The 140,851-nt window shown below is 40.6% G+C and overlaps 16 protein-coding genes across 20 annotated transcripts; 1 reads left to right on the top strand and 15 right to left on the bottom strand.

The window, feature by feature from the left end:
- Window positions 1-1,553: 1,553 nt before the first annotated feature.
- On the bottom strand, window positions 1,554-5,099 carry LOC107304554 (cysteine-rich receptor-like protein kinase 10). The gene is made up of 8 exons (XM_040525990.1): window positions 4,663-5,099; window positions 4,141-4,574; window positions 3,911-4,036; window positions 3,507-3,628; window positions 3,201-3,411; window positions 2,439-2,676; window positions 2,216-2,363; window positions 1,554-2,116 (listed from the first exon to the last, which is right to left on the bottom strand). Exons 1-8 carry the CDS (start codon window positions 5,097-5,099, stop codon window positions 1,775-1,777), a joined length of 2,058 nt encoding a protein of 685 aa, XP_040381924.1. The 3' UTR covers window positions 1,554-1,774.
- Window positions 5,100-10,025: 4,926 nt separating this feature from the next.
- LOC102714025 (cysteine-rich receptor-like protein kinase 6) lies at window positions 10,026-14,585 on the bottom strand. The gene is made up of 7 exons (XM_006657733.3): window positions 13,688-14,585; window positions 12,322-12,456; window positions 11,774-11,907; window positions 11,274-11,484; window positions 10,820-11,057; window positions 10,590-10,740; window positions 10,026-10,501 (listed from the first exon to the last, which is right to left on the bottom strand). The coding sequence occupies exons 1-7, from the start codon at window positions 14,535-14,537 to the stop codon at window positions 10,163-10,165; spliced, it is 2,058 nt and encodes a 685-aa protein (XP_006657796.2). The 5' UTR covers window positions 14,538-14,585; the 3' UTR covers window positions 10,026-10,162.
- A 6,970-nt stretch (window positions 14,586-21,555) lies between these two features.
- Window positions 21,556-31,708, bottom strand: LOC102702118. Its single transcript, XM_006658583.3, has 14 exons — window positions 30,877-31,708; window positions 29,923-30,045; window positions 29,689-29,825; window positions 29,396-29,612; window positions 28,753-28,990; window positions 28,512-28,662; window positions 28,056-28,394; window positions 25,250-26,096; window positions 23,822-23,953; window positions 23,224-23,357; window positions 22,925-23,135; window positions 22,471-22,708; window positions 22,242-22,392; window positions 21,556-22,155 (listed from the first exon to the last, which is right to left on the bottom strand). Exons 1-14 carry the CDS (start codon window positions 31,706-31,708, stop codon window positions 21,817-21,819), a joined length of 4,089 nt encoding a protein of 1,362 aa, XP_006658646.2. The 3' UTR covers window positions 21,556-21,816.
- Window positions 31,709-34,736: 3,028 nt separating this feature from the next.
- LOC102713378 (cysteine-rich receptor-like protein kinase 6) lies at window positions 34,737-39,450 on the bottom strand. The gene is made up of 7 exons (XM_006657730.2): window positions 38,586-39,450; window positions 36,592-36,717; window positions 36,307-36,437; window positions 36,017-36,227; window positions 35,692-35,929; window positions 35,460-35,610; window positions 34,737-35,362 (listed from the first exon to the last, which is right to left on the bottom strand). The coding sequence occupies exons 1-7, from the start codon at window positions 39,448-39,450 to the stop codon at window positions 35,027-35,029; spliced, it is 2,058 nt and encodes a 685-aa protein (XP_006657793.1). The 3' UTR covers window positions 34,737-35,026.
- A 3,332-nt stretch (window positions 39,451-42,782) lies between these two features.
- LOC107304553 (cysteine-rich receptor-like protein kinase 10) lies at window positions 42,783-44,237 on the bottom strand. Of its 3 annotated transcripts, none has more exons than XM_040526208.1 (3): window positions 43,754-44,237; window positions 43,135-43,313; window positions 42,783-43,033 (listed from the first exon to the last, which is right to left on the bottom strand). In XM_040526208.1, the coding sequence occupies exons 1-2, from the start codon at window positions 44,208-44,210 to the stop codon at window positions 43,162-43,164; spliced, it is 609 nt and encodes a 202-aa protein (XP_040382142.1). In that variant the 5' UTR covers window positions 44,211-44,237; the 3' UTR covers window positions 42,783-43,033; window positions 43,135-43,161. The 3 variants fall into 3 exon arrangements, with proteins under 3 accessions (XP_040382142.1, XP_040382141.1, XP_015694663.2); XM_040526207.1 differs by having other exon boundaries at window positions 42,783-42,962; XM_015839177.2 differs by having other exon boundaries at window positions 42,783-43,313.
- Window positions 44,238-48,312: 4,075 nt separating this feature from the next.
- LOC102701564 (cysteine-rich receptor-like protein kinase 10) lies at window positions 48,313-53,935 on the bottom strand (the record flags this gene model as incomplete). The annotated part of the gene is made up of 7 exons (XM_015839176.2): window positions 48,313-49,054; window positions 49,501-49,651; window positions 50,747-50,984; window positions 51,590-51,800; window positions 51,933-52,123; window positions 52,238-52,348; window positions 53,149-53,935. Coding segments are annotated over 7 exons (2,061 nt in total), but the record flags the coding sequence as incomplete, so codon positions are not given.
- A 6,825-nt stretch (window positions 53,936-60,760) lies between these two features.
- LOC102701010 (protein FAR1-RELATED SEQUENCE 5-like) lies at window positions 60,761-62,234 on the bottom strand. Its single transcript, XM_015839175.2, has 3 exons — window positions 61,791-62,234; window positions 61,403-61,543; window positions 60,761-61,318 (listed from the first exon to the last, which is right to left on the bottom strand). The coding sequence occupies exons 1-3, from the start codon at window positions 62,232-62,234 to the stop codon at window positions 60,761-60,763; spliced, it is 1,143 nt and encodes a 380-aa protein (XP_015694661.2).
- Window positions 62,235-66,479: 4,245 nt separating this feature from the next.
- Window positions 66,480-68,295, bottom strand: LOC102700727 (F-box protein At5g07610-like). Its single transcript, XM_015839522.1, has 3 exons — window positions 68,050-68,295; window positions 67,375-67,850; window positions 66,480-67,315 (listed from the first exon to the last, which is right to left on the bottom strand). Exons 2-3 carry the CDS (start codon window positions 67,825-67,827, stop codon window positions 66,833-66,835), a joined length of 936 nt encoding a protein of 311 aa, XP_015695008.1. The 5' UTR covers window positions 67,828-67,850; window positions 68,050-68,295; the 3' UTR covers window positions 66,480-66,832.
- A 9,524-nt stretch (window positions 68,296-77,819) lies between these two features.
- Window positions 77,820-81,218, bottom strand: LOC102700448 (putative F-box protein At3g23950). Its single transcript, XM_015839174.1, is given in 4 exon segments — window positions 77,820-79,205; window positions 79,208-79,336; window positions 79,527-79,626; window positions 81,111-81,218. Coding segments are annotated over 4 exon segments (1,311 nt in total). The 3' UTR covers window positions 77,820-78,231.
- A 2,917-nt stretch (window positions 81,219-84,135) lies between these two features.
- LOC102700164 (F-box protein At5g49610-like) lies at window positions 84,136-86,300 on the bottom strand. The gene is given in 3 exon segments (XM_015839503.2): window positions 84,136-84,734; window positions 84,737-85,276; window positions 85,817-86,300. Coding segments are annotated over 3 exon segments (1,119 nt in total). The 3' UTR covers window positions 84,136-84,639.
- Window positions 86,301-87,703: 1,403 nt separating this feature from the next.
- Window positions 87,704-88,740, top strand: LOC102699883. Its single transcript, XM_015839172.1, is given in 7 exon segments — window positions 87,704-87,833; window positions 87,905-88,013; window positions 88,113-88,151; window positions 88,217-88,397; window positions 88,399-88,518; window positions 88,520-88,589; window positions 88,592-88,740. Coding segments are annotated over 7 exon segments (798 nt in total).
- A 533-nt stretch (window positions 88,741-89,273) lies between these two features.
- LOC102699608 (F-box protein At5g49610-like) lies at window positions 89,274-91,095 on the bottom strand. Of its 2 annotated transcripts, none has more exons than XR_005812237.1 (2): window positions 90,969-91,095; window positions 89,274-89,616 (listed from the first exon to the last, which is right to left on the bottom strand). XR_005812237.1 is itself a non-coding variant. In XM_006658578.2 (2 exons), exon 2 carries the CDS (start codon window positions 90,735-90,737, stop codon window positions 89,631-89,633), a length of 1,107 nt encoding a protein of 368 aa, XP_006658641.1. In that variant the 5' UTR covers window positions 90,738-90,764; window positions 90,969-91,095; the 3' UTR covers window positions 89,274-89,630. The 2 variants fall into 2 exon arrangements, 1 of the variants encoding a protein (XP_006658641.1); XM_006658578.2 differs by having other exon boundaries at window positions 89,274-90,764.
- A 4,319-nt stretch (window positions 91,096-95,414) lies between these two features.
- LOC102699327 (cysteine-rich receptor-like protein kinase 6) lies at window positions 95,415-104,477 on the bottom strand. 2 transcript variants are annotated; one of them, XM_040526206.1, is made up of 7 exons: window positions 103,561-104,477; window positions 97,414-97,533; window positions 97,126-97,301; window positions 96,710-96,920; window positions 96,386-96,623; window positions 96,079-96,229; window positions 95,415-95,965 (listed from the first exon to the last, which is right to left on the bottom strand). In XM_040526206.1, the coding sequence occupies exons 1-7, from the start codon at window positions 104,429-104,431 to the stop codon at window positions 95,657-95,659; spliced, it is 2,076 nt and encodes a 691-aa protein (XP_040382140.1). In that variant the 5' UTR covers window positions 104,432-104,477; the 3' UTR covers window positions 95,415-95,656. The 2 variants fall into 2 exon arrangements, with proteins under 2 accessions (XP_040382140.1, XP_040382139.1); XM_040526205.1 differs by having other exon boundaries at window positions 95,416-95,965; window positions 97,126-97,316.
- Window positions 104,478-115,532: 11,055 nt separating this feature from the next.
- Window positions 115,533-120,890, bottom strand: LOC102722880 (cysteine-rich receptor-like protein kinase 19). Its single transcript, XM_015839492.2, has 7 exons — window positions 120,076-120,890; window positions 117,968-118,069; window positions 117,659-117,840; window positions 116,987-117,200; window positions 116,643-116,880; window positions 116,246-116,399; window positions 115,533-116,103 (listed from the first exon to the last, which is right to left on the bottom strand). The coding sequence occupies exons 1-7, from the start codon at window positions 120,869-120,871 to the stop codon at window positions 115,828-115,830; spliced, it is 1,962 nt and encodes a 653-aa protein (XP_015694978.2). The 5' UTR covers window positions 120,872-120,890; the 3' UTR covers window positions 115,533-115,827.
- Window positions 120,891-129,888: 8,998 nt separating this feature from the next.
- LOC102713099 (cysteine-rich receptor-like protein kinase 19) lies at window positions 129,889-133,462 on the bottom strand. The gene is made up of 7 exons (XM_006657729.3): window positions 132,521-133,462; window positions 131,907-132,038; window positions 131,615-131,796; window positions 131,134-131,347; window positions 130,812-131,049; window positions 130,484-130,637; window positions 129,889-130,396 (listed from the first exon to the last, which is right to left on the bottom strand). Exons 1-7 carry the CDS (start codon window positions 133,302-133,304, stop codon window positions 130,121-130,123), a joined length of 1,980 nt encoding a protein of 659 aa, XP_006657792.1. The 5' UTR covers window positions 133,305-133,462; the 3' UTR covers window positions 129,889-130,120.
- A 1,451-nt stretch (window positions 133,463-134,913) lies between these two features.
- On the bottom strand, window positions 134,914-138,025 carry LOC102712827 (cysteine-rich receptor-like protein kinase 15). Its single transcript, XM_015839698.2, has 7 exons — window positions 137,257-138,025; window positions 136,592-136,702; window positions 136,321-136,496; window positions 136,035-136,245; window positions 135,716-135,953; window positions 135,475-135,625; window positions 134,914-135,239 (listed from the first exon to the last, which is right to left on the bottom strand). The coding sequence occupies exons 1-7, from the start codon at window positions 138,011-138,013 to the stop codon at window positions 134,943-134,945; spliced, it is 1,941 nt and encodes a 646-aa protein (XP_015695184.1). The 5' UTR covers window positions 138,014-138,025; the 3' UTR covers window positions 134,914-134,942.
- Window positions 138,026-140,851: the final 2,826 nt, after the last annotated feature.

The raw sequence follows: 140,851 nt of genomic DNA, 5'->3' as shown, positions 1-140,851 counted from the left end.
AGTTTTTGCTAGGAGTGCTTTCTATGCACTTTGTAGCGTCGATCTAACCAGTGGCATAAACGCAGTGCGACCGGAGGCTTCGATAAGGCTTTTGTGAATGTAATCTTTTATTTTCGCGAAAAGATTTGGGTTTTTGTTATACCTACCATTCACCCCTCTCTGGTAGGTGTTTTACTCTGTTGCGATCCCACGTATTGAAGGATGTAAATGCCCTCAAAGTAGATATACATACAGGATTAAGCTCACCATTATTGAGCACTTACATTACCAAGGAGATTCATGGGATCATGATCATCAGCATTGATCCCTCTGCTTAGAGCAAGTATAATAGCAGGCTATAAGCTAACTAAATGCTTATGTGGAGGAGAGAGGGGATGAGAGAGAGTGTAAACAGTCTGTAAGCTTGTAGCCAGCTCAGGCACAAGAACCAAGAAACTCTGTGAGAGTGACATGTAGGTCATGCATTAATGATAAAGAGCTAACTAGTATATGGGTGGGCTAAGAGCTGGCTATAAGAAGTGTTATAGTCAGCTTGTTGGCTATATTATTAGCCTTGCTCTTAACTCATTCACAATCACACGCCATTATAGTCTCCATTGTACATATTGTACATAGTATGTTTTGTCTCGAAAACGCCATTTTACAATGCATTGGAAACCTCCTACTGCAAATAACGTACATTTCCCTAAAAATGTTATATTCTTTTTGCGCACTAGTGATGACTCAAGTAGTTATATGGTGATCTTAGGTGTTTGTTGAATTATTTCCAGAGATTGGAAACTACGTCCTTCCACCAATGATAGAATTGGACAAATAGTACTGAAGTTCGAGAGATCTTACCTTCCATCATTTCAGCAGTGTGGGGGTTGATTGATGAATAAGTCCTTACTATTTGGCAAAAACTGATATATTTGTACTAGTTTTTCCAGTGGTTTTTCTAAGTAAATATATCGCTAATTCCTCCGGTATGAAATTCAATTACATATCCAGAGGACAGTGCTATGTACGTACATCAGACCAATAACGGCCTGATTGGAAGACCGGTCTTCGGTCCCAAACCAGTGTAAAATACCGGCTGAAAAAAGTTTATACTTGAGATTCTTTGATGGGCTATAATCTATTAATTTAGAGCAATTTTACAGCTGAGTAGGTACTGAGAGGTACCAAAATTTTAGTATAATTTGATACCTCTTGGTATCTTAGGTACTAGAAGGTACTAAATTTTACATTAAAATTTTGATATCTCCTAGCACTTTTTAAGAACCGTAAGATTGCTCTTCCATAATGGAATTATGCTCTGGCACCTCCGGTCAGTGTGACGCTGCCAGAGACCACGTCTGGGCGAAGTAAGAGAAAGCGTATACTCTCTCAAGTTGATTAATTCATATCGTTTTAGGCAACGACATGGTCTTCTAAATCTATGTTGAACAATAATTTTCTATATATAATATTATTTTTGGAATTGCCACTATGAATCTAGAACTCCACCTAGAGCAGACTGCAAACAGGGTGTTCGATGATATGCCACGGTTAGGAAGATCACTAATATCTCAGAGTGTGCAAAGAACATGAGATAACTGACCATATAAGATTGAAATATGGCAACGAAAACATCCAGAGTATTTCAATCTGCCTTCTAAGGTGCAGATCAAACCACACTGCAGATGGTCCAATGAAGTTGACAAACAATAAAACAATTAATGGTGACAGTGCGAACTAAAAATCATTTTGTGTGTGCGTGCGTACGGATGTTGTTGTTGGGGGCTGGGGAAGGTTATCTGGGGTACATGTCAGTAAGCGTGATCCCATTTACAGACATATCCTCTGCATAGATCACGTTAGATCGATCATACACAGATTGCTCAGAGACAGAGTGTTGAGAAGCTGAGTTTGTGTCTCTATCACAGAAGAATGCAGGCGGCGCCGGTGGCTGAAGATTCATGTTTTCCCTGTTCAACATGAAAATGACAGATGACATGTGAGGCCTGTCATCAGGATCTGACTGGACACACAACAGCCCGATATGGATGCATCGCAGTGCTTGACTTCGAAACTGCCCTTGAAGCGATTGGTCAATCAATTGTGTGATCGTCCCTTTTGTCCAGCAGTTCCAGACCTGTTAGATGGCATGACATTTGTTGTTATCCGAAAATCCATATAGAGTACTGTCAGGTATGATATCATGTATATTGAAGTATGAATATTTAGCACTTACATCACCAAGGAGATTCATGGGATCATGATCATCAGAATTGAAGTTCCTTCTCCTCGTTACAATTTCAAGGACCAACACACCAAAGCTAAAAACGTCGATTTTGGTTGACACATTTCCATGTATTGCATACTCGGGTGCCATATAACCGCTGTAGAGTATAAAGCATTAGGCTCGCACATTTAATACCTCTATGAACGAAGGTTTATTATGCACAAGAGCTTACAAAGTTCCAACAATTCTAGTTGTCCTAGTATGGGAATGACCTTCTCCTAGCAGCCTTGCCAGCCCAAAGTCTGCAATTTTTGGTTTCATGTCCTCGTCAAGTAGAATGTTGTTTGATTTCAGGTCCCGGTGAATGATCCTCAAGGTTGAGTCCTCGTGAAGATACAATATTCCCTTGGCAATGCCAAGAATAATGTTGTACAGTTGCTCCCAGTTCAGTGCATTTCCCCTACTGGCATCTATTTGGATGAAAATTTCAACTTAATCATAATCACTCACCTATAACAGAATTCAGAAAGTACAAATTCTATTCTTAAACAGGTAACTTGTTTACCAGAAGTACAAATACGCCTGTCCATAAAGAAGGATATTGTCATGGACCTTCTACTGGTAAGGGTATCTTACTATATATTCTAATAAGTATATTAAATATTTTATTTAAAACTTCGGTAAGATATATTTACCGATTCATCTATTTTAATATGATATATTACACATAAGTTTATTTCAATGTTATATGTTTTAGTTTTAATTTTATTTCTACTACACATACTACCAGCATAATATAAGAAAATAAGATCCGTTGGATCCAAATTAAAGGACGGCTCATAATTATTAAAGGGTATCTTAAAAAAATCTTATAAATGGGGGGAGTTTTCTGATTTATACAACTTAGTTCAGCAGTGCAATCTTATTTTACATGGACAAATGAGGATAGAGCTCTAAGTACGTTTCTGAAGATTTGGATTGGGAAGAAAATTACCGAATAGGAAGTTGTCCAGGCTTCTGTTCTTGACATATTCATAAACAAGTAGTGTCTCCCCCTGATGCAAGCAAAACCCTTGTAACTTAACAAGGTTCTTGTGCTGCAGTTCTGCCAATAACTGGATCTCATTTTGTAGTTGATCCAATCCATGTCCAGTTGTTCCTAAAAGTTTTTTTACTGCTACTTCTTGTCCATCTGAGAGTACTCCCTGAACAGATTGTCTCAAGTAATTTAGTCCTCTTTTAAAGGCTAATGCACAACACATTTCAAACTTTTCTCTTGCCTTTTTGTCTGCTAATATACCTTATATACAGTACCGAAACCACCTTCGCCGAGCTTATTTTTCTCTGAAAAGTTTTCGGTAGCCTCTTGAAGTGCAGGCAGATCAAAAACAAAGCATTGTGCTCTTCTTATCTTCCTTAACGCTGTTGCCATACGACGAGAATTATGTCGGGAACAATAAATGTCAGCTACTGAACAGAGAAGTTGGTCATCTTTTCACTTTTTTATGGAAAAATCCGAAGGTATATTTGTAAACGAAAAATAATTTGTAATAAAATTTTTATATACGTGATTACGACAATCAAAAAGCCAATGCTAAAAAATAAGCCACGATGAAAAAACTCAAAATAAACTTCAAATTTAAAATTGAGAATTTAAATTTTAGCTTATAAACAAAACCAAAAAACCAAAAGATGGCTACTTACGGTGGTCAGTCTCTGCAGCTTTGGTCCTTCTCCTGAAGCGAGCAACTGCAAAAAATGAAAGGATCAACGATACCAGAACCGAAGAGACGACGCCGGCAGCGATCCCGGTTGCACCTTTTCTCTTTCCTGCACACACACCACGCATGAAATTCGATTAGGAAAATCTTGATTTCACGGCAAATTCTCTGATCTTTTCTTCAGGAGAGAAATAAGAACAGTGCATGGCGTACCTGCTCCAGGATCTGGAGTAACAACCGGGGTCTCGTCTGCTCGTGGCGGCGGCGCCGAGAGCTGCAGCATCGCCGCCTGTCCTCCGTAGAACAGCGGCTGCACGCCGTACATCACTCTGCACCACACCGAATCGACGCCGACCCACCGAGGGCTCTTGCCCCGGTACGATGCATTTGCATGAGAAACGAGGCTGCCAAGGCAGTCGTTGCACTGCGCCGGCGTCAGGTCCGGCACGCACTGCGCGAGACCGTAGATCTTCGGGTCGAAGTCCTCCTCGCCCGTGGCGAAATACTTCTTGGCGTTGGTAGTCGTGTTGCCCGTCGCGGCGACGGCGTGGTCGACCAGCGCGGCGAGGATCTTGGCGACGGCGTCGTCGAACCAGCCTGCGACCGCCGGCAGCTGGACGCTCTCCGAGGCTTGGTCGGGAGCCCAACTGTTTGTGACGAGGTGATTGGTTTATCTGATTCGAATTCGAGCATTACTAGAAGGAAAGAATGGAGGGATGGATTGTCCGTACGTACAGCATCTCCGTGACCTGCCACTGGTCCGGCCTGAGGAAATCCATGAACCTCTGGCCGGAGAAGCGAACCACGCAGGCGTCCTCGTACATGGTGACGCCGTTGATGCCTGGGCAGCCTTGCCTCCCGTCGACGAACGCTGCCGCGACGCACGCGCGGCAAGCGGAGGCGTTCGCGTCGCCGCGGCAGAGCGCCAGCGCGTAGACGCGGTCGGGCTCCGCGCCGACGGCGGCGACGGCGTAGCCGGCAGGCGCCGCGGAGACGGTGGCGGGGAGCGCCGCGGCGAGGCGGTCCAGGTTCGCCTCGAAGGTGCCGTTGGCCACGTACGTGTTGCCGACGCCGGGGTCGCACTCCACTATCCCAGCCGGCGCGGCCGACGGCAGCACGATCACGACGGCGGCAACAACGGCGACGAGGGAGTAGACGCTGGCGACGAGCATCGCTGCAGCAGAGGTGGAGACAGATTTTTTTCTTGACGTAACTTGGAACATCAAAGATGGACGTGCCGTGCGCCGGGCGGCGGCAACCACTCGCCTACTCGGCTGCGTTCCAGCTTGGAACGCGTAAGTGGAGTGGAGCTCACCATTCTTTTCCTCGCCGAGATCGGCGAAACTTTTATTCAGAGAAAGGCAAGTCGAATGCTTCGGTCAAAACCGAAGACCAGACACCGGTGTCACAATAGAGGTGGAACTTCGATCGGCTTTCATGAGCCAGCCAAAGACACGGTGCGCTGGTACGGCAGAAAGCACGGCCGGCCTAAGACACGGTGCCCTGTATAGCAGAAAGCACTGCACGACTATGGGCTTGGCTTGAGACTAAAACACAAGTACGCTAGACGGCATGGCACGGCACGGCACGGCACGATTATTGAACTATGCTTGGGCCGGTATGGCCCAAACGAGGCACGGAACATTCAAGCTGAGCAAATTTTCTTTCTAGACCATTGGTCATGTAACCATGAGTCTATTAGTCATTGTGTCATGTTAACGTCATATTCATGTGCCACATGACATGTCTGTCGTCAGCAGCAGCAGGAGGTTGTTAATTAAATGAACTTAGGGAGTGTTTGTTTCTAGGGACTAAAGTTTAGGCATAGTCACATCGGATGTTTGAACCCTTATTATAAATAGTAAACGTAGACTATTAATTAAACCCATCCACAATCTTGGACTAATTCGCGAGACGAATCTAATGAGGCTAATTAATCCATAATTAGCCTATGTGATGCTACAGTAAACAACTGCTAATTATGGATTAATTAGGCTTAAAAAATTTGTCTCGCTGATTATCTCTCATTTATGATATTAGTTTTTTTAATAGTCTATGTTTAATACTTTAAATTAGTGTCAAACATCCGATATGATATGAGGCTAAAAAATTTAGCTCCATATAAACAGACCTTAGTTATGGTGCTATTTCGAGCGCTGGAGTACATACGGCCTGAGAAGTAGGGTGTCAGTCGATCGGTTCACGACCAAACTTTGCCACGCGTTTTAAAACTATCTTAGCCTACCGTTTGGCTCGTTAACATAACTTTGATGTGTCACTGACTCACTGTTTCTGATCTCACATATCCTATACGCGTGTTTTACAACTCTTTTCTATGACCTGGCCGATAAAATTTTGACGATAAAATAAAAAATGTGGCCCTATCAAATCAAACGCTTCCCATCCGACGTGGAAGATGTATGTGGACTTTTTACGGGGGTTGTCACCCACGCTAGTACTTGTGGCCAATCCCATCATCGGGGGTAGAGCTGGAACGATTGTCACTCACTTATTTTTAGTGTTTTGAAACTGATTTAGGTTACTACATGTGTGTGAAAATATATAAATTTTAGTTATAAAATTTTCTGAACCGAGTACATGGGAACCCTTGCAGGCTCCATATAGCTCTGCCCTGCCCGTCGTGACAATGGCCACGTTGTCCAAAGGGTGTGAATCTATTTAGCAAATATTTGTGCGGATGATCTCCTCATGAACACATTATTTAACAAACATGTATAAAATTTAAACATATAAATTTTACACGTATAAATTTTAATTATATAAATTTTACATGCACAAACTTTAAGTATATAAACTTTACACGTATATTTTTTATATATAGATATATAAGCATGTGAATTTAAAATTGAAAATCAAATACTAGTTTGCCCTAAAGAGGCCTAGCTTGTGTAGTGTCCTTGTAGCTCTGGTTTGAACGGCGGTAGGACGGAGTTTTCGACAGATGCAGAGAGGCAGGGAGGAAGATGAGGATGACAAGGATTGGATCTGAGGGTGAACCGATAGTACAGTGCTATTGGCTTTGATATGGTGCACCGGGCTAGTGTGGGCGGGTTTAATGGGTGCACCCAGGTATCGGCGTGAATATATATAATTTTTTTATATTGTATGAAGTTTTATTGGTTTAGATATTAAAAAATTTATGTAGAAATAAATTTAACATAGTAAAGCGTCGGGACACCAGTCGGACCGTCCCGTGACGTCGTCTGGTGGTGATGATGCTCCGCAACGACACGGTCTCGCTCCGGGACCGGGAGCCGTCCAGGCCAGCATTGTGTGCCAGGAAAGGCGGCGGCAGCGGCGCCATCTCGGGATTGGGGGGCACGTCGCACGGCAACTCGACGACGGCATCAGTGGAGGGTTAGTACTAAGGGTGCAAGGGTGCAAGTGGACCGACCCGCCGATCCACTTATAGGTCAATTAAGAAGTGGGTTGGCGGGCCGGCCCACTTACATCTTTAACTAGTACTCACAACTCACGAGTGTGGAACAGCGAAACATTAGGTCAGGCTTTCGTATAAGAGCAATTCTATTGAGAAGGTATCACTGTTTTCTATGTAAATTTTGGTATCTCTTGATATCTAAGAGCATTCTCAACAGCTCATCTAAATTTGGTCATCTATATCTTTATTTGGATGATCATCTAAACTAGTTTCATCCTTCATATCTCTTTATGCTCCACTAGATCATTTATATATGACATCCTCTATATCTCTTTAGAGGATGGAGAGAGATCATCCAAACCAAATATGAAAGTTCTCTCTCTAATATAGAGGACATCTAAAAATAGATGATAGGATAGCCGCTCTATTGGAGCTCAATTTGTAGTCAGCATCCTCTATTTTCAAGATAAAGGATGGGATAGATGAGCTATTGGGAATGCTCTAAGGTATTTTAGATACTAGAAGATATCAAATTTTACATAGAAAAAGTGATACCTTATGGTACCTCCTTACGGATGAGGAAAATGCTCTAGGAAAAATGTTCTAAATATATAATGCAGAGCTCCTTTAACATCATTGGAAAATACCTTTACATAAAATTTCGGTAACTCACGATAATTTTTAATAATAGTAAAAAAATCCTATAACGAAATGTAACAGATCGGTTACCAAAAGATCAGATTACAGTGAAAACTTGTGTTTATTGGATCAAAACGGTGGTTCAGTGGTTCAGTTGATCTGAGTTCCTGCGCTAAAACCCACTGATTTGAAATTGAATGATGTTTAACATTTGTAAACTTTTGTAAAGGCCAAGTTTTTGTTGACAAGGTCTTGCTAGTTTTTAGGTGCTTGCTTATCTTTAGTCATCATAATTTGAAGACTAAGGGTCTCTTTAGCACATTTCCACTCTAACGTTTTTAACGCTGCTCTAACTTTTTCCTGTCAAACATATCCAACTTCAAAAACTCCAAATCTGAAAAAATCTTAGAGTTGGAGGCCAACTTCATGTTTTTCGTGGAGCTCCTCAATGGTTGCTCCAAAAACCAATCTTATCAATCTAAACATGGAGTTGAGGGGTAATTACCCACCAATGTCACACATTATACACGTACCCCTTTGCTAAAAAACCCCCGACCCCTTCTCCGCTGTTACTGTTCACGGGTATTGTTCATCATGAACAGTAACACAGTCGCCCCTCCCTAAGTGCCAAACCCTAGGGCGCCACTGCCCCATCCGTTGCCAGCGGCCCTCCATGGATGGCAGAGTGGATCTCCCTAATCTTCGTGATCCCTCCAATATAAGTACTCGCTACATTAAAAGGGCAAAAAAGTCATATCTCACCAAGCTCTCCTTTTTCTAGAGCTGGATATACGAATTTGTCAAATGTGTACTCATGATTCTTTGTTTACTAATCCTGGAGTTACGAATCCTGGATTTGCTAATCCTGGAGTTGATTTTCTAGAGTTGGAGTGCTCCCAAACATGTCCTAAGAGCATCCCCAACAGCTCATCTAAATTTGGTCATCTATATCTTTATTTCGATAATCATCTAAACTAGTTTCATCCTTCATATCTCTTTGTGCTCTACTAGATCATCTATATATGACATCGCCTATATCTCTTTAGAGAATGGAGAGAGATTATCTAAATATGAAGGTTCTCCCTCCTAATATGGAGGATATGTAAAAATAGATGATAGGATGACCGTTCTGTTGGAGCTCAATTTGTAGTCTTCATCCTCTATTTTCAGGATAGAGAATGAGATAGATAAGCTGTTGGGAATGCTCTAAGGCTCCCATCGTTTCGCTTTTTACAAGAAAAAGCGAAAAAAAATTTTGCAAACAAAAATAATTTATAGATAAAACTTTTATATACATGTCCATAGCGACTCAAAAACAAAAGTCGTAAAACAAACCACAGTGGAAAAAACCACAAAATCAAGTTCAAAATTAAGTTTGAAAATTTAAATTTTGGTTTAAGCGATTGTAACTGTGAAACGATGGGAGCCGAACATTAGTGAGACGTTACTGCAATTTTGTTTATGTATTTGGGCTTATGTTTCACCAGTATCTCTGTATTTACACTTCTGTAAAAGTTCATCAACTTAAATTTTATTTTGTGGTCAGAATAATTTGTTCAGCCTGTATAAAAAATGAGAGAAATGATGGGAGCGCTGAGAATAGTTAGATCTCATCCAAAGGACAAGAAAAGAGGTAGGAATTCAAATTTGCCACTTGATGAACACTGAACAGACAGTCCTTTCCCAAATCATGACTTGTACTAACAAATAAGAGTTTTTTTTACCGTACTTAAAAAAATATTAAAAAAGTATCTCGAGGTATCATACTTTTCAATGTAAAAGTTATGAGATTTGGTTCAGTCCAACAAAAAAGTACCTCGAGATACCGGTACCTCGCGGTACTAAATTATTTCTGATCGTTGGATCTAACCGTGCACATCATACCCAACTTGATCCAATAATAGGAAACGATTTGGTGCCTCGAGGTACCGGTACTTCAAGATACTTTTTGTTGAACCGGAACAAATCTCAAAAGTTCAGTACCATGAGGTATCAAAATTTTGCAATAAAATTTTTAGTAATTAGAGATACTTCTCAAGAATGATAAAAAGCCCAACAAATAAACCAAACATAATTTATTGACTGAACCAATGGAAAAATGCATTCAGAATTCAGTAATACAAATTTCATAAGGCCTTCTCCCTGAAGTTCGTTTCTGACAGATAGCAATGCGATTGTTCTTGCGATTAGATTTCTTCATCTTGGTTCTAGCTCTGTAACTGACACATCATTAACTGATATCACTCCCGACCTGTGGGTCGACTGGGAAGTTAGTGGGTATGATTCAGAGTATATGTTTGAGTCTGTGCCACTCCTGGGAATGAAAAATGATGGCTTGGAAGGAGATTGGAAAGACACTGTGTTGCTGCCAAGCATGACATTAACCGTTGACATCATAGGTCTCTCTGCTGGGTTATCTTGAACACACAGTAGCCCGATGTGGATGCACTTCAGCATCTGGTCTCGAGGGGCATGGCTTGTAAGAGATGGATCCATCATCTCCAGAATCGTTCCCATTGTCCAGTGCTCCCATACCTGCATCATATTGGCAAACATGATTCAGAAATTTTGCACCAAACTAGCTACTTAACTTTGCAGAAGAGTACAGGAAAAAGGGGCTTACAAGACTTAAAAGATCATTTGATTGATCAAAGCAATATGAGCCACCGCTTCTTCTTCCTGTCACAATTTCTATCATCAAAATGCCAAAGCTAAAGACGTCTGACTTTACAGAATAGTGCCCACGCATGACATATTCTGGTGCCATATATCCACTGCAGTAAAAGAAATAAAGTTACTTATGGCGACATACTATTTTTATCTGATTGGGTTGATTTGGAGAATACTACTTACTATGTTCCAACAACACGACTTGTGATCTCCCTTGTTTGCTCACCCCCAAACAGTCTGGCCATGCCGAAGTCTGAAATCTTAGGAGTATAATTAGAGTCTAATAGAACATTGCTTGCTTTGAGGTCCCGGTGAATTATTCTCAGTTGAGAATCTTCATGAAGATATTGTAATCCTCTGGCAATTTCATTTATTATCCCTATTCTTTTTCCCCAGTCTAACTCCTTACGTTTGTCAAGATCTGCCAGTTGAATATGAAATTTCAAATTAGTAAAACAAAGTTTTACCACTACAATATGTTCATGGTGGTAGGGCATGTGAATACCAAGTGTTGGCTGGGTTGAAGATATGATTCAAGAGGGGGTGAAGAAACACAATTCGGAGGGGAAGCATACAGTTTAGCTCTAGCAGTACACTATACTTATGAAATTTTTGAATTAGGAGTAGAAAATTGTACCAAATAGAATGGTGTCGATACTTCTATTGGGCATGTATTCATACACGAGCAATTTCTCGTGTTGTTGCAAGCAAACACCAATAAGCCTAACAAGATTCTTGTGCTGAAGTTTGGCGACCAAAACAAGCTCATTCTTTAGTTCTTCTATTCCTTGTCCTGAACCCATAGAGAGCCTCTTTACAGCTATCTCTTCACCACTAGGAAGGAAGCCCTGCATAAGTGTAAGCACTCAATTGTTGAAGCACAACGCCATACATAGTTGAGATTTGCTCCGGTCCAACAAAAAGTACTTCAAGGTACCGGTACCTCAAGGTACCAAATTATTTTCCACCATTGAATTTAGCTAAGTAGGATGTGAACTGTTAGATACAATGATCAGAAACGATTTGTTACCGCGAGGCACTGGTACCTCGAGATACTTTTTATTGGACTGAAGTAAATCTCTACATAATTACTACATCGTACTCCTATATAAAGTGAACGATATATATGATTGGCACCTTATAAACTGAACCAAATCCACCTTCACCAAGCCTATTGCTCTCCGAAAAGTTACCCGTTGCAGCATGTAGTGCTGATAGATCAAAAAAAAGTGAATCTGCGGTTTCAATGTCGTCCGCCATCGGAATCGAATCTATCAAAAGAGGACAACAATATTATGATGCGATGTATATCTGAAATACAATCTCATTTCCATCTATAAAAGTCTCCTTTTGTACAGAAGAGTAAAATTCAAATGATCAAAGGGAGTCACTATTTCGCTCTAACTATAATCAAAGAAAATTCCTATGGTAAAATTTTACACTAAAAACCTTGGAGGAATCAATTTTTACATTGAAAATACAGTACCTCCGGATACCTTTATAAAGGATGATGAAATTACCCATCAAAAGAGCAATGCTACATAAAAACTTTTACAAACAAAGCTCTCAATCCGTCAACCGTTTGATTTAACTAAATACTAGTACGTAGTAGTAGTTACGAGAAGTCTATATTTACTCACAGCAAACCACGTCACTGTTTGTAAGAGTTTGGTTAGTGAACTTACATGACCGTTGCCGTTTTGGCCTTGATCTTCTTCTCCACAATTGAAAATACAGACAGATGGCAACCGTACCCAGAAATAGAACAACCAGGGGCAGTGCGATTGCAAGGGCTATGCCACTTTTATTTTTCTTTCTTCCTGAAAGCAAGTGATTCAAGATCAATATGATGACACATTTCCACTATAATTAAGTTTCTGTTTAAAAAGGTGCATATTACAAAGTCATCACACAAATATATTTAGAGCAATTTTACGGTCCAACAAAAAATATCTCGAGGTATCGGTACCTCGCGGTATCAAATCATTTCTGATCGTTGGATCTAACAGCACATCCTAATCAACTAGATCCAATGGTGAGAAATGATTTGATACCTCGAGGTACTTTTTTTTGGACCGGAGTAAATCTCATATATTTAATTCAATTTCACACTTTGACCTATAGAACACACTGTAAAGCTGGTCCAGTTGGTTTCCACCTAAGATTATTGTAATCTAGATTATTATGAAATTATTATAATCTAGAGCACAAATTATTATAATTTGATAAGCTTCTCCCAAGGTGTTTTTTAGATTATTAGGTGGTTAAAGACTCACTGTCCTTGGATACATTGAAATAATTACCCACCTTGCTTTCCATTAATTACTTATTTTAGTTTGCAATAATCCAACTTATACTACTCTAGTTCAATAATCTAGATCAAAGTAATCCTAAAGGGAAACAAACATGGTCAAGTCAGTCATTTTTCAATATATTACATTGGATTACCTTTTCACTGTTAAAAAAAGAGAGGAAAGTTTAGGGTATGGTCAACTGTCATGTCTTTTCCTAATTAAACAGTAAAACATGGGGGAAACCACAATTGTTGTTCAACTTTACAGGTAAGGTGCATATATATTGAATAATGAATACACAGTTAATTACTAATACTACATGGAATAAATGTGTGAATTGAACAAATGACCATGCTGAATTGGAAAGAGTGGTCACCTAGCTATCGGTTGATCAGATCTACGATTCATTTTATTACTGGTGGTATCCATAAATCTCAGGAAAGTACACAACCAGAATAAATTGAATTCAAATGAACTTTTGTGGAAATATATGAAAAAAAATGGTGGGGAAATCTATGAAAAGTGGCAGAGAAGTAATCAAATGACAAGGAAATGTTTAGTGAGGACGCGTTTTTCATCGTTTCTGGTCGACTCAAGAATCCGATAGAAAATAGGCTAAAGAAGAGCATTTTTCCTATCCTTTAACAAATATCACTGTTCTGTACGTAAAATTTAGTATCTTACCTCGTGGTACCTTCTCGGAATGATAAAATTGCTAGCTAAAGAAAGAGGATCTGCAGGTCTGCAACTCACTCACCTCCTGTGGCTGTGGACGCCGGTGGCGTCATGTTTGCTGGTGTTGGTGCCGGGGGCGATGCCGTCGCCGGCGCTGGAAGCCGCAGCATCGAGCCTCCGGAAAAGAAAGTATACACCTCGTACCTGTAGTTGCAGCGCAGCCCAATGACCCTCGCGCCCTGCCTCCGGCTGAAGTACTGAGGTATGAACGCGATTATGCCTCCGAGGCAACTCCGGCAGTCGGTCAGCGACATGTCCGGCGTGCACTGGCACAGCCCGTAGATGGTGGGGTTCGTTCGATCGAAGGCCTCCTCCCCCGTGGCGAACAGCCTGGACGAATTCGCCACCGCGTAGTCGGCCGTCGCGTTGAGGAGCACGGCGGCGGCGGCGTCGAACACCTCCGCCGGCGCGCTCGCGTTCGTCGGGCTCATGAGCATCACGGGGCTCCCGTTGTCCGCGGAGGCGAGGAAGTTGAGGTTGGAGAAGCGGAGGTAGCAGAGGTCGTAGGCGATGAACACCTCCTTGTTGTAGGGGCACAGCTGCTGCGCGTCCTGGAAGCCGTTGGGGACGCAGGACCTGCAGTCGGAGGCGTTGGCGACGTCGCCGCGGCAGAGCGCGAGCGCGTAGACGATGTCCGGGACGGCGCCGAGGCTGTCCTTAGCGAAGAGGGTCCGGGCGGCGGAGGCGTTCCTGGGGAGGGTGGCGGAGAGCTGGGCGAGGTTGGATTGGTAGGTGCTGTTGGCGGAGAAGTTGCCGCTCTGCCCGCAGAACCGCCACTGGGCTGCCGCCAGCGGCGGGCGGAGGAGAGCGAGGAGCATCGCCGCGGCGAGGCCGAAGCAGACGCGGTGGCGCCGGCGCACCAAGGTGGCCATCGGATGCGGTGGCTGCGGAGGAGACCCGTCAGCCCGCCACCATTTGCCTTTGTGGCGTTTCTCCGGCGACCAAAGTAATGTCGCTTCGTTTGACCAAGCGAGAGGGACTCTCTCTGGCTGAGAGTGCGCCACCCACTCTAGTGAAAGTTGAAAAGACAAACGTGGAAATTGAAGACGTGACTTGTCTAAGAGCAACTTCAATATTATAATCATCTACTGGCTCTTATGTATAGTTAATTCATACGATAGTTGTCTATAAAACATTAATACATGGTTCTATAGGTCATATACACATGACGTCTTGCATCCCATGCTGTAGCTAGCTACAAATTAGTAGTTCATTCTCTTCTCTCTTCTTATCTCTTTAAAATATGTTTACAGCTGACTTATAGCATATTATTGTAATTGCTCTAAGGCAGCGTTCACGAGTGACGCTGCCCATTAGTCAAATCAAAGCACGTAAAACGAGAAAAACTATTAGTATATGATTAATTGAGTATTAACTTTTGTAAACTTGAAAAACGGATTAATTTGATTTTTGAAACAACTTTTATATATATTTTTTGAAAATAATATCCCATATAGCAGTTCGAAAAGCGTGCGCACGAAAAACGATGGAAAAGTTTTAGTGAATTATCACTTGCGAACGTAGCCTAACGCCTCAAAAATTTTTGGCAAAAGGGTTACGTCGAACGTTTGACCGGATGTCGGAAGAGGTTTCGGACACGAATTAAAAAACAAATTTTAGATTTCGCCTAGAAACCGCAAGACAAATCTTTTGAGTCTAATTAATCCATCATTAGCACATATTGGTTACTGTAGCATTTATAGCTAATCATGTCCTAATTATATTTAAAAGATTCGTCTCATGATTTTCCCCATAACTGTGTAATTAGTTTTAATGTTCATGTATATTTAATGCTTTATTTAAGTGTCCAAAGATTTGATGTTATATTTTTTGGAAAAATTTTTGGGAACTAGACCGGGCCTGACTTTATCTTATCAGCTCAAGACCTGCGAAAATTCGACCTCACACTTTCATCTAATGTGAATTTCATACTAGTGCAAGTGAAAGTTCATGACTTATACAAGCCAAGCAGTGAACACTGAAACCTAATCGATACCCAAAACATCATCGATAGCTAAACATGAAAATACATAATAAAAAGATTGAGTTTAAATATCGACACATTATTTGTCAACAAAGTTTAACCAAAGCCTACATTCCAAAAAGGTTGTGAGCACTCCTCCTAGATCCCACATAGGGATGGCAACGGGTCAGATTTGGTGCGGATAGAGCAATTACCCGCCCGCCAACTTAAAGGCTATGGGTAGAATTCTCTACCCGTACCCGTACCTGCGGGTAAAATTTGATACCCGGATCCGTACCCATCGGGTATCGGGTACCCGTCGGGTCTACCATTTCACACGTCAAAAGCACATCAAAATAACCATTTCAATATATACAACAAACTAAATATACTATTTATAATATAATATTGCATCACACATGAAAAGCTGAACAAATACAACATATTGCTCATAATATATAGGTCATATCAAAGTTTTTAGCTAAAAGAGAGTACATCACAAATATAATTACATGAATGACATAATAAGTTTTTAGACAAAATTTTATATGTGGGCTATGTTCGGATACCCGACGGGTTACCCGCAGATGAGAAAAATATCCGTACTCATACCCGCGTCGATTCGAGTCGGGTACAGGTACCACCCATGAGTAAAAAAATGTACCCGTACCCGTCCCCGTCGGGTCGGGTACCCGGTACCCGTACCTAAATTGCCATCCCTAATCCCACATAATTTTACTATTTTAGCATATTAGGATATCAACAACACTCGGATCGACAACGCAACCGATAGATCGTTCTCTTGCATATGCTAAGTTAATAGACAGTTACAACAAGTCTATATATATTTAAGAGACCCTAGGATAGAGTTTAAATTTACTACTATTTTGGTAACTATTACAACTTCAAATTCTAAATTGTAATCGACTTTATGCATATTTAATACCAAACTCCAACAAACTACTCCTTGGTGAATATGACACACCAACCTGAATGTGCGTCTCTTTGAGTATCTGCATTTGAGTTGTTTCATTCGCTGCTCAGACCGATCGACCTGATAAGCCTATGGCAGGCTTGCAGACTTCAGGAAGGTGCACCATAGGTCTGTAGCACCAATATACCAACCTCCTATGCCTCCACATGCAACGGTACTCACTTATGACTTATACAAACATTAGTCGGTCCTCTCAACTGCCATAAGAATCTTCATATCCTTCATCCTGGTACATGCCTTACATCCCAAGTAGCATATCATTGCTATCACACATCTTAAACTTAACATCACCTACTCGAACAATATGGTAACTCATGTCATCGCTCAAGTGAACAACATCAAGCATAGAAAAGAGAAATTTTACAAATACTCAATCTTACGTCTCTAGTTGGTAAGATTGCCATAAAAGATATTGGTTGTTGATTATTGACATTATATTTTTTATAGAAAGATTTATTTGCCCTTTCTATTGATAGAGTGGAATACTAATTAATGATTAATTCATGTAATTACTGTAAGATCATATGCATGATTAGTATTTTCTGATAAATAATTGGCTTGCAAATCGATTTATAATAGAATTTGGTTTGGAATATTTAAGGCGTTGGTGTGTGATTAATGTGGGTCAGGTTGCAATATCTGTGCTCGAAAACAATTGGTTTGTTTGTATGTGTGCAAGTGACTTGAGGTCAATCTTGGTCAATGGCGAGGACTGGGACTAGGTTAAGGGAGAAACCGAGGTCTAGGTGGTCGGGATGTCATGTGACATGATTGGACTAAAGTTGCTTTGAAGGTCAACATCGGTCAACGGTAAGATCGTGACTAGGCATAGGGAGGAGCTGAGGTATGAACGATCAAGGATACTAGGTCACGATGTTGAATACGAGGTAACATACAGTGGAGAAACACTAGCTGAGATGTAATGGTAATGGACTTTGCAAGTTGTATGTATAAGTGCCAAAAAATAGCAAAGTAAAATGGATGAAAATTGTACGGGAAAAATAAAAAAGGAATATGCAGTGCTACATAGACGTGGCACTGTAGCATGCATGCGTGTCAGCCTGTCAGATGGCAGCACATGTTATTGTTCAGGCCATTCACAGTGGAGGCACAACCCCTCAATTGTCACGTAGACGGAACCCCTCCAAAAGACACATAAGGCTATTTAAAGTGCGGCCTATGATATTTTTTATTCAGAGCTCTCTTTCCACCTTTCCCCTTCCCTCGGTCTCTCACCTCTCCTCATTCTCAGCGAGCGGGAGCCGGCGGGACTTGGCCGCCGTGGCTCGGCGACCGCGGGCGTCGGTGGGCTGAGGAGGCGACCAGACTCGGGGCGGCGGAGGCGGCTAGCGCGGAGCGGCCGAGGCGGATAGAGCTTGGTGTTAGATAATTCAATTCAATCATAAATAATAGATTACGAATTTAAACCCTAATCAATACATGATCACTGATTAATTCAAATGCGGCAAACTAAATAAACCTGTAGATGAAGCCATTTGATTCTCTTCTTTTCTTTTCTTCACTTCTGTCTTCTTTCCTTCGTCTTCGGCGAGATTAGATCGCCGGTGATCTGTTTTGAATCTCCGACCTTCGGGTCTCCAATGACACTGTCCTAGAATCGCTGCACGAAACCCTTCCAGCGCGTCTCTGATCGGGAGAGCTTGATTTTGAATTTCTGGTTGAGAGAATAAGCGACACGAGCGTCCCCGTGGGCTCCTCTTCTTTTATATAGCACTGGTGGGCCTCGGGGGCTTTTCCTAATCCGATTCTGACCCGTAACCACCGATCGCAGTTACGGCCCATGAGGGTTACGAATTTTAGAGTTAGAGATAGATTACGGATAAGATTACGGTGGTTATATCCTTTCCTAAATATGGGCTAACCGATAAATCAACCAACACTTGGGTCGGAGACCGTGGGCGACGACAACGGCGCCAGCGTTGGGTGGAGCAGATCCGACTGCGGGCGAAGGCGGCTGGCGCGGAGCGGCTAGGGCGGATGGAGCTCGGGTCAGAGGCCGCGGGTGACGACAACAGCGCCGGCGTTGGGCGGTACGTGTAGATCCGGCGGTGGGCGGCGTGGAGCGGCCGAGGCAGACGGAGCTTGGGTCGGAGGCCGCAGGCGACAACAACAGATCTAGCATTGGGCGTTACAGATCTGGCAGTCACGGCGCAGATCCAGCGGTCGGGCGGCTACGAAGCTCGAGCCGGTGCGGATCGACGTCGTGCTCTTCCTCCTCCGCCGGCGCGGATCGGCAGGGCTCGACCGGTCGTCACGCCTCCCTCCACCGGCGATGCCGTCCGCTTCCTCCTTCGCCGGCGACGCGCTTCCGTCTGCCGGCGACCCCCCTCTCTCGGAAGCTGACGCCGTAGCCACTTTCTTCACAGTGTGTTGCCAGCTCGTGCCTTCACCGAACCCGAGGTGGAGAGCCGCGCGTCTTCGCCAAGATCCAGTCCTTTGCGAGGTGATGAAAATGTGGACCCATATACACTGTAGCTAACGTGGCGGGCTGAGGCTCCTCGCCAATGGTTGATCGTACGTGGTCAGGCAACCGGTTGCGGCAAGGTTTCACGCATGGACTTGTGAGTCCTGCATGCGTACGTACGGGGCAAGGGAAGCATACGCATGGACTCGCACGAATGCATCTGTTCGAACGTACGGTGCAGCAACGATTAAGGCAGTGGTGCATCAGTTTTTTATTGGGATAAAACCAGATTTCTGGTTTAGATTTTTTTTGCTATAAATACATACCGAGGGTATGTCCCGGTTTTCTGTGAGATTTTGAATTAAAAAGTTAGAAGTTTAGAATAGTTTTTAATTCTAATCCATTCATACCCGGTTTTCTATGAGATTTTGAATTAAAAAATTAGAAGTTTAGAATAGTTTTTAATTCTAATCCATAATTTTGACAGAAGTGTTTTTGTGCACTTTGCAAATACTATTTGATGCAATAAAGTCGAGATCGTTCGATCTTCGTCTTCTGCTTTTACCTACTGGTGTTTCTCTGTGTTCCAAAGATCTAATCAGTGACACATAAGCGGTATAGCTTTCGTCAAGTTCATCGATAGAGATAATATTTTATTCCGCTAAGGATTTTTGAGTTTTTGGTTTTCCCTACTATTCACCTCTCTCTGGTAGTTTTGTTTGGTTTTGTTCAATCCTACAATTACCCTTCCTTATATGACTTAGCCGTGTTGTATGCCAACAAAGGAATAAAAGTCCATCCAAATATGCACCAAGCCAAGTCAAAGTTTAGCAAATTTGGTGAAACTTTGGGGAATTCAATATAGATTCAATAAAATGATTGTCGAGCGTGAAAAAAGGTTGTATTTTCATGTTTAAAAGATTCCACTAAAAATAAAAATGAAAAACACTTCGAATTTTATTGTAGTAATTTTCATTTGAATTTTGAACTTTATTAGAAAATGTTGATTATATTATATTATTTTTATATCACCATAAGGAAAACTAACCCTTTCGTATTCTAATATAATGATTAGTACTAATAGACCTTAAATGATAATAAATGACATCTTAGAGTATCTACGATAATAAATGACATCTTAGAGTATCTACAAGATCATGCTATTACATCCGTTTCATAACATAACATGTTTGACTTTCTTGGTTGCAACGTTTGACAATTCGTCTTATTCAAAATTTTAGTACAAATATAAAAAATGGCAAATCATGCTTAAAGTTCTTTTGATAATAAAAAAGTAAGTCACAAGCAAAATAAATGATATTTCCATAATTTTTTAAATAAGATAAATGGTCAAACATTATAGGCAAAGAAGTCAAACATCTTACATTATAAAACGGAGGGAGTAATATTTTGTTATCCAAAAACTTGTATTGAATTCATCTAAAAGAGCATAAAAATTACATACTCCTCCAACAAAAATCTAAAAAAAATAACTTGTATTAGGAAACCATATTTTTGTCCCAAATTTAGAATACAATTGAGGTAATTTTAGGCATAAGTAAATATTAGAAATGTATTTGGTATCCTGTTGGAGATATATTTTCTAAGCTAATTTCCAAAATTCGGTTTTATAGATTAATTTTAGACATCTCTTGAAGATGCTCTTGCCTCCCCCATATGTAAGAGGAATATTATTTCTTAGATCAACCTTTGGTGGACGGTTGAAGACAGTTTTGGTGTGCCATAGAAAGTCCCATAGAAAAAGGGAAATTTAAAACCATGTCATTATAATTTTTTTTAAAGATAAGTACTACCTCCGTTTCATAATATAAGATGCTTGACTTTTACTTGCAACATTTGACCATTCGTCTTATTTACAAATTTAGTACAAGTCGTGATTAAAGTTCTTTTGATAATTAAGTAAGTCACAGGAAAAATAAATAATATTTTCATAATTTTTTGAATAAGACAAATGATCAAACATTGCAAAAAAAAATCAAACATTTACATTTTGAAACGGAGGAAGTATTTGTCATTGGTATCTCATTGACATATGGAATCTATATGAGTCAATGATATGCATGTCGATGATATGTGGATAAGAATGACATATCTTTAATTTAGCAAAATTATAATGACATTCTTATCATTTTTCCTTGAAAAAACTACTCCTGTTTGATGTCATGCGATATCAACTACCCGAGTCTAAGATCTGCGCATCCCCAAACTTCTTATTAGACACACCTCTATCGCACCTATATCCATGGATCATCTCCAAAATTGCAGTAAGGTCTTGCTAGTTTTTAGTTGCTTGTTTATCTTTAGTCACCATAAATTGAAGACTGACATTACTGAGACGTTACTGCAATTTTGTTTATGTATTTGGGTTTATGTTTCACCAGTATCTCTGTATTTACACTTCTGTAAAGGTTCGTCAATTTAAATTTTATTTTAAGGTCAGAATAATTTGTTCAACCTGTATAAAAAACAACGAGAGAAGTGATGGGAATGCTGAGAATAGTTAGATCTCATCGAAAGGACAAGAAAAGTGGTAGGCATTCAAATTTGCCACTTGATGAACACTGAACAGGCAGCCGGCAGCCCTTTCACAAATAATGACTTGTACTAACAAATAAACCAAAACATAATATAATGACTGAATCAATGGAGAAATGCATTCAGAACTCAGTAATACATATTTCTCATAGGGCCTTCTCCCTGAAGTTTGCTTCTGACAGATAGCAATCCGACTATCCTTGCAATTTGATTTCATCTTGGTTCAAGCTCTGTAACTGACACATCATTAACTGACATCACTCCCGATCTGTGGGTCGACTGGGAAGTTAGTGGGTATGATTCAGAGTATATATTTGAGTTTGTACCACTCTTGGGAACGACAAATGATGGCTTGGAAGGAGATTGGAGAGACACTGTGTTGCTGCTAAGCATGACATTCACCGTTGACATCATAGGTCTATCTGCTGGCTTATCTTGAACACACAGTAGCCCGATGTGAATGCACTTCAGCATCTGGTCTCGAGGGGCATGGCTTGTAAGAGATGGATCCATCATCTCCAGAATTGTTCCCATTGTCCAGTGCTCCCATACCTGCATCATATTGGCAAAGATGATTCAGAATTTTTGCAACAAGTTAGCTACTTGGCTTTGTAGAAGAGTCCATGAAAATGGCTCACAAGACTTAGGAGATCGTTTGATTGATCAAAGGTGTATGAACCACTGCTTCTTCTTCCTGTGACAATTTCTATCATCAACATGCCAAAGCTAAAGACGTCCGACTTTACAGAATAGTGCCCTCGCATCGCATATTCTGGGGACATATATCCACTGCAGTAAGAGAATAAATTAGTTACTCATGCCAGCATACTATTTGTATCTGATTGGGTTAATTTGGACAATACTTACTATGTTCCGACAATACGGCTCGTAATCTCCCTTGTTTGATCACTCCCAAATAACCTTGCCATGCCAAAGTCTGAAATCTTAGGAGTATAATCAGAGTCTAATAGAACATTGCTTGCTTTGAGGTCGCGGTGAATTATTTTCAGTTGAGAATCTTCATGAAGATACTGTAATCCTCTAGCAATTCCATTTATTATCCTTAATCTTTTTTCCCAGTCTAACTCCTCACGTTTGTCAATATCTGCCAGTTGAACAAGAAATTTCATATTAGTATAGCAAAGTTTTGCCATTAAGGTATGTTCATAGTGGTAGGGGCATGTGAATTCCATGTGTTTGGCTAGGTTGAAGACCTGATTCAACAGGGGATGAAGAAACAATTTTTTGTGGGGAAATACAGTTTACCTTTAGTGTTACACTAGTACATATGCAATAGTTGAGTTAGGGTAGAAAGTAGTACCAAATAGAATGGTGTCGATACTTCTATTGGGCATGTATTCATAAACAAGCAACTTCTCATGTTCTTGCAAGCAAACACCAACAAGCCTAACAAGATTCTTGTGCTGAAGCTTGGCAACCAAAACAAGCTCATTCTTTAGCTCTTCTATTCCTTGTCCTGAACCCATAGAGAGCCTCTTTACAGCTATCTCTTCACCACTAGGAAGGAAACCCTGCTTATAAGCACTCACTCGTTGAAGCAGAACACCTTACATAGTTACATACACTATATATAAAGTGAATGATATATGTGATTGGTACCTTATAAACTGCTCCAAATCCTCCTTCACCAAGCTTATTGCTCTCAGAAAAGTTTGCTGTTGCAGCACGCAGTGTTGACAGATTGATAAAAAGTGAATCTGAGCATTCAATATCCTCCTCCATTTGAATTGAATCTATCAGGGCAACAACATTACGATACAATGTATATCAGAAATATTAGCTTTTTCCTAAAAAACAATTTTACCACCATTGAGAAAGTATATCTAGGTACTGAAATTTAAACTTAAAATTTTGGTACCCCAAGGTACCAAAGTTAACACTAGAAAATGTGATACCTCTTGGTTTCTTTTTAAGGATGGTAAAATTGCTCTTTCTGAATTATGACCTCATTACCAGCTATAAAAACCTCCTTTTGTTGGGAAGAATAAAATTAAAATGGTAAAAGAGAGTCACTATGTCCCTCTAACTATAATCAAATAAGCACTTTACACATACTAAAAACTTCTTACAAAACTTTTACAAACAAAGCTCTCAATCATTTTAATTAACTAAATAACTAAATGGTAGTTATAGGAAGTCTAGATTTATTCACAGCAAGCCAGGTTAGTGTTTGTAAGAGTTTTGTTAGTGAACTTACAAGAAGGTTGATGTTTTGACCTTGATCTTCTTCTCTGCAACTGAAAACACAGACAAATAGCAACTGTACCCAGTAATACAACAACCAGGGGCAGTGCAATGGCTAGAACTATGCCACTTTTATTCTTTCTTCCTGCAAGCAATTGATTCCAGTTTAACAGGGCTAATTCATGACCTCAATATGATGACGCACTTCCACTACAATTAAGTTTATGTTTAAAAAGGTTCGTACTACAAAGTCTCACACAAATAAAAGCAGTTGTACCATACAAGAAAGTATTAGGAGATATCATATTTTCTAGTGTAAAATTAGGTACCTCTAGATAATTTGGCACCTCAAGGTACCTAGAGGTATTTTTTCAAGGATAGTAAAATTGACTAACATATTTTAGTTCAGTTTGACTATTTGACTTATACCTACACGCAAACCTAGTGAAGTCAAGGACTTTTCGATATATTAGTATATAAATAACACATGATTATCTTTCACTGTTAAAGAAGGGCATTTTAGGATATGGTCTATAGCCATGTCTTTTCTTAATTAAACAGCAAAACATGGAGGACACCACAATTGTTGTAGAACTTTACATGTAAGGTGTACATATGTTCCATAATGCATATGCAGTTAATTACTAATACTACATGGAATAAATATGTGAATTAACCAAATGACCATGCTGAATTGGAAAACATGGAGCCACGGTCAGATCTATCGTTCTTTATATTACTGGTGGTATCCACAAATCTCAGGCAAGTACATGATTGGAACAATTTCGATTGAAACGAACTTTTACGAAAGAATATAAAAAATGGTAGTGGAAGGTGGTGGAATTTATGAAAAGTGGGCAGAAAGATGATCAAGTGACAAAGAAAACTACTTCCAATAGTATTCCTGAAGACATCACATTATTTCTGCCTAAGTGCGTTGCAGTTGGAAACGTTTCAGTACGGACGTGCTTTTGAACGTTTATGGTCAAGAATGTGATAGAAACAGTACTATAGAGATGTCAAGATCAACCGAATGTTATAATAATGATGAAAGCTATGGATTGCTTTGACCACTAATCCCCATGAAATCAATCTCCCTCGTTGAGTTATTTTGTATTTCCCTCGAAATTCTGCAATTCAGCAGTACTAAGAAGCATTTAAATTTCTTATCGCGGTACAAGTTAAACTAAACAGCATGAACAATTTAACGACATACCAATTTGCTTAGGGGTTATTTCTTCTTATTATTTTTTTTCCTGAACTGTAAAGGTTCTTAATTTCTTCCAATTCAATAGTCAAAATTTTATCGATGCCTATAAGTTTAGTATCTTCATTTTTGTCAAAATAGATGGAAAACTAATTATGAGTGGATGTTATCTTGCCAAAATACTAAACAAGATAAATTACTGCAAAAGAAGTGATTCTTCGTCTGCAAACTCACCTCCGGCTGTCGCCAGCGGCGTCGTGTTTGTCGGCGCGGTCGGAGCCGCGGTGCCCGGCGCCGGAAGGCGGAGCATCGAGCCACCGGAAAAGAAAGGACCCGTCTCGTACCTAAAATTGCAGCGCAACCCAATAACCCTTCCGCCCCTCTTCCGGCTGAGGTACTGCGGCATCATCGCGGTTATGCCTCGGAGGCAGCTCCGGCAGTCGTCCGGCGTCATGTCCGGCGCGCACTGGGACAGCGCGTAGATGGTGGGGTCGCTGCTATCGAAGGCCTCCTCCCCCGTGGCGAACAGCCTGGACGAGTTCCCCACGGCGTAGTCGGCGGTGGCGTTGAGGAGTACGCCGACGGCGGCGTCGAACACCTCCGCCGCCGCGCTCACGTTCTGCGTGTTCATCAGGATCTTGGGTTCCCCGTTGTCGGGGGCGGAGAGGATGTTCTTGTTGGAGAAGCCGATGTAGCAGGAGTCGTAGACGATGAACACCTCCTTGTCGTAGGCGCACAGCTGCTGCGCCTCCTGGAAGGCGTTGCCGACGCAGGACTCGCAGGCGGAGCCGTTGGCGGTGTCGCCGCGGCAGAGCGCGAGCGCGTAGACGATGTCCGGGACGGCGCCGAGGCTGTCCTTAGCGAAGAGGGTCCGGGCGGCGGAGGCGTTCTTGGGGAGGGTGGCGGAGAGCTGGGCGAGGTTGGACTGGTAGGTGCTGTTCGCCGAGTAGTTGCCGCTCTGCCCGCAGAAGGGATACTGGGCGGACGCCAGCAGCGGCGCGAGGAGGAGCGCGGCGGCGAGGCGGAACCAAACGCGGTGGCGCCGCCCCAAGGTGGCCATGACTGCGGCTGCGGAGACCCGTCACCTTTGTCGGTTGGAGAGGTTCTCCGGCGAGCTAAGTAATGCCGCTTGGTTTGACCGAGTGAGGAGCAGTCTCTCTGACTGACGTGCGGGACCCACCGCGATGAAGTTGTAAAGACAAACACGCAAATTAAGTCCTCGTTTAGTTTCTCAAAATGTTTTTCAAAAACATCCCATCAAATTTTTTGGACACCTAAATAAAACATTAAATATAGATGAACCAAAAAACTAATTCCACAATTATGGAAAAAATCTTGAGACGAATCTTTTGAGCCTAATTAGTCCATGATTAGCCGTAAGTGCTACAGTAACCAACACATGCTAATGATGGATTAATTAGGCTCAAAAGATTCGTCTCGCGGTTGCTAGGCTAGCCATGAAATTCGTTTTTTCATTCGTGTCCAAAACCCCCTTCTGACATCCGGTCAAACGTTCGATGTAATGCTTCTGCCAAAAAATTTTGGCAACTAAACACCACCTAAAGTCATGCGAGTTATCAAACACGAGACTTTTTTTTCATCAGCTCAAAACCTGAGAAAATTAGATCCGACACTTTGCTCAACTACAATGAACTTCGTAGTAAAGTAAAAGTTTTTGACGAATTCGTATGGGTTCAATTTCGTCGTGCAAAAGAAAGTACTAGAAGCTTCTTGTTGTTATAAAACCAATACCCAAAACATCCTCGCTAGCTAAACATGAAGCACTGAATATGGAACATTCAATTTTAATAATGACATCAAGACACCATAATTGATGTCTACCATTCATATGTTTTCGCTTATTATTATTCTTATAAGACAAAATTTAAATAAGCTTTTGCTAGATCTCCCCGACAAGGTCTTTCTTTATTTTTTTAAGTATGAAGGGATACCACGGTGTCGTGGAGAGAGTATGGTTACAAGAGCATACTTGGTAATGTGTCTTGTGTTACTATTAGGCTTGCAGATCTTATCCTTGTTGATGAGATCTATAATGTGATTGGCGGCGGCGGAGGCCGGTGACAAATGTACGCGGACTACTGGTCCTTGCGGGCGAAGCCCTATAAGATATAGACGGGGTTTGTAGCCTACTGCATGCGTGCTATCAAATGTTCAGCTTTAGACCCTCTCCTATTAACGAGGACAAGTGGTCGTTAGGCCTGACGACGCCATCTGCCGATCGATTGGGACACGGATGATGATGACAAGATTAAGGGGACCTACTGTAATTAGGATCATCCTATTCTCCACGCCTACCAATGACAGGCACCTTCCTATCACATTCAATACCATAGCATGGGGCAGAGGATGTTAGAGTTTAAGAGCGTCAGTCACTATACGCACCCGGCATTAAAAGCGGTAGTGAAAAGTCTTTTCACTTCAAAGTATTCTCATGGTAGGACCCCTCCTCTAGACCTGTCTGGTGTGCTGCGCTAGTAGGTGTCAGTCATCGGGCTACCCCCGTTGCCTTCTAACGACTGAAGCGGGAGGGGCCTGAGGTAGTCCAACCTTTTCTAGTAGGGTCATGGATAAGTTCTACGCTGCGAACTGGTTAGTATGGGAACCCTGGTCTCATATCATTTGCACACATGATACAAGATTCAATCTTGATGACGACACACGGACACTATATTTGTTAACAAGGTTCAGCCAAATCATATGTCCCTAAGGCATTGATTACTGTTGCTCTTGCTCGATCTAGCATAGTTATAGGGTATTAACGATCCTTAATCGGCAACACCACCGGCCAGTCGTTTCCATGTGTATGCTAAATTATCATGAGATTATAACAGGTCTATCTAGGTCTATCTCTTTATCTAGGAGTATATGATAGAGTGTGATTATCCTTCTATCCTAATATCCTAATACACATTACAACTAAAAATCTTAAACTGTAACCAACTTTTTACAGATATTCGACGCGAACTCAAACCTTTCTTGTCATGCTCACACCCACAATCCAATTCCGAGTTTCAAATCATCTAGGACAGGGATCAGTATTGGTGACATCATTTACAGAAAATCTATCCTCAACAATCACACTGCTCTTGTCATACATGTAGTTTCGATGTCTGTATTGTTGGGAAACTGAACTGAAGTCCCCTCCGAAGAAGAATGCCGGTTCTCGGGGTTCCTGGAGTTCTATTCTACGTCTGGTTAACATGAGGATCACTGAAGATATGCTTGGCCTGTCAACTGGGATCTCTTGCACACAAAGAAGACCAATGTGGATGCATCGTAGTACTCTGCTGGTAGAATATCCATCAAGTGATTGATCAGCCAGCTGCAGTGCTGTCCCCTTTGTCCAGCAATTCCATACCTGTTATATCAATTTAGTCAATCCTTTTAGCCCAATGTGTCTTCAGATTATTATCAATTAAGCAGTAGAGACCACCGTAAAAATTGCAAATCCAAGCAAGCATGAAACGTGGCTTACTTCGGTTAGGAGATTCACCGCACTGTATGTGTTGTCGGAACTGCTATTCCTTCTCCCTGTTACAATTTCAAGAACCAGAACACCAAAGCTGAAAATATCGATTTTGGGGGACACCTTCCCAGATAAAGCATACTCCGGTGCCATATACCCACTGTAGAAGATCAGCAATAAGTTATGCAGTTTTAAACCTATAGATCTTACATTTATATCATTCAAGTTTCAATTATGCTTCTGAACTTACTACGTTCCGACAACCCTGGCCGTCTTGGTCTGAGTATGACCTCCTCCTAGTAACCTTGCCAATCCAAAGTCTGCAATTTTTGGGTTCATCTTTTCATCCAGCAAGATATTGTTTGCTTTCAGATCCCGGTGAATGATCCTTATGCTCGAATCTTCATGAAGATACAATATTCCCTTGGCAATTCCAAGAATGATGTTGTACCGTTGCTCCCAGTTAAGTGTCTTCTCCCTACTAGTATCTGTTTCAGCAAAATTACTGAATTAGAGAGGTTGCTCATATATAAATATGGTAAGATCATAGTACAATCATATGAAATTTGTTAAATTGCACTTTCTAGTATTAAACATTAACTGCTGGCTGAGGCAACTGGTCTGCCGAAAATGCTACAGTGCTGATTATCCATGATACACCATCACTACTTGCAATACTCATTTGATTCTTGTCGATTTCTTGGCATAGTTGGTTTAGAACAGACTTTTAGCAGGAAAAAGTACTAAAAAATTAGTCACCATAACCAAGTACTCAAATGGAAAATTAGCACATTGTGCTCAAGTCTAAGAATAAGTTTCAGAAGAGATTGGTTTGCAGTGAGTCAGTGGCCAGAAACAAAAAACACTGGATCAGCAGCCATAGTGGAAAGTACCAAAAAGAAACTTGTCAAGGCTCCCGCTCTTAATGTGCTCGTAAACAAGCATAATCTCATCCTGATGCGAGCAAAATCCCAGTAATCTGACAAAATTCTTGTGCTGGAGCTCAGCCAACAATTGCACTTCATTGTGCAGCTGGCTCAGTCCCTCTCTGGTGTACTGTGCTTGTGATAACTTCTTCACTGCTATTTCTTGCCCATCAGAAAGCTTTCCCTGCAGAACAACCCATTATTGAGAAGAAGAGAAAATTCAGATCTACTGTTTTCTCTTACAAACTGTGGCTGTTTACCTTGTACACAGTACCAAAACCGCCCTCCCCAAGCTTATTACTGTTGGAGAAGTTATCTGTTGCATTCTTCAGTGTCGGCAAATCAAAGACCGCACATTTTCCTCTTTGAATTCTGTTTGGTGCTCCGATGATCGGCGCTGGTGTTGTTGTTGTTGTTATGCATAAATGGCGTCAAGAAAATGAAATTCATGTTGATTCTGAGCAAAACATGAATCCTGAGTTGCAGCCACTCACTGTTCTGTTCTCTGGAAGACTTCCTTCTCTTCAGGCAAATGAAAACAGAACCTGAAATAATCAGCATAAAGACGATGGAACACGCAAGAGATGCTGATATTCTCACGGCTGTCCTCTTCCTTCCTGCATGAATCATTTATAAAAAATGAAGATGGGATTAAGAAGTCGCTGAAACTGTTAAGCAAGGACCGCGTCGCATTTCGCTGTCACTGGTCAATTACGCAACTGATAATGACTGGACTGATAAATTTAAGAGGGTAGTGGATTCGGTTTTTTTGCAGGCGATTTGTACTTTTGGTCGGTCGTGCCTACGTACCAAACTTTTGTTGACAATGGTAAAACGAGTTGGAATAGGATAATCTTAATCAGAGGCAAATTAAACCATGGAAAACGATGTAACTAAAATGTAATACATTGATCTTGACTGACAACCATATGATGTGTATGTGTCTGTGTGTCAACGCATGCAGCGATGATCATTTTTTTCTACTAACGCGCTATCAAATATTTATTTTTCTTCTGTTTGAAGCTTCTGACATTTGTAATTAGTTGGACTTGGACCTTGTAATATGCGCTATCACATAATTCGATAGCGTCTACATATCGTTTTCTATATAAATATTTTGCAAAAGAAAAAACCGTTTAACGGTTTACACAGAGTGCGCATAAAAATAAGAAAATTTGATTTAGTTAACCAGGCTAAAGAATGCGGCCTACGGTAATTTTATTAGCTTGTCCGTATTGTTCCACCACTCAATACAACCTCACACTCCGACATATTCAAAGTTCTGAAAGGGTAATAAAAAAAGAGCAATTTTATTGTCTTTGTCTTTAAAAAGATACAAAAGATATCATTTTTTTCTATGTAAATTAGGTATCGGAAAATACCAAAATTTATTTAGTAACTCTCTATATCTACATAAGACTAAAGAATTGCTAAAAAAAAAGACTCACCTCGTCTCGTCGCCGGTGGTGTCATGTCCGCTGACGGCGCTGTGTCGAACGCCGGCGCGTCAAGGTGCAATGATGGGTTTCCCGGGAAGAACTGATACATGTCGTACCAGTAGTTGCACCGCACCCCGAGAATCCTCCCGGTGGGGCTCCCGCTGAAGTAGTCGGGATCGTTCACCCACGAAATGATGCCGGCTAGGCAGCTCCGGCAGCCGGCCGGCGACATGTCCGGCGTGCACTGCACCAGCGCGTAGATGGCGGGGATGCCCCAGCCGCCACCAAACGCCTCGACGCCCGTGGCGAACCTCCTGGGCGAGTTCGCCGCCGCCGCGTAGTCAGCGGAGGCGTTGAGGAGCGCGACCACGGCGGCGTCGAACACCACGGCCGGCGCGCTCACGTTCCGCTCCTTACGGAAGTAGGCCAAGAAGTTCTCGTCGGTGGCGAGGAAGTTCCGGTTGGAGAAGCGGATGTAGCAGAGGTCGTAGTAGACGGTCGCCTCCTTGTCGTAGGCGCACAGCTGCCGCCCGTCGTGGAACGCGACGGCGACGCACGCGGCGCAGGCGGAGGAGTTCGAGTCGCCGCGGCAGAGCGCGAGGCCGTACACCATGTCCGGCGGGGCGCCGACCCTGCCGGCGGCGAAGAGGGCCGGGGAGGAGGAGGCGTTCCTGGGGAGGTCCTCGGACAGGAGCGCGAGGTTGGACTGGTACGTGCTGTTGGGCGAGAAGTCGCCGGTGCTCCCGCAGAACTGCCATGCCTTGGCGCCGGCGGTGGCCAGTGGCGCGACGGCGAGCAAGACGAGGAGGAGCCGAGCGGTGTAGGTGGTGCGCGGGTGCATGACCGTGAGAGTTGTTAGTGATCGATTGCCTCCGCTTTTTTTTTTCTGATAAATATTGGTTTATGTCCGTCTAAGACGCCAAATAATATGAACTGTGCAAGTTCACAGTGCCTTTGATGAAATGAAAGAAAGGATAAGATTTAAGGGGGTATGTGTACATATTTGAAAGTTTTTTGGATTAAAAACTTTCAAATATAATTATAGCTAGTATAGTTTTTTTTTTTACAAAACACTTCTATCAACGCATAAATGCACATCCTATCCTCTATTCTTGTAAACAACTTTGAAGATTAGGTTGATCGGATGAGATCCTCTGCAGTAGTAACGTGCTACTGCAGAGAGCTACAATGACGTGAATTTGGTATATCCCATGACCGTTGGATCAAAATGGATCGATAAGATTCAATGATACAATATTTTGCTACAGTAATAAACAGTGTTTACGGTATCGCTGCTACAGCGTTTTTGGTACGGTTCATGGTATTAGATCACTATTGCACTCACATGAACAGTGTCCCTCTATAGTAATGCAGAGGAACCGGACCCTAGGTTGATCGTATCTTGAGCTGGTTCCACAACAATAAACCTAACTGATTCGGGCTAAGCCCACTTTACATATTCATAGTATAGTATTTTCAATCTAACGCACTCAATTGCTACGATCTTTTGTAAATTAGCTTCTAGTATTTTTCTGATATTCTATATTTAGTTTAAACTAGCGATATTAACATAGTTGATAAAAAAATCTTTTAGCATTTTGTAATATGTTTTCTTATCAAAGCACGAGTATTTTGCTAGTACGTGTATATATATGCTTTTCGATCCTATCATCGCTGTTCGTGGGTTAGACTTTGCCCCACCCGCCGTGGCTCGTGCCTACTAAAAATTTCCAGTCTCCAAATGAATCTCGAGGCAAACCAACGTTTTTCACAAATTTGAAAGTTTTAGGACAAAAAAAGCTATCGAACATTGTTTTTAGCAATTCTAAGATTTAATGTATTGTGCCAGTGTGAACAGGAAGACTTGCAATATATCCAATTATTCGTTACACTACTTGCACAACTAAATTACAGGAGGCACAATATATATATAGATATATATATACACACACACTGCAAATCTAAAATACATAAATATAGGCAAAAGTGTCTATTCATGAAAACACAGCAGGCAAAAACTAATCATCCTGTAGTTAATTTTCTTTTTGTTCCATCAAGCAATATTCTATCTATAAAATGTGTTGAATGGCCAAGTAGATGAATGACTTGTGATAGTTATTGGATGGTATAAATGAATAATCTAACTGACAAGTTGAAAATGGATTTGATATTATAAGAGATTTGTGTATAGAAAAGTTTTGCAAAAAACTACATCATTTAAGAGCTTCAGAATAAAATATTCTACAAAATCATATAAGAACTACACCAATAATTAAAGTGGAATGAGAAAATTCCCCGATTACCGATTGTAAAGATGGACATGAATGTTTACGGTTGATAAGTTAGTGGAAATATAATTTATAGGTAAATCTTTTATATCTTAACTTAGTGATAATTATTGGAGAGTATAAATGAATAATCTAACTATCAAGTTGAAAATGGATTTAATATAGTATAATAAGAGATTTGTATATAGAAAAGTTTTGCAAAAACTACTTCATTTAAGAGCTTCAGAATAAATATTCTACAAAATCATGTAAGAAATAAACCATTATTTAAAGTGGAATAAGAAATTTTTCTGATTACCGATTCTAATGATGGACATGAATGTTTACGTTTGATAAGTTAGTAGAAACATAATTTATAGGTAAATTTTTTGAATCTTACTTATTGTCGGTTTAACCACCAATGCTACAAAACATATTATAATAACAAAACCTGAAATTAACTTTAAATTTTTAAAATTTGGCTATGACCGGTAAGCTGATGGTGAGATTTTAAGAGTATAACAAGAAGGGATAAGCTTAAGATGTTAATCCTAGGAGGCATTTCAGGCTAAGGGGATATTTGGTTTTGTAGAGCGGACGAGGGAGCAAGCTGACGACGAGCGCAATGGGAAATATCAAATATGGTGGGAAAGTAGCAGGCGAGTGTTCAGACATCGGGAGTTAAATGTACAGAAGCTCACATGCAAAATTGAAGATGAAATCAGTCTTTGGAGCATGTGTGGTGCTAAGGATATAGCAAGATTATACCCTTAGGCCACGTTCGTTTGGTGTGAGATAAGTTAACTTAATCTATCATGAAAAACATAGTAAAAAATTAATACATGATTAATTAATTATTAATTATTAAAAAAATAAAATAGATTAATATGATTTTTTAAAATAATTTTTCTATAAAAAATTTTATAAAAAATACACCGTTTAGTAGTTTGGGAAGCGTGCGCGTGGAAAACAAGAAGATAAGTTATCTTATAAGGCTTGAACGAACACGGCCTAAGGCAACCACTCTGTATTCTTTTGTTTTTTGTCTTCTCCTTTTCTCTGTTTTTTTCCGTTTGGTTATTCTTTATTTTGGGTAATTGTTTGGTTTTTTATGAAATATTTAAATAGCATATTTGAAAAAAAATTATGAATAAAACTTTTATATACATATTCTTAGCGATTTAATAGCCTGAAAAATAAACAACAGTAAAAAAACCTAAATCAACTACAAATATAAGGTTGGAAATTTAAATTTTGATAAATAGAAACGAAAAGATATAAACATTTGGTTTTTTTGACTCTTGCAGTCCATATGACCGCGTGCTAAATTTTGGTCATGAATTCTCGACCCGAACCTTAGCGACATATATTGAATTAAAGAGGCAATTAAAAGTTTGGTAACAAAGATAAACAACCCTTCAAAAATGAGCATGTGTAGTAACATATGGAGGGTTACAGACTTACAGGTATCTACTAAAATAATCAAATATTCCTTATGTCAAGGCCACAAACATTGCCATGGCTAGGACACACATTGCCAGGGACTCAGGGTGGGTCACAACTCACAAGTATTTCTTCCAACAACAGTTCATATAAGGGAGACATTCTTAAGCCAATAAAATTGCTCAATAAAATATAGTAATGTTTTTCAGCAGCCTAATACAACATCCAATAGGTATTCAATATTGTGAAAGATTTCAATCAACCATACCAAAATAGGTGAAACCCACTTTATGACCTTGCGTCATATTCATTGCTGATGCCCTTATTGTGTGTTGGATCATTGCTAATAGCCTAATACATAGTATGATGTAGGCCTTTCCCTACACTAGATCTTTCGCCAAAAACAAAAACAAAAATGGGTACAATATGAATTCAACATCACATTGGGTTTATCTTGGCTCAAGTTCAGTGATCGAAACCTCGTTTGGTGACATGGGCAACCGGTCTGTGCACTGGCTACCTCCACGGTACGGTTCCGAGTACGTATCTGAGCTGACACTGCTCTTTTGGACGCAAAATGCCGGCCTCGATGGTGCCTGGACAGAGACAGTGCTGCTGCCAAGCATGACATTCACCACTGACATCATTGGTCTATCTATGGGGTCTTCCTGAACACACAGGAGCCCAATGTTAACGCACTTCAAGATCTGGTCTCTGGGACAACGCCCAGCCAAGGATGAATCCGCAAGCTCTGCAACTGTTCCTGCCGTCCAGTGCTCCCACACCTGCATTTGATAGTAGGTAAAATTATGTGATGATATCAATACAAGCTTTTGTTTGGGTGTACAGTTTGCAAAATAGCTGAACTGCCGAGGCACTCACCAAACTCAAGAGATCAACCGATTGGTCGGAGTCGTAGGAGACATTGTTCTTCCTTCCCGTGACGATCTCTAAAATCAGAACACCGAAGCTGAAAACATCTGATTTGATGGAGTAATGCCCGCGCATGGCATACTCGGGGGCCATGTATCCACTGCAGCGAGAAATTCTCTGATGTCATGGACTAATGTACAACTAAATATGTTATTTAGCCAATGATATCACTAGAACTTACTATGTTCCAACGACACGATTTGTGACATCCTGTGATTGGTCATTTCCAAATAGCCTCGCTAGGCCAAAATCTGAAATCTTGGGATTAAACTCGGAATCTAACAGAACATTGCTCGCTTTGAGGTCCCGGTGAATTATCTTCAGCTGAGAATCTTCATGGAGATATTGTAAGCCTCGAGCGATCCCATTGATTATCTTTGATCTTTTCCACCAATCTAGCACACTGCTTCTGTCAGGATCTGTCACATAGAAGAAGAAGCTTCAAAATTGTACAGAAACAATTTCAGTTGTTGATTCAGTTTCGCAAAATGGCAAAGAGTTGTTACCAAACAAAATTGTGTCGAGGCTTTTGTTAGGCATGTATTCATACACAAGTAATTTTTCGTGTTCTTCCAAGCAAACACCGACAAGTCTCACCAAATTCTTGTGTTGAAGCTTAGCAACCAAAACAAGCTCATTTTTTAACTCCTTTATCCCTTGTCGAGAACTCTGAGATAGCCTTTTCACTGCTATTTCTCGATCACCAGGGAGGAGTCCCTGTATAGATAGATAATTTACAGGTTCAAATTGTAAAACATTGAATAAAAACACTACAATGAAATGGTAAAGTTAGGACCTTATAAACTGCACCGAACCCTCCTTCACCAAGCTTATTGCTCTCGTCAAAGTCATTTGTTGCCTCTTGTAAAGTTGATAGACTAAGAATGAGCGAATCAATATCTTCTATGTCCTCCGGATCTGTTTGATCTATTGTAAGAGAAAAAAGTTCTGTAATGGTGTAATGCATTAATGGGATTCTTTGTATGAGAAATGTCACTGCTTATATATGAACTTAAGTGTCTTTCTAGTGTATTGGGAACACTGAAAAACAATGGGATACGAATGAATTACAGTGACTTACATGGTATTGATGGCTTTCTTGCTCGTTCCCTCTTTCTCTTCCTTAGATAAAAGCATATTACTACAGCAGCCAGTATTGCAGCGACTATAGGCAATGCAATGGCTAAAACCCTACCAGTTCTGTTCCCTGTTCATCCCATAAATGGAATGCATCAGCATCAACTTTTAAGGAAAAAAACATGGAAAAGTGTAATAAAATTCTGGACAAAATGATTCCTCCACCATGTTATAGCATATATTTAATTAACTCTTCTTTAGACAAATCCACAAATATAACAAAAGTCCTTTTTACTATTCTTAAGATGGTACCTCAATTTACCACATATCTAGTGTAAAAAATTGGTACCTCCATATACTTTTTTCAAGAACCACAAAATCTCTCTCACAAATATAAACAATTTTAACATCTTCAATGTGTATAATCAATAGTTCTACAAGCTTTAGGCACTATTTGTTTCAATAGTTCTACAAGCTTTAGGCACTATTTGTTTCAACAGTTCTACAAGCTTTAGGCCCTATTTATTTTAGCTAGGGATTATTGTGATATGAATTATTGAGTCGGATTACTGTAAGCTAGATTATTATAAGCTAAAGTAGAAAGAGATGATAGAGATAGGTAATTATTTTAAAGTATCTCAGGGTAATGGGTCTAAAGCCACCCATTATTCTAAAAAAAAAACATCTTTGGATGAGCTTATCATATTATAGTAATCCGAACTCTAGGTTATAATAATCTGTTGCAATAATCCATTTGTTTGTTTCAAATTACTCCTATAAGCCAGATTATAATAATCCTACGCTGAATCAAATAGAACCTTAATATGAGTGGTAGAGGTTGATGCATAAAAACCGAGCTCGAACACCTCTGAGTCTGAGTATGCTATTTGCGCTTCAATTCCAGGAATTAAATAACCATGATATTTTTGAGTATTGAGTTAAGTTCTTTATCAAGTGCACAATCAAGAAAGCATGTTGTATATGACCAATTAATCTAAAGGGAAGACGGATGCATTCATGCAGTTAGGCTGTGAACATCAGACCAGAACACAAGATTTGAAAGAACATTCTTTCATCCAAACCATTTCATACTAAAAAAAAATAATCATGGAAGACTAATACAATATATCTTTTCGTTTCTACTTATGCTATAAATCAAAATTTGAATTTTCAACCTTAAATTTGGAGTTGATTTTGTGGTTTTTTATCGTAGTTTATTTTTCACCCTTTATTTTTAGATTGCTAAGAGCTATGATATAAAAGTTCTTTTCATAAATTATTTTTCATTTACAAATATGTTTTTTTCTCTCTCTGTAAAAAATCAACGGATGACCACCTTCTAACTTCCAACAGGAAGATGTGTTCCGGGGTGACCTCTGCAGGAACTTCTATGGATAGGATTCAGTCATGGATACACAACTGATCAGAACTCAGGGACTTCGATTTTTCTTCTCTCAAATCAATATAAAGGACACGTACCCAAGCAGCTGATAGCTACCGGACTACAAGGCAAGACCAAATACAAGAAAGAGTAGAAAATCACCAGACATATTTGGAAGTTTTTCGTCCCAGAATCATATATTTTGTGTACTTCCGTGCAGAACAATTACTACGAAAAGGAACTTTTTGTTTTTCTGTCAGAAAATGTACAGTGAAGGACCGGAGTGCTGTGGAATTGTCAATAAATCGACAGTTCTTTACTATAGTTTGCTGACCGCTTATGTACCAAATCAAACACCATTTCAAATTCCTACAGTAAAATCAAGCAGTATTTATATTGTAAACCATCAAATTACATGATTGTTAAAATTGCTGGATGCATCTGTGGATTGATACCCTGTCCTGGCCAACTCAAGTTCAGGCCATTTCAGAGAGCAGAGTACTGTTTTTCCACTTCGAAATTCTATCTTAGAACAGCAACGTCGTACAGGGGAAAAAAAAAGGTGCAAGTAAATTGCAAACAATATATGAGATTTGTAGCAATTTCACCCGACTCACCTCCTTCGGTGGTGACTGTTGGCGTCACGTTCACTGGCGCTGGAGATGGCGCCGGCGGCGGTCCTAGCGATGCCGCCGGGAGCTGCAGCAGGGAGACGCCGTTGAAGAAAGAGTATGTCTCGTACCTGTAGTTGCACCGGAGTCCGAGAATCCGGCCGCCTTGCTTCCCGCTGAAATACTTCGGCATCATCGCAATGATGCTACCGAGGCAGTTCCGGCAGTCGGCCGTCGCCATGTCCGGCGTGCACTGCGCAAGCCCGTAAATCTTGATGCCGCCGAACACCTCCTCCCCCGTGCCGAACCGCTTGGACGAGTTGGCCGCCGCGTAGTCGGCGGTGGCGTTGATGAGGACGCCCACGGCGCTGTCGAACACCTTGGCCGGCGCGGACACGTTCTGCGTGTTCATGAGGATGAGGAACGCGCCACCGCCGCCGGTGGGGGAGGCGACGAAGTTCTGGTTGGAGAAGCGGAGGACGCAGTGGTCGTAGAAGACGGTAGCGTCCTTGTTGAAGGGGCAGAGCTGCTGCGCGTCCTGGAAGGCGGTGGCGACGCAGTCGGCGCAGGCGGAGGCGTTGGCGACGTCGCCGCGGCAGAGCGCGAGCGCGTAGACGACGTCCGGGACGGCGCCGAGGCTCTCCTTGGCGAAGAGTGTCCGGGACGATGAGGCGTTCTTGGGCAGGGTGGCGGAGAGGCGCCGCAGGTTGGCGTGGTACGTGTCGTTCCGGGTGTAGTTGCCGCTGCTGCCGCAGAAGTTGCCGAGTGGCTGGCCGGCGACGAGCCGCGGCGGTAGGAGGAAGGACAGGAGCGTCGCCGCGACGGCGGCGGCGAGGCGGGTGGGGAGGAGGTGGCCACGGCACGTGGCCATGGTGTTCGATGAGGAGGGTCGTGGGCGAAGCCGCGAAAGAGCGATAAATGAAGAAGAGAAGAAGAAGAGATGGGAGTGGGTGGGCCCCACGCTGACTGGGGTGGGGCTCAGTTTGACTCGGCTAGAGCTACTGTTGACGATCCTGACACAGCGGGACCCGATATAATGATGTTGGGCCCACGTCAAGCTAACGTGATGACCAATTGACCATGGCATGACCGGGGTAGCTGGTGCTGGGTCGAACACATCACTCTCTCAGGGTCCGTTTAGTCCTAAATTTTTTTCCTAAAAACAACGTGTGTAATGTTTCGATTTCTAGATACAGTGAAGAATAAAAACATAGACGAAAATAAAAACTAATGGTATAGTAAGAGAAAAAAATCGTGTGACGAATTTTTTTGAGCCTAATTAGTTTATGATTAGTTAAAAGTCCTATAGTAACCCACATATACTAATGATAAATTAATTATACTCAAAAGATATAAAAATCTCACAGTTTCTAAGCCAGCTAAAAAATTTGTTTTTCTCGTTCGAATAAAAAAACTTCTTCAAATATTCGATAAAATGTCTGAGAAGTAACGCCCCGTCGGAACAAAACGAGCCCTCAGTCTCAAACGCTCTCAGACAAGAGAGCCCCACGCGTAACGCACCGTTTCTCCACGCTACGCTAGCAGCCAGTAATAACCAGGTGACACGACAGGTTCGCGTGGAACCTCAGGCGTATCGAGGAATGTGAGCTTAGATTTTTATTAATCCGTACATTGCAATGGGTTTAAACAGAACATGAAAAATTAAAAAAATACTCACTTGACCCATACTTGTTTTAATATTATAGCTAGCCACAAGGTCACTTTGTGATCTTGTATTCAAGCTTGAATTTTTTTCAACAAATAAAAGGGACACTTCCAATTCCAAAAGAGAAAATTACGATTCCAATTCCAACGAACGGTGTATTCGACGCGGAATTCGACACGGAAGTGTTACCGACGTTTGAAAGTATGTGCTTCTGGTCGAGAGTGGAACATTTTTGTGATTGATACCGTCTATTTTCATGCTATAGATCGAATTTCCTCATTCCAAATATATAGATGAAAATAAAATAAAACAATAATATTAAATATATGTCTAGATTTATTAATACTCATATCAATATAACAAAGGCTAAGGTGATGTTTGGATGCAACTAAAACTTTTTAATCCTATCACATCGGATGTCTGGAAACTTATTATAAATATTAAACGTAGACTATTAATAAAAATCATCCATAATCTTAACCAAAATTCGTGAGACGAATCTATTGAGCCTAATTAATCCGTGATTAGCCTATGTGATGCTACAGTAAACATACACTAATTATGGATTAATTAGGCTTAAAAAATTTGTCACACGAATTAGCTCTATTTAGGTAATTAGTTTATAAGTAGTCTACGTTTAATATTTATAGTAAGTGTCAAATATCCGATGTGATATGGACTAAAAAGTTTTAGTCATATCTAAACACCTCCTAAAAAATCTTACACGGTCAAATAGAGATAATATAAGCTAAACAGAGACATGTACCGCGTGTGCACAATTATCAATCCGCATGGCCCAACATTACATCAGGACCGGCCTTTCCATTTGATTAATCGGAAGAACAAGAAAAACAGAAAAAATCCATATTTTTTTTCTGTTAGTTATACACGAGAGGAAATAAATTGAGGAAATCCGCGGAACGGGGACACGGTACTGAGGCGTTGAGCGGTAACACCGTGGATCTACGCCACCGGGGCGGTGCTGCCGGGACATTTAATTTTTTTTTCTAATCTTACGAATATTCATAACAGATTTATCACCGAACCCACGTGTCGTAGACTCATGAGAGCCTACCTATTATAGAAAGTGGAAAATCTATTTTAACCACTCATAAAAGTGCCGAAAAGTTAAATCACCCGGTGCTGCCTGGTGGTTTCTGTGGCACTGGCATAGTGCATGTTTATAGGTCTGCGTCCCAGGCGTGTATTATGTGTATGGTAAGGGCATGCACAGTGCGCCGAGGTAGCGAGGAGACATAGTCCACCACGTCGGCGCACTCTTGACAGATGGCAATGGACCACCATGTCCTAGCAGAGAGCCGTGCGTCTTGTAGAGGCAACGTATGGCTTCATTAGAGTGTCAAAGAAACGTCCTGATCTGTGTTGACAAAGTAGGAGGGAGGAGACAGGCGTCTGAGATGGAGTGGGTCAGCATACGAGATGTTGGTCACCGTCGGCCCACCACCACTCGACCTTGATCCGCCGCCGCCGAGCTCGCTTCGTCGCTGATCCCCCGTCGCTAGGGTCGCTCCGTCGCCGTCTCCTAGATCTTTCGCCACCGGGCTCGCTCCGCCACCGCCCGAGCTCGATCTGTCATCGCCAGGCTTGCTCCGTCGCCGCCGAGGTCACGCCGCCGTCGCCAGTCAGCTCGCTTCGACGTCGCGCGCTTCGCTGCAGCGGAACCTCGATCTGCCGACGCCTGGCTAGATCCGCCGGCCCCGGCATCGCTCCGTCAATGTTGGGGTCGCTCCACAACCGTCTGCCAGATCTATCGCCGCCGGGCTCGCTCCACCATCCCCGATCTCGATCCGCCGCCGTCGGGGTCGCACTGTCGTCGCCAGTCAACTCACTTCGCCATTGTGCGCTCCGCTAGGGTAGAACCTCGATCTGCCAACGCCGGGCTAGATCCGCCGGCGCCGACATTGCTATGTCCATGCCGGGGTCGCTCCGCCGCTGGTGTCGGGCTCGATTTGCCCGGTAGAGAGCAGATGAGGAGAGGCGTCAGGAGAGGGGGGGAAAGAGGAGAGGCGTCGGAGAGAGTGGATTGGAGTGTGCACGTGATTCTCTCCGTAAAAGAAAAGGATAAGGGCTGAAATGCAAAAGAATATATACGTGGCTTGCATTAAGAGCTAGTACCCTTTTTCCCATGTGACATGCTAGAACTACTCTGCAAGCCCTAACTAGCATTGTTAGCCGTCGCTGCAGCACTATTGTGGCACTGTGGAGCCATGGCACGTATATTTCCATAATTCTTCTTATGTGTGCAGCTGCGTGTGCATTCATGTAAAATTTACAGAAGATAAATATATATATTACTTTCTGAGAAATATCCGTATTATGAGGTGATTGTCTAGTACTTTTAAGAAACAAAAATTAAACGGCATATTTATAAACGAAAATAATTTGGGAGTAAAACTTTTATATACGTATTCTTAGCTATATAAAAACTCAAGCTAGAAAATAAAAGTTTAGTGAAAAATCTTAAAATTGACTCTAAATTTATGGTCAAAAATTTAAATTTTGATTTATAAGCATGAGTAAAAGCAGACTGAGTGGGAGTGTTAATTTCCGGCTCTAGTGCTCCACAGTCTTGGAAAGAAAAACTGCGTGTACATCTTGTGTGGAAATGTGACGTTTTCTTATGCAGCAAACTGGATTTGCTTGTTCAGTGCTGAGCGATCTATAGGCTTACAATCAGAAGTTGAGTAGTTGACACCCTGCATCAAATGCAGTATGGATATCAGTTTAGAGTCTGACTGATCAAGATCTCCAAGAACTCTGCAGTTGCCTACATCACATTTATATTTAACCAAGTTGAAATATTCGTGCTGTTTGTAATAAAACTGTTCGCATTTCTGTTGTGAAGAAACGAAACCAGATGAAACAGACCTGAACTGAACGAACAGATACAGCATCCTAAGGCAGCAGGTTGGCACTGGCAGCGCCTTTTCTGCTAGCTCTCCACTCCTGAAGGAACATGAACAGCACACAGGCGATCCCCATTACTTGCAACAGCAGCATCATAGGAAAATCGTCGACCAAAATTTCCAACCACCGAGACGACATACCTGAGAATTAAGTGGATGTTAATGGGGGCGAATAATGATTGGCACGGTGAGTAATGTATGATCAGATATATGTAGGATCATAAAGGCCTTTCGCATTCTAAAAGCTAGCCAATGAGATGAAGGGCTCTCCCATTTATATCTTAGGTCATTTGTCTCTCCACAACCAATATGAGACTATTCAACAATCTTTCCCTTCATTAGTGTCTCTGGACCCTTCACTGTCCCTTCACCTTATAGTTAAATAAAAGAGAAATAAGTTTACTCTAAAACAAAATTTAGTTTATTTAATCGAACTAGAGCTAACTCTGAAGCTATTAACAAAGTAACCTCTAAGTTATCTGCGGATTAACCCATGCCCTTCTATAGGAATGAAACAGAGTACCTAGAAACCGCATCGATCATGTAAATTTGTTGCACAAAATCAGATCAGCATCACTCACGATCGCCGAAGATGGCCACGGCTGGTACGACGCGCACGACTTGCTCCCTGCGGTGGACGTTGTGGTAGCTGACACGGCACGCGCGGAGGTCGGCCATGGCGCGCCTGCTGTACGGGCACACCAGCTGCGCGTGCCGGAAGGCCGTGGCGAGGCAGGCGGCGCAGCCCGACGACGAGTTGCAGAAGCCGTACGCGGAGATCTCGTCGGGTCGCTCGCCGGCGAGGACGCTGGCGAAGGAGGAGGAGGACCCGTTCACCTTGGCCGGGAGCGTGCCGGCGAGATACCGCAGGTTGGCCTCGTAGGAGCTGTTGGGAGCGTACTGGCCCTGGTTCCCGCACGCGTGGAACGCCGAGCGGTGGTCGTCGTCGTCGTCGAGGGCGTCGGTGGCCGCGGCGGACAGCGGCGGCGCGACGAGGGCGAGCACGGTGAGGAGGAGGGCCGCGGCGGCGCGAGGCATCGCCGCTGTAAGAGATGATTCAGCCACTGCGCGATTGCTCGAATGCTCCGGTCAGTCCGCCAGGGGCATTTTCTATCGATGGTGGATTAATTGAGCTTTGTTGACTTTGACTGTTGACTACTGCCTTTGTCCGATAATATACGAAATTCTGACTACTCACTTATAATTTTTAATCATTCGTCTTATTTAAAAATTTAATGTATTTATAAAAATTTATAAGTAATATTTAAACTATTTTTAATAATAAAGAATATATAAATAAAATAAATAATACTTTTAATTTTTTTAATAAGACGAGTGGTCAAACATCGTAAATAGAAAGTCAAAATCCCTTATAATCTAATCTAGCACGGAGGGAGAAACAAACAACCATTTAGTAGTCAACAGCTGCCAACGGCGGAAAAATTAAGAACTCAATTACTATATATTGGTTCTTCTTATTTTCGACGATCTTTTTGTCGGCCACGTTCCCGTCCAGCCAAACGGTGGGATTAATTAGTCTTTAATATCACCGTGAGCATGCTTCGCAAATTGTTACATAGGACGACGACTAGAGGATGAGGTTCCGTTCAGACGACGGGATGGTTAACAAATCCACGACACTAGTCATGATAGTGGCAGGGGTGAAGCCCGTAATAACAGCAAAAGTTGGAGCCAAAAGAGAAGGAAAATGAAGAAGAGGAGATCTGATGGCAAACAACTTGTCAGCAAGCCAAAAGATGCGGGCAGTGCCTGTGCTCATCCCGTATGTACTAGGTTTGATACTTGCAAGTCAACTCTATATCAAGATAACAACATAGGTATCAAATATGAGCTGCGTTCGTTTAACCCCGTAGGCTGAACTAATCATCGTTTTCCATTAGCATGTTTTCAGACTACTAAATGATGTATTTCGTGCAATAATTTTCTATATAGAAATTGTTTTAAAAGATCAAATAACTCTATTTTTAAATTTTTAATAAATAATACTTAATTAATCATGTGCTAATTATGTTTATCATTTTCCATACGGCTAATAGCCATGGTACGTATGGACCTATGGTGGTAACAAGGTTAATATCTATAGACATCAGTGACGTGATACCATATGTATCAAACTTGGTATCTGTGGTATCGGCTGGTATCTTTGGCATCAGTCATGATACCATGTGTATCAAACCGGGTACCAATGAGTATCGACCAGTACCTCATACCCCAAGTATGATACTTGTGGTATAAATCGAGAATGCATACCTACACACAATATTGTGCGAGTAGCACAGCAGGCTAGCGAGTAGCATGACGGTTGTGCCACCATGTTGGTCTAGATATAGTAGTTTACTTCCATCTTCCCCTCCGCTACCTTTGACGGTTGTCTAGGAAGAGGAGTCCGCGCCGGTTCATGTCCACCCCGATAGCCTTCGTTTGTTTGAGCTAGATCTAGTGGAGCCACCATGCCATGAGCATGACATGGTTTGACCACCCTTATCACTAACATACGCTCAAGCCGGACCAACGTTGGATAGGAGCACACATCCAAATCCAGTGCTAGTGGCCTAGTCCTCAACTTGCCGACAAATGGAAAAGAGGGGGTGAAGGAGAAGAGAGAGGACACAAGGAGGAGTGGTGGCCTTGAGAGTTGAGACTCAGGAAGACAAAGAAATAAAAGTTGATGGGCCATATACATAGAGGATCTTGACGAACAGATTATTAAAGTATCCCGTTGGATGAAACTTCATACAAGTAGTCTTTCTGATGGTTAGATGATGAGCACGCCTTTCGAATTGTTGAACGACTTTTTTTAAAAAAATCTTGCTATATGTAAATGTCCTTAAAAGATCAATAAATTCATTATTTTAATTATCGTGAATGAGTTATGGTGTTCTCGGTGCTGCCAATTAGCTTATCCAAATAGCTATACGAAAAACGTAAAAGAAAACAAAAGAAAACGTAAACAAATTCATTTTATTAGTCGTTAATTGGATCTTCATTTGATCTTTACGATGATGAGAAATGCATTCTAACAGAAGATACAAGCCGTTCATCACTTCATCTTTTGGACGACACGTCGACATCCAGTCATTGCGCGCATGTGCCCATGCTAACTTTTTTTTAAGTTAGGGAAGCCTACGAATAAAAACGGTACGGAAATACCCGTTTTGAAAATAATAATATAAAAATGATATCTTATCGACCATTACTCTTTTAAAATTTAATATTTTTAGTTTTAATTTAAACTTTATTGAATTTCATACTAAGCAATGCAATTCATAAACATGAAAATTTTCCGACGCACCGATACCGTTTTCAAAAATATTATCAAAATATGATACCGTTTCCGAGTGCTTCCAACAGTTTTGATCCCTAGGGAAGTGCACTCGTTAACGGATTGGTTGGGCCGGGTAGGCACCAAGTGAGAAGTCCACAAGACGGATGGTACATATACCATGTTGGGCCTTACGGAGGAGGGCCCGACGAGACCTGAAGAAGAGGCCTATCTCACCAGGCCATACCAAAATGATGGTCCATGTGAGTAAGCAGTGATCGACCACCAAGCATTGTAGAGGGAACGATTCGTTTTTTCTTTCCCGTAACCCATGAAACGATTACAACAACGTGTATTTCAAATAAAAAACTTTCTAGATAAATATGCAACACCGCTCCATTCTAGTAGAATGATTGGTTGTGTAATACTCTTTAGATCTTGACTTAATAGGGTTTGTGTTTTGTCTCGTGATTTCCTTCCCCTATCCTCCTAGGAGGCCAGTGTATTTATACTGATAAATATGTCCCCTCCATGACAGTTACCTTAGAATAAACAAGAAAAAAAAACCTTTGGCTAAGAAAAAGGACATGTTGCTCATTCTGCACTCTCCATCCAGTTGTATGATCCGTGTGATCTATCCTCGGTGGTAAAAGCCTGTATTTTTTTGATTTGGCCCTTTTATTTTTTAGATTTAAAAACTAAGCAACATCACATTTTGTTCTCATATATTAATTTTTGGGTACACCAGTAATAATGATGTGGCCAAATAATGTTACCATGTCAATGGCCAACATAAACATTATTTGGTCACACTACCCACTAGCGTGACAAAAGAACGTTGTTATGCCAACTAAGCCTGATGGAAGCGTTATTTGCCCCTTGAGTGGTTCGAAGGTTAAAAGGGCATGAGAGTTTAGTTTTAAAATAAAAAAATAAATGGTCAAATAATTAAAAAATCATGATATGTTTAATGTATAATCATCCATCTTTCAGTGTATATGTCTATCTTATATGACTAGGCCCTTTTATTTTTTAAAAAAATTTAAAACTAAACGCTCTCAATAATTTAAGTTTGGTCTAAATCTTTCACCACGATAGTGGTATTGGTATTGCAGAAGAACAATGCATGCTTAGTGTCTGATGTGGCATCATTTTTCAGCACACCACTAGCGTGGTCGAAATGTTCTGATCTACAAAATAAAATGCGGGGGTTGAAATTTCAAAATTAATAAATAAAAAGATACAAATAATGACACATTTCCCCATATATATATATATATATGTTGCAGTACTAATGAAAGAAACACCAATTCTTACTAGGAGAAATCCGGGGTTTCAATCAACCAGTGCATTATTTTTTGCTAACGACAACTACCGGACGCACACGTGCTACCCCCCGAACAAATCGTCAACAATCAAGTTCGCATTAAGACGGTTTGAATAGTCGGCGCCATGCCACACACCTAACATGGCACCTGTTCGTGCCAAAAGCCAACCCAGCGACTTAAAAGTATCTTGATGTTATTACCCCCACAAATCTATGCGACTGACCTGTCGCAATCATTTACACCCATCGTATTACTTCTGTTTCTATTTATAAGATAAAATTTAAATTTTTATATTAATTTAGAGTTGGTTTTTGATGTTTTATCGAAGTTTATTTTTCAACATTAAATTTTAGATAACTAAGAATATATATATATACATACATAAATTTTATTCATAAATTATTTTTTGTTTATAAATAAGATTATTTATGATCCTTAAAAGTATCTTGATGTATTAAAAATTTTAGTACAAAATTATATCTCAAGATACTGAATTTTTACACTGAAAAATATAGTACATTGCGTAAATATGTTCATAAAAAAACCAACAATCACTCCTCCTTTTTAGATGACGCTTTTTTCGTTCATCAATAACACTGTACTCTCCCTTGCATGATAGTACAGCAACAAGCTCTTTGGCTCCAGTGGTACCCATTACTGCGTTTCTCTGTACGAACAACAACGTAGCATCCATACCGTACATACAGTGATGCAACCATGCAACGAACTGTAGATCGATGTGTATGCCCCGTGTCCATGTGGAGGGCAGAAATCCGTGTGCACATTCACACACGGAATAGTGTTTGTGTTTGTGTGTGATCGGTCACGAAAAGGACGGCCCAATGTGAAGGGAGGGGGGAGAGAACGTGTAATGGTCGACGGATGTGTGTTATGTCTCGCTATCTGCCTTCCTCGATGGTGGTGATGGTGACGTCGTTGTTGGTGCTGCACGAGTCGGTGAACCGCCACCGCGACCGCCGGTCGCCGTCGCCGGCGACGTCGTCGGCGCCGTAGTCGCTGGAGACCCTCAGCTGGTAGTGCGGCGGCGGCAGCGGGTCCGGCAGCGGGACGCCGTCGCTGCCCAGCATCGCCGCCACGTCCGTCATCGCCGGCCGGTCCGTGGCGTTGTCCTGCACGCACAGCAGCGCCACCTTCACGCACCGCGCGATCGCCGCCGTCGCCGCCGCCGCACCCGCCGCCGCACCGTTGCTTTCGCCCAGCGTCGGGTCGATCAGCTCGCACTCTCTCCCTTCTCTCCACAGCTGCCACGCCTGCAAATTAAGAGGGTGATTATTTCAATTTTTTTAAATAAAATGATATATTTGTTGACGAAAATAGCTTATAAACTACTATGAAAACTCTAAAATTAATTATAAATTTAAGTTTGAAAATTTAATTTTTGACTTATAGAAAAAGTGAAAAGATAGAGAAGTAAAGGAACACAAAAAAAATACATCAAATCGATTGACCATTTTATCTGTCCTTGTTAGTGATGTAAAATCATCTTGCTGATGCAGGTCAAGCTAGATGTGAAACCGTTGACATAATTGATAAACCGTAACGGATAAGCCGCATGCTCCGTATTTAAATTCCACGAACGCGACAAGTACGGTTTCGATTAAGAAAACACAAAAAAAAAAATTGGTCGTAGGATGGTACAGTAATAATGTCGTTATTTTCAGCGAGGAGATAACCAAAAGAAGGCGAGGCAACGTACGAATCCGAGGAGGTTGACGAATTCGCCGTAGTGCTGGTGGCCGCTGTTCCTCTTGCCGCTGACGATCTCGAGCAGCAGCACGCCGAAGCTGAACACGTCGGACTTGACCGAGAAGATGCCCTCCGACGCGTACTCTGGAGCCATGTATCCACTGCGTACGTAAACCACCGGAACAATTAATACCCATCTGTTAAGTACAAAATACACTCGACCTTTATCTTGTAAAAGACAGTACAAAACACCTGAAGAGAGCATCACCATAGCTTAATTAATTTTGCCCCGCTGGCCCGTTGACATGCTAATAATCAATACGAGTATACAAGTACTGCTATATACAAGTACCGGTATATCCGTTCCATAATAAATATATCTCTATGAGATTTGCTCCGGTCCAACAAAAGTATCTCGAGGTACCGATAACTCGAGGTACCAAATCATTTCTTAACATTGGATCTAGCTGAGTAGGATATGTATTATTAGATCCAACGATTATAAATGACTTGGTACCACGAGGTACCGGTACCTTGAGATACTTTTTGTTAGTTTTTATTGGAGAAGTAAATCTCTATCTCTATAGTTCGCTTGCTATTATAGTACCTTGAAATGTACATTGAGATACCAAAAAATTTAGTGTAAAGAGATTTACTCCGGTCTAAAAAAAAGTATTTCGAGATACCGGTACCTGGAGGTACCAAATCATTTTCCACCATTGGATGTAGTTGAGTAGGATATGCAATGTTAGATCCAACGATCAGAAATGATTTGGTATCACGAGATACTTGGACTGAAACAAATCTCTCTTAAAAATGGTCTATTACCAAACATATATAATACTACGCTATATATCATCTTCATTATCTATAAATTTTTTAGTTTTGTATGGTACTAGGAGTTTGCATATTTGCTAGTGCAAAATTTGACAAAACTATTAAATTATTTACTGTAAAATCTAGTACGTATCAATATTTTTCTAAAAGTACTTAAACAAAAATATACTCTCTCTTTCCTTAAATGTTTGACACCGTTAACTTTTTTTTATATATGTTTGACTATTTGTCTTATTCAAAAAATTTACATAATTATTAATTATTTTTATATCATTTTATTTATTGTTAAATATACTTTTATGCATATAAGTAGCTTTATATATTGATAAAAAATTTAAAGAAGACGAATAGTCAAATGTTCATAAAAAAATCAACGGGGTCAAATATTTAGGGACGGGGTTGTATTATGTTATTCTTACTAGGTGCCGACGACTCTGTTGGTGTTGGCCTCGGTCATGTTGGAGACGAAGATCCTGGCCATGCCGAAGTCGGAGATCTTGGGGTTGAGGTCCCTGTCCAGCAGTATGTTGCTGGCCTTGAGGTCGCGGTGGATGATGCGCACGCGGGAGTGCTTGTGCAGGTAGAGCAGCCCCTGCGCCACGCCCTCGATGATGTGCAGCCGCTTCTTCCAGTCCAGCCGCGGCCCTTGCTCCTGGTCTACGCATGCATTTTGTTATGCATACGAAAACGACGGAGTAAAAATAGATTAGTAGATAGATTGAGGGATCAGTAAAACGTTTGACGGTAACACGTTCTTTTGACACGTTTGCTCCGATGAGTTAAGTGGTCTACAATTTCGCCTTTTCTCTTTTTTTTTTTTACTTGACGTCGATAGACTCTGCATTTTCATTTGTTTTTTTTCCTAATACTCCCTCTATTTCATAATTCCCTCTATTTCATAATACAAGATGTTTAACTTTTATGCATGCAATGTTTAATTATTTGTCTTATTTAAAAAATTATAAAAATATTATTTATTTTGCTTGCGACTTACTTTATTATGAAAAAAACTTTAAGCACGACTTGTCATTTTTCTGTATCGATACTGTGGAGTAAATTTTTAAATAAAACGAATGATCAAACGTTATAACCAAAAAAATTTAAACTTCTTACATTACATTATAAAACAAAGGTAGTATCATATTCATGAAACATCTTTTGAAACATAACTACGTGTAGGTGTACAAGTACAACTTTGATGTTGTAACTGTTTGTGTTTATATAACAATGCTTTATGCAAGAATAGAGAGAATATATCGTACCGAAAATGAAGAAGTCGAGGCTTCTGTTGGGCATGTACTCGTAGACCAGCATCTTCTCCTCCTCCTGGACGCAGCATCCCACGAGCCTCACGAGGTTGGTGTGCTGCAGCTTCGCGATGAGCTGGATCTCGTTCTTGAACTCCTTCAGGCCCTGCCCCGACTGCGCCGCCAGCCTCTTCACGGCTATCTCAGACCCATCAGACAACTCACCCTGAAGAAAAGATGGCACGCAAAAATAAAATCACGCAGGTTAGCATCAACCACTCGCATTTTCGTCAAGATTGGATGCAAATGTCAAAATTGGAGGCAAAATATCGGTATCCAAATCCATGATCCGGCTTGCCTTGTAGACAGGTCCAAATCCACCCCTGCCGAGCCTGTGATCTTCAGAGAAGTTGTCAGTGGCAGCGGCCAGGTCGTAGAAGGCGTAGAGCGTGAAATCGGTGCTGCTCTCCTCGATCCTCCAGAGCTTCAGTGCCTCCTCTGTCTTGGAGCTGTTCCTGGAATGTGCTTCCAGCTGCCGGTTCGTCTTCCCTGTGATGAAGAAATTCGGGCATTGCTGTGGTTAATTGAGCACTTGTGATGCTGGAATGGAGGGAGAAAATGATGTTTGATTTTTTGGGGGGAGGATTAGCGCCATGGTGTTACCATCTCCTTTTCTCAGTCTTTTCGTCAGTATAAAGCAGCCGGCCAGCATAAGACAGAACACCGTGATTGACACGCACAGAACGATAATTAAGGTCTTCCTATGGTTGGTTCCTGCATAACAATGAAGAAAATTAGTAGTGATAATGCAGTGATTGTTGTAGAAAAAAAATTAGTGGGCTGAGAGCGCACACCACCGTCTTATGAGCTCACAAACAAAATGACATTAATAATAATAATATGATTAGTCTTCCAGCTCAAACAAAAATGACATCAATAATAATAATAATATGATTAGTCTTCCAGCTCAAACAAAAATGACATCAATAATAATAATAATATGATTAGTCTTCCAGGTCAAATAAATTTATGTAGTAAATCTATATATCTATAACTTAATACTCCACTAGTTATGTACTCCGGAAAATCTAACTATTGAATACTTATATTATATTTATTACAACTGTAGATTTTTGTTAAATACTAATCCCTCCTTCCACAGTATAACACTTTTTAGTCCTATGGATATCAATAAAATTATACATGTATACAAACTGTATGCATTGATTAATGGATAAATCTGACAGCTGTAAAATCTTACAATATGGAAACTAGAGGACTAGTTAAATGAAATATGACATCATGCAGTACTCTTCAGTTTTAGTTTTTGTAAGATCTAATATTTTCAAATTTTAAAATTATTAAATAAGGGTTACTTCCATATTATATAAATGTAATTAATAATTGTCAACACATAATTGATATGGATTGTTAATTTAATCTAAGGTGCAATAATTTGGAAAACAGCAAATGTATTTAAAGGCTTAATATTTATAACAACAACAATGATAACCAATGTACTATTTTTATTTTGAATAATTTGTTCGTAGAAGAAATGGTCGTGGATGCCTTACCATTGCTTCCGGTTGGTGAGGGTGCGGCGTCTTGCAGCCCAATCCTGACGTCCGGCGTGCCGGCGTAGAACTGGTAGCTCTCGTACCGGAAGTTGCACCGGACGCCGAGGATGCGGCCGCCCTGCCGGCCGTCATACCACTGCCGGTTCTGCTCCTGGAGGCCCTGGAAGCAGTGCCAGCACTGCGCCGGCGAGAGGTCCGGCGTGCACTGCGCCAGGCCGTACACCGTCGGCAGCTGCGGGTTGACGAACATGACGGCGCTGGCGTAGCGGCGCACGGAGGAGTTGTAGGAGCCGTACATGGCCATCTCGCCGAAGAGGGTGCCCACCAGCGAGAGGAAGAAGCTCCGCGTCGTCGCGTTCCGGCCGTCCCACCCGAAGTAGGTCGACGCGTTCACGTCCAGGGCGTTGATCACCGGCGAGTTGTCGTCGGGGCGCGACAGGAAGTCGTCGCCGGAGTAGCGGAGGACGCAGAGGTCGTGGTAGTAGGTCGCGTCCCTGTCCCAGCCGCAGAGCGCGCGCAGCCGCTGGAACGCGCCGGAGACGCAGGCAGAGCACGCGCCGGCGTCCCTCATGTCGCCGCGGCAGAGCGCCAGCCCGAACACCCTGTCCGGCGTGGCGCCGACGGCCGCCGACGCGAACAGCGACCGGGACGACGACGCGCTGGCGGGGAGCTCCACGGCAAGAACCTCCAGGTTGCGCCCGAAGCCGCTGCCCGCCGTGTAGTTGCCGAAGGTGCCATTGCACGAGTACTCCGTGTAGGCGCCGGTGACGGCGACGGCGAGCGGCGAGCACAAGAAGAGGAAGAGGAGGAAACGTGCAGCCCACAACATGGCGGCGGTTCTCTCTGATTGCTTACGAATGGAAGAAGAGAAGATTACTGCTTCTTTCTCGGCTTCTCCATAGTTTTATGGCTCTTAAGTCAAAGGGCTTGAAGATGGTGGTTGGCTGGCAAGATGGAATTTCGCCCCTGATTATTATTTTTGTTGGATTAGTCAAATCATCAGGCTGCTGCTTTGTTGCTGAATATATTTGCTTTTACCTTCTTCTGAAACCGAATTGTTGTGCTGAAAATTGACTCGTAGATTGGCCTCAACTGAAGATTCGATGTTGCTGCAGAACCTGGTAGATGATAATATGAAATAAACATCTGTACCGCGTGGTCTGCACTGCATATTTTTTCTATGATCAACTCGTCGAATGTTGGCGGACGCAATTAAATTTCTGTTGTTCTTAGCCTGACGTACATACGTCCTGGTTATCTGTAAACAGTTACAGGCTCGCGTCAGCAATCATCAAGGGCTCAATGGTGCCAATGCCCTTACACGAGACTTATCTGTGATGAGTGCTGCAGATAAGCATCAGTACGTGCATCACGGTGCAATGAACTGCAGCTGCATTTTTGGAAGTTAAAACGGTAGAAAATTGGAAGAAAGGGAAACAATCTGAAGAACCCCTGTAGCCTGTAGGGGTGTGAACGCCGGCGAGCACTGCAAACTGGAACGATGCAGATGATGATGATGATGGTTAATCTAATGGTCGCATTTAGGTTATTGTCCGATGACGCGTTTGATTGCGCTCGCCACACTAGCCGTTCTTTGACCTTACCATGACATTACACAGTATACTACTTGTTGAATGATTTCAACAGAGGACATCACCGTCTGGCCCAGTGCAACTGTTTTCAACAGAGGACATCACCGTCTGGCCCAGTGCAAAGGAACGGAGGCATAATCGCTTGGAAAGAGTTTTTTTTTACCGTTTTTGAAAAAGTACATCTATATATCATATTTTTCAGCATAAAAATTTAATGCATTGAGATACAATTTACCTCAAGATGTTAGAATGTTTCAAAAACAAAACCTTTCAAAAAGAATGTTTTACTATTTTTTTTACCTCAGGTACTTTTTGAAAATGGTAAAAAAAAACTCTTTGGAAAATGGACAGTAGATGGGGAATATTTTGCTAAATTAGCCTACATAATGCAATTATAGGGCACACGGCAAATTTGCCTGGCTTTCCATGGTCAAATTAGAGAAAATTGCGCAAAGTGGTTACATGAGAGAAGAGATAAATCGTCAAGCCTATTATTTTCCAGAGCTCTTTCTTAAATCAAGTATGCAATAAAGGGGAGAATTGGATGTAACAACCAGGTCTAATGTCAATGGCTTCTCAACATAAATGATTTTAAGAAGGCTTAGCCACTTGATAAGTATTTAGAACGGAGATGATTGAAAAGCAGTACATCTTTTTATTTCAATCTGATTTATACATGCTGGAACTTACAGAAGGATCAAAATAGTTGCAGGTTTGGTAATTATTATCATGGTTTACAGCAGGCAATTAGGAAATTCAAGATGGGTGCCCATCAGAGCAAGCCAGCGTTGAATAGTTGTAACATTTTTTGGCTACCAATCTCTGTTATCTTTGGGGCAATCTTTTGGCTTTTTCAATGGCATATTTGTAAACCAAAAATAATTTATTTTATATATATATATATGTATGTATGTATGTATAGAGGTGTTTCTGCACCTTAGACGTAAAGCGAGTAGCTACATCTGGTAGTAGGATAGAGACTTCCTATATATATATATATATATATATATATATATATATATATATATATATATATAGCTACACCTGGTAGTAGGATAGAGGCTTCCTCTATATATATATATATATATATATATATATATATATATATATATATATATAGCTACACCTGGTAGTAGGATAGAGGCTTCCTCTATATATATATATATATATATAGGAATATTAGATACTACTAATGGGTAGTTACTCTCACCATTATTGGGTTTGATTATTGGGTTTGGATCCAATATCATGTGTTTGCTCCGGATGGAAATCAGAAAATATCAAAATACAAAAGATCGTTGCTGCTCCGTTTTATTCGCTTGTTGCTGTTCCTCTTTTTTCTCCAGATTGTTCTCTTTGTTCGCTCCCTTTTTTTTTTGCAGGAACAGAACGTCGCTGCTAATCTTTCTCCGCCGCTGCCATCACGATCCCTTCCCCTCTCCCTGCTCCGCCACTGTCAGTACGAACCCGCGGTCGACGCTCCCGCATGGGCTTCTCGCAGGCGAACCTGCTCCGCTGGAACGACTGCTTCGACATGGAAGCCCCCACCTCTTCTTTGTTTGGCATTTTTTTTTGTAGAAAAGATCGTCGCTGCTCATCTTGCTCCGCCGCTGCCATCACGATCCCTTCGCATCCCCCTGCTCCGCCGCTGTCAGTACGAACCCACGGTGGACGCTCCCGCATGGGCTTCTTGCCGGCGACCTGCTCCGCCCAAACGGCTGCTTTGCCACGAAAGCCCCACCCCCATGCCGGTTGGGATTTTGTTTGTCTTCTCTTATACATCTTTATTTTATTTTCTTGTGTTCTTGCACAGTTTTAGCTACAAAAAGTTTGTCTTGTCGCAAATTTTTAAGTTTTCTATTGTTGTGTTTGCAGCTCTTTTGTAGTCCAGGAGGACATGGAAATGTGTCAGACGCCGGCGTCGGCCATGGCGGCAAAGATGCAAGGGGTGGTGGTTCTAGTTCTGTTTTCACTAGAGCCCTCCATGCTGCTAGAGCCAAGAAGATGTATCAGAGCAAGCCTCATGTTACTAGATATTCAAACACCAAAAGAAAAACCAGCAGAATCAAGGGGAAAAAATCAGACCAAGAAAAAATTTACACCAGATGTTCTCCTGCCAATACTTTTGATTTGTTTCTGGAGCTTGGAGAACAGCAAAAGGAACTTGTGATGGAGATGTGTTTTGATGGTTTGTTGAGCATGAGGCTGACTAAACTGAACAAGCAATTTGGGGCATGGTTTCTATCGAAGCTTGACCCAACAAGGTGCACTCTGTTTGCTAGAACAAGGCATGAACTGCATATGACGTGTGAGGATGTCAGCCTAGTGTTGGGAATCCCATGTGGACGAAAGCAGATTTGGCCTGCAATAAAAAATCAGGTTACTGATGTGAAGGAGTATATTAGCCATATTTTTCAGAAGGATTCTTTTGATGGTTTAACCATTCTAGATGTTGAGAAGGTTTTGTCAAAAAGTTTTAATAGGAAGATGACTGTGCACGAACAGATTGTATTCAAGACAGCATTTGTAATCTTTGTTGTCACAAAATTCTTGGCTCCCCGTTCTGCAAACAATCACATCTCAATAAGGTAGATGAAGCCTTTGCTTGATGTAGACAACATTCATGAATACAACTGGGCGAGCTTTGTATTGGATGAGATTAAAGATGCAGCGGCAACATTGCAACACAAGATTCATCTACATCAACGGTTGCATTATCCTGCCTCAGGTTTGTTTACAATAATAGACACAACACCATTCTCCATCCGTAGATAGGATTGATGTATTATTTTCGTGCTTTTATACTTTGTTTTAGTTTCTATATTAATTATCCATGTTCTCATTGTATTATTTTTTTACTACTCAGTTATTTTACCTAGACAATCTGGATTTCGGGAAGGACACTCCCATGAATGGTAGTTTCCCCGGATTGCTTCTTACAGTGATTCCATGGTAGTATAGTTCATTGAAAAGGATGTAGTTCTCAAGAACCGAAAACCTTTACCTATATATGGGAAGACAAAGGTAAAATGTAGTAGAATATAAGAATTGTCTTTATTTTGATATTTCTGATTTGCTGACAGTTCAACCCATTGTATTTATTTTGTTGTTAGTTGCGTAACCATCGTGAGGTAAACCAAAGCCATGCATGGCTCATGGATGCAACAGAGGTGCAATTGAATCTATATAATTTAAGAATTTGAGTTGTTTTTAGTATGATTTTGAATTGTCGCAATTTCTTTTAGGTACCTAAGGCGAGTCGAAGCTACAACCCTGGGATGGACTTCGAACCCCCGAGCTTTGATCTAGGCTTGTCTCAAGACATCAATGAAGCAGAAGTGGTAGAATGTACCCCAGGGCACGAAACCTCCAACTTTGGGGGTGTCTGTGAGAAAGCAGAAATTGATGAAATGCAGAGAGTAAAATCCATCGAGGAAAACAAGATAGATCAATCAACCGCCAAGATTGGACAAGACCTTGAAAAATTAGGAGACCAGTTTGTTTTGCATGTTACTCCGATTTCACAAAAAGGAGGTACGAATACAAGAAATATAGTTTAGTTTTTAATCTTTCACATTTCAAATCTTCTCGCTACAATCCTTCTGTCTCACATTAGGGCATCATGCATCAAAACACATCAGTTGCTCACCACACTCTATGTTAAAAGAGATCAGTGGGGCAAGGATTTTCATGCGTGAGGAGTATGCATGTACAAAATTACCACCTAAATCCAAGAGGAGAATTATCGGTGGTCCTTCCGATATCTTATTAGATCGACCAAGGAGGCTGGTCAAACCAAGTCAGAAAGTGAAATCCCCATTTATGTGCAAGCAACATACATTTGTCAAGCACGACCTGAAAGCAATTGATGATTTGTTCAAATACGCAACCTCGATATCGGAAGCAGAATCACTTAAGTAACTTTAGTTATGCTTACTGTCACCATTTTTCCTCTTTCATCACCTTGATTACTAAAGTTGTCGCATATAACAGGAAAATCTGGGTGCACATCTCTCAGCCTGTGCCAATGTCTCTAAGCGTACATGATATCCAGCAAGAAGTAAGGCTAGATTTGCAAATGGAAGATGAAACATTCAATATTGCTGTTCAAGTTTTAGCTGCTGATGAGGTACATAGATTTGGATGGACAGATTTTGTCGGTTGGAGGCATTTTGTAAACCAGGATTTTGCAATAAGTTGCTGCTGTCGCTCTCACCTTATTTAGCTATCCACGTTTTCTAATATACAACCCTGAACCCTTGAACGTAGATGTATGCAACTGCCGGTGATGACCTATGGAACACAGAGGATCATATCCCATATTTCAAAGATGACTCTTTGATACCATACGATGTGCCTAATTGTAAATTTGTATGTCTTACATCTGTAGCTCAAAACATCTAGAATTCCAGTTATAAATATGTATACTAACAAACTAGCTCTTCTATCGGTAATTTTCAGATTTTCATCCCTCTTCTGCAACCTATGCACTATTCTCTCTATGCTTTTGATTTGGAAAACCGGAAGCTATGCATTCTCGATCCATTGAGAGATGAAAATAAAAAAAACCCATGATACAGCAGAAAGACACTCTAAAACAAAATTTCACATTGCAAAGGCTCTGAAGGATTGTATGAGGCTTGCATTTCCTGATTGGGATGAAGACATTCCAAGTTGGGATACAGAGTGTCCTTCCACCATCCCAGCCATACAAAACAGGTTGTCATGCAGAATCCTTATTTTAATAAGAGCATATGCATTTATATTTTTAAATGGACACTAACATGACAAAGTATAAGGCTGGATTGCGCTTTTCATGTGCTCAACTACATGAGAAATTGGGATGGATCACGCCTTGTCAATCCCCCCTTATCTGTGAGTGTTTTTTTAATCATTTGTAATCTTCTAATTCTCGGTTTAATCCTTTTTTCCTAACACAAAATTCTTTTGGGTAATATCAGGATCCAACTAAGCTTCGAAAGGATTTTCTAATCAACTTGTTGTCGTTCAAGAATAACGAGGCCATCCTGCCAGACTTCGTCATTCAATGCCTAAAATTATCTAAGAGGATTTAATCAAATAATGCTAGCAAACTACAATAAAGAAGCCTAATGGTCTCAATCTTTGTTTGTTTTAAAATTTTAAATTTATTGTAGAATATAAGTAAGTCAAGCAATAACTTACCATCGGTGTTTACTGCTTTTATATACAGACTCTGGTATTGTAATCACGCATATGTTCTTCTGCACAAACAGAACAATCTAAATAAATATTTCTACTCCATGCAATTAGCAAAAACAAGCATTTTCTGCCCATAATCATTTCTGCTCCATGTACAGCAATAAGCAAAGGGACTAGTGGTGATTTAGTTGGAATGGTGGTGGCCTAGTATGTTGCATTTCATTTCTTTCCTTCTCTGACATCTATTTTCATATTACTGATGGGTTAGTTAGGATGAATTCGAACTGCCCAAAATCTTAATTAGCTGGAGCTATGCGATGCTACCAAAACGAGGAAAATAAGCAGAAACATCTACACAGTTATTTCTGCTCCAACAAATAGCAGATCTGAACTTAAGTAATGACAGATAATGCTCGCACAGGTTTCCTTCTTTTTAATTGATAGACCACTTGACAGTACCTAGTTAGTACAAACAAGTATTGCATCCGTGAACATTGTTGTACATGTTGTTTCATGTGGAGATTAAAGCTCATATAACTACAGAACTGATTCTTAGTTTGCCAGGATAGCAAATACCAGACGTGTCTCAACATTTCATCAATTTCAGCACAGAGACATAAACATCCTAATAGGTTTTTCTGCTCTAACAATTAGCAGAGACAACTCCATTCTATGTACAACAGATAATTTCTTTGTTCTAGAGTTAATTCATCATATTTCCTACATCCTCTTGTACGTAGACTCACGACCACATGTAGTTCTATTGTGCCCATTTTGACCACAAAGCTTGCAGTACCTTTTTTGCTTTGTTTCCTCAACTGACCTGTTGTCAATTACTATCTTTCTCTTCTTCTTTGCCTTGCTAACAGTTTCCCCCATTGACTTGAGTCTGGTACTCTTCGGTCGACCTCAACCTCTTCTATTTTTAGTGGGAGTATGTCGTTTTCATTAGCTTTAGTCATGCCTTGTTCTTCGAATTTATCATCTCCAGACTCTTCCTCTTCGGTGTGGTTAGATGTTCCATTCTCTGCTTCGAAGCTGTCATCACTCGAAGACATGTCAATAATTGGTTTCTTTCCTACCCTTCTCCCACAACAACCACCGTCAGACTTATTTTCAGCTTGTGAAGTAGACATCACCTTTAATTCACCAAGTAGCTTACTCAAAACTTCTACCGTCTTCTCATAAGTTTCTGCACTAGCACCACCAAACCTTAACACATCAAGTGCAGATTTGTGAAGGACAGTGCTCCTATATGTTCTTGATGTTGCTGCCTCCTTATCCTCCAGGTAGTACTCTTCCAAATGCTTTGGAATTATGTTTCTAGCATCCTTTGTCCACCTCTTCATAATGTATCTATGAGGAATTTCTGTGAAGCCATACTGCACCATAACCTGCAAAAATCAAAAAGTATTGAGGCAGTACATCTTACATGTATTATATTTATATATTTTTTTGTTTAAATGGTTCAAACTTACTCTAATAATATGGGAGCAAAGGATTCCCAAGTGCTCGAAAATTTTGCAACCACATAACATTTCCTGTGTAGCCATGTCAACCTGAACTTCAAACATTTTACCACCCCAACTTTCCAAGGCTTCATCACCAATATGTATTAGCTGCAGAACACGATCATCGGTAGTTTGGTTCACCATATATGAAAAACTTTTCTTGAATTGTTCCTTGAACCTAGAAAACGCTCCCCTGGTGTACACCGTAGATGCATGCTTCTCAAAGGGAGAGGTAGTTAACGTTGATACCTTCTCCTAAACATTCATCAATTAAGTTTGCTTATTAGAATAGAAGTATGAGGCAATACAATTTCACTGGTTTAACTTACAACAAGTTTGTGAAAAAAAAACTTACATTGAAGGTGTCATGCTCCTCGGCATCTTCCTCTTGAATCCTATCATTGAAGAAATTCTCATACCTTCTAGAAAAACCATTGAGTGAAGACGAAGGTTTGATGTACTTCTTCAGAACATGATTCATGCTCTCACTTCTTTGCGTAGTTGACATTCTAGCAAAAAAATGTCCCCTGAAATAAGCAGGAGCCCAACGTTCTTTCATGTCCCACATTCGACGCAGGTAAACACTGGACTCTAGGTTATACTTCTGCACTAAATCTGACCAAGCCCTCAAAAACTCTTCTATTGATTGGGGTTCATTCAAAACCTTAAGAAACTCCTCTTTGAACTTGTTTCTCTTACTGTAAATGTTCCCTAGGTTCTCTTTTGCATTCTTCAGTACATGCCACTTGCAAACTCTATCGATCGATTTTGGCCACACTTCTCTGATTGCTACCTCCATTTGATGGCAATTATCTAAAAGTACAATTATAGATTATTGCTTATTAGAAAATGCAGAAACATTGATGAAACTTTACATTGAAACTTACAGAAGAATACAAACATATATTGCACCTATTAGAATCGCTGATGGTGTATTCCCATGCATTGCCTCTGTAAAAGTTTGGAAAAGCCATTTGAACGCTTCAACTGTTTCTTCCCTCAACAGAGCACATCCAAAAATTGATGTCTGGAAATGGTTATTCACTCCAACAAATATTCCAAATGGCATGTTGTACCTATTAGTCCGGTATCAAAAGTGATAGCATCATCAAAATGCTCAAAATTTATCCTAGACAGGGAATGACACCAAAAAATGTTTTTGATCCTTGAAGCCCCATCTACCTGAATGTTGTAAAAGAAATTCTTGCTACGGCATTGCATTTCTCTGAAATGATTTAGTGTCTTCTGCACGTCCTTGCTACTCTCATCTCTTCAGATGGCATAGGCCATTCTTGTCATTGATCTCTTTGTGAAGGGTGTTAACGATGGACCTCCGTGCATTGCAGAAACCAAGCCATACATAGCTGTAGGTGCCATCCCTGAATCTACCATCTCTTCTATGCTCCTCTTTGTACCTTCAGCAATGAAATTATGAAATCTGAATTGTTAGGTATGCCTCAAGTCCCGTTTCATCACATGGTTATGCTCACTAGTGAATGCAGAAACCCTCCAATTTTGATTTTCAGAGGATCGATTAATCCTAAGCATAGGCCTACAACCAATCCTAGTTGGGTTCCCAATGACAGACTTGTCTCTCCCCTACATACATGTCAACTATAATTCCTTAATGAATCTAACTATAATAAGAAAACCATGAAAAATGCTACACTGTATAATCAAATGATTTCCCCTAAATTTTCTGCACTTAATTTTAAAGATGATATGGAACTGACGAAGGTAACTACGAAAATTACCTGACGGATGCAGCAAAACTCCTGCATTGACTTCATTCCTCCCTCCTTATACCTGCACTTAGATCTCCTGATACCAAAACCATAGAATCTAGCATACAAATTGTAGAATGCATATCCGTCAGATTCATCTTCAAAGGTTTGACCAACCGTTGGCACCAAAATTGCATGATCTCGATATGAAATTGGAATCTGATCATTCTCTTTCTCCCTGTCGAATACAACCCTTCGAAAAATTAAAACCACAACATATATAGTTCTTTCAGAGCAAATATTACCATATATTATTAACTACAAGAAGGTGAAAGTATTTAATTACATTTCTACGGGTTCGGCGACTGCATCCTCCAGACTCTGGCAGCTTTGATGATTCATGTTCTCATTTCTACAGAAAAGACAGTTATGTTAGGGACATCGACACCGTATTGCATTAATTAAGAGAAAGTGGGTGTATCTAATTACCTATCCAGCGGAATAATTGACATGGGTTCACCTTTCTCCCATGGCTCGCCTCCTCGCACTGCTGGTCTCTGCTACATCATTCTCCACTTCCGCCCACCGAATGTTTCTGCTTGACCACACCGTCGACAAATGATTTGTTGCTGTCGAAATCGACTTCTGCCGCCATTGCGAAATAACTTCCTAGCTAGTCTCACGGGCTTGCATGCATGCAGAGCGAGTTGATCGGTCTGTTTTTTTTTCTGCAACATTCGGTGGATTCTTTTTTTTCTTCTATGATTGCACTAAAACCCAATACCCGTTATACGGTAAACTCTAGCTGATAGGTGTCACATGCTTAGTGTAGGAGTAGTTACTCCTGGTAGTAGGATAGTATATATATATATATATATATATATATATATATATATATATATATATATATATATATATATATATATATATATATATATATATATATATATATATATATATATATATATAAGCCTCTATCCTACTAACAGGTGTAGCTACTCTCTTCACGTCTAAGGTACAGAAACACCTCCATACATATTTCTGCTCTCTTCGAACAGAAAGTATAAACTGTATACATATAATTGTATCATTCATATGAGATTTAACATTGTCTATACTTTCTGTTGGGTGAGAGCAGAAACATCTATGAAAGTATTTTTCATCATGAACGTAAAGGGAGTAGCTACACCTGGTAGTAGGATCTAATTTTCATATATATATATATATATATATATTTATTGATCTAAAAGTTAAGGCTGAAAAATAAACTACAATAAAAAAGCTACAAAACCAACTACAAAATTCAAAATTGGCCAATAAACATAAGCAGAAGCGAACAGACGACGACGGTGTTTGATTGTTAGAATTATATATTGTGCAATCTCTTGCTGGTGCATCTTTGCATACGTTCTTTGTTTGAATTCTCTAAATAGTAAGGATCATGGAAGCAATATTCAAGTCAATCACCAAACAAAAACAAGTCAAAATGATCAAAGAGACGGTAAGCTCCAAGGTTGCAACATAGACGGGTATTACAGAAAAGAAATGGAAAAAAAAAAGGAAATCATGACAGTACATATGTTCCAACTTCCAAAACATTAGTTATCTGTATATACGAATTACGTGTAAATTCTCGGACAAACAAGCATGCCACGTGGCACGGTAAAAATCAAGCTTTCGCTTCTAGCCTGTGAGCCTGTCGGATTTGCTTGCTGCTGCTGCTACCACCACCGCTTCTTCTTTCTTATTTCCGGTGCTTTCATGTTCTTTCTAGAGACTGCAGTGCACTGCTACCAGTAATACACTGAGCTGCAGTGTGTAGGTGAAAGTGAATTAATAAATTTTGAGGGACAGATGGCCCACAAGACCTGTTGAAACATCACTTAAATATATTATATAGAATATATATAGCAAACTTATGCACCTATAAATAAAGGCTAAAACACTAATATATTCATTGTTTAATCAAATTCAACACAATTATCTTACTATAATTACTTTTTCTGATATACTTATTTCTTACTTTTATAAAATTAAATGTAATTATTATTTAGAAATGAACTTATTTAGGACAAGCTAAATTGGATGAAAATGATTGGAACATCACTAATTTATTTGGAACTTGACACAAATATTAATAAAGTAGGTGCCTTAACACATATTAAGAAAGCAATTGAGAATGATTAAATAGAGATTGTGATTGATTGAGAAGAGAATACATATTAAAAAGGTTAATGACGAATCACTATCACCCTTACAGTATCGTTTGGGTTTATGCTTATAAGTCAAATTTAAAGTTATAATCTTAATTTTAAAGTTGATTTTAGGGTATTTTTCATCATATTTTATTTTTCAGTCACTTTTCAATCCCTATAAACACATATTGTTTGAATGTTATAGGCGAGTTTTAGACCCCTGTAGAGATCATAGAAATCAGATAAGCTTTTATTTGATATTTTAGAACTCCATTTACAGTGAACAACTTGAAAAAAATATATAATAGACTCAATAAATCTAACCCATTTGCACGCGGCAAAGCCGCGCTTGCTTTCCAGTTCAGCTCATACAGTCAAAAGACCTCTCAGTGTTAACACATGACATGAAGCTTAACTAGCATAGTGTAAACACCAGTGGAATAAAACAAGGCATAACCTTCAGAACTACAGGACATACCTTCCAAAAGGCCAGCTCACCTACCATCTACTCTGTAATTTGACAGTAGTCTTCAAAACAACACAAAGAAAGAGGCATCAGCCAAGTAAAATAAAAGAGAACTACATAATTCATATTAGAGAATGGCTGATCTACTCGATGCCTGATTCTCCTTAGGGCAATAATATGTTTTTGCAGTAACAAAAGTGGAGCCTGACCTATGCATTTGGGACATTAGCCCCAACAGCTAAAGACTCGGAGAACAGTGGAACATATGGTAGAAATGGCAGGCAGGACTCATGTCCGAGACCGAGAGTCCGTATAACACGCACTTCCTTGCGATCCATCTCATATGCCATCAACTTGCTAGGCACGGCCCGAACCATTGTGCTTCGTGCCAAAATCAATCGTGCCGGTCCGGTCCGATTTGCTCACCGTGCCGGCACGCGAGGGTGATGCCACGGCTCAAGCCCAGCCCAAAAGCATATCGTGACTGTTTGCGCCGTGCCGGCCCAAGTACGGCCCAGTACAGGTTATCTAGTCTATTGTCGTATTGTCATATCATATTACGGTGATCCATTCATCAAAGGCATTAAGCCACCAATATCGTATCGTGTCGAAGCACCGAATTAGAGGAATCGTAATATCGACAAAGTGATTGCGTCTGTATAAGTACGTGGCATTGTCCGTGAAACAGACATGTCGAGTAAAACATGAATATAGCATTAACATAACCAATGTCCTAGAAATAAAATCGACCTATTGTGAAAGCATGGTCCACAAAGAAAATTAGCCTGACGTGAATGTTTCGTGCCTCTTTTAGATCGTGTCGGCCCAAGCCTGGCCTAATGACCGTATCGTGTCGTGCTGCCCAACGTGTTTGTGTTCCAGGCCCAAGCTCGACCCGTGGTCATGCCGTGCCTTGCCCGACCCAATTCGTGTTGGACCGTGCCGTGCTTTCTGTCGTGCCAAACCATCGTGCTTTGGGCCGGCCCAGGAAAGCATGGCCCAATTCCTAGCTCTAGTCATAGCCTAATTGATATTCCTCAATTCCAAATAAGTCCAATGACCTAACGGTACGTTTTAAGATCCAATTATCTGTATCATAGTCTTCAAGAATCCAAACTGACAGTTTGGAGCCATCAGCTAGATCAACAAAAGCACATAGGTGACCCTGAGCTTGATGAATTACGAAAACATCACCATCACGATCCGGTAAAGGAATTGTCCGCCATTTCTTGCCCTCCATGTCAACCACCGCAATATCAAAAGGTGTGACAGAATGCAGAAAACCATTAAGGAAAACGCTTCTCCCATTGACTGAATTACGAATAACAGTGTCATCAGGCCATCCACTTTCAAGGAGGCTCCACAATCCAGTTTCCGACGAATAGATCTCCACCCCTACGACGGATTCATTTTCATCTTCGACATACTCAAGCACATGGAAATGCGACGAGATGGCTGGATCAAAACATAAGCAGGCAACATGACCCATTCCTTGGTCGCAGGATTGCCTGGTTCAGCACACTCGGGACCTGCCAACTTGGTATTCAGCAACATTGCCTGGTTCTCATCGTGGTTGGCATCTGGCAACATGACCCATTCCTTGGTCGCAGGATTGCACACGGCATAGTGGAACGGCCTGGCCCCATCAGACTGGGAGCAGCGGCAGAGCAAGAGGCCATTGCAGCAGTCCAAGACGATGACGTCGTCGCACCTGGGCAGGAAGGAGAAGGACGGGTAGATGAGAGGAACCCCTTTCCCGGTGACGTTGGTGAAGTGGTGCGCCGATTCAGGACAGCGCTCGACGTTGACGCTTCTGTAGAAGAAGCCGGATAGCGTCTGCGGCAGCTTCTTGCGGTGCTCGTGGTCGGCGATGAGTCTGCGCCAGGACCGGCAGACGCACTTGAATTGGCACACCGAGCGGATGGGGAGGCGGCGGACGATCTCGACGACGAGCTCGTAGGTGAGGCTGGCCGCCGGGTTCCGCCGCCTGCCGTAGAGATTCTCCATCGGCCCGCGCGGAGATCGTCAGCCTGCAATCCGTAAAGGGGGGATTCGCCGGCAAGAGCAGATCGATCAGGTGAACAGTGAGCAGATGGGGATTACTCCAACAAAACTTCAAAAATGGCAGAGAAACAAAATGCAGGCAACAAATCAGCGTAATGGGTTCGTCAATCCAGCGGCCAAACGAACTAATCGGAGAACTAGATAAGCGATCGATTGGGAACCTACAGATCAAGGCAGGCAGCTTAGCTGGGACTGGGAGGCAGCACGAAGCAGATTAGCTCAGCGTCGGCAGCCCCCGTGAGGTGCCGTGGAGCTCGTCGCACTGGCCGGCAACCTTAGCGCCCTCGCCGGTAGAGTGCATCCATTGCGCAGGCCACCGTGCGGCCGCCGGTCACAGGGGAGGAGCTAGAAGCGGCGGCGACGCAACCCTAGATGCCCCCCATGCTTTCGAGAAATTTAACAAAATGCCACTTCAATAGGAGTGGCTTTAACAAAATGCCACCCTCTACTGAGTTCTTATAAAAATGCCATCCATTTCTTAACAAAATGCCACTCTCGAGTATTTGAAGGGAGTTTAACTATTTGAATGACATCTCTTTAAATACCATCTTTAAAATTATCCTTACACAGTTGCCATCGGAGGGAGAAACATTCTTAACTATTTGCCATTTTCTGCCTCCGTGGCATGCCACCGTGGTACTACGGGAGGAGGAGCTCGGCAAGGTCGGCAGCGGATCCGACGGTGTGGGCGGAGGGTGTCACCGGCGCTTCGCCGGCGAAGGGCGGCGGATCGAGCGGCGTGGGGGAGGGCCATCGTTGGCACGAGGCGCTTATCCGGCGGCGTGGGCGGTGGATCCAGCGGCGTGGGGGAGGGGCGTCGCCGGCGCGAGGCGGTGGATCCGGCGGCATGGTCGGAGAGGCCTCGCCGGCGCCGGGCAGTGGATCCAGCGGCATGGTCGGAGAGGCCTCGCCGGCGCCGGGCGGTGGATCCAGCAGCGTGGGCGGAGGGTGTCGTCAACGCTTCGTCGGCGCTGGGCGGCGGATCCAGCGACGTGGGGGAGGGGCGTCGCGGGCGCGAGGTGGGCGGAGGGTCCTCGCCGGCACCAGGCGGCGGGCGACGTGCGCGGCGGGGCGTCGTCGGCACTTCGCTAGAGCTGGGCGGCGGATCCGACGACGTGGGGGGAGGGGCGTCGCGGGCGCGAGGCGATGGATGGGCGTCGCGGGCGCGAGGCGATGGATCCGGCGGCGTGGGCAGAGGGGCCTCGCCGGCGGCGGGCGACGTGCACGGAGGGACGTCGCCGGCGCCGAACGGCGGGCGACATGCGCGGAGGGGCATCGTCGACGCTTCCCTAGAGCTGGGCGGCGGATCCGACGGCATGGAGGGAGGGGCGTCACCGATGCTAGGCCTCACCGGCGTCCACGACGACGTCAACGAGAAGAGTTCGTCGGCAATGGAGGAAAAATAATGGAGAGATGAGGTAAGTCCGTAACTTGCGAGACCCATAAGGGTAAAATAGATATTGCATGCGCTCGTCCATGTGGCAGAAATGGCAAATAGTTAAGAACGTTTCTCATCGGATCCAATGGCAATTGTGTAATGACAGTTGTAAAGATGGTATTCGAAGAGATGTCATTTCTTATAGTGGCAAATAGTTAAATTCTTCGTATTTAAAGGGTATTTTGTTTTTTTCATCCAAAATAATTTGTGAAAGTACAAAAATACCTTGCTCTATTTAAAACCATGCAACCCCTTTTTCTGGTCTATCCGGTCTGTCCAGGACAGCAACAGAGAGCAAAAAATTAATTCTCAAGCAGCAGCATGCATTGAACTGATTTGCAAACACAAAAAAACAGCCATTGAACTGAATTGCAAACACAAAAAAATCCCAGGCATTCATCATCATCATGTAATAACAAATACATCGCATAGTATATCTCCCAACAACAATAATCATCAAAAATCAAAATCAACCATCTCATTCATCATCACATGATATCTCCCAACACTAATAATCAACAAAAATCAATCTCAACCATGCGTGGCGGCGGCTGCAGGGGGGACGGGGCGGCGGCTGCAGGGGACCCGGCGACTGAGGGGGGCCGGCGCAACGCCGGACGAGGAGGTGGCGTCTGGAGGGGGCACGACGATGTACTGGTGGAGTCGCCGGGGCGCGGAGGTCGGCCGCCGAGGCCGAGTGGGCGCGGAGGCCGGGGGAAGCGGCGTCCCCGGCGGGAGAAGACGGCGGTGGCGGTGGCAGATCGGCGGCGCTGGCTCGGCGTCGGCCTCGAGTCGGTGTGTCTCGGTGTGGTGTGGGGAGGAGTTCGATCTACTCCAGAGAGAAGCCACGATCTATTCAGAACAGAAGAGGGGTAATTTATACTTTTCGGGTATTTTTTATGCTAAAAAAATCAGAATACTCTTCAAATACCTGAGAGTGGCATTTTGTTAAGAGTCAGAGAAGGAGGGTGGTATTTTTATAAGAGCTCAGTAGAGGGTGTCATTTTGTTAAAGCCACTCCATAGGAGTGGTATTTTGTTAAATTTCTCCAATGCTTTCTGGGTTACCGCTCCTTCCCGTTTCATGATTCTTCTCGTGTAAGATACTCCCTCCATTCCATAATATAAGCCATAACCACCATTAACCTAAAAACCAACAAAGAGTTCTACCTTGCATGTATGCATGCATGTAATCTGATTGAATGTTTTAATGATAAAAAATGTGCTAGTTAATACATATTCACATGCACGCCTTATATTATGGGATAAAGTAAAAAGTGGTTATGTCTTATATTATGAAATGGAGAGAGTAATTGTTACTACTACATTTCATAAGGCAAGATGTATGATTTTTTTAACGTTTGACTATTCGTCTTATTCAAAAATTTTATATAAATATAAATATGATAAGTTATTCTTAAAGTTCTTTCGATAATAAAGTAAGTCACAAGCAAAATAAATGATATTTCCATAATTTTTTTGAATAAGACAAATGATTAGACATTGCAACCAAAAAAATCAAATATCTTACATGATGAAACAGAGTGAGTAATAACTTCTAAAATAGGGGCTTTTAACTTTTTTTTTCACTCTTACGGATTCTCATAACTGATTTGCCACTGGATCCACCTGTCGTAGCGTTATGAGGGCCCACATATCATAGACTATGGTGGCAAATCTGTTTTGGCCACTCGTAAGAGTGGCAAAAAGTTAAATTTCTCTCTAAAATATATAGTTTGGAATTACTAAGACATATATAACTTAGTCATAATGTATATTTTAATAAAAATAAATATTTATTTGTAGTATATATTTAATTAAAAATCACGATCAAATATAAATTTAGAAGATTGTATCGTTGTCCTAAAATAATAAGAATTATCAAACTGGATGGAGTAATTTTCTAACAAGGGTAACAATAGTAAGATTGTACTCCTATTTGGTTTGTCACCCTACCGAAAATTTACGGGTGTCTAGATGGTGCTAAAATTTTTTAGTACATGTCACGTCGGATGTTTAGACACTAATTTAAAGTATTAAACATAGACTAATAAAAAACCAATTTCATAAAATGAGAGCTAATCCGTGAGACAAATTTTTAAGCCTAATTAATCCATAATTAGTAAATATTTACTGTAGCATCACATAGACTAATTATGGATTAATTAGGCTCAATACATACGTCTCGCGAATTAGTCTAAATTATGAAATGAGTTTTGTAATTAGTTTATGTTTAATACTCTAAATTAATGTCCAAACATCCGATGTGACAGGGACTAAAAATAAGTCCATCTTTCCCAAACCACCATAGTAGTATCAAAAGTTCTCTCTTCAAAAACTACCAAATTAGCCTCTAAGGTAGACAGCCCACTACTAAATTTTGTGTAACATTGATATATCAAATCTTGGTAAAGTTAATTTAGTAACAAAGCAAAAGCAAAAGCAAAAGCAAAAGAATCCTTTTGTTCACAAATCACAAGGATTGTCAGGCCTTGGGTTAATAGGTTCAATCCCAGTCGAAGGCTATGAACACTAGGCTTAAATCGAAGGGTTAATTTGATTCTGCCATTGTAACTATACTTATTCAGAGAAATGCCATTACAATTCATCGTCTGTATATAGATATGATATTTAAATTTTATAAAATTAAAATCATGTCATCGTCGTCACGTTTTTCATCTCTTTCCTTATCAACATGTGAGGCCCAGCTGTCATATTCATCTTCTTCTCTCCCATCTTTACATTCCCCCTCTTTCCACCGGCAAACTCACATGGGCAGGCGGCACAATCGAACGGGCCTTGAGACATGAAGCTTCCCTTCCCCTGAATGTGCAACTGCTACTGCTCTTTTCTTTTCTTCCGTCGCCACCATCTCAGCTCTTGTCGTTTGTCCTTCTGCAGACGAATCTACAGCGGCTCGTTGGCAGGGGCTGCCATGCCAAGATCCTTCTCCTGCCCCTAGCTCATCACAGCAAGATTATATCGTGTCTTTAGAAAAATTCGAGCTTTAGATCGTAGAGTGTATAATGGCAGTCTTTTTTTGGTTTGGATATGTTCTTGTTTGATTCTTAATTTGCGCCGGGACGTGAAAAATGAGCAACTTGATGTGCCAGCCGCCGCTCGAGCAGCAAGGACTCGCTCGACTGCGTGGGTGGCAGCGGCGGCGTGGATGGCAAGGACTCCTTCGACTGTGCTATCTGCCTGTGCAAGTCCACCGGTGGAGAGAGAGAGAGGGGTGGGAAAAGTGAAGAGGGGAAGAAGATGAATTCGATGGATGGATCCCACTTGTAAATGAGAAAAAAAATAAAAAACATGATGACAATAGCATGGTTTTAATTTTATAAAATTTGAGTGACATGGTTACGAATAGACAAATTATAATAACATTTATCTAAATATGTATAATTGCAATGGCACAGATCAAGTTAACTCTAGGCATTATATCGGCTATAATTAGTGCCTTTTCAAGTTGGTAGGCCAATATTCTATAATCCCAAAGATAAAAGTATATAATACCACCCTCATCATGCACACTAATTTTCTCACTTCTGTTTCTGTTATAAGCCAAAATTTAAAATTTTCACTTTAAATTTAGAGTTGATTTTAGAGTTTTTTCATCTAAGTTTATTTTTCAGCCTTAGCTTTTAAATCACTAAAAATACGTATGTCGATGATCTGGGTTAGCAATAAACTATAGGATGGCTAAAAGACGGTGTAGTCGATGGTTAGGATAAAGGCAGAGGTTACTCATGTTCATGCTCTCAGCTAATGAGATAATAACTACTCCTGCTAAGGTTGTATTTGGTTATGTATGATCGCGTGTCCTCTGTCTTCTCTTAGGAGTGCCACGTACCCCGTTATATAGCGGGGAATAGACTTAGAGGTCTATTCTAGGATACGGTCTAACCCGATACTTTTACGGTATGTAATCCATCAGTTACCGAACTCCCAGTCGATCCAGTACATATTTCTATTCGGTATCCCTATGACCGTATGTATACATGTAGTCTACAGATACCCCTAATATAGATATCTCACAACGTAAATAAAATTTTTATTCATAAATTATTTTTTACTTCCAAATATGTCGTTTGACTTTTTTATAAATAAAGCCAAACAATTACCCCTTACCCAATAGTGTCTTAATGTAATAATAATGAAATTGATGGTAACATATTGCACTCTTACATCTTCTACAAGAAGATTTTAATCTGTTAACCTTATGTTTATGCTTGAAAGCTAAAATTTAAATTTTTAATCTTAAATTTAGAGTAGATTTTAGATGTTTTTTCCATCGTACTTTGGTTTCCAGCCTTGACTTTTAAACCACTAATAATATGTATATATAAGTATTTTACATGGATTATTTTTTTCTAAAAAAAAATCACCCCTTTATAACGGGTTTCACGTAATTATGTGTGCAAGTGCAGCAAAAGTCGTGCAGAAAATTGAAGAACGGATCGAGAAACATTGGAGCGCATATATGGTGCTACAGTGTGCTATGTTCTAGTACTGTTGACCGGAGTCAACATGCAACACATGTACGTGTGGACTCAAGGCCGAAGGCTATCCGTGTACGTACGGTGGCCGGTCGTTAGGGTATAATCAGGAGTTGGACATTCGTATGTATGTACACAGGACCGTATCAGCGACACACTACAGGAGGCACTCGCAGGAAATCGAGCAGGATTCAGCCTGAACGTGGACGCGTACGCGTTGGTACGTGCAAAGGAGTCCACAGTACAGCTGATGTACCGATGGTTATCTGTACGTTTTGCTATTATAATTAAAACTCTCTCTATGTTTTTTATAAGATATATTGACTTTTATATTTACGTTTCACCATTTATCTTATTTCAAAAAATTATATAATTATTAATTATTTTATTATAATTTGATTTATTATTATGAGAATTTTAAGTATGATATATAATTTTGTATATTTGGATAAATTTTTTAAATAAGATGAATGATCACATATAAATATAAAAATTAACGGTATCATAAAAAAAATATGGAGGAAGTAATTGGTTTGGAATACATGGCATTGAGTTCTAGTGGGACAATATAAGTATAAATTTAAGATAGGTTGATACTTGAGTCCATAAAAATAGAACTTTTGTAAGGTAGAAACGCTAGCCATGTAGGGCTTACTTTTGAGAGGGAGCAGAGTGTTTTGTATACACTTTATAGACACGTCTTAATATATTATCAAAGTTAATCTATATTTAACAGTTTTGTCAAAGTTGCATTCTTTCTTGTGGGTGGTTTTCGGCAGCAAGGCAACATATAGACTGACAACAAACTTTATCTATATTAGAGGTATATTTTATTTCCGCTAACAGGTTTTGTTGTTCGGTTACTGTTACTCTTCAACCCCTGTGCATGTGCAGATAGGATTGGTCTCGTGTTATATATATATATATATATATATATATATATATATATATATATATATATATATATATATATATATATATATATATATATATATATATATATATATATATATATATATATATATTGTTTAGCACGAATTTTTTGAATTTTAAAAAACCACAAAACTAACCTCCTGCCGCCCTCCAGGAGGACGGAAGGTGACGTGGCAAACGGCCGCTCGGCCGTGAGGGACGGCCGGCAACAGTGACATGGTGAACGTTTCATTTAGGTCCTTTCCGCAAGGGGCAAACTACAAAAGTGTAGCACACGTTTGGAATTTTTCAAATGAATTGGGAATTCTTGAATTGAACCGCAGTTTGATATATATGTATAACGTATGTAATTAATTAGTCACAAATGCTTTGGTGGCTAAGTGTTTGCTATCCTCCTTTTCTACCTAGGAGACTAGAGGTCGAACAGGGTTTACGTTACCACGGTTAACCGCGTCCTCCGCGGAGGCACGGCTTCAGTAAGCCGCTGTAACCGAGTTTAAATTTTAGGAGAATTTAAAAAATTTGAGAAAATTTAATGAAAAAAATATATGTTGTATATGTTGATATATAGTGTAGTTTTGTCAAAGAAAATGAAAAAATATATTCCCGACGTAACTAAAAATCATAAACGAGTATTTCGGGAAACAAAAATTAAAAAATAGCCTATTGCAAGTAATATTTCATAGGAAGATGGTCAACAATATTTTGTGTTGGGTCATTATTACTTACACTAGACACTAGGGTACATAATGTTGAAATATAAATATATAACGATGGATATATGGAAAATATGTATAGAGAAAAATTATACATGCATCTTAGTACACATAATAGTTTTATAAGTAATAATGGATAGTAGGTATAGTTGTGACGCATCAATCAAAATGAAGTTATTGGTATGAATTATTTGATGAAAGGTGATATGACAGTGTATGTTTGTATGCTGCAATATTAAGAATTTAGAAAATATCATGTAAAACTTTTCTTGTTTTCCCTATAACATGTCCTATTTTTCCTATGTTATAAATATAGTCACAAAATATTTTTCTATTTTTCATGTATTTTTTTAGATTTTTTAAAGTTTTTTTTGCATTTGACATCACACCCGTGGTCTCCTCGCGGTAACCACGTTTCGGCTAAAAAACCACGCGGGAAGCCACGGTAACCGCCGTTCTCATGTGTTGTTCCAGCAAGTAGTTACCGTGGTTACCACGGCAAACCACGTGGTAAGCCGTGAAAACCGCGCGAGTTTAAATTCAATTTTTTTGGATTTAAATTCATCACGGTTTTTGTAGTTGCCGTGCGGTATCCGCAGTTTTGGTGGGTTGCGGGGTAAGGGGAACCCTGAGGTCGAATCCCCGTCAGAGCAAATTTTTTCTTGGGTTAACAAAAATAGAAGAAAATATGCTCTTATAGGATTCGCGACCTCTAGTCTTCTTGAAGGAAGAGGGGAACACTAACCACTATGCTAAGATAGTAGTTGTGATTAGATAAGTACATACATTATACATATATTATCAAACCGCGATTCAATCGAAAAGAAAAATTCCCGGACACACGCAACATTTTTGTAGTTTTCCCATTTCCATCCTCTGTAAGGGTGGAAAGGACCAAAATGAAAAATTTTCCGTGCCACCGTTGCCGGCCGTTTGCACGTCACCTTTCCGTCCTCCTAAAGAGCGGTAGGAGGTTAGTTTTATGATTTTTTGAAATCCAAAATTAAATTTGTAAATTATTTAATAAATAAACTTCAAAAAATTAGTGTTAGCACTTTCTTCCTTCGGGCCCAGCCGCCCAGGCCCGGACAGTGACCCATACATTAAGGGCCAGGGCCAGGAGTGCCATCTAACATGCAAGGAATCCACGAGGCCCAAAGGAGAAGGAATGAGCACATACTTAGTCTAATAGGCCAATTAGCACATTAATTGAGCGAATATTTACTACTCCATTCGTTTCATAACATAAGATGTTTGAATTTTTTGGTTAAAAATATCATTTATTTTGCTTGTGACTTACTTTATTATCAAAAGAACTTTAAGCACAACTTATTATTTTTTATATTTATACTAAATTTTTAAATAAGATGAATAGTCAAATATTACCGAAAAAAAATCAAAAATCTTATGAAAACGGAGGTAGCAGTAGCTAAAACCCAAATTTCTCAAATCTACCCACTCCTTACCTCAACTGCCTTCGCCTTCGCCCCACCCTCTAGTGGCAGTTGTTGGCTTAGCCCAGGAATCAAACTACCGGGGAGCGACTTACGATCTCCGGCAAAGACTCACGCGAGTGTACACACACACGAGCAGCAAACAAGAGAAAATATACACTGAAAATACACACTCTGGCGACGAACACCACTTTGTTCTTTTTTCACTGTATTGCTTCTGCCACTTACAAACTGATGAATACACGGCTTTTATAGCCTCGCACACAGGCAAACGACTAACAGCCCGGCCACATCGTAAGCACGATCATGAGCCACTAACTCATGCACGATCTGCGCGCCTCACGCGCAAGCATCGCTCCTCCAAGCTGACCACAACACGTACGTGCTCCACTAACCTGCATGTAGCTAACTAATTTGCCGTTACTCCTTTTTTTCTCTAGACTGACTTAGCTGCTAGTCATGCATGCAACACATGCATGCACTAATCACTAGCAATGGCTAACTCTACATGCAACCTGAACTAATCACAGCCTACATGACACACATGCATGCATTTACTTCTAGGATCCACGTGAACAGATCACGTGCCTATCTACCATCAACTAGTGCAAATATTTAAAACATGTACAAGTCAGGATTAGTGCTAATAGCAGTCGCACCTCCCCACCACGCCGCAGGCGCCGTTAGGCCACCCCCACCTCTGGCCGCCGTGCCAGGCCTCCACGTCTCCACCCGCGAGGCCCTAGTCGGGGTCGGCGGCACACTGGGTCGAGGTCATTCTTCCCCAATCCGGCCCTAACCCACCCCGTTGCCAACTATACTAACTAGAGAGGGTCAGGGAAGCAGCTTTCCAATTAATCACCATACAGAAACAAAGAAGAAATGGTATAGGAGACAGTAAGCTGCAAGGGTGCAACATACAAAAATTCTTCAGAAAATGGTAAAAGAGTGAGGAAGACAGTACATAGAGCATGGTTCTCCAAACTGTTACACATGACATCAAGCTTACTAGCATATAGCGAACACAAGTACAATAAAACAAGACATAAGCTTCAGAACATCATAACATACCCTCCGAAAGGCCCATGCATTCTAAGAAGGTAACTCATGTACCATCTAAGATTTAACAACATTCTTGAGAACAACACAAAGAAAGAGGCTTCATCCGACTACAATAAAACAGAGCATAATTCTTACTAGAGATCAGATTGGCTGCCCCACTGCAAACATGGTTCTCCTTAATTAGGGCGAAAAGACAATTTTGCAATAGAAGAAGTGGAGCTGCATGCACCCTCTTCATGTTAGCCATTAGCGCCCATTAGTTAACAGCTCAGAGAATAATGGAACATATGGCAGATATGGCAAGTACAAATCATGTCCGAGTATGCCTATAGCACGCACTTTCTTGAGATCCATTTGATATGCCATCAAAACATTGCTCGATCCATAAACAAGGAAGATCAAATTGCATTCCGGATGAGCAGCAATGACATGATAGTCTACATCTATTCGATAATTCTTTCCTCCAAACAGGCTCGATGTGCTAATGATATGCTTTAAGATCCAATTATTTGTACCGTACTCCTCAAGAACCCAAACTGACAGCTTGGTCTCAGGTAGGTCAATAAAAGCACATAGGCGACCTTGACTTTGATGAATTACGGCAGTTTCACCATCAACATCCGGCAAAGGAATTATTCTCCATTTCTTCGCCTCCATGTCGACCGCCACAATCTCAACGTACGTGACAGAGTGCAGAAAACCATTAAGGAAAACACTCCTCCGCTCGATTGAAGGAACAAAATAAACCTCATCGTCCCATCCAATTTGATGGAGACTCCATGATCCAGCTTTCGACGAATAGATCCCCACCTGCGTGACGTAGTCATCGTCCTCGTCCAGGACCACGTACCCGACCACATGGAAATGCGAGGAGATGGCTGGATCGAAACACACGCTGGCGATGCGGATCTCACCGATACTGTAGCTGGAGTCCGGCAGCATCACCCATTCCTCGGTCGCGGGGTTGCACACGGCATAATGGAACGGCCCAGCGCCACCAGACTGGGAGCAGCGGCAGAGGAGGAGACCATTGCAGCAGTCCAGGACGGTGAGACCGGCGAACGGCGGCAGGAAGGAGAAGGACGGGTAGATGAGAGGAGCGCCTCTCCCGGTGACGTTGGTGAAGTGGTGCGCCGAGTGAGGGAAGCGGTCGAGGCTGTAGCTTCTGTAGAAGAAGCCGGATAGCGTCTGCGGCAGCTTCTTGCCGTGCCCGTGGTCGGGATGAATCGGCGCCAGGACCGGCAGACGCACTTGCATCGGCACAGGGAGCGGATGGGGAGGCGGCGGAGGATCTCGAAGGTGAGCTCGTCGACGAGGCTGTCCGCCGGGTTCCATTCTCCATCAGGTGAAGCTACGGAGCAGGATTCGCCGGCAAGAACAGATCGAGCATGTGAACAGTGATCAGATGGGGATTACTCAAACAAAGCATCAAAATGACAAAATGGCAGAGAAACCAAATTGTCCAACAAATCAACATCGTGGATTTGTCAATCCATCGACTAAACGAACAAATCTGGGACGCAGATAAGTAGATCGGGAACCTGCAGATGAATGCAGCTTGCTGGGAGACACGAAGCAAATGCAGCTTGGCCTCGGCAGCCCGGCACGCTCGCCGTGGAGACCGTCGTACTGGCCGGCAACCTGGCTCTCACCTTAGCCCTTCCATTGCGGTGGCTGCGAGCTTCCTTTACTTTGCTGCCCGTTGCCCGCCGTTCACCGTTTCACCGAGAAGAGGCCAGAGGAAGTAGAGGCGGGGCGGGGACGTACAGTGTCGCACTGTCGCTGGCATATATATACGCGGGCCTTTGCTTCGTGGTTGAGAATCTTCGAAAGAAGTGTTTCATCGGAGGTCGAAAAGAGTTTTTAGACACGAATAAAAAACGAATTTCACGGCTAGCCTGGATACCGCGAGACGAATCTTTTGAGTCTAATTAATCCGTCATTAGCACATATTGGTTACTGTAGCACTTATGACTAACTATAGACTAATTAGGCTCAAAATATTCGTCTCAAAATTTCTTCCATAACTGTGTAATTAGTTTTTTGGTTCATCTATGTTTAATGCTTTATTTAGGTTTCCAAAATTTCGATGTAATGTTTTTGAAGAAAAATTTTGGAAACTAAACAAGGCCTAACTTTATGGCGCGGTACAAGTGAAGTCCATAAATTTAGAAAATGCACGTTTAGATCCATGAACTCATTTTAATGTCTAAAATAGATTTGGATTGTATATTAAAACAAGTTAATGGACCTGGATGGTTCATCAAAATAAGTTTGTGCACGTGGATGGTACAATAAAATAAGTTCATGTATCTAAACGTGCGTTTTCTAAGTTTACGAATCTAAGTGGCATCACGCCAAAAATATAAGTACCGGCCATATACTTTATCATATTTTTTTATTGAAAATGCTACGGGAACCGTCAAAGTCACCAACGACGGCATACAACTACTAGGCCGCTTTCGGCAGACCCTCCAAGATAACTTATCCTCTTTATTTTTTGCGCACGAAGCGCGTTTCCCAAACTGTTAAACGGTATATTTTTTACTAAAATTTTCTATAAAAAAGTTGTTTTAAAAATCGTATTAATCTTTTATTTTTTGCAGTGGACACAACTCTCACCTACACGTGCAATCACAAAAAAGAAGACCAACCCAACACAGAGTATTTTGCGGCACCCGCAAACACAGTATTTTAGGCCTAGTTTAGTTTCCAAAATTTTTTTAAAAAACATCACATCGAATTTTTGAAAACCTAAATAAAGCATTAAACATAGATGAATCAAAAAACTAATTGCACAGTTATGGAAGAAACGACAAATCTTTTGAGCCTAATTAGTCCATGATTACCCATAAGTGCTACAGTAACCAACATGTGCTAATGATGGATTAATTAGACTCAAAAGATTCGTCTCGCGATTTCTAGGCTAGCCATGAAATTCATTTTTTCATTCGTGTCCGAAAAACCGTTCTGATATCCGGTCAAACATTTAATATGACACTTCTCCCAAAATTTTTCTCAATCTAAACACCACCTTAGTGCCCTTTTCTCTTGCTTTTCTCCTGGTTATCCAACTGATTACAATATGCACATATTTATAATACAAACTAATGACTCATGCACACAGGCAGCTTCCACTTCGTAAGCACACAACGTCCCACGTTCAGATTTCTTGGCCGCAGCTCCACAAGGTTCTGGAGGCGCGCTTGCTTGCGCCTCACGAGCAGGAGCATCGTTGCTGCTGCATGCAACTCCACACGCTAGAATCCAAAGCAAGCTAACTTTGCATGCATGCACAGCCTATACCCCTTCTTACTCTAAACGTGCACGCGATCAAGGCTTGGCTAATCATCAGGCATGGCCGCTGATGACCCACATGCATGGCTGAACTCAACTTCTAGCCACTCATCTGCCCACTTTGCACGCATAAGCATAAGACTAAATTCCAACGTGCATGCATGATTTACTTGGCTGCCAATCTACTACAAGCACTCTCTGTCACTTTGTGCTTCTCGGGAGATTAGCTCGCTGCGCCACAACTAACTAATGCATGCAGCTGACAACTTAGTTGTTGTTTTGGATCAGAGACTTTTTTACAGTACCTTATTATATCGGATGTTTGGTTAATTTGGAGTATTAAATATAAACCGATAACAAAACTAATTGCATAAATAAATGCTATTTCATTAGACAAATTTTTTTAAGTCTAATAGCCACGATTAGCAAATGTTTACTATAGCATCACATTAATTAGGCTCAATATATTTGTCTCGTGAAATAGTCCAGAGTATGAGGTGGGTTTTATTAATAGTCTATATTTAATAATGCTAATAGTGTCCAAACATTTGATGTGGTAAGAAGGGAAACCTGAACTTTTGCATTGTACAACAAGTGCACTTCATCTGCTTGGGTTTTAGGTTTACATGCATGATCTCTACAATCAAACTCCTGTACTATATGGTGGTATTTTATGAGGTAACATTTTGAATCAATTACTAATGCATATATCTAATGAGCAAAAGTGAAATTCTGATTTGGAGTAAAAAAAGCAAGAAGTATCTACATCAAGCTATTTTCTTACCGACGGCAATAGGTGTTGCTTTTTACAATGATGGTTTCTATAGAGAAAAAATGACTTCCAAGTTTCTAATTGTTCCATTCACTATAAATTGGTATGGTTCTATATTGATGATTATACTTTTGTAATTATATCAACTCAAATCCTATAAAATTAACACAAGCTGATCTTGTCGAGTTCAGACTGAGTTTGAAGCTTCTTGATCTGCACGAGCTTGAATTCAACTATTGAGGGTCCATGCAAAAAGAGGAAGAAGTTAGTAATGGAGAGTTTAATTTATTATGAATACTTAATAAAGCACCCTTTGAAAACTAATCCTTGTTTTCTTCTTGCAATTGTTAGACTTGAGTTTTACTCTCATTCTTCCTCTTGTACCTCGAGGTACCAATATCTCGCGGGTACCAAATCGTTTCTAATCATTAGATCCAACAGTACACATCCTACTTAGCTAGATCTAATGGTGAAAAACGATTTGGTGCCTCGAGATACCGGTACCTCGAGATAAAAAAGAAGGATAAGAGTAAAACTCGGTAGACTTAGAGGTGGTTAAATAGTAGTTCAAGGTAATCCATTTATTAGAGATAAGTAATTTGTTCTTTTCAATGTTCCCATAGAAATGCTTCATATGGTTTCTGTCCATTGGGGATTATATGGAAATGAAATTGCTCACCTACCATCATAGGGAGCAATTTATTGGTCATGTATAGTTTGATGCATATTTTATTGGAGATGGGTTTATAGGTATACTTTGATGATGTACTGATCATACATGCTGAGATAAATATTAGTACTATTTAGAAATGATGCAAAATCATAATCATGCGGCTTAAGTATGTATATTGTTTGACTAGGTTTATGATATTCAAGGACTAAGGCATTGCAACCATTTGATACTTTCTTTGCAATATGGCAATATGGAAGAAAGTATTATCGAATATATTATAGCAGTAACGTTAGTATGGAATTAGCTCATCTTTAAGTAAGCTATGTTTTTGACAGTAGATAGATATCAGTCAATGATCAAGATAGATGGCCAACTTATATAATTAAAAATAAATTCCACTATTTTGTTCTTGTTTGTGTAGGTAATTCTGGCACACTCCCTACATACAACCCCGCGTCAAACGTGGAAACTTCATCGCCAAGGAGAGAGATCTGCATGTGTACGAATAGTACGGATCAGCAAATTCATGTCAGGTCAACACATCAAAAGATAATTAAGAGAGTTGTCAGGTAAAATACAATCGAAGAGGGTATTTGACTGATTATAATCCTTCCAACATTTTGCTTCATACTGCATGTGTAGTTTTCTCCCAAACTTATATGCTTCCTCAACACTTCAAAGATTAGAATCACAAGCTTTTGTAACATCGCCTTCTAATTTCAGTTCCAAGCCAAGGGGAAAAAGCAAGCAGGGTGCATATTCTCACACACTATTAGGACTGCTTCAAAGATCTCGGTTAACAATGTTTAATTCATATCATGCAAATTTGAAAATGCCTTGAAAGTGCAAGCTCATTATGATCTTGTTCAATTGGACATTTTGATTTTGAAGTAGTTTGAGTTCATCTGACCCCATGGACTATCCCTTTACATTCTGCTGTAGTCATCTCAGTTACAGTAATAGTTCTTGAATAAACTTTACATTCTGTTGTAGTCAATCTATATGAGGTCGTTGTTTATCCACTGTGCAACGCTTTGGTGCATATTATTTGTAGTATAATACTGTCACTAGAACTAATCTCGTCCATTGATTTAAAAGGGTATTTTCGTACTTTGATTAATATTTGATTTGTATTTATTATTTTTTATCATATTATGCATGGATAAAAAAAAGCCCAGCAAGGCCCACTTACTATCACCGTAAAAAAGACGATATTGCCCTCTCAGAATTCTAGTTGGTAGTATAATTTAATCACAACCGTCCAACAAAATTAGATCAGCGATCTGAATTAAATTATACTACAAGTAATATACACCGGAGTCGGCCACTTATCCACTGCGCCCATCATTCTAAGCCCTGATTGAGATAAATTACTGAATGGATTATTGCTGTGAATTATTGATTTGATTATAGGGATAAATTAAATAATTTGATAAATAACCTTAACTTTAGGCTGGCACTTTGTTTGTTCGGACCGGGGCTAGGCCCCGACAGGTACAGGGAAGCAGCTTTCCAATTAATCACCACACAGAAACAAAGTAGTACATATGTTCCAACTTGCAAAATAGTAGTCATGGTTCTCCGAACTGTTACACATGACATCAAGCTTAACTAACATAGTGTGAACACCACTACACACCAGTACAATAAAACAAGACATAAGCTTCAGAAAAACATAACATACCTTCAAAAAGGCCCGTTCTAAGAAGGTAACTCACGTACCAACTATGATTTAACAACATTCTTGAGAACAACACAAAGAAAGAGGCTTCGTCCGACTACAATAAAACAGAACTTCATAATTCTTATTAGAGATCAGATTCACTGCTCCATTCCAAACCTGGTTCTCCTTAGGGGCGAACAGATGGTTTTGCAATAACAGAAGTGGAGCTGCACCTCTTCATGTTAGCCATTAGCGCCGATTAGTTAACAGCCCAGAGAATAATGGAACATATGGCAGATATGGGCAGTACAAATCATGTCCGAGCATTCGTATAACACGCACTTTTTGAGATCCATTTGGTATGACATCAAGATATTGCTCGATCCATAAACAAAGAAGATCAAATTGCATTCTGGATGAGCAGCAATGACTTGATAGTCTACATCTAATCGATAATTCTTTCCTCCAAACAGGCTCAATGAGCTAATGGTATGCTTTAAAATCCAATTATCTGTATTGTAGTCCTCAAGAACCCAAACTGACAGTTTAAAGGTCTCCAGTAGATCGATAAAAGCAAACAGGCGACCTTGACTTTGATGAATTACGGCCGTATCACCATCAACATCCGGCAAAGGAATTCTCCTCCATTTCTTAGCGTCCATGTCAACCGCTGCAATATAAGCCGGCGTGACAGAGTGCAGAAAACCATTAAGGAAAACACTCCTCCGATCGACTGAAGTTACAAAATAAACCTCATCATCCCATCCACTTTCATGGAGACTCCATGATCCAGTTTTGGATGAATAGATCCCCACCTGTCTGACGTATTCATCTTCATCCTCCTCCACGTACCCGACCACATGGAAATGCGAGGAGATGGTGATAGCTTTGCCAAGGAGTCACTCCCTCACCACACACGCGAGGAAGAAGAACAATAGCGACAAACACAGGCTTTGCAACGATGAACGCCCTGTATGTTGGCTTTATTTCACTGAAGATGGACTTGACTCTAGCTACTTACACCAGAAGAGCACGGGGCTTCTTATAGGCCAGGGACAACACCAGGAGCTAGCCTCCATGCCGGCCATCGCGCCACGATTCCGCAGGACCCGCTCGACGTCGCCGTGAGCCGCACGCTCGCCTGGACGACGCGGCTTCCTCCCGAGATCACGCGCCCACACACACCACACCAGTACACCACTCCTCGTAAGACCAGCAAACTAACTAAACTAACGTGCACATGCATGTAGCCATGCATGCAGCCAGCAAACCAACTAACTAATGCTAATGCATGCATCCACCTAGCTCTCAGCGCAGCGCCCATGCATGCAACAAGTAAACAAGCATGCAGCAAGCAACCTAGCATGCGACACACACCCTGACTCTACCACGCCAGGTACACATCCATGGCGTGTTTATTTCCAACAGATGGCTGGATCGAAACACACGCTGGCAGTGCCGATCTCACCAACACTGCCGCTGGAGTCCGGCAACATCACCCATTCCTTGGTCGCAGGATTGCACACGGCATAGTTAAACCTCATAGGCTTAAGAGACACGTAGCAGCGGCAGAGGAGGAGACCATTGCAGCAGTCCAGGACGGTGAGACCGGCGAACGGCGGCAGGAAGGAGAAGGACGGGTAGATGAGAGGAGCGCCTCTCCCGGCGACGTTGGTGAAGTGGTACGCCCAGTAAGGGAAGCGGTCGAGGCTGTAGCTTCTGTAGAAGAAGCCGGATAGCGTCTGCGGCAGCTTCTTCCGGTGCCCGTGGTCGGCGATGAGTCGGCGCCAGGACCGGCAGACGCACTTGCATCGGCACAGGGAGCGGATGGGGAGGCGGCGGAGGATCTCGAAGATGAGCTCGTCGACGAGGCCGTCCGCCGGGTTCCGCTCCACGGGGAGATTCTCCATCGGGTGAAGCTACGGAGAGGGCCAGCCCTTCAACTGCAATCCGTTGAGCGGGATTCGCCGGCAACGGAAAGAAAGAACAGATCGAGCAGGTGAACAGTGATCAGATGGGGAATACTCAAACGAAGCATCGAAATGGCAGTCAAACAAAAAATCTCCAAACAAATCAACATCGTGGATTCGCCAACGGTCAATCCATCGACTAAATGAACTAATCTTGCACCTAAATAAGTAGATCGGGAACCTGCAGATGAATGGAGCTTGCTGGGAGTGGGACGCACCAAGCAAATGCAGCTTCGCCTCGGAAGCCCGGCGCGCCGTCGTAGTGGCCGGCAACCTATCACCCTAGCCCGTCCATTGCGCCGGCTGCGAGCTTCCTTTGCTGTGCTGCCGCCGCCCGCCGGTCACTGAGAAGGCCAGAGGAGGTAGAAGCGGTGACGTACAGTGTCGCACTGAAGCTGGAATATATATGTATATATATATATACGCGTGCCTTTCATCGCTTAGGAGTGTATTTTTTATTGGACGTCGTTCATTTCTAAATAATCATTGGTTTTATTTAAAATTTATATAATTATTAGTTATTTTCTTATGATTTATTTTATTACTATAGAAACTATATGTATGACTTATAATTTTGTATATTTAAATAAAAATTTGAAATAAAATGAACAGTCAATTCAAGTTAACGTTATTAAATAAGAAAACAAATGGAGGGAATATTTGTCAACTTGTGCATGGGAAGGCTTTTGGAAAGAAAAGGTGGATCACCTTATTATCCATCAAAAAATGATGAATAAATCACATTTTTGGCCACCTTATAATGTAAATTTTACTTTAGATTACTCTTAAACCTACCTTTCATTTCAGACGGCGTAATTTTGTTATTGGATTACCTTCAACTATTTTTCTCACTATGTTTAACATCCCTTCCGTCAAATATATGGGTGGCACGTATATGTAAATTCACCAGTACCAAAGTCAATGTGTTTGAGGATATAGATGTGTACATGCAAAAATCATTCGGGTGATCTAAACTCCCAAAAGATAAATTTACTCGATCGAAAGTGAAATAATAGGTTAAGGGTAGTCCAAAATAAAACTTCAGGAATGAATTTGAAGATCAGGTGGGCTTGGTAAATGAAAGGTGCAACCCTAGAATTGGGAAGTCAGATGGACTTAGTCCAGTTTATGGGTTTCAGCCCATAGGTCAGGATGGCTGTGTATAGACTTTTAGGGATAAGTCCACGATATGTCTCTTAACATGATGTCGAGTCTATATTATATTCCTCGAGTCAAATATCAGAAATCTATACATTTATGTTATGAAAAACCGTCAGGTATAAGTATGAACCTAATTTAACCTCTGTTTTACTTAAGTAGTGCATGGTGGGACCCACTCTCCTATGTCTCCTTCTTTGCTTCTCTCCCAGGCGTGCGCGGCGGTCGGCGGGCTGGAGAGTGGGCGGCTAGGGCGCGGCCGGCGGCCGGCGGCGTTCGACGGGCTTCGCTGCTGCCTCGATGATGATCCTGGAGGCATGGTAGGCCTTACGTTACTACTGGCGTGGGGGGAAATCTGTGATTTTTGTGTGCTCCATGTCTGACAGGCTTCGCTGCTGCCTCCCGGATCTCATACCCCGAGCTCCATGTCCAAGCTCCATGTGCTGAAATTTTTGTGTGCTCCGTGTCCAAGCTTGCATGGGTGTGTGGAGTCTGGTGTTTGTCGCGCGTGCGGATCCGAGTGAGTTTACTTTGATCTCTGTGCTGCTTGCTGAAACATACCTGTAGTGCGGGATTTTTTTTGTTCTGTTGCAGGAGAAATGGGTTCATGTTCACGGAGCTGTTCAGCCGGCTGTTCATGAAGGAGATGAGGATTCTCATGGTCAGGCTCGATGCAGCAGGTAAGACCACCTTGTTAGGGTGTCGTTGGGGACCTCTACGCTTCGATTTGGATCGTCGTCGCTGAACGTGGTGGCGTTGTTCACGCGGGTCTACCTCTGCTCACCGATCTCCTACAACGAGCAGTCGCTGTACTTCCAGGCGGGCGACGTGGTGCCGTGGCGGAGCTACAGCTACCTGGGCGCATCCTCGGTGTCGGTAGTCGGCGTCCGGGTGCAGGGGCAGCGGCAGCAGTAACCCGCTGGTGGCGCCGCCGCCCGCGGCCGAGCAGAGGGCGCTGATGAGGGGGGCATCGGGAACTGGAAGGGAGAGCGCGAGGCGACCCAATTTTCCACGGCAAGTCGCTGACGGACGACATCCTCATGCGGCGGTTCGTCGACGACGATGAGGCCACGTGCAGCGCAACGAGATGGAGATGATCCGGCGCCGCCACGCGACCGCTGCCAAGTGCCGGCGCCTTAAGCCCAACCCTCTCTGCTAGATGGCCCTGGCGGAATCAGAGTCGGAAGAAGACGACGACGAGAGAGATGACGACGGAAGCTGAGTCGAAGCCGACGTCACGCACCCACCGACACCCTGACAAGTGGGTCCCACCATGCGCCACATAAGCAAAATAGGGGTTAAATTGGGTCCATACAGCCTTAGGACTTATATCGGACAGTTTTCATAACATAAGGGTTAATTTCTGATATTCGACTTGAGGGATATAATGCATGGTATTTGAGGGATATAATGCAGACTCGGCATTATTTTGAGGGATGTAAGATAGATTTATTCTAGTGAAACGATGGGTTTGAAGCTCTCTGAAGTTTGGCCCAAGGTAGACGGAGAGATCTCATATAAACTTTAGGGGAAGGGTGGTGGCTTCGTGGGCTTTGGCCCAAAGGGAAGATAGAGGAGGAATGATGGTCTTTAGGCGGCGGCCAGGGGCTGGTGCGCGAGGGATAGGGAAGCAGCTTTCCAGCTATTAATAACATCAATATACAGAAACATGTAGAATTATAGAAATGATAGAGACCGTAAGAAATGATAGAAAAGTACTTCAGAAAATTGTAAAAGATTGAGGAAGACGGTACATATGTTCCAACTTCCAGAATAGTAGTCATGGTTCTCCAAACTGATTCTACTGGACTGGTACACATGACATCAAGCTTAACTAGCACAGTACAATAAAACAAGACATTAAGCTTCAGAACAACAGAAAATACATTCTAAAAGGCCCACTCTAAGATGGTAATTCACGTACCATCTATGATTAATAACATTCTTGAGAACAACACAAAGAAAGAGGCTTCATCCGACTACAATAAAACAGAACTTCATAATTCTTGTTAGAGATCAGATTGCCTGCCCCACTGCAAACCTGGTTCTCCTTAGGGCGAGAAGACAATTTTGCAATAACAGAAGTGGAGCTGCACCTCTGCATGTTAGCCATTAGTGCCCATTAGTTAACAGCTCAGAGAATAATGGAACATACGGCAGATATGGCCAGTACAAATCATGCCCGAGCATGCGTATAACACGCAGTTTCTTGCTATCCATTTGATATGACATCAAAATATTGTTCGATCCATAAACGAAGAAGATCAAATTGCAGTCTGGATGAGCAGCAACGACATGATATTTTACATCTAGCCTATAATTCATTCCTCCAAAGAGGCTCAATGGACTAATGGTATGCCTGAAGATCCAATTATCTGTACCATAGTCCTCAAGAACCCAAACTGACAGTTTGAAGGTCTCAAGTAGGTGAATAAAAGCACATAGGCGACCTTGACTTTTATGAATTACGCCAGTGTCACCACCAACATCCGGCAAAGGAATTCTCCTCCATTTCTTAGCCTCCATGTCAACCGCCACAATATCAGCAGACGTGACAGAGTGCAGAAAACCATTAAGGAAAACACTCCTCCGATCGATTGAAGGATCCAAATAAACCAAATCATCCCATCCACTTTCATGGAGACTCCATGATCCAGCTTTGGATGAATAGATCTCCAGCCGTCTGACGTATTCATCTTCATCCTCCACGTACCCGACCACATGGAAATGCGAGGAGATGGCTGGATCGAAACACACGCTGGCTATGCGGGTCTCAAAAACATCGCAGCTGGACTCCGGCAGCATCACCCATTCCTTGGTCGCAGGATTGCACACGGCATAGTTGAACCGCATAGTCTCAAGAGACACGTCGCAGCGGCAGAGGAAGAGGCCATTGCAGCAGTCCAAGACGGTGAGACCGGCGCACGGCGGCAGGAAGGAGAAGGACGGGTAGATGAGAGGAGCGCCTCTCCCGGTGACGTTGGTGAAGTGGTACGCGGATACAGGGCAGCGCTCGCGGTTCATGCTTCTGTAGAAGAAGCCGGATAGCGTCTGCGGCAGCCTCTTGCGGTGCTCGTGCTCGGCGATGAGTCCGCGCCAGGACCGGCAGACGCACTTGCATCGGCACAGGGAGCGGATGGGGAGGCGGCGGAGGATCTCGAAGATGAGCTCGTCGAAGAGGCCGTCCGCCGGGTTCCGCTCCATGGGGAGATTCTCCATCGGGTGAAGCTACGGAGAGGGTCAGCCCTGGTTGCAGCAATCCGTTGAGCGGGATACGCCGGCAAGAACAGATCGTCCAGCAGGTGAACAGTGATCAGATGGGGCATACTCGAACAAAGCATCAAAATGGCAAAGAAACAAAAATCTCCAAACAAATCAACATCGTGGATTCATCAATCCATGGACTAAACGAACTAATCTGGGAACTAAATTAGTAGATCGGGAACCTACAGATGATTGCAGCTTGCTGGGAGACACCAAGCAAATGCAGCTTCGCCTCGGCAGCCCGGCGCAGCTTGGCCGGCAACCTACCACCCTAGCCTCCCATTGCGACGGCTGCGAGCTTCCTTTGCTTTGATCCCCGCCGGTCACTGAGAAGGCGAGAGGAGGTAGAGGCGGCGACGTACAGTGTTGGTAGCGCACACGCGTGGCTTTGCGTCTCTCAGAGCGTGCTCGGGACAAAGGGGCTAAAGTTCGGTTATTATAAATAGTAAATATAGACTATTAATAAAATTTACTTATAATGTTGGACTAATTCACGAGACAAATTTATTGAGCTTAATTAATCAATGATTAGTCTATGTGATGCTACAGTAAACATACTCTAATTATGGATTAATTATGCTTAAAAAATTCGTCTCGCAGATTACCACTCATTTATGAAATTAGTTTTTTTATTAGTCTATATTTACTACTTCAAATTAATGTCCAAACATCCGATATGACATGGGGCTAAAAAGTTTAGTCCCATCTAAACAACCTCTTAGCATGTGTCAGGGCCCTAGTGTAGCGAAAAAGCTAAAGTTGCATTTGTTCGGTGGAAGATGGGATGAGATATGATTATTTAAATGTGGTGATCTAAATTTATGTTTAGTTGGATGGATACGATGATCCAACGTTTTGATTGGTTGGATGAATAAGGATGTATGAGATGAGCATATTTAATTATAAATAAATAATAATATTAATCAATATAAATATTATATTAATCAGTACAAATTAACAATGAAATATATCTATCATCACTAATTAACACTAATTTAAACTTCTTAATTACTAATTAATAACAAAACATATTAATTATCAGTAAACAATCACTAATGAATACTAACTTTAGTGAAGGTGGATGAGATCATCCAGCCAATTCGACCGGATACACCCATTCAGCATCTTTATGAAATATTCCTCTCCTGGACCATCCTATCCAGCTTTGTCCGTGAACCAAACACATAAAAAAAATGGGCGGCCAGGGTGGTCCAGCCAACCAAACACACCCTAATACACGCGCGCCGCGCAGCACTGGGAGAAGTTTTTTTTTAATTTTACATGTATAAATGTTTTTGTATATTAAGTTTATATTTATAGTGCTTGTATATATAATATTTGTATTTTTAGTGTATATATATATATATATATGCATAAAGTTTATGGGTATAAAATGCATGCGTGTAAAGTTTTTATATCTATATATACACATATAAATATACGTAACTAAGAAAAACGATCGTGTGCCCTCCCTGTGCGCGCGCACAAATTAGACTCGCCGAGCGTACGGTACCAGGCAGGAGTAAACAGTTATGGGCCTGATATGGCGCCTTAATACCTCCAATTCATTTATAGTCAATTTAATAATCAATTTATACAATTGTTACCCATAAAACATATACTACTATGTCCCACCTATCATACACACACTTAGTCTTGGAGCCCGTGCTACAGGTGACTATAGATTAGTAACCCACCTCTCTTCTCTCTCCCCTATTATCTTTTTAAAATATATTTATAGTTGGTTTATAGACTCCTGCTCTTAGCCCATAGGCCAGCCTACTTATATTTTTTTTATTATTTCATTTTTTTCTTATCATAATTTTTACTTTTTTCTTTGTCTAGCCTCGATTTTTAAATTTTCTAGCCAAACGTGCTAATGGGCCTTCTTCGACCCACGTGTCATGTTTTGGCCCATGCCAACGCGGCACGGCCCATCACCTCCTTCGATAATGTGTGGGCTGCGGCCTTAACATATGAGCCAACACACCACAAACCGCTATAGGTTTCGTACCTAACAGGTCGTGTCATAGCGGGTCGTGCCTAATCGTGTTGTGGGTCGTGTCAGCCGGGGCGATTTATTTGGCCATGTCTAAGTATTTGTCAACTTGTCCACTAGTAGGCTTTTAGAAGGAAATGGTGGAAAGCCTTATTACCAATAAAAATGATTATTAAATATATTTTGGGCTACTTTTATTATCTAAATTTAATTTGGATCATAATTATACCTATTCTTTCATTTCGGACCGGGTAATTTTGCTATTATTGCGGTTGAGACTACCTAAAACAAATTTCGTCACCATGTTCAACAACCCTTTTGAAATACATATGTGGTGCATATATATGAGAGTTTCACCTGTAACAAGGTCGATGTATTTGAGGATGTTGATGTGTAAAACAAATAAGTTAGGTGGTCTAAAGTGCAACAATTGTAAACTAATTCACCCAAAGCGAAAAAATAGTTTAAAGAGTAACCCAAAGTAAAACTTGGTAACAAAAGGTGACACAAAGTGCAATTCACTCCAAAATCATTAATTGATATTTTTTAATGAATATTTTAGAGCGATTCAAAAGTAAATGGTGTAAAATAAACTATGATGAAAAAAATATAACTCTAAAAATTAAGTTCTAAATTTAAATTTTGTCTTATAAGTAACACAAGAAGAACGAAGTGAAACGATGGAGCCCGAATTTTACTTCCGTTCGTTTTGAATCGTTCAGGTAGACAGGTTGGGAACTACCAGTCTCTTGCGCATGCAAACGCAGCCGACTCCTTACCGTATCCCAAGCAGGCAATGCGAGAGTTGGTATCCAGCAACATCACACATCCTTGAAGCGGCACACGGGGCGGACGGGGAGGTGGCAGAGGATCTCAAAGATGTCGTCCGTGAGGCTGGCCACCGTTTCCTTCCCCTGGGGAGATCCATTCTCCATCGGGTGAAGCAGCTGCGGAGGGAGAGGTCGTCAGCAGATGGGGATATAACCGAAACACAAACATCAAAATGGTTAAGAAACTAACGAATCTGACAACGGATCAACGCAATGGGTTTCATCAAGTCACCAATGCAGCTCACTGGGAGGAACGGACAACGGAGGCACTGCGGCCACCCGCTCGCCGTTGCCGGTAAAGCCGCGAGGGCGACCAAGAGAAATCGTGTCGTTGCGTGCATACTGCTCCGGTCGTGCTTGGGCTTGGAAGGCCCGGGTTTAGGCCCAATGTCCCAGGTGGAAATGATCGGCTTGACAACTTGTTCATGGTGGGCTCCAAAATGCTTCTTCAATGGGACCGGTTTCCAGATTAAACTGCTCTCAAGCCACACACACAAAGAAAACGAATTTTTTGAATTTAATTTTTATTTTAAAAATTCACATAACTAACCTTCTGCCCCGGAAAGGGGCTAAATGCAAAATGACCCGACGTGCCGTTGCCGGTCGTCTCTCCCGGCCAGGTGGATGTTTGCCACGTCAGCATTCCGCGCTCCTTCGGGTAGCAGGTGATTAGTTATAGGAATTTTTTAAATACAAAGTTAAATTATAAAATATTTAATAAATAAAATTAAAATTTCCAAAGAAAACGTATATCTGTCTCTTGTATGGACAGTGCTAATTCGTGCGCGCGAAGAGGTGTCGAACACTGATCCGGAGTCGGCTACGAGCCTATGCGTCTGTGCGTGTGCACGTGCACATAGGATTATCAAATATGGGCCCGAACCTTTTGAAATTTATACTAAAAAATTTAAAATTTCAACCCTAAAATTCGAAATTTTCAACTCAAGGTTTGAAGCTTTCACCTCAACTAGTTTAAACTTTCAACTTAATTATCATTAAATACTAATTACATATTTACGCTTAGCGGTAAATCCCTTACCACTGCGTGCGTGCAATCCCCTCCACTCTTACATATTCTTTTGATAGTTCTGAAAGAAAACACCACATTTACTATGAATGCTTGAAATTACCATATATTAGTCAAAAAGGAACAAAGTTTAACTAGTATATTATAAATTGTTTGATATAGGCTCTATTCGGCAGCCAGCTTAGATATCTAAGAGCATTCGTTTTCCGCGCGCACGCTTCCCAAACGGCTAAATGGTGTATTTTTTACGAAAATTTTCTATAGAAATGTTATTTTAAAAATCATATTAATCTATTTTATATTTTTTAATAATTAATAATTAATTAATCATGTACTAATCTATTACTATATTTTCCGCGCCAGATAACTTACCCTCTTTCCCCCTCAGCCGAACACGGCCATAGTTGTATACAAAATAAAATTACATCTATATAGAAATAGAAGGTAAATGCTGGTATGAAATATAAATATATGAAGTAGAATAGAAGCTAATAGTTGTATATGAAATCCAAAACTTATAGAAATAGAAGCTAAGAATTATATATGAAATTCAAATATACTTCTACATATAGTGTTATCTATAGAAATAAAATTCAAAATTATATATTAGATCTAACTTTACGTGAATTATCTGTCTGCGCTCATTTTTGCTTGGGACAATTCCCTACTTGCAACAAATAACTTCGAAACTAAGTAGGTCAAAAAAAATTAATACTTTAATGAGCAATTTTTACTGTCTTTAAATAAGTACCAATATTTTAGAGTGGTACTAGCGGATTTCAAATTTTACACTAAAATTTTGGTATCTCGTGATATCTCATTACAAAGATCGTTAAATTACTCTACTTTGATGTTGGGGCATGTCCGTTTCTTGCATTCACTGTCATCCTGTTCTGTAGAATTCCATTTGTATGTGTCTGATCAAAACAAATCATATACAATTGTCAAGCTAGGGGTTTACCAATCGTGATTAATCACTCCTACAACCTACTACATGATTAATGTGCCCCTGCGAACGCTATCTTCCTTCCTCGTCCATCAGCGTCACGTTGCTCATGCAGTACGACTCGCCGAAGGAGCTCGACGACACGGCCAAGCTGGAGATCCTGACGTTGAAGTAGGCCGGCTGCCTCGGCTCCGGCATCGTCACCCCCTCGCTGCCGAGCATGGCGATCACGTCGGACATGTTGGGCCGGTCGTCGGCGCTGTCCTGGACGCATAGCAGCGCCACCTGCACGCACTTCATCACCTCCGCCGCCGGGAAGTCCTCCCCCAGGGCCGGGTCCACCAGCTCGTGCCATTGCCCGTCTTGCCAGAGCTGGTACGCCTGAAAATTTAAGAGCCCAGAAGTGTTCAGTGATCACTGATCAGCACCCGTGTGTTTCAGGTTTCAGGGTAACTGAAATTATGTGAATTTTTGATGTCAGAGATTGCTCTTACATATCCTGTAAGGTTGAAGAATTTGCCGTACTGGTAGAATCCGGCAGTCCTCTTCCCGCTTATGATCTCGAGAAGCAGGACGCCGAAGCTGAACACGTCGGATTTGATCGAGAAGAGACCCTCGGAAGCGTACTCCGGAGCGATGTAACCACTGAAAAGAAGCGCCGAGAAAAAAAATTCAGTCACGACACTTCCAGTGCATCAGAGTATGATGCTCCTCCTGAATCTTTTTCTTTTGTTTGCACAACAAAACAAAAACATGATCTGCTTAATTTACCAAATCATTATCTAGTGCTTAGTTACTTACTGTGTGCCTACAACCCGGGTTGTGTTGGCTTCTGTCACATTCGAGCAGAATATCCTTGCCATCCCAAAATCTGAGATTTTGGGGTTCATCTCCCGGTCCAGCAGTATGTTGCTTGCCTTCAGATCCCTGTGTATAACTCGCAACCGAGAGTGCTTGTGCAGGTAAAGAAGCCCCTGCGCAATGCCATCGATTATACGGAAGCGTTTGTCCCAGTTCAGCGTCGCCCCCTTTTCAGTGTCTGCATATCAAATTGTCAGGCAGGGCCAAGCATCAGCAACATTTCGGGCAGATTGCACAAAGATTTGGAGATGGACAGAGGTGAACCAAAGATGAAGCAATCCAGGCTCTTGTTGTGCATGTACTCGTAGATGAGCATCTTCTCCTCAGCCTGGACGCAGCAGCCCAGCAGCCTGACCAGGTTGGTGTGCTGCAGCTTGGCTATCAGCTGGATCTCTGTCTTGAATTCCATCAGCCCCTGCACTGAGCAAGACGAGAGCCTCTTGATGGCTATCTCAAGCCCATCAGGCAGTTCGCCCTGAAAACACAAAGGTAAGGGAGAAACAGAAACACATCATTTAGTACGTTTGACAGCGCTGAGGAACATATTATTCACTGAAAAAAAATCCATGTCAGTAACACTGAATAAACACATCAGTCAGTGCAGCATTTTGCAGATACACACTGAAAAGTGCAAAACCACAGTGTGTGTCTGCAACTCTGCATCAGAATGCAATACTAACCTTGTAGACAGGGCCGAAGCCGCCCTGGCCGAGCTTGTTGGCGTCAGAGAAGTTGTCGGTGGCGTCGGCGATCTGGTCGAAGTCGAAGAGCGAGAACTCGGAGCCGCTCTCCTCGATCCTCCACAGCTTGAGCACCTGCTCCATCTCCATGGACATGGTCGGCATGCTCACCGCCCCTGACATGTTGATCACTGATTAAGCCCGGCCGTTAGTGATCGAAACCTAAATGAGCTGAAAGAAGTCACGCATCCATGAATGCGAACGGGGTGGCAGCAGAGCTGTACGCACCTCTCCTTCTTCGCCTCCTGATCCACAGGAAGCATCCCAAGAACCCCAAGAGGAGCACGGCGACGGGGACAACTATTGCCACGATCCAAATCCCAGTGCTGCTGCTGCCGCCGCTGCTCCCTGCGTGTCAGATTCATGTTACAAGTTTCAATTTACATGAACATGCAAAAACTTTAAGCCCCTTTTTATATTATAAGATTTTCTAGTTTTATAGATTTATATAGAGGTTAATGAATCTGGGCAAATATTTAAAACACATGCATTGATCCATAGATGAATCACCTAAACATCTTATAATAAAAATTAGAGAGACTAGTTTTCGACAAAAAGAGAGGTGTTTTTTGGTGTCCCAGATTCATGTTCCAATCCTCAAAAGAACGTGACATGCATTATGCTCGAGTTCGACAAGTCCTACATGGTGGCGACGCATGCAACCAGACAGATGATGATGAAGCAGTCGGTATCGGTGGTAGGGCCACCGGCAGCGACTGCTCGCCAAGTCCCAAACGCCAAGCGGCCAATGGCGAAACCGTGGTTGGCTTCTGAGTGGTCACCGCCCAGGCGGTGGACGACGACGCCGAGTCGACGGTCGACGGCGAGAGAGAAGGGGATAGATAGCTAGTCCAACACAGTGGGTCTTTCCGCCGGCTAATACCCAAAGGTCGCCGTCCCCGGCACCACCACGACGACGACAAGGACGAAGCATCCATTGCAACTTGACAGGCAAAATATAAAAATATCTGGATGTGTACCATAATTTTTAGTATAAAAAATTAATATCTTAAATACAATATACCAGAATTTTATATTAAAACTTTTAACTACCTTAAGGTACTTTTATAAAAAAAAGTCCCAAAGTATTATTTTACCATCTTATTAAGAAAGTATTTATAGATTCCAAAATTTATAAGAACCACCAAATCTCTATATACGAATTTCGTGCAATTTCTCGGCCGGAGAAGAATGCCACGTGGCACAACATAAATCGAGCTTTGCGCTGGCCACCGCCCACGCCGAGGTCGCTCGCCGAGACGCACCGTCGCCGCTGCCGAGGTCACCCGCCGCCGCCCCCCAGATCTACCATGGGGACGCGCTCGCCAAGCTCTGCCGCCGGGACGCAACCCGCCGCGAGGAAGCATCGCCTTGCCCACGCCGAGGTCGCCCGCCGAGGCCCCCCGTCGCTAGAGATGGCAATGGGTCTATACGCGGCACCCGGCGTCGATCCCGCTGTCCCAGCGTCGATCTCGCCCTCCCGGTAGCAGGCGACCCTCTCGCGGCCACCGCCATCAATCCCGTTGTAGCCAAAGGCCCGAAGAGACGAAGCCCCTTTCTGTGCTTCTGTAGGAGGCGGTGGCGGTGGTCCGTGCAGTCTAGGAGTCGGCGGTGGCCGGTGGCAGCTGCAGCCGAAAGCTGCAGGCGGCGGGGGCTGCTGTTGACTGCAGTCGGCAGTAGCCAGCAAGGTGTGGAGCACTGGAGCAGTGGAGCCAGCAAGCTGCAAGCTCGACAAGCGTTGGACGATAGGAGGCGGCGGCGGCAAGCTCGGCAAGGCAGCCCACCAGGCAGCAAGTCGGCTCCAGGCAGTAAAATTGCTTTTATAAGTAGGGTTTAGGAATTTGTTTATGGGCTTTGGGCCTGCCAATAATATTTTTTGGGGCAGGCCTTTCTACCGTTCAGGTAATTTTTACCCACAGGTTAATGGGTTCGGGTGGTGAGGGAACATACTCATTACCAGCTCACCCGATGGGTACATATTTTACTCATTCGTGCACTGTGGGTACAATATTTAGACTATTAATACCTTCTAATATAGTAAAACCCATCGGGTATCGGGTTATGGTTCTCCATTGCCAACTCTAGCCGTCGCCCGCCGAGGCCAGCCACCTAGATCTACCGTGGGGACGTGGCCACCGTCAAGCTTTGTTGTCCCTGACATGCTCGCCAGGGTCACCCGACACCCCCACGAGATTTGCCGTGGCCAAGCTCCGTCGTCCCCCACGCATCGCCGCTACCGAGCTCCATCACTAGGACGTGGCTGCCACCAGCTCCGCCGCGGGGAAGCGTCGTCTCGGACATGCAGCCGCCGGGACAGCCGGGAGATAGAGAGAGGTAAGACCGGAAGATGGGAGAGATAGAGAGAGGGACAGTGGAGGAGTAAAATAAATGATTAATCTATAAATAAGGGTCATTTTAGTCATATATGATTTTTTTGGCAGAGGAAGTGAGCTAAAACATGCTAAAGAATTGATAATGCCAAAATAATTTAGCATCCATTTGAATTGGAGCAAAAAAATCATATCACTGCTGGCAACCCCTTTATATCGATACAAATTTATGTTTGGCCAATCTTGCTAAAAGAATTTGGCAACATTGCCAAAAAAAAAAAAAAAGAACACTACGAACAGCTTGGAACCAAGCATACCCTAAATTATATAAATCTGCAAATAATAACTAGAACACCTTTGAAAAAACCATCACCTATTTAATAATTCAATTATGATTTTACATAACAAAGGAAGGACCAAAATAAAAAGGAGAGAAAAAACAATGATTTTAGAAAGTTAAATAAATTGAACTAATTATATGAAAATTCATGAATTTTTAATTTCTAAATAACACTTACAATATGCTAAATTCTTTTGGGTTACGATAAAACTTCCAACTTCTTTGCATTTACTATCTTTAGTCTCCTAAATATTTGGATACAGAAAGAAGACATATTTTAAAATAAAAAAGGCCACATTTAGGATAAGAGACAGTACGATAGAGGAAGGACGAAAGTAATTAAATTATTAAATGTATAAAATAAGAAAGAACCATTTCTCTAATTTGTGACTATTAAGAACAAAATACCTAAACCTCCAATTTACCTTCATCTTATTAATAGCTTTTTTTATATATACCCCGTCCATCTTACAAGCACAAAACTTAAAAACCACTAGAAGTTCTCTTCTAAATATAATAATTTTAAGAAAACAAAAGACTATAAATTATATATACTCCCTATGGTTTTTTATGCTTATATCGTTAGTTTCTAGACATACGATTGAACATAAAAACACAAATCATAACTAAAACCCTTTCATGACACAATAAATCATAATAAAATTTGGATAAAAGGTTAATGATATAAACAACAATATATTATATAGATAGACTATGCGAATGGCGCACCAACAGGGCGCGCGAGCTTTCTAGTCTTACGCTAAAAAGACGGAGTAAAATTGATCTTACGTGAAACCAAATTAATAAACCACATATGCATCTACCAACAAATAAGAGGGCCAGAGGCAGAAGGATCCTCGCTCTCTGTTGACTCTTGTCGCATACGTACGTGCGTGCACAGCTCAGCTGGCTGCGGATGCACATAGCCAAAACGCATCTGGTATCATGGAGGAGCCAGCCGGCATGTGTGAGGACGTGGCCGTGCACGCTGGAACGTGGTCGTCAGGGTGGCCGGCTGGTGGCGATGACGACCGCGGAAAGTGCAGGGGAGGGAGAAAGGAAAAAAGAAAAAGAAAAAGAAAAAGAGGAAGATAAAAAGATCGCACAAATCAGAAAATAGTGCGGAACTATTCTATTACTACTGAATAAAAGACGTGTTATTATTTGGGATTTTTTTAAAAAAAACTAGAGATATATTTATAAATAAAAAATAATTTGTGAATAATAATCTTATATATGCATTCTTATTTATCTAGAAGTCAAGACCAAAAAATAAACTATGGTAAAAAATCTTAAAATTTATTCTAATTAAATTTAAAATTAAAAATTAAAAATTTTGCTTATAAACCTAAACATAAACTATGAGACGGAGAAAAGATCACAAGACCAGCTCGTTCGTTCGCAGAGCGGCAAAGCGTCTCGTGACGCACGTGGATTTCGCTTTCTTGTGTCTCTGGATCATGGCTACTACAGGGGGGCACCGAATCATCCGACACGGACGCCCATAGTCGTGTCGGCCATAGGTCACAGGAATGATAGCAACATGGAGATGGACACGGAGGAGAAATGAGCGGAACTCTCCCAGTGTGTGACCGTCTTCAGTGTGGCCAGCTGCGCCAACGGAATATACAAATCTCCTTGGTAATTAGTATACCACTGCAAAGATACACTTACCATAGGACAGAGGTAAAACTATCTCAGTTTTAAAATATAAATATTTTTAATTTATTTAGTATATATTAAGTACTTCTCCATTTAGATGGTTGACTTTTTTCTTGTAATGTTTGACCATTTGTCTTATTCAAAAAATATGTAAGAATCATTTATTTTGCCTGTAACTTATTTTATTATTAAAAGAACTTTAAACATCACTCGTGATTTTTTATATTTATACTAAATTTTTGAATGATCAAATATTGCAACCAACCAAGAAAGTCAAATATCTTGCATTATGAAACGGAGGTAGTAGATGTTAATTGATCTTTTTAGTTATTTTAGTGATTAATTTTAAATTTTAAATTGATTAGATTATTTTTAAGTTTTTGGTTGGTTGTGAAATTATTAGAATGATCAAAATCGGTGAGTACGTAAATATTTATATTACATATATATAAAACTTTTATATTTTAGGACGGACAGAGCAGCCACGAGCAGTCACGGATTTAGGCAAAATTCATGCACGTTGCTGTTCTTAAGATGGAACAGAGAATGCATGCATGTTCGGTTGGAATAGAAATGGACACTGCTCACGGCGTCCCATCGAGTCAAAAACAAAAACGCGATCATGTGATCGAGACGCGCCATGGTCAGAGTTTCCAAGCTAAAGTCACTGTACCACTCCTGTTCCATAAAAACAAAATCCAATTTTTCCTGCATTTGCTGCACCCCGTACGCTTGATTCCTTCACATGGTAAAGCTTTGCAACATGGAATTATTATTATCATTAATTTTTTTCTCTCTTGTGGAGAGAAGGGGACAGGAGCACACCGAGAGGCTAAAAACAATGAGCATGACGGAAATATTAAAGTTTTCAGAAACGGCCCTACCCAAGTGCTTGGATTGGCTGTGTTCTCGAAGAGTAAAATTAATTAACAAGCACAAAAGTATTTGGATTGAGGAAATTTTGCAGATCGATTGGATCGTAGATTTGACATCATTTTAGAACCATATATATATTTTTTCAGATCTTGGAAGACAAGACTAGCTTGCAACCGGAACTACACTCGTGGCGAGAAAGCAATTCCTGTAGGCTGATGTGGACTGGGGAATTCATTTATGGATGGAAAAGTCAAGAGGGTCCTACTTTAAGATAAGCACGCATAGCAATGATGCAAGCATTGTGCATGACACAAATTATATTTTTCCAAGAGTGAGAATTGTCGGTAGAAGATAGTAAGTAGTAGTATTGTGTGTATAATAATAACCCTATTGGATCTTCAATTTGAAATTTTGGCGAAGTTCGTAGCATTTTTTTATCATTACAAATTTGACCAAATCTTATTTGGCACACAAGTTGTTGATCGATCGGCTATTGTGGTATAGATAGATGAACAACATTATCGTACTAAATTATTTAATTAGGTTGGGCCTAATTCCCTTAATCATTATCAAGAATTTTATTGTTAAACCGAGCCGTTGTGCATCGTAGAGAAAACGCACTCATGTTAATCATCACGACATCTTCTCGTTTAACACGAGTATGTATATGCAATGTCAAACTACCAAATGTTCCCCCCTAACAAGGAAAGTAGTATAGATCCCTTACTTGATTAATCTGCCTTAAAGTCATGTTGATATAGTTTAGCTTCCAAAAATTTCAACAATGTTGCCATTCTACAGAAACTAAACAAACATATGAAATCAACACTAAATACTACTCACCTCATTTTAGCAAAAAAACCCAAAAACTAAAAAAAAAAACCCAATACTCTCCAGCTCACCAGCTGGCTCGCTAGAACTCAACACGACTGAATCATCAATTTACAGGGGAGAAAACTATGTAGTTTATGAATTCAAATCAAATTAAGTTCATCTCATTTTCGAAAAATGTATATTTCCCTTTGCGAATTAATAGGGCAAGCAATTAATCGAGTTAACATCAAGTGAATTAAATCCACTCAATGGAATTAACATCAATGGAATTCATCTCTAGATTGAATGCATCAAACCTTAAAATTTGAGAGCTTGGATTTAATTAGGACTAACCTTGTGGCGGAGCCGGGAGAGGGGTGAGCAGCACCATGTCGTTGGTGGTCTTGAAGAAGAGATCCTTCTCGTACCTGAAGTCGCACCGCACGCCGAGGATCCTCCCGCCCACGCGGCCGCTGAACCACTTGGGCATCTGGCCGATGATGCCGGCGAGGCAGCTCCGGCACTGCGCCGGCGAGAGGTCCGGCGTGCACTGCGCGATGGCGTAGATGTTCATCATCTCTGGCTCGAACCCGGCCTGCCCCCCGGCGTACCTCCTGCTGGCGTTGCTCGCCTTGTCGGCCACCGCGTTCACCAGCTGCGCCACCAGGGCGTCGAAGGCGGCCACGTTGCTGGGGTCGGAGACGTTGTTCATGTTCCACGCGGCCGTCTCCGGCGAGTTGACGGCGCCGGTGAGGACGTCCTGGTCCGAGTACCGGAGCTGGTACTGGTCGTGGTAGACCGTCACGTCCTTGCTGTACATGCAGCTGCCCGCCGCGTCCTGGAACGACGACGCCAGCACCGCGGCGGAGCAGTCGGTGCCGGTGAAGTCGCCGCGGCAGAGCACGAGCCCGTACGCCGTGTCCGGCGCGGCGCCGAACGCCCCCGCCGCGTAGCCGGACACCGAGGCGTTCTTGGACAGCACCGCGAAGAGGCCGTTCAGGTTGGCCTCGAACGTGCTGTTGGGCAGGTAGGTCCGCTTGACGGCCGTCGAGTTACAGAACGACGAGATGGGGTTGAGCACCGGCACGGCTCCCCCGTCGTCGCCGGCCGCCGGCGCCGGCGAGGCGACGGCGAGGAGCAGCGAGAAGAAGACAAGCATGGTAGGTGCTAACCGAAGAGTACACTTTGGGGGCCGGGCGGGGCTAATGGCGTTGCTGCTGTACATGGAATGGAATGGCCAAAAAGCCCAAAAGAGTGACACAAAAGCTATGCAGCTCATTGCTCCAGTGGGTTAATATATATTATCATAGGCATCAGGGTTAACTTAATCAGGGCTTAACTAAGATTATAAAAGGGATTAGGGCCAGGTTGATTAATTAGTGCAGTTAGCATGGTTGCTTCAGCTACGATGACAGTGACAGTACGCTGGTTAGAGCTTGAGATGGTTGACCTTGTGCTGCTAGCTGCAAGGCTGCAAGCAACTGATGGAGAATTGATGAGGATTGGAGGATGAAATGAATCTGAGAATTTTGGCTGTACTTGTGTCTGTACTCTTTTACTCTTTAGGTTGCTTGTAGCTGGCTTATTAGCTGCTCGTGGTTTTTCAGAGTTGTTTACAATAATGGATGCCTGATGGGATGAGCATGGATCGGAGGGACGTGTCGGTTTTTTTTTTAAGTAGTAGGTGTGTCTACTGTCTACAGCATTTGAGATCTAAGTTCAATCTGTGTGGATATAGTTGAGTATATCAGGCCATCAGGGCAATGTTTGTGACACAAGTTAATTTCCTAATTCCTATAGCTGTTTCTAGATTTCCTCCAGAATTCTTGTATTCTGGATAGGCACTTGTTTTGAGGTGTTTAAACTGTCAACCGTCGAATTCCAATTGGATAGTGCTTTTACCGTATGTCCATCTTGTAGTTTTTTTTATGTGCAATCACATATCTAACCATACTTTGAAGACTAATTATGAATCTGACCCTTCTTTTTTAACTTTGCAAATTTAGCCCTCTTTTTCAAAAGCGAACCAACCGTCTAACCCTGGTTGATGCATGCCGTTAGGGTTTAGGCTAAATAAATTGAAAAATTAAATTTAAAATATGAATGGACTATTCTGCCCCTCAAGTCATATTTTCTCTCTCTCAACTCACTGCCTCTTAGATCTGAGAGGAGAGCCCGGGGGAGGACAGAGGAGGTGGCGCCGAGCAGGCCTGAGGGAGGAGCGGCGCCGAGCGAGGCCGAGGGAGGAGCGACCCTGAGCCAGCCCGGCGGCGTCATCGGGCAATGGGTGGCTGGGCGCCGGCGGGCACAGTGTAGGGGAGCCGGCGCATGGGGGGAGGCGGCGGTGTGGGGGAAGGCGACACCGGCGGCCGTTGGTAGTGGGGGAGACGACGCTGGCCACAGCGGGCAGGGAGGAGGCGGCACTAGCAATGGCCGGCCTCGCCCAGTGAGGGAGGAGGCGGCGCCGGCAGCCGTTGGCAATGGGGGAGGCAATGCCGGCCACATCAGGCAGTGAGGAAGGAGGCGGCGCCAATGGTGGCCGGCTGTGGGGGAGGAGGCGGTGAAGACCTGATTTACTCTCAATTACGTTCAACTATTTCAAATCAATAATTTCGAGTTTTATTAATTCAAGTTGAAATTATCAAATTTGAAATTATATATATCAAATTAACCTCAAATCTATCAAAGAAAATTCAAATTCTGAAGTATATTAAGTTACATGTCAAATTTATTGAATTTAGAATTATATATATCAAACTAACCTCAATTGTATCAAATAAATATCAAATTTCTAATTAAATTAATTTAAATTCAAATTTATTAAATTTGAAATTATATATATCAAACTAATGTCAAATCTATCAAATTTAATTCAAACTTTATTTCAATCTTTCTGAATAAATATTTACATTTATTTCCTATAAGTTAATATACAATAGGGTCAAAAGAACAAGACAAATTGGTCAAGTCGCCCTTCATTTAATGGTGTTAAATAGCCTTCATGGAGTAGGGTCACTCAACTACTTCGTTTTTGAAAAAGAGGACCAAATCTATAAAGATGAAAAAGTCTGGTCAAATCCATAGTTCCCATTCAAAGTAGGATTCAAAGTAGGGTTAAATTTGCAATTGCTCTTTTTTTTATACTGCAACTTTTAGGCTGTTCATTTCAATGGTGCATTCCTCTTACCCCCTATGAAGGTAATACTCTTAATTATAGAAGGATTTGAAAATATTATTTATAACAACTAGGTAATGAAATGATGTCACTTACCGTATATTGAAAATTCGTATTAACATCTATTGAATTTAATAGATTTTTAAATGGTGAATTTGGTACCGATACATCACAGTTCAATCTAGAAGCCAACTGATGTCTTTTCTCTCCAGTTTAGAACTTTAAAATATCACGTACATGAGCAATTTCATCTTTATATGTTCCATATTTTCGAACTTAAGTTTCAGTGGTGAGCTTTAGTATGCTAGAACATTGTTAAAGTAGCAAACTTTTAATTCTTTCATTCACAGTTAAGTTTAGAAAGGATAATTAATGGCACTAATGATTTCTCCTTTTTTTGGTCTAATTTATCGATTGAGAAAAAGAAAAAAACAATCATACTAATTAATGGTCAAGATTTATCCTAGATCTTACCACCATGGAGGATTGGAGGTAAGGTGCAGGACCATAAAAAGGCCCATCCATCTTAGCTTATATTTTCTAAATAGGTGTAATGACATTTGAATACCCAGCACTCTCTCTGTTTCTTATTACAAGGCACTTAATGTTTGTTCTAAGTCAAATATTTTTAAGCTTGGCCAAATTTGTGAGAAATTATTAACATTTGCAGCACACAATAAATATAGTATAAAAATATAATGGTGAATTTAATAAAAATAGTTTGGTGCTATAGATGTTAGTATTTTTTTTTGACTTGGGACAAACCCAAAATAATTTGTAATATGAAACAACGAGAATATCTGGTTATCAACACAAATGCAATGTTGTAACCAACAGATACAAATACAAATCAAATATCTACATAATTGGGTGAGCTCATACAACTACACTTAACCATCCATATAATGCAACTACGATCAACCGTTTGTTTTTATATTTATTTCACGTGATCAAAAGAATTCACATTAAAATTAATAAGATTACTCTAAATTGTTTAGAAATATTAAGTAAAGCTACTTACAAGCGGAGTCACGTTGTCTTCTCTATCCTCATGTCACGTAAAAACTACCACTTACTCTCCACCCGTGATATAAACACCGTTCCCATAAAAACAAAAAAAAATCAAGTGGGTTTTTATAAAAAAGAAACTATGTCTCTTCGGCAAAATTTACTATAGAGCACTCAAACTTTGCGCTATTTGCTGGAGGATACCGTAAGATCGTGTTTTGGTTGAAGGGCACCTTAAAAATGTGATAATTATTAGCCACCAGACACCGGTGACATTATTTTATAATTTGATAGTGTTTGGGAGAGAAAACATGATCAAAATGCCAAAATACCCTTGAGATGATGGTACCAGATTGGAAAGAGCAGCTCTTCCTTGCCGTCACCTGCCCCACCGCATCGATCCCACCTAGCCTCCTCAGCTCCTCCTCTGAGAGCCCGTTCTTGTTGTCCTCTTATGTCTCTAACATAAAAGAGACAAGGCATTTTAGCACTTTTACCGTGTTTTCTCTCTACAAAACCAATGAAAACTATAAAATAATATTATCGATGTCTAGTAGCTAATTACCACTTTTTTGGTGTCCTCCGGCCAAAACATGATCTTACGGTGTTTTATAACTAAGAACGCAAACTCCAGTGCCCTATAGCAAATTTGCCCTTTCTTTTCTCCGTAGGTCCATGTATTTGTGCAATCTATCATCAATTGTATGAGCATGTTATAGTATACGAGCATATTATTATATTTTGAATATCAAAACCCACGAAGTTTTGCTCGACACCTATTTTTCCTCCTATATAAGCATCTGGAAGCAAGCATGCCCTGATGGGTAAACATGTTCTATGGTGGAAGTTGTTTCTTCTTAGCAAATCCTTGGGTATGTTTGGGGAGTTTTAGATTCTAAGAAGCAGCTGCTTGGTAGCCAGCTTTGAGAATTTGGAAAAGCTCCTAAACCTAGCTTCTCCAGCTTCTGGATTTTTAGTTTATTTTCCAGAATCTGTAACTACAGATTCTCAGAAGCTGTGGACCGTTTGGGTCAGCCTCTAGCAGAAGCAGCTTTTAGAAAAAGTTGCAGCTGAGAGAAGCTTGTCAAAACAGGCCCCTTTAATGACGTGGCCTCGGTAGTAAATCGTCAATGTACTATGTAATTTAAAAAAATTCCTCATCATCCAATAAGCTTAGGATAATTAAAATAAAGTATTAGATTATTATGATATTTTATTATAATGTAGAGTCAAATTAATAAGTTTCTTCAAGGATGTTTTTAAGATTATTGGATACCTAAAAATCCACTACCGTCGGTTATTTAAAGTAATTACCTATGATCTATGACATGCTTCATATTTTATCCTATAATAATTTAGCTTATAGTAATCCTGCTCAATAATCTATATTACATTAATTCTAATCGAAAAAAACTTGTCCTTATTACCTGCAGCTTAGGTCTATATACTCGGATTTGTATTAGGTAGCTGTTGCCGACTATCAAAATGTTATAAACGTGTCTGATGATCAGATTTGGCACCTTCTAGCTACAAGCCTACATGCCGGATTGTCTGTCCTCTGCTCGACCATGGTGTTTTTCCAGTTTGAAGTAACATGCGCGACAAGTTATCCGTGTATGAAATGTATTCTCTATGGGCATGTCTCGGTAAGTAGATCTGTTTGCCAAAAAAATGGAGAAAAATCACTGGCTCTCGTTTGTTTTACTTCTGCTTATCATTATAAACCAAAATTTAAAATTTTAACATCAAATTAGAGCTAATTTTGAGGTTTCTTCATCTTAGTTTTTTTAACCTTAATTTTACATCACAAATGTATATAAAAGTTGTATTTACAAAATATTTTTTCTTTATAAATATGTTGTTAGGTTGTTTCCTGAAAAAGAGACTCCCTAGATCTAATAGCTAAAAACTCCGTATCACCAATTCACCAGACAAATGGTAGAACCCATGAAAATTTTTACTGCCGAGGTACCGTATTATCCATTGTAAATTTTGTTATTTATTGATAACTTAAATAAAATAACACCTTACGGTGCCAATTGTTACCTCCTCGAGTACCACAAAATTGTTTATAATTGAATGGGTAGAACAACTCTGGTATTTTCTTAATTTTGTAGATTAACAATTAGAAGATTGCATCAATGAACTATTTCATTTTATTTTAAAAGCAAACGGTTGTTGGATCTTTCTAGCTAAATCCTATTATATTTACGAGTTGTTGTGACCAACTGAGCGTGGAGAACCTAGGAAAAAATACGGCAGGACCTGCTACCTTTTCGGTAGCACTTGTGCTGCCTCATATCTTAAAACTGAGTTATAATTATTTGACCATACTTTTATATTTTATATTTTAGTTCTTTGACATTGTCTTCCTGAGCTATCAAAGTTGGATGATATGAGTCTCTATGCGTCGGATTCTGTTCCTCAAAGTAGAATAAATATAAAGTTAGTTCACTCTCGAAGAAATATTCCATGCAATTTATGCACATTACAAACTTGAGGAGGGACACATCAAGCAATATTTTTCAAGCTCTAATTGCAGATGCTACCTTGAACAATTTAAAAAGACTCATTTTTAATTTCCCATTGATATTTATCATTGTGAATTTGTAATTTGGTACCAGGTTCTTTATTCCTTACCTAAGCTGGTATTTTGAATTTTATTTTGAGTAAAATTCATAAAACCACAGGTTTTGGGACATCCATGCACAAAACCCTAATTTTTGCAATTTTTCCAAGAAACCACAGATTCCACAAAACTTCGTATTTATGCGAAATTCTTATATTTCACTATACTGACAAGCATATACTCACATTACATGCTGAAAATACACATTCCTATACCCTCTTCTCCATTTCTTTCCTAACTTCCTCAATTCATGATGGAGAAAAATTAAGATGCAAAACTTGGTAGCAGCAAACAAATTACATAAACCCAAACTACGTAAATGGTAACCGATGTTTGTTTAGAAAGTGACCAATGTTAAAAGTTAACCATATTTTTTATACATGTGTAAGTGTAATAGTCAAACAAATGATTTAGGTATAGATGTGGGTTTTATGAAACATTTTACACAAAACCAGTGGTTACTTGAAATAAATCGCAAAAAATGGAGTTTTATGTTTCGAATGTCCCAAAACCTGTTTTGTGAAACATTGCCCAAAACCTATTTTCAATTTTTCATGGTGATTGATGATGTCTAAAGTATATAATAGAGTTGGTACTTGGCAGTAAAGTTAGTTCAATTCCTTATTTTAAAAAGGGTAATTGGATCCATGTCATTGTAAATTTGCTTGTTTTCATAAACATCATTACTACTCCCTCCAGTTTTTTGTTTGACATCATTGACTTTCTAATTTACGTTTGACCCGCCGTCTTATTCAAAAATGTCGTCCAAATATACAAAATTATAAATCATACTTAAAGTTCCTTTAGTAATAAACCAAATCATAAAAAAATAGTCAATAATTATATAATTTTTTTGAATAAGACAAAGGGTCAAACGTAGATAAAAAAGTCAACGACGTCAAACAAAACAATCGGAGGGAGTATTTGAATAATTGAAAGGATGTCATTACAATTTCATAGCTATTCAAGTTATTTCACTACATACCTCTTTAGTGCACTTAGAAATTTTTTTGGACCAAATTGCTTTTTACACTTAGATTAGTCGTTCAGGAGGGAGTGGTCAATCACCTCCGGCATTCTGATTCAAAAAATTCCTAAGTGTACTAAAGGGTAAGTAGTGACGTATCTTGAATAGTTATAAAATTATAATGACATATTTTAATTAATTAAATAGTAATGATATTTTTCAAAACAAACAAATTTATAATGTCATGGATCCAATTAACCCTTAAAAAGAAGAGGTTGGCTTAATTATTACATGGAGAGAAGGATTGTGCATGATCTTCTAGATATTTTGTATGTAAAAAAATATTAGAAGTCAACATAATGCAATATCTCATTGCATCACCTCTCACACCCATGAAACTCCACCGTAATTATGTATCTTCTGCAGTCTTGTGCAAGTTTCCATGATATCAATTGACTTTCAGGCGCTACCATGTGCCCATGACTTTTTTTTTTCGAGCGGAAAACAATAAATATTACACTGCCATGTCAGCTTGCACAGTAAAATGATTATTGCAACTTGACAGTACACCAAGGTTTCATATGTAATTAATTCTGAAGGACTGAACAAAGTGACTTCATCCATAATTATTATCAATTCATGTCGGGGATATTTTTCTTATCTCTATTTCTACTATTGCTCATGTTCGATATATATATTGCTCATGTTCGATATATATATATATAGTTGAGGCTTTTAATTTTTTACCACTCTTCACCACAACCACTTGATCTCTCTCACAACTACAGAGTGAAAAAAGAATGACAAATCTATATGGGCTGCATGGGAGGGGAAGTTGGGACTTGGGAACCCTTCCCTTAGCGGCACACAAAACGAAGCAATGATTAGCATATAATAAATTAAACAATCTGACTAGAGGAGGAGATTTTGTCTGAACGGGTTAAATTATAAACTAGATGATATTAACTATTTGGTATCATTACTATCGCGCGGCGAGACAAGACGAAGGGCATAGCGGAGTGTGGGGAGTCATGTGCCAGAGCACGAATCGTCAGAGGGCAGCAGGGCAGAAAGAGATTGGCGGACGGCAAAGCCGACGGAGAGAGGAGGGCGGCGTGGAGATTGGCATGGAAGGTAGCAACACGGGGGAGGCAGCGCCGGAGGCACAGAAACACGGACATAGGAGAAGGCGTGCCAGCGACGAAGGAGCGCGTGGAAGGAAGTGCCGGAAAAAGACGAACTGTTCATTGAGTCGTCCTGTCATAGACTTTTCGTTAAGAAAATATTAGCTAAAATCTTGAAAATTGATTAATATGGTTCTAGAACAATTTTACATATATTTTTTAAAACATACCGTTTAATATTTCGGGAAGCATGCGTGTGAAAAACGAGTAAACCAAAAGGAGAACGGGTGCCGAACACACCGCCATCGATTGAACCCACCCTTATTCATGGACTGAATCCTTACTAGTTGGAATGCTTGATTTTTTTTTATTCCAACACCAAAAGTCAACGCAATTTTGTCCCGAGAGAGAGATGCGCACGAGCCAGTGAATTTGATCGTACGATTTGCCTGTTCATTCCAATCAAATGATCCTAGCGGGTAATACATCTCGCGGCAACAAGATAACACATTATCTTTCGCCGACCAATCCTTCCTAGTTCATATCTTTGTTAGAAATATTTCTATTGTAATTCACCATACACCAGAACTCACCCAAACTAACAGTGAGTTCCTCTCAACGTTTGTCTCGACTCGCCTCATATAAAGTCAGGGATCCAAATCCAATTGCTTATAAGCATGCCTACTCTTCTTGTCACAGAAAAAAAAACCAATTTCTACGAACGAATCTAAACAAACACCATGTTTTACATTCGTCATCAAAAACTCGTTTTTCCTCGAACATAAGAAGTAATGATCTAGCTTTGACAGCTCTGCCTAACAGGCAGCGTAGCCGTTTAGCTAGCAAGTACGTCCTGCTGTCATATGTACCAGGAACCAGGTTGAACCTTGGCAGCAACCGGCATTTGAGGGGATGTTTGGAACAAGAACTAAACTTTAATCTCTTATTCTATTGGATGTTTGGACACTTATTATAAATAATAAACGTAGACTATTAATACAATTCATCGATAATCTTAGACTAATTCGCGAGGCAAATCTATTGAGCCTAATTAATTCATAATTAGCCTACGTGATGTTCGAGTAAACATACGCTAATTATGGATTAATTAGACTTAAAAAATTTATCATACGGATTAGCTCTAATTTCTGTAATTAATTTTATAATTAATCTACGTTTAATATTTATAATAAGTATCCAAACATCTGATGTGACATGGAAAAAAAGTAAAAATTGTGAAAATTAGGACCGACGGTTAGCATGGGCTCTTTGAGTCCAACGTGCAAATTAACAAAAGAGGATCTGTTCGTAATCCACGCATATATTACCAGAACGAGGACTTTTTGTCTCCTTGGCATGGTTGGCTGAAAGGCGCATGAATTCCAAGTCAAACCTGTCGGATACATACTGTTGATTTCAGACAAAACATGCGAAAATGCCCCTTTGGATACTGACATGGACTGCAATATTTCCATGATTGCTACTTGTACCCTCTTCTTCTATGCTTATAATCCTAAATATTAAATTTTTAATCTTATATCTACAATTGATTTTAAGTTTTTTTACTAAAATTTATTTTTTATCATTGACATTTAGATCGCTAAGAATACTTATATAAAAGTTTTATTCATAAATTATTTTTTATTTACAAATACATCGTTTGGTTTTTTATAAAAAAACCAAACAATCACCCCCTTCCTAGCAGCCTATCCTGCCGGATTTGAATGCAGATTTCCTTCAGAGCTTGGTCTATCTGGAAAAGAGAATGAATTATATCTTTCTTATTAGACTTCTACGTCTAACTGGATATATGCGGCATTTTAAATTAGAAATTTAGCCCCTCAAACAATCTAATTTAAAATTAGCTTTTGTACAGATTTGAACTCACTGACTTGAGTTGTTACTTAATTAGATCACTGTAAACATAGACTACATGCACTCGCAATGAATTATCATCTAGACTAGAAGAGTACCTGAGTAGAACAGTTGACATCTCATAGCTCTGTTTGGTTGTGAATCATGAACGTACGGCATGTGTAATTACATGAGCTGCATGAACCTGAACTTTTTTAATTTTTTAAACATTTTAATAAATATTTTTTGTAGTATGAGGTAATGCCACCCTGTCTAGCGTGGCAAGAGAATGTTGCTATGCTGAGTACTTGTCGTCAGCATGTTCGTGCCACCCTAGCGGTAATGGCGTGCCAGCCAAGCTAACGTGATAGCTTTTTTTCCTGCTTTAGAAGGGGTGGCGTGGCTAAAAAAGTTTAGATGGTAAAAATTTTCATAGAAGGTTTAGTAATAAAATTATTTAGAAAATAAAAAAAATCCATGAACCTCCCACTGATGCGATGTTCATCTGCTAGTGCTACTAACTGGGCCTAGGTTCGCCTCCGCGTTGCTCATCGTTTTCCCTCGATGCATCAATATCAAAGTTTCTCCTTTTATATCTCGCTTTTTTTTTTCGTTTCATGTTGCCATCCAATAAATCCAAAAACCTCGTCGTTGTGAAATATAACAGTTTTCATTAAATAAATTTGAACAGACTCAAGGAGAACCTGAGCATAGAACATTAGAACCTGACTTTTAGACTGTTATTTTCTCTTGATTATGTATTATCACGGGGACCCTTTCCAAGCTCCTAAACGATGAAAACATTCGTAATAAAAAAAGGGACTTATATAAACTTTGTTTTCTCAACTTTTTAGTAGTCACTTCAGTATTTAATACACTGAAACATGTCTACCAAAACCAGGTAATACAGAAAATCTAAAGATCTCATGAGAAAAGAACACTATCTTAAGTAGACCATGCCGAGATTGAAAACTTGAGATGCGAGGATATGGACAAGTCAACTTCAGATCTTCACTGCCAAAGTAAAAAAGAACTTGAAATCTTCTCAGTCTGATGGGATTTCACTGCCACTGGCATCTGCTGGGTACGAGAACAAAGTCGCGTGCACTGCTTGATTGGGCTGGTCAGTATACGCGAGCGGAAAGCCCACAGAACGGCCCATCTATACGCCAGCGCGGCGGCCCAAGGGCTAGGTGCATCGGCGCCAACCCTCCCTCTAATTCGAGCCAAGCCAAAATTTATTTTTTTAATCTAAAATTTTAAGTTGATTTTAAGGTTTTTTAATATAGTTTATTTTGCATCTGTAGAATTTATATTTAAAATTTATTTTTTATTTGTAACTATACTGTTTGTTTTTTTCTCACCAAGCAAAACAATGATCCCCTTACATGCCCGGCGAATCGTAGGTGCGCCACCACCCGTCGTCTAATTCCACCGTTGGCGAGGCTGGCCACCGTGGGTCCGGTTGACAGGCCAGATGATAAGCGGACAGATGTCGACAGGTCTACTATCGACCCGGCACAATTCCATAGAGTCCGTATTTTGCAATTTTTGATATCAACCCTAACTTTTATGACTTTCCATTTAAATGGTATTATTGTTAACATGTTTATGCTTTTTACTGTACTCTGTCTTGAACTCTTACAGTATGGCTACAAACAACACAAAAGAGAACACCACACGAATCTAAATTATGAAACAAAACAATAACAACTAAAGAAAAAATCTGAACCACAGTTTGGTTAAACGCCTAAACAAAGCCAAAAAGAAAAAAAAAGAGAGAGAGAGACCAGATATACAGACAAGCACTCGCAAATCACAATGACATTATATTGAAAGGGCAATGATGGTAATCTAATCTAATCTACCTTGCCAATGTGATGCTGATGGTGCTGTTGCATGATGAAGCATCTGAGCCGCTAGATCGCACATAGAAGTAGGCCGGCTGCTTTGGTTTGGGCAGGGTCATTTCCTCGCTGTTTAGCATAGTGACCACCTGGTCGATCGAAGGCCTGTCGTCTGCCCTCTCCTGGACGCATAAAAGTGCCACCTGAATGCACCTCTGTATCACTTGATGGTCGTTTCCTATACCGAAGCAGACCAGCTCATGCCCTTGTCCAGATCTCCAAAGTTGCCAAGCCTATGAAAAAAAAAATGAATCTCTGTCACAAACAAATGCTGTGCATATGAGCTTTATGAAAGCATATTTTTCGCAATCTGGAGTACATTTGGACCAATCCGATCCTGTTGTTCGTTCAGACGAAGGAAAAAAAAGAACTCACGTATGAAATGAGATTGTATAGCTTGCCATCATAAGAATAGAAACCGGCAGTCCTCTTTCCACTAATGATTTCCAAGACCAAGACGCCAAAACTGAAGACATCCGACTTGATCGAGCAAACCCCATCAAAAGCATACTCGGGAGATATGTAGCCACTACAGAAGTACAACTCATATATTACCAAGGTACATGAAGTATAAAAAAAATTATATACAAATTTCATAATTGACCTCTATGCTTTTCTATGGGAAAATTTATAATATTTTTAATACGAGATAATTGTAGTAGCTAATAATTAGCCACAAAATGGACTGCTCTATGCATTTTCCTTATTAGGAGAGCATATATAACTATGCACATTCATTTATGCTGACAATTCCAGATGGGTTTGTACTTACTGTGTGCCTACTATTCTGGTGGTATTTGATTCAATCATATTTGAACCGAATATTCTGGCCATCCCGAAATCGGAAATTTTTGGAGTCATGTCACTATCCAAGAGAATGTTACTTGCTTTTAAGTCCCTATGAACAACACATAATCGTGAATGGTTGTGAAGATATAAAATCCCCTGTGCTATCCCATCAATTATATGTAGACGTTTTGGCCAGTTTAATTTTGTTCCTTTAACAACGTCTGCAAAATATGAATGAAGTTAATGAAAATTTGTCAAGATAGCTGTAACTTCAAATAGTCAAATTGTAGTACTATGTAGAAATATGGAGTCTTATTGGAGGCATACCAAATATGAAGACGTCCAGGCTTTTGTTTTGCAAGTATTCATAGACGAGCATCTTTTCATGTTCCCCCTCAATACAACAGCCGAGCAACTTAACAAGATTTTTGTGCTGAAGCTTAGCTATCAGCTGAATTTCGTTTTTGAACTCTAGTAAACCTTGCACAGAACATGCTGAAAGTCTTTTAACTGCTACTTCAAGACCACCAGGCAATAGGCCCTGGAAATAAAGAACATTAGAACTGCTATTAGAATCATATATTCATTGTTTCTGTTTTTCTAATTTTGAAAAAAAAATGGCATGAGTACAATTACGATGTTGAGTGCTACATTAGCACTCCTGTCTTCTCGCTTTTGCTTATGCTTATAAACCAAAATTTAAATTTTTATCTTAAATTTAGAGTTGATTTTAAGGTTTTTTTCACCAAAGTTTATTTTCCAATCTTGATTTCTAGATTATTAAGAATATATATATATATATATTTTATTAACATAGTTTGCAAATTTTAAAAAGCCAAACAATAACCCCATAACATGTGACACTGGGAAGGTATGGATCTTGTGTGCATAAATATTTTTGAAATAGTCTAATTGAAATATGTAAAGATCATTTGAGAATTGAAAATACACAATATAGATAAAAAAAAAAGTCGAAGACCAATGCAAGTATAGAATTACCTTGTAAACAGATCCAAAACCACCTTGACCAAGTTTGTTTTCCCCTGAGAAGTTTTGTGTAGCTTCTTTTATCTGAGAGAAATCATACAATGAAAATCCTGAGTTCCCTTCTTCAATTCTCCAAAGATTTATTACATTCTGTACTGCCATCGACAGTAGCCGTAGTTCAAATCTTGCTTGTTCTGAAAAAGAAAAAACAGTCACACGGTTTATTGCTAGTCACCATAGCTGGTTATTATATGATCGAATGAGATACATGTATCCTTACGCAAAGGAGAGAAGTTGTGAGACTAATGTTTAGCTATTTACCTCTTTTTCTCTCCCGTTTGATCCAAATATGAACAAGCAACCATGAAATAGATACCATGAGGGAGAACGATCCGATTGTAACCCAGATCCAAAACTTACTTGCTGCACATCAACGATATGAGTTATGACCAAATTATCACTAATACGTGATACCGGTACAGAGATACGGTATGATGATACGGGGATATGGTATATTTCAAAGCTACGGATAAGGTGATATGGTGAGAATACATATGCTGCATGCATGTTTTAACAGATGATACATTGACTTTTTATTATATTTTTTATTATATGTTTGATCATTCATCTTATCCAAAACAAATTATGTAAATATATAAAAATATAAATTATATTTGAAATATATTTAGTTATAAATCCAATCATAATAAAATAAATCATAACTATATAATTTTTTGGATAACACGAATGGTCAATGTAAAAGAAAAAGTCAATAACGTATATGTTAAAATGCGGAGAGAGTATATCATAATAGGAAAAAAATACAGATGGGCTATAAGATGATAAGGTATTGAAATTATGTTGATGAAAACCCAAAATAAATTGCATGAGAATGTGTGTTTTTTCTTATAATATGATAATTTACTAGGTTCTTAAATTAGAGATTATTGACTCCCATATAAGTGCCAGTGTATCGGATAAGGACACATACAAAAGTGTTTGTTAACTAATTTTACTGATTGTCATACAAGCAAATTTGGTGACATAGAGAAAAGAGAGAGAAGAAGAGAGAAAAGTCATTGTTATGCATGACAATGGTTTAGAGTCGACTTTTAGCATTTATTTAGAAAATTTTATTGCGTGAGATAGATTAAAAGAAAAGAAGAATAATAAAAAAAATATTATATTAATGAAGAAAACACACCAAGCTCTATGATGTTTGTATATACGCATATAAAATAGGTTCTTATTACTGACATATTAGATAAGAGTCCCTAGTGAGCTCTATCTTTGAACATGTCCTAAGTATCTGATATGGGTATCACAGTTTACCGAATTATCGATGATTCATAGGTTCTGACTAGGAGCAAAAGTCACTCCACCTCACCTAAGTGGTAAGAGTCATGATATTTGTTTTTCTTTAAAGTGCTTTTGTTCTATCAATTAACAAATGTTAATAAAAGAATGGAAAACATAAATTCACATTATTCTCCTTTCCAAACTAAAAAATATATGATCATGCATGTTGACTGCCAAATTGGCAAGTCTAGCTAGCAATTAAAAAAAACCTGCCATATAAGAAAAATATCCAACAAAATTTTGTAATTTTGAAAGAAGTAACGCTGCTCTAACTTGAATTTTATAAATTTGAAATATAAATTATATGTGCTTTATATGTAACTTCATTAAACAACTGGAGAAATCTAATTGATGCCTAGCTGAACATTGATATTTAAATGCTAAAATTGAATCTTCAAATATAATTTTATCTTCAAAGCTATAATATATGCATCCATGTAGATAAAGTCGATTTTAAAAATGATATTTTACATCAATATATTGTTTTTAAGCAATATTGCAATTTTAATTTCAGAAAGGGGAAGTTATCGATTCATTATTTTTACTTGCCTTGCGTGCGTACATGCTTATCAATACCCATTGTAATTAATGGTGTAGTAGTTCTTTTTTTTAGATCATTACCACATTGGAGTTAAGAATAATAGCAACCCTTCGAAAAATATGCAAATTTCTGTTACGTTAGATAGTAAATGTTGTTTGAATGATGAACGAATCTCGTCTGTTTTGTTTTCACGTAGATGAGAGGAGGCTAAGAATGTCACGCTATTTTTTATTTAATGTAATTGACTTTTAGATATTTATGTTTGATTATTATTTTATTTAAAAATTATATAATTAATAATTATTTTATTATAATTTGATTTACTACTTAGAAATTAAGTATAATTTTTTATATTTACATAAAAAATTTAAATAACATGAACGGTCAAACGAACGTCCTAAAAAGTCAATATCAAATAATAAAACGGAGTGAGTAATTATACAACGAAGACTGAAGACTTGAGAAGAAGAAAGACTGGATGATCCAAATCAACCCTGCAAAGAATCCATTGAAGGTGAAGGGTACGTACGTGTAGGCATGTGCAGCGACACCTCTGGGTCGCCGGCGAAGAACTTGATCCCCGTCTGGTACCACAGGCTGCAGCGCGCCCCGAGTATGGCGCCTCCCGTCGTCAGGCCACTCGTGTTCCTCCCTTGCTCGACGACGCCCGCAAGACATTCCCGGCAAGCCGCCGCCGGCATGTCCTCCGTGCACTGCGCCATCCCGTACACTATCTTGCCCCTGGGGTCGAACCACCCCTGCCCCGTCGAGCACCTGCTCGGTCGCTCGGCCGCGGCGGGGACGAGCTTCTCCATGAGCTCGGCGACGAGCTTGGTGAACCGGTCAGGGTCATCGGTGCTCGGAGGAGGGTTCAGGTAAGCTCGCAGCGTGCACTCCGGTGCGTTGGTGAAGCCGGAGAGGAAGTCCTCGTCGGAGAAGCTTAGCCGAGCCTGGTAGTCGTCGTCGTAGAAGGTGCTCATCGCCTTCTGGGAATGGCCGCTGGATCCACCGCCGGCGGTATCGTTCATGGCTTTACCAAGTGCTTGCTGGAGGCGGCCGGCGCAGTCTTCGCCGGTGGAGTCACCTCGGCAGAGCACGGCGCCGTAGACCTTGTCGGGGCCCGTCCCGGCCGTGCTGACAGCCGAGTGGGATCGCTTCTCCGCGACACCGGCGATGAGTGTGCGGGCGAGGGAGATGAGGTTGGACCTGTAGGCGTCCTGTGGCGTGTACATGGTGTTAGCGTTGCTGCAGATGGGCGGCTGTACTTCGCCGGCCAACGGCTCTGGGGAAGAAAGGAGGAGGACGAGGAGGGTGACGAGCAGCATGCTGCACTGCGTACGTGGTGAGGGCGCTTTTTTTCGCTGCACGGAGGGAGCTTGTGAAATATTGTGGATGCACGGACCACGAAGCATGACTTACATGAGTCATGAGTGCATTCTTAAGTACTGTTTGGTAGGGGTATCACGTATCCACGTTCGTTCGTCAGGACACTTGCTCATCTTTTGTTTTTTCTTATACTTATAATACTTATAAGTTAAAATTTAAATTTTTAACTTAATATTAATTTTGAGATTTTTTATCAAGTTTATTTTATAGCCTTGACTTCTAGCTAGATCGCTATAAACATATATATAAATTTTTTTATTCGCAGATTATTTTTGGTTTGCAGATAGAATGTTTGATTTTTTTCTCTTTTAAAAACTTAAAAGATGACCCCTTTTTAGTTTCAGTTGAATGAAAGCGACTCCAGCTTAGCTTCTAGCTTAGGAAGTATTGTTTGGCTTAGTCATTAAAAAACAAATAATATATTTATAAATAAAAATATTTTATAAATAAAAACTTCATAAATATATTCTTAGCGATCTAAAAGTTAATAATAAAAAAATAAACTACTATAAGTTAAGAATAAATTTTTGCTTTATCAGCATGAGCCGAACAAAAAGATAAGACTGTTAGACTGGAGTAAATCAAGTGTACTAGTCCAAATTAAACGTGACAGGAAGATGCGGTGAAACTTCACTGAATACTAAATTCTGTTGGTTGGTTTTTATCGGAATTCCTCTCTGCGCTTGTGGCCTTGATTTCGTGGTTACTCCTACCTACTAATAACCTGACGCTAATCTATCGTTTTTCTTTTGATTGTACAACCAATAATTAACACCTCCAATGTGAAAGTGCAAAGTTTTAAGCTGAGTAAATTTCACATAGCTATAAATTTTGTGGATAAACCATTAACTTGTTGCATTAACATCTCTTTCATATTAACATTATCATAAAACTACAGCTCCGATACGATCCCTATGTTACTTGTAACTCGTAAGCATTGCGGTAGTCACAACACAACATATCGCCTGCCAGCGTAGTACATGTAGACATGATAATAGGATAAGACCTAGGATTCCTTTCGGAACTCTTCGAAATTTTAGCTTAAAATATATACAATTTTAGTTTACTATATTTTAAACCCAACTTTAAATTTTAGAGGGAAAAAGCTGAACCTATTAGGGCACCTTCAATGTATATTTTCTTACGATTGTTAAGTCTTGACATATCATAAAATTTCAACTTAGCTAAATATGCTCCAATATATAGAACTATAACACATATTAAGATGGGTCCCATCATGTTAGAAAAATATTATCTACTTTAACTTTTGCAACATGAGCCAATAAAATAACAACACACTGCAACTAAAATTAGGTATTTAATTTAAGCATCAGTTGCCCAAACAAGCAACATGTGTACTTATGCTCCAATGTATAGCACCTCATCTTTTTTGTTTCTTTTTTCCTCCATGTATCTCCTTAGTAAGTACATTGAAGCTGCCCTTACTATCCCTAAGTACAAGTGGCCAGCAATGCTGAATCAACCGAGGTTTAAAGGGTGAAGGACAAAGGTAAGGGCTATTTCCTGGCTTCGTGCCCAACTGGCCGGCCAGCTCTTCACCATGCCCGCAGCAAGGTGGCAGGCTGCTGCGAGCGATCAAGTTGAGCTGGCAAGTGTGCGTACGCTGAGTGCGCCGACCGCGTCGGTTTCCTAGCCGCGCGCACCGAACCAGTAGCTGACGTGGCATGCAAGCGGGACGGACTGCCACAATATACATATGATGATGTGGATTGTGGAGTGCTTCTTTGTCATTTCACAGTTCACATGCACTGAGAACCGCATGTCTAAACATGAGCACACACGAGAGTCGTAGCGGAGTTATACTCTTTGGGATAATTTCATACGCAATTGCATGCTGCAGCAACCTGATTCTCTGAAATTTATTCTGAAACTAATTCTACAGTGGGATAAAAGTCCCGGACTGTTCACAATACTTGTACTGTGCACCTTTCTTTTATTGGAGTCTTATGTTGACTGAAACTCCATCTGTTTAAAATCTGCAGCCGTGTTTTTACCACATAGTTTTGTGTTCGCCCAAGTTCTATGAAATCGTCGATTTCGTACTGCCTGCTCCATCACTTTCAGGAAGAATTTTGCCAACCTCTGCTTTTAATTCAACATTCCACGTAGTAGGTACTAATAATCTAATACAGGTCAAGTTATTTTCGGATATATCATTTTCAAGGTGGTTATGCGTACGCTTCCGATCCGTTAAACAATATACTTTAAAATATATTTCTATACAACAATTGGTCATGTCATATTTCTGAATTAGATTTTATCTTTGTAATAGTTAATTCCATCTTGTATACTATGAAATAGTTATCATTTTTATCTACAAAAGAACACAGACATAAAGAATACAACCGTAGCACTCAGGGTTTTGTTTATCGCGTAGGGAACCGAAACCGCTACACAGCGGTAGCACGATTATCATCGATAATCACGCAACAAGTGCGAATTTAAATCCAATTTTCTGAACAAAATTATCATGATTTTGGAAGCATACAGTGTGATTTGGCACGATAATCATGTGATTTCCTATAATAATCGCGGTAGTTTACTTGGTCAATTTTCATAGAGCATAGCATGATAATCACGTGATATCATGATAAAACCATGGCGGTAACAACGATAATCGGGATAATTACCCTTTATCGCTTCCCATGTTGTCTATTTTTTTTACAATTTAACTCACCTCAAAATCGCTTTTGATTCACAAAAATACTTTACCAGTAGATTCAGTAATTACATAATTATCACTATTTTTTATTTTTCTACCATTTTATTCAAAATCTTTAAATTTACACGATATTTTACCGAATCCTACCGCCAAATACCAATCATGATACTTGCGGGGCTTTGCAAACCTTGGTAGTACTACAGTGCTCCACTAGGTCACTAGGCTTTCATTTCATACTAACAAACAAGTACTCGCTCTATCTAAAAAAAATCAATTCTCCGGTTCCATGTCCAACGTTTGATCATTTGTCTTATTTGAAAATTTTTTAAAAAAATTAGAAAAAAATTAGTCACACGTAAAGTATTATTCATGATTTATCATCTAATAAAAATAAAAATCTGAATCGCAAAATTTTTTTGAATAAGACAAAGAGTCAAAAATTGTTGGTAAAACGTAAAAAATTGATTTATTTTGGGACGGAGGGAGTATTCAGCCACATTGCTGCAGCATGCAACTCAGAAATTATCACCCTCCTCCTTATACTTTTGTTTACTTTTGTTTATGATTATAAGCCAAAAATTTATATTCTTAACTTTAAATTCAAATTTGATTTTGTGTTTCTCCTTATAGTTTATTTTTTTAACCTTGGTTTTTAAGATCGTTAAGAACACATATATAAATTTTTATTTATAAATTATTTTCCAATTATAAATATGTTATTTAACTTTTTGTTCTCAATTAAAAAAATGACCCATTATAGAACTATTCAGATGAGAGACTGAAGTTGATGCCGACCCTCATGTCACCCTTCTGACGGAACTGAAAAGTTCTTATCTGCAAAACTACCAAGCTAGACATGTGTTTTTTTTTGTTTTCAGTTCCGACGACTTCACCACGCGTTCACCGGGGTGAGTAGTACAGTAATGGAGTAGGAACGGTAGAAGTAGCCAAGCCAACAGCGAGAGACCGTGCTGAACAGTAATTAACGCAGACATTTGAGTGCTGTGTTGGCCCGACCGATGATTCTATCTGTCCTAAAATAAATCAATTTTTTATTTTTTATTTTTAATTTTTGACTATTCGTCTTATTTAAATTTTTTTGTGATTGATATTTTTGTTTTTATTAGATAATAAATCATAAATAGTACTTTACGTGTGACTGATTTTTTTCTAATTTTTTGAAATTTTTTCAACTAAGACGAATGATCACACAAAAACCAAAAAAATTGTTTTTTTAACAGAGGGAGTATTTTACTTCCCTCTCGGCTTCACAGATGGAGATGGACCCGAGACTTGACTGAACCCCTTTCCGCCATTGGACAGCAGGAAAAATTTAAGGCTCAAAGTACGAACGAGTCTAATTTGTAGTAGTATGTGTTTATTTTGGAAGTTCGCTTGAAATTTACACCTCGCGGTGAAAGGCCGAAAGTTGTACCCTTGAAATGCAGAAATTCATTGGACTCCAGGCGAACGAGAAAATACCGGTGTATCTGACTTGTTTTAATGGAAGTTTATGTGGCATTTTTCGCCTCTCCACAAAGGCCGAGAGCTCTATTATTAGGATGAAACAAATTGTTTTATTCCAGTAGGGAGAAAACTAATTTATGTGACTTTTTTTTTGCAGGAAAACTAATTTATGTGACCTTTTTTTTTGCAGGTGTATGTGATTTTTTTTCACCTCACGACAAAGGCCGACAGAAATCTCTCACATAATTAAGCACCCCACTACCCCCAGCACGCATGACTTCAACGATTCTATGTCTGCGCAGGGATGAGACAGGATGAGCACTAGAAACATCACTAGCAGCTCATCTAAATTTAATCATCTATATATTTATATATTTATTTAGATTAAAATAGTTTTATTCTTTATATCTCTTTGTACTCTAACCGATCACCTATTTATGACGTCATATATATCTCTCTCTATAGAGTAGAGAACATCTCAATAAAGAGTTACGCTCTCCGATAACATCTAAAATAGATGATAAGATAAATGTTCTGCTGGAGCTTAATTGGTAGCTTTCATTCTCTATTTTCAGGACGAATGAGACATACTTTAAGAATACTCAGAAAACACCTACAAAGCGCTTGATTGGTGTTTTGCAGATATTTAATGGGTCATTGTTTTGATTGGTCTTGTGCTGATATTCAATGGGTCACTGTTTCGCTTTTTCTAATAAAAAAATATCAGACAATATATTTATAAATAAAAAATAATTATAAATAAAAATTTTATATATGTTCTTAGCGATCTAAATAAAAAACTAAAATATAAACCATGACGAATAAAGTCCAAAATCAACTCTAAATTATGATTAAAATTTTAAATTTTGATTTATAAACATAAATAAAAGCGAAAAATAAATCACGTTACGCTCTTGTCAGCAACAGTCATGACTCGGGGACAGGATGAATGAGAACCATGCATCTGTTAAGTACCGGTCAGGCGGTCACCGTGTCGCGTTTCATGCGTCCAAGTACGTCGTTCTCCCTCCTTCCACTATGCTGTGCAATGGATACCCAGAATTCGGCGAACGGTATTGTGAATCACGTTGTTTTGGGTAATTCAAAACATAAAGAGAAACTTTATAAGAAGTTGGTAGAAAGAAGCATGAACTAAGACTAAATTGATATATCTATGTAGTCTAGTTTGGCCAAATTAATTCACTCTAATAAAGGGGTGATGGTTTAAAAAAGCCAAATGGATATTTGCAAATAAAAGCTTTTATTAGCGATTAAAAGCTAAATTTAGAAAATAAACTACGATGAAAAATTCTCAAAACCAACTCTAAATTTAAGGTTACACATTCAAATGTTGGCTAAGCATAAGTAAATATGAAAAGACGGTGAAAGTTTCTACGCTACTCCCTCCATTAAGAAAATACCAGATTTCTACGGATAAATCTAGATGCTGACTTATTTAGATTCTTGCCTGGAAGTTTTTTTTAAGGAGGAAGCAACCATCTAGCCACTGAACTTATATATTCACTAGAACTATCTTAGTTACAAAATTTGTTAAGGCTAACCAAACAGTTCAGCTTCACCAAAAAAGGGAGGTTGTGGAGCAGGTTTTGGACTGCTCCACAGCTCCACATTATGAGTTAGCTAAAGTGGACTCTTAGTTTAATTGGAGTCATTACCACTATCTTAAAATTACGTCGTAAGTTTTTTAAGAAAACTTTCAAATATAACTATAGTGGTACTAGTCCTAATATGTGCTAACGTTACCACTCAATTTAGTAACACAAATAAGATATCTTAAAATCTTTTAAATACAATTATATAAACATATCATTCGAAGTTGTCTGCCAAAGAAGTATTTGTTACTATGATCATCTAAATAAACTTTAAGCAAATAATAGCAAAAAACCAGTTAATAGTGACTATTGCAGTTTTTCATAATTAATTATATGTTGTCACACATTGTAATTGTAAGTTTTTAAGTTTGGATGGTAATTCCAAAACTTGAAAGCCAAGTCTATACATTAATTCCAGAAACATTACAACAACAAATTGATATAGTAATTTCATAATCACTGCTAGCTCAAGGTTCACGTTACAAGAATAATTTTAATTAAATAATTTATTTACATTATTTAATATAAACACAAAATTTAAACTCTATAAAGCTAACTTTAATAAAAGCTTCTTTATAATAATATCAGTTGCATCGCATGCAACTTTTTGTTTTTTTATATTAAATAAAAATTTGTTTAGTTTGTATATATTAAATAAACAAATCAATTGTGTAACTCTCAAGTAACACGTAATTCAAAGCCTACACTTTTTTGAGTTTAAAAACAAATATCATTATCATTGTGTCTACTTATATTACAAAAAAGAAATTAAAATTAAATATGATCATACAATACATAGCAAATATTTATCTCACGAGTTTCTTTTAGTTCAAACATATACCACATAGTTTCTAACAAAGTGAAATTAACTGAGATATTTCCAATGGTTGTGTTTCACATTCATTATTATTAGTAGGAGGTGGACATATCCTTTCATGATTAAAAAATATTTATCGATATAATTTCATTGTATTGGCATCGTTGTCAGTGTTCTAATTGTGTTTTGCGTCAACTTGTGCTACTGCATTAGTCATGTTAATGTTGTGATTGGACACTAATTCTAAATATAAATACCGTATATTTATCGATATAATTGAAAAATTTATATCTTTATCTTAATATAAAGTCTTTAATATATACAAAGTCATTGCCTTATTCTAATTAGAAAGGTAATACATAGCATATAAAAACTCTATAACTGGTAATATAACTTCTAATTTAAAAAATATTTAATATATAGAAAGTCTGTGTAAGAAAGGTGAGTCAAGGTTAGTCGTTGGATCTTACAAAGATGATTTTAAACATCGAATTTAAAGAATGATAAATGAAGGAGACAAACTGAGTAAAAACGGTTAATGCATTATAGTGTATATAACTAGTTCAACTAGACTATAATTGTATCGTAACAATGTTATAACTTGTATCTGATTTAAATATAAGTATTAAAAACACGCGCCACACACTTTTTCCTTCTTCCGCACAAATCCCAACACTATAGATTTTTTCCCCTCATTGTGCACAATTTTGGACGCGATATAACGGTATAGAAATCAGAAGTTATAATATAATCGGACTATAATCATTCTATAGATAAATTCTTAAGTTTTTCAAAAGAACTACTTGCGATAGGCATTTAGCAATCCCGTCCAAAAAACAAAACAATATGATTAAATGTTTGTTATTTATAAAGTATAACATCAATAATTCTATGTTTGTAATTTGGAGAGGAATACAAGATCAGAGACAACCAAAAGGAAAAGGTTCACGAGAGATCTCTCAACTTAAAGTAGAGTCTATTTGAGGTAACTTAACCCGCAAACCAGAAATGTGTATCCCTAAACTCGTATAAACTATTTAAAAAAGGTTACTTGGCAGTATCAACTCATTTTTTGCATGGTTTTGCTGACGTGACATATTTCCTTCTTTCCTTTCCTTTCATGGCCTTTCTCCGGCGACGACGACTGACTGACTAGGTGCGGGCAACGTTGGTCGGACAGGGTGTAGACGGTGACGTCGGCCCTACACCGGCCGCAATACCTTCCTCCAACGGCGAAGACAACAAGGAGAAGAGTAGTAATGCATCATCGACATCGGCCGCTGCCGTGGCCACACCCCCCTTCCCCCCGCACGACTCCGCCACAAGCCACATCAGTAAATTCGGGTCAAAATAAGTCAACACTAACGAGGGACCTTTTAAAATAGTTTATGTGAGTTTTTAAGGATATACATTTTTGGTTTTTAGGCTAATGGACCTCAAATAGACTAGACGTTAAGTTGAGAGACCTTAAGTTAACTTTTTTCCGTACCAAAATGAGCCTTTCTCTCAGCCCAACTAATGATTTTTTGGGCCGAAATCAAGCGCCTTTTCCCCATGGACAGTTTTGGGCCCAGGATGGCTACCCTGGCCGCCGAGGGTGGCGAGGCGGCGAGCTCCACCGGCGAAGCACTCCCCCCGCCGTGACGGCGGGCGGATCTCCGGCCTCAGGGGTTGCGGCGCGCGGCCAGCCCTCACCTAGCTGGACGAAAGCGGGGGGCGCAGGTTCGTCTCTTCAACTGCGTTATTCCTCTTCCGCTTCCGAATCGAACGTCAACTTCGCGATTTCCCCCTTTTTTTTCCGGGATTAAATCGGCGAGGATAGCGAACGATGTTAGCCTTTCTGGTGGTGAGAGCGAGATGGCGCGTCAGAAGCAACTGTGGATTGGATAGCTAGGGGATGGCTTCACCGTTTTTTCTGATATTTGAGTCCACTTTCCTGGCAACTCTCTGAAGCAGTTGGCCAGGAAATGCGATTATCGTTCTGCTTGATTACCCATTCCATTTTACTGTTAGTTGTAACTACAAGTCGACAACCACACGCTGGTAGCAGCTACTGACGTTTATGCTGCTTTGCTTCCTCTGTACTCCCTCCGTCCTACGAAAAACCAATTTTTCGGTTTCTATATCGAGCATTTGACCACCATCTATCTTATTTTAAAAAATTTCAAGAAATTTAAAAAAAATTCAAGAAATTTTTTTTAATAAGACGAAGAGTTAACCATTGTATGTAAAAACTGAAAAGTTGATTTGTTTTGGGACGGAGAGAGTACTCTTCTTGCGCAGTTTTCTCTAGGAAGACAAACTCGCAACTGGTGTTAAGTTTTCGAAATGCCAACGTTAGGCTCAAGAATCCTCATTGTCTTGTGGGCGCAATAAATTCAATACAAAGAAATTTGGCACAACATATTGTTCAAACGCTGATGCGAAAAAAAAGTAAAATGTGTTTTGGAATAAAAAGGGACATACAGAAACATTAAGCAATCTCAGATCACTATATTAAATGTAATTATTTTCTTGTGGATGTAGATAAATTTAATTAGTGTTAATCGTATCTTTCTGAGCATTGACAATTTCCTTTTAGCAAAGAAGAACTGATGACTATGTGGTTCTACCTTTCTAATGTGATACTTACAGTAATGTTGCATGATGAAACTTCTTCCTCGCTAGGATTTACATTGAAGTAAGCTGGTTGCATAGGCACGGGTATGCTCACATTCTGTGTGTTTAGCATCATGACAACCTGCTCCATAGAAGGTCGACATTCTGCACTTTCTTGAACACATAAAAGGGCAACATGGATACACCTTTCTATCTCTTGATGTTTGTTCCCTGGAGGACAATAAACCAGATCACCCCATTTTCCATCTCTCCAAAGTTGCCAAGCCTATTACCAAGTGATCAAGTAATTAGTTTTTACACTACATTGTAGATATGGCATACAAGTGCAAATCAGGATTTGGGGTGTACTCACAAATGAGATGAGATTGTATAGTTTCCCATTGTGTTGATAGATGTGGGCTGTCCTCTTTCCACTTACTATTTCCAAAATCAACACACCAAAGCTAAACACATCCGACTTGGTCGAGCAAACCCCCTCAAAAGCATACTCGGGAGGTATGTAGCCACTGTGTGATGGAAGCAAAATTGACACATGTCACAGATGCAAAAGAGAGAATTTAAAGATTGCTGATTGGATGCTTACATGCATGCCACTCCTCCCTCAAGACAAACAAAAGAAGACGAAAGAAGCATGTCTCAATACGATATTTACTAAAATGGACGTGTTAGTATGTGCTTACTGTGTACCCACTATTCTGGTGGTATTTGACTCTGCCATATTTGAGTATAATAGTTTGGCCATCCCAAAATCAGATATTTTTGGATTCATTGTACTATCCAAGAGAATGTTACTGGCTTTCAAATCCCGATGAACAACACATAACCTTGAAAAGTTGTGAAGATAAAGAAGCCCTTGCCCTATCCCATCAATTATATGCAGACGTTTTGACCAGCTTAGCTGTGCTCCTTTTACATTATCTGCAGAACATATACAATTATCAACTAAGATTTATAAACTGTAAATAGGATCATATTCAAACACAGACAAAAGAGAGGGCTCACTAAAGATGAAGAAGTCTAGGCTTTTGTTTTCCATATATTCATATACAAGAATCTTTTCTTGATCTCCTTGAGTGCAACATCCCAGCAGTTTGATGAGATTTTTGTGTTGAAGCTTTGCTATAAGTTGAGTTTCATTTTGGAACTCTAGTAAACCTTGTAAAGAACAAATTTCTAGTCTCTTGACTGCTATTTTAAGTCCTCCGCTCAATTGCCCCTAAGATTGATAAAAGAGCAAACATGTTAGTTTTTTTTTCCATCACGCTGCAACTGATTTTACCAAAAGGTTATAAAGGTGCATCGATATGGCCATATTTTCAATAAGAGAAGAAAATGATTAAAATATTCATATTTGGTAACTACCAGAAATGCAATTCAAAAGCAATTTCTTTATTTGGAACAAAATATCAACAACTAAGCATTTACTTATTTTATTAATGGTATATTGAGTAAGAATATGTTTACAATGCAAGCGCATAGCCACCTTATAGACAGGACCAAAGCCACCTTGCCCCAGTTTGTTATCAATTGAGAAATTATTTGTAGCTTCTTTTATCTGGGAGAAATCATACAGGAAAAAGTCCGAATTGGTTCCTTCTGTCCTCCATAGATATATTACAGTTTTTATCACCGAGGACAGCCGTTGTAATTTAGATAATGCTTGTTCTGAAAAACAATAACGATATGTCATGCTTTTGAATCTTGATACATCTGTGAGAAAATAAGCACTGGTGTTATGCAGTTGAAAATGTGAATGCTAAATTGCTAATGCATACCTCTCTGTTGTTGTGTTTTGATCCATACATGAAAAAGCAAACAAGAAAGTGATACTACAAGTATGAACCCTCCAATACTGACCAAGGCTGTGTTCTCGCGTCGAAAAAATGCTTTCTTGCCTTTATGTTCACCTATAAAACCACTGAGTTATAGTTTGCAGTCCCAAAAGGCACATGTTAAGCAAGAGAACCATATTGATGGAACAATGCCAACTACTGAAAAACACCTCCTCACTCAACATGAATTATAAAGAAACTAATTCACAATTTCTTATTGTCAAATTTATCTCCAGCATCATGGCTAGGGAAAACCGGATGGTGGAGCAAGGTATGATTCATCAACTAAAAAGTACAGTGAATCAAGATTTTGTTTGTAGCAATTTACATTAGGATATGTTTAGATAAGGGGCAATTTTCTATCAAAACTTTCCAGAAGGTGCCAAAGAAACTTACCTAATGCAAGCACCCTCTTGTTTGAAATCCAAGTCTCTTTTGGATAAAATGAGTCTAATAATTTCATTTTGCTTATTTTAACCCTCATAGATTGAATACTTGAATGGTCAATAGGATGCAAAATTTTTATGCAATTAACAGAACTATGCAGGGTAACATACTTTTGAGCACATCTAGAAGCAGCATCTTGGTGTCACTGAAGAACTGTGTATCCATCTCATACCGCAGTGTGCACCACACCCCAAGAATGGCCGCTCCCATCTGGGCAGTGCTAATCTTACTCTTCCTGTCTGAGATGATACCATTCAGGCAGTCCATGCATTGCTCTGATGGCATGCTCCTCATGCACTGCACCAGCCCATACACTGTCTGTCCTGTCTCCTCAAATCTCTGTCTGCCTACTGCATACCTCTCTGCTCGACTTACTGCGGCATCAGCAAGTGCACGAAGCACCTTGGTGACAAGATCCTCAAACTCATATTGCTTAGCCACAGAAGCTATCACAGCATTCAGGTTAGTATTCACTGTGCACACCGGCTCTTTGCTGAAGTTGGAGATGAAATTATGGTTGGAGAAGCGTATCTGTGCCTGGTCTTGATCGTAGTAGTAGGCAACATTCTTGTTCTGGGGAAAGTAATAGTTGCCATTTTTGCTGTTGATGGCTGCATCAAGGGCCTCAGTTAGGCCCTTGCGACAGTTGGAGCCATCAGAATCGCCTCGGCAAAACACTGCACCATAGATTTTATCAGGGCCTGTGCCAGCCATGCCAGTAGCTGAGTGTAACTCTGTGGCAGTAGCAATCAGTGTTGCAGCGAGGGAGATAAGATTGGATCTGTAGGTGCTATTTGGCATGTACATGGCGCCATTATAATCACTGCAGAGTTCCTGGGCAGCCGACAGAACTGAGCTCGAGATGAAGAGAACTAGGAGAGAGAACAGCAGCATACCTGACTTGAATTCAATGGCAGTATGTCATGGAGGAGTAGCAAACACCATCTTCTCTTTGTCTACCATGAGGTAATGGGATATAAGGCTTAAACTTTGACTACACTTGTATAAGGCTTATACTAGAGTGAAAAGGACTTGCAGGTTAGACATCCTTGAACAGGATTTAGCTGATGGTCAAGGTGTGAACCTGTCATGTGGGGAAAGGATTATTCCAGGAGGCATGGCATCAGGGTCAACTGGAACAAGTCAACAAGATTCTGGCAGAGCAATCATGTCCGATATGAGGCAGTAGCTATCAATACAGCTGCATTGGTTTAATACTATTTCAATCTGTTAGCCAAGGTGGTGTTTAAATTGAGAAAATTTTTGAGAGAAGTGTCACGTCAAATGTTTGACCGGATATCGGAAGGGGTTTTCAGACACGAATGAAAAAACGAATTTCACGGCTAGCCTAGAAACCGCGAGACAAATCTTTTGAGCCTAATTAATCTATCATTAGCACATGTTGGTTACTGTAGCACTTATGGCTAATCATGGGCTAATTAGGCTCAAAAAATTCGTCTTAAGATTTCTTTTATAACTGTGCAATTAGTTTTTTGATTCATCTATGTTTAATGCTTTATTTAGATGTCCAAAAATTTGATGTGATATTTTTAGAAAAAAATTTGGGAACTAAACAAGGCCTAAATATTAGATTACAGATTTATTGGTCATTGGTTGGATAGATTTTCTTGATAGGGCTTGCTTATCCTGTAAGATGGGTATGCTGCGGTCTTTATTTCAGATTAAGCAAAGGGTAATGTATGTCCCCACTAGTGTTATCTCTTCTTGGCCTATCAACCCTATGAATAGTTGTCTTTTCTGGTAATCTGGAATTGTCAGTTTCATGTTAGCAGGTCTATGCTAACACTTCATTGCTTTGAAAACAAAAGGAAAATGAATGTCTCGTGATTCTGAACTTCGTAAGAGCAAGTTCAAAAGTATAGCTAACTATTAGCTTTTAAATTATCTATAACTAATCTAATAGTTAATTCATACAATAGTTACCTACAAACATGTACTACACTATTAATATATGGTTCCACATACATTGGGTTTTGGGTTTTGTTTTGTAGCTGGCTATAAATCTATAGTTCATTGTTATTCTCTCTTATTTTATCTCCTTAAAATATATTTATAATTGTTTATAGTCTACTACTATACATGCTCTAATAGGATAACATAGGAATTGTTGCTGCATATGGAACTGCAAGGAGTGGTGAGGAACAATAGACAACTACTAGTAATATTCTATCTAATTAATCAACCTGATAAGGCCAGTACCATTAGCCCGCGTATATGAATTATGAGCAATTTTACTATCACTGTACCTCTTCAGTATGCGAAAATATCATATTTTTAGAGTAAAATTTATATCTCCAGATGACTTATACCTTGAGATATCAAAATTACTTAAAAATTTTGGGGCTTTTTTAACATCCTTGAAAAAGTATCTCAAAGCATTAGAATTTTGTACTAAAGTTTTTGGTATCTTAAGGTACTTTTCAAGAATGATAAAAAAACTCAAATTTTAATACATTAAGGTAATTTATCAAGAATGGTAAAATTAACCGTAAATTATACATCTATATTGTACTATCTACCATCAATAGCAGTTATGTTTATGTCATTTCTGCTGCATGATGCATTCACGTCTCTTGACACGTCTACTCTGACATGTGAGTAAGCTGGTTTCTTTGGTTCTGGTATGGTGATGTTATCACTGCTAAGCATTACAACAACATCGGACATAGTGGGACGCTCAACTGCTTTCTCTTGAACACACATTAGTGCTACCATGAGACATCTCATCATGTCTCCTTGTCCATATTCATCACCAAATGATTCATCAACGAACTCATACCATCTTCCATCTTTCCACATTCCCCATGCCTGAAAAAGAATTAGCAGGTATGATGTTAAGGATATCCATATCTTTCTGCAATACAAACTCAAATCCAATAAAACAGGACAAGGAAGGGAAAACATCCCTATGATTTGTGGGGAAAAAACTGGGCGATGACCCACAACCAGCCACTAATATTAAAAAAAAATCTGAGGATCTGTTCAATTTTCTTTTGGAGAAAAATGTTTGTTCTGCCAGTTCTAAAGATTATCTGTTCCTTACATATTCAAGAAGATTCTGAAATTCTCCATAGTGCTGAAACCCTGCGCTCCTCCTTCCACTCATAATTTCAAGAAGCAGGACACCGAAACTGAAAACATCTGATTTGATTGAGAGAAGGCCCTCAGATGCATATTCAGGTGCCATGTAACCACTGGGAAGATGGCAATGTGTAGAGTCAGAAAGCAAATGTGTAGGTAGAAACTTTAGTAACTAACATAACTAGTTTTTTATTTTCTCTTACAATGTTCCCACAAGTCTGCTTGCTTTTGCTTGAGAGGCATCCAATGGGAATATCCTTGCCATCCCAAAATCAGAAATTTTAGGGTTTAACTCAGAGTCCAACAGAATGTTACTTGCTTTCACGTCCCTATGGATTATCCGTATTCGTGAATGCTTGTGAAGGTATAGAAGCCCCTGAGCTATTCCTTCAACTATTTTTGTCCGTATTTTCCAGCTTAGTGATGCCCGTTTGATAGGATCTGCAAGCAATATAATGCAAGCTCAAGGGTTAATACGAAAGTGCTACAAAAGAGAGTGAATAGCTATGCAGGAAAACATGCCAAAAATGAAGTGATCCAAGCTTTTGTTGGGAAGGTATTCGTAGATCAGTATCTTCTGTTCCTCATGAACACAACAGCCAAGCAGCCTAACAAGGTTTTTGTGCTGAAGTTTTGCTACGAGCTGGATCTCATTTTTGAACTCCACTAGACCTTGTCTTGACCGTGCAGCGAGCTTTTTTATTGCTAACTCTTGTCCATCAGGGAACACTCCCTGTAAAATCATCAATCACCCTACATATCCCATCACCATTAATTAATTATATGTGATAATTGTACTAGAAAATACCTTGTAAACAGGGCCAAAGCCTCCCTCTCCTAATATGTTGCTGGCTGAGAAGTTGTTTGTGGCATCAACAATCTGATTAAAATCATACAAGGAGAACTCTGAACCAGAATCTTCTCTCTTCCAAAGTCTCATTACTTCATCCATGTTTGTGGTCTGTTCCATTGAGTTTATAATTGCTAGATGCACATCTTTCCATTAGTTATTGCATGATACTGAAATAAGTGCTAGATGCTATCTCCGGTAAAGCATGAGCTGTTATTCATTTGCTTACCTCTTTTTTGCTTTCTTCTGATGCTTAGGAACCAGAAAAACAGGCGTGTACAGACGATGGAAAGAGAGTAAACTGTGGCAACGATCATGGTTGCATGTCCCTTCTTTTGCCCTGAACAAGGGAGACTGATGTTTTACATGGAATGAACGAATCAGTTATGCACTATGCACTCAAATATTCTACTCCTGAATTTTTCTTTAGATGGGGTGTGCTTCAGCGATAGATTCATATGTTTTGTGGCCAAATTGATCAGCTAAACTGAAAGCCAAAAGGATACAGGTACCTGAAAGAAGAAATACATTACCTTAAAGAACAGAACTAGTGTTATTTGGTTTATCTAGCATTCCATGGTCCAACTGTCAACTCTGAGGACAGAATTCGAGGTTTATGGCAAGTGGTATTTAATGTTATTTTCTCACGGTATCAAATTTTAGTGTAAAACTTTGGCACCTTGAGATACTTTTACATTAAAAAATATGGTTACTCGAGGTAACTTGACAGTAAATTTGCCTTTGTGACAAATCCAATAGTTTTTAGTTAGGATAACACGGCAAATGAAATCTTCAGATCACTTTATCTTTGTATTGATTTTAAGGTAAGGTGAAGGATTTGAAATTTTTGTACAACCTATGCTTAATTAGGACTATTAGTAGTAATGAACTTGCCTGTGGCGGTAAAGAACTGGTTGTCCGACTCGTACCGCAGCGAACACCTCACGCCATGGATTGCGCCGCCCATCTCGCCGCCGCCGATCTTCTTCCGCCTCTCCGCGATGACGCCGTCCAGGCAAGCCCGGCAGCGCTCCGGCGGCATGTCCCGCGTGCACTGCACCAGCCCGTACACCGTCCGGTCCCTCTCCTGGGACGGCCACCGCGCCTCGTCCGCGGCGTACCTCTCTGGCTGCCTCGCCGCGGCGTCGGCGAGCGCTCCCAGAAGCTCGCCGACGACCCCCTCGAACCGCGCGGCGTCGTTGGCCGGCACGAGGTTCAGGTTGGTGAAGTCGACCCATTCTGGCGAGTTGCTGAAGGCGGAGAGGAAGTCCTGGTCGGAGAAGCGAAGGTGGTACAGCTCGTCGTAGAGCGCGACGTCCCTGCGGAGCGCGCACACGGTGGCGCCGCTGCCGGAGCTGTTGACGACGCGGTCGAAGGCCTCTCGGAGGCGCCTGCCGCAGTCGGCGCCCGTGGAGTCGCCTCGGCAGAGCACGGCGCCGTAGACCCTGTCGGAGCCCGTGCCGACGGCGCCCGTAGCCGAGTGTAGCTCGGTGGCTCCGGCGACGAGCGAAACGGCGAGGGAACCCAGGTTCGTCATGTAGGTGCCATTCGCCGTGTACGTGGCGTTGTCGTCGCTGCAGAACCACCGGTCGGCGGCCGCCGGTGACGGCGGCGGCGAGGAGAGGAGAAGAATCAGGAGAGCTGCAAGCATCGCGGCGGTCGAGTATACTAGTCTTCGTCTTGCCGTGTTCTGGCCGTTCTATTGGAAATTTGTTGTGAATTTTTGCAGTTCTATTGTACACTGCCATTATTAATTCAAGCAAATTCGGCCTGGCCCGTAGGTGCGTTTAAATTTGGCCTGTCAATGAACCTAAATCCAGCCCGCTTTTCCTGTTCATGTAAATCCAGCCCACGAGTGCTTGTAAATTTGGCCCGCAAGTGCATTTAATTCCGGCTCGTAGTGCGTAGCAATTCGGCCCGTGACGCGAATGATTTCAGCCCATATATACGTGTCACTTCAGCCCGTGAATACTAGGCCCATGTAAATTTGGCTGTGCGCGCGGATATTTCGGGTTTCGGCCATAATTTGACACAAAATTCAGCCCATGGTGCGAGTGATTTAAGCCCATACATGTGCATATAAATTCGGCCCTAAATACTGCGTTAGCTTGGGCTGTGACTGAATAATTCTGGCCCATGAGTGCGAGGAATTCGGCCTGTCAGTGCGCATCAATTTTGACTTATTTCGGCCATGAGTGCGAGTAATTTTAGCCCATCGTGATTTTGAAATTCGGCCTGTAAGCTAAAGTTCCGTGGGCTGAAAGTGGACCCAACTGTCCACAGACCATAAAAAGGCCTAGACCATTAGCGGGCTGAATTCGTTGACGGAAAAGACGTAGGCCGAATTCGTATATGAACCGTATGCGGACTGTTTACCATGGGGCAGGCCGGCCCAATTTCTTGACTTCTTTACCAGGGTTGCCGCTTTCTCTGGGCCTTTTTCGGTCGGCCCATTTTATATTATGGGCTGAATTGTCCAAGTATAGGGGTTAGCCCAATCGTTGCCTGAATTCGTTGAAGTGAAAGAGGTCGGCCGAATTCGTTCGAGTTACGAGGTGGGCCATATTTTCTCTAGTTGGTGGGCTGACAGTGTCCAAATGTTGATATGGGCCAATTAGTTCCAGGGCTCTCAGACAGTCAGACAGCATGATATGATGATACAATAATACTTCTATTCAATCCTCGTGATCGGTGCGTTCCATTTCACCATGAGAAGGGGTTAATAGTAGTTCGCATCTATTAACAAAGAGAGACTTCACCCTTGCAAATTGAAAAAGATTAACTCAAAATGACGGTATTCGTGTGCACAACTGAAAAAACAAAATTGAATGGTCGTTGGCCTTATACTCACTTTGCTTTTTATTTGACATTATTAACTGTTTTTTATTTAACATTATTAACTTTTAAATGTACATTTGACTATTCAGATTATTCATACTTACTTTTCTCTATTATTATAAAAAGACATAAGGTTTTCACCGTCCGTCACCGTATCACGCACGATACAAATTACATAACATCTATAAAGAATTGCTCCATGTCCCAGTGGATAGGGCGTATTTCTTCAAACGTTTGGTGCTGTATTTGATTCCCAGTAACGTCGTTTTTTATTTGTTTTTTTTTTCAGCGCCAGCCAGCTTGTTCAAAGTGAGATCGATTATGCTTTTTTGTTGTTGTTGTTTGTTTATAATATCTTGTAGCCTTGTCTAAATTCGTTTATTAATGAATGTATTTAATTTATATATATATCTAGATTTATTAGCACCTATATAAATCTAGACAATGCTGGAAAATCTTATATTGCGAAACAGAGGAGTATGTCTTTTGTCTAAGATATATCAAGACAGTAGATTGAAAATTTTAAAATCAAAAATTTGTCACCTACATAAATTTCCGCTGTTTTAGAATTGCACGATATATAAACCGGAGAAGAATAGCTTGTATGAGTCAACCGGAAATTTATTTTATTTATTAATTATTTATGTAATTAATAATTATATAGTACTTTTTAATAAGAAAAATAATCAAATATAAATCCAAAAGTCAACGATGTCAAGTATAAAAAAACTAGATGTACTTAGTATAGCTCTTAGATTTTCATTTTATGTACACATGTTGTTCTTGCTTGTCTTTCCCCTTGTGTTGAGATTCACATCTATTCATCTCTAGAACCTCAACAGCAGTTATTTGCCCCCGTAGGTTCCTTTTTTTTTTTTTTGATGAGCCGTAGGTTCTCTCAGACGGCGTGATACTGCCATCACAACTAATGCCGTTATTGATTCAAGTTAATTCGACCTGGTCCGTAGATGCGTTTCGATTAGGCCTGTTAATGAACCTAAATCCCGTCCGCTTTTCCTGTTCGTGTAAATCCAGCCCATCTGTGCTTGTTAATCCAGCCGTAGCTTGGGCTGTTACTGAATAATTCTGGCCCGTGAGTCCGCGGAATTCGGCCTGTCAGTGCACATCACTTTTGACCTTGAGCTCGAACTATTTCGGCCCATTAGTTCGAGTAATTTTAGCCCATCTAAAGTTCCGTGGGCCACAAGTAGACCCAACTGTCCAAAGACCATAAATAGGCCTAGACCATCAGCGGGCTGAATTCGTTGACGGAAAAGACGTAGGCCGAATTCGTATATGAGCCGTATATGGACTATTTACCATGGGCCTGTCCGGCCCAATTTCTTGACTTCCTTTTAGGCGTTGCTGTTTTCTCTGGGCCTTTTTCGATCAGCCCATTTTGTAATATGGGCTGAATTGTCCAACTACAGAACTTGGCCCAATCGTTGGGTTTCATTGAGGTGAAAGAGGTGGGCCGAATTTGTTCGACTTCGAAGGTGGACCATATTTTCTCTAGTTGATGGGCCAATTAGTTGCAGGGCTCTCTCAGACAACAACGTGATTGACACTCCTATTCAATCCTCGTGCTCGATGTGTTCCATTTCACCTTGAAAAAGCGTTAATATTAGTGGAAGAGGTTTTCGGACAAGAA

Source organism: Oryza brachyantha, chromosome 7 (genome assembly GCF_000231095.2).
Source record: "Oryza brachyantha chromosome 7, ObraRS2, whole genome shotgun sequence".
NCBI classification, from domain to species: domain Eukaryota; kingdom Viridiplantae; phylum Streptophyta; class Magnoliopsida; order Poales; family Poaceae; genus Oryza; species Oryza brachyantha.
The sequence above is the reverse complement of the archived record's forward strand: the minus strand, read 5'-3'. Positions and strand labels throughout refer to the sequence as shown.

What these genes read in the sequence shown, in the direction of transcription:
- LOC102699327 (XM_040526205.1), bottom strand. Translation starts at nt 104,431, where the DNA reads ATGTACAGCAGCAACGCCATTAGCCCCGCCCGGCCCCCAAAGTGTACT. An exon ending in TCTCCCGGCTCCGCCACAAG is followed by an intron (nt 97,534 to 103,560) that starts GTTAGTCCTAAT and finishes TCTGACACGCAG; the next exon opens with GGAGCAGCGGCGGCAGCAGC. An exon ending in TCTTCAACCTTACAGGATAT is followed by an intron (nt 95,966 to 96,078) that starts GTAAGAGCAATC and finishes TTAAATTTTCAG; the next exon opens with GCGTACCAGCTCTGGCAAGA.
- LOC102699608 (XM_006658578.2), bottom strand. Translation starts at nt 90,737, where the DNA reads ATGGAGAATCTCCCCATGGAGCGGAACCCGGCGGACGGCCTCTTCGAC.
- LOC102700727 (XM_015839522.1), bottom strand. Translation starts at nt 67,827, where the DNA reads ATGGAGAATCTCTACGGCAGGCGGCGGAACCCGGCGGCCAGCCTCACC. An exon ending in ACCACGATGAGAACCAGGCA is followed by an intron (nt 67,316 to 67,374) that starts ATGTTGCTGAAT and finishes CAATCCTGCGAC; the next exon opens with CAAGGAATGGGTCATGTTGC.
- LOC102701010 (XM_015839175.2), bottom strand. Translation starts at nt 62,234, where the DNA reads ATGGAGGTAGCAATCAGAGAAGTGTGGCCAAAATCGATCGATAGAGTT. An exon ending in AGGAGCATGACACCTTCAAT is followed by an intron (nt 61,544 to 61,790) that starts GTAAGTTTTTTT and finishes CGTGTTCTGCAG; the next exon opens with CTAATACATATTGGTGATGA. An exon ending in TTTGCTCCCATATTATTAGA is followed by an intron (nt 61,319 to 61,402) that starts GTAAGTTTGAAC and finishes TGATTTTTGCAG; the next exon opens with GTTATGGTGCAGTATGGCTT.
- LOC102722880 (XM_015839492.2), bottom strand. Translation starts at nt 120,871, where the DNA reads ATGCTGCTCGTCACCCTCCTCGTCCTCCTCCTTTCTTCCCCAGAGCCG. An exon ending in CAAACGGGAGAGAAAAAGAG is followed by an intron (nt 117,841 to 117,967) that starts GTAAATAGCTAA and finishes TTTCTTTTTCAG; the next exon opens with AACAAGCAAGATTTGAACTA. An exon ending in GTTTTGGATCTGTTTACAAG is followed by an intron (nt 117,201 to 117,658) that starts GTAATTCTATAC and finishes CTTTATTTCCAG; the next exon opens with GGCCTATTGCCTGGTGGTCT.
- LOC107304553 (XM_015839177.2), bottom strand. Translation starts at nt 44,210, where the DNA reads ATGCCTCGCGCCGCCGCGGCCCTCCTCCTCACCGTGCTCGCCCTCGTC. An exon ending in CGTGGCCATCTTCGGCGATC is followed by an intron (nt 43,314 to 43,753) that starts GTGAGTGATGCT and finishes CTTAATTCTCAG; the next exon opens with GTATGTCGTCTCGGTGGTTG.
- LOC102714025 (XM_006657733.3), bottom strand. Translation starts at nt 14,537, where the DNA reads ATGGCCACCTTGGTGCGCCGGCGCCACCGCGTCTGCTTCGGCCTCGCC. An exon ending in GCCAAAACGGCAACGGTCAT is followed by an intron (nt 11,908 to 12,321) that starts GTAAGTTCACTA and finishes CTCTTTTGATAG; the next exon opens with ATTCGATTCCGATGGCGGAC. An exon ending in AGTCGTGTTGTTGGAACATA is followed by an intron (nt 10,741 to 10,819) that starts GTAAGTAGTATT and finishes CTTTTACTGCAG; the next exon opens with TGGATATATGGCACCAGAAT.
- LOC102702118 (XM_006658583.3), bottom strand. Translation starts at nt 31,708, where the DNA reads ATGCACCCGCGCACCACCTACACCGCTCGGCTCCTCCTCGTCTTGCTC. An exon ending in GCCAGGGTTGTCGGAACGTA is followed by an intron (nt 28,663 to 28,752) that starts GTAAGTTCAGAA and finishes GATCTTCTACAG; the next exon opens with TGGGTATATGGCACCGGAGT. An exon ending in AGCCGTATTGTCGGAACATA is followed by an intron (nt 22,393 to 22,470) that starts GTAAGTATTGTC and finishes CTCTTACTGCAG; the next exon opens with TGGATATATGTCCCCAGAAT.
- LOC102713378 (XM_006657730.2), bottom strand. Translation starts at nt 39,450, where the DNA reads ATGGCCACGTGCCGTGGCCACCTCCTCCCCACCCGCCTCGCCGCCGCC. An exon ending in AACAGTCACCACCGAAGGAG is followed by an intron (nt 36,718 to 38,585) that starts GTGAGTCGGGTG and finishes TGGGATGAACAG; the next exon opens with GGAACAGAACTGGTAGGGTT. An exon ending in CCTCGACACAATTTTGTTTG is followed by an intron (nt 35,930 to 36,016) that starts GTAACAACTCTT and finishes TCTATGTGACAG; the next exon opens with ATCCTGACAGAAGCAGTGTG.
- LOC107304554 (XM_040525990.1), bottom strand. Translation starts at nt 5,099, where the DNA reads ATGCTCGTCGCCAGCGTCTACTCCCTCGTCGCCGTTGTTGCCGCCGTC. An exon ending in CCTGGACAACTTCCTATTCG is followed by an intron (nt 2,677 to 3,200) that starts GTAATTTTCTTC and finishes TCATCCAAATAG; the next exon opens with ATGCCAGTAGGGGAAATGCA. An exon ending in ACTAGAATTGTTGGAACTTT is followed by an intron (nt 2,364 to 2,438) that starts GTAAGCTCTTGT and finishes TATACTCTACAG; the next exon opens with CGGTTATATGGCACCCGAGT.
- LOC102712827 (XM_015839698.2), bottom strand. Translation starts at nt 138,013, where the DNA reads ATGCTTGCAGCTCTCCTGATTCTTCTCCTCTCCTCGCCGCCGCCGTCA. An exon ending in CAGAAGAAAGCAAAAAAGAG is followed by an intron (nt 136,497 to 136,591) that starts GTAAGCAAATGA and finishes ATGTGCATCTAG; the next exon opens with CAATTATAAACTCAATGGAA. An exon ending in TTCAGAATCTTCTTGAATAT is followed by an intron (nt 135,240 to 135,474) that starts GTAAGGAACAGA and finishes ATTCTTTTTCAG; the next exon opens with GCATGGGGAATGTGGAAAGA.
- LOC102713099 (XM_006657729.3), bottom strand. Translation starts at nt 133,304, where the DNA reads ATGCTGCTGTTCTCTCTCCTAGTTCTCTTCATCTCGAGCTCAGTTCTG. An exon ending in CAAAACACAACAACAGAGAG is followed by an intron (nt 131,797 to 131,906) that starts GTATGCATTAGC and finishes ATTGTTTTTCAG; the next exon opens with AACAAGCATTATCTAAATTA. An exon ending in TATACAATCTCATCTCATTT is followed by an intron (nt 130,397 to 130,483) that starts GTGAGTACACCC and finishes ACTTGGTAATAG; the next exon opens with GCTTGGCAACTTTGGAGAGA.